The sequence below is a fragment of the Mytilus edulis genome, chromosome 1 (assembly GCF_963676685.1).
Source record: "Mytilus edulis chromosome 1, xbMytEdul2.2, whole genome shotgun sequence".
NCBI lineage: Eukaryota > Metazoa > Mollusca > Bivalvia > Mytilida > Mytilidae > Mytilus > Mytilus edulis.
This window is the reverse complement of record NC_092344.1, coordinates 56,072,698-56,180,303: the sequence shown is the minus strand read 5'-3', so window position 1 is coordinate 56,180,303 and position 107,606 is coordinate 56,072,698. Positions and strand designations below refer to the sequence as shown.

Genomic DNA, 107,606 nt, shown 5'->3' with positions numbered 1-107,606 from the left:
TTTTGCAGTATGTTATTTTTGAAGTTCATTAGCTATGAATCAAGAACTGACTCTACAACACTAAATTGTTAGGGTAATTGTCCCTATGTAAAAGTTGACGTGTTGTCTGAGGATAGGTCAAATGGTGATGTTCGTCAGGCTGCCTACAACAAACCTGGAAATTACAGAAAGACAAGCAGTGTAAGTTTTGTTGCCAAGTGACATTTCTTTTGATGGCATTTTGAATAATACATATATCTTTCTAAGTTGAGAAATAATAGAACGACTATTAATTTTGATATTGTTGCCCGATTAAAATTATCCAAACAAGGAAAATATATACTTCACAGTTCACAGATATTTTTTTATTCATTCACAAGTTGTCTAGATTTGGGATGCTTTGAACTTGCCTCCTACTCATTAATTTGATGTAATTTTATGAATGAGTTATTGCAATCTCTAGATGTCTAGGTGCAATAATTTATGTGGGTCTCATTGGGGTCTAAGCGTGATGTGGGATTGTCGAATTTTGAAAGCGTGACACGTGAAAGTCAAATTATGGTGCCGTGAAAATGGAAATGAAGTCTAGCGGGACACGGGAAATTAAAAAAAAATTCTAACGTACATAGTGTATGCGGGAAACAGGAATCTAACAATTAGTAAGCAGGATCGGGGATCAGAACCCCCCTATTATGTGCTTAAAACTTTATTTCCATTTTTAGGGTCAAATGTCAACAGATACCCGAACATTAGCTGCTACAGATCAAACCCCACCAAAAGTAATACATATATGTTATAGTAATTAGTGGGCATATATTTAATTAATATTACAAAGATAAATAATGATAATACTGTTAGTTGCCATTTTTTCATATACTGTGGATTCATTTATTTTCGTGGTTATCAATTTTCGTGGATTGCTAAAAAAAAATGCATATTCGTGGATATTTGATTTCGTGGTTTTGCCAATCTATGTATACAAATCCTATTGCAAATATGCTTTTCATTGAACATTTGAAATTGTGGTTCACCTGTACCCACAAAACCCAAGAACATTGGTATCCAACGAATAAATATGAATCCACAGTATTTAGATTATTTGCATTTTTAGCTCACCTGGACATCTTCTACTAAAACCAACAAACCATTTAAAACCATTCACAATCTTTGTCATGAAACCTTGTTCCAGATTTGTTCCTTATGTTCCTGTTGCAATCTACTTGCATGGTAACCACCAATGAAAATAAAACATAAGGGTACCGTAAAATGCAACTAATTGTTTAGTAATTAGAAATCAAAATAGAACAAGAATGTGTTCCCTGTACAGGGATGCCCCATCCACACTATCATTTTCTATGTTCAGTGGACCGTGAAAATGGGGTAAAAACTATAATTTGGCATTAAAATTAGTAAGATCATATCATAAGGAACATGTGTACTAAGTTTCAAGTTGATTGGACTACAACTTCATAAAAAAAACTACCTTGACCAAAAATTTTAACCTGAAGCAGGACGGACAAACGCACAGACGAACGAACGAACGCACGCACGGACGAACGGACCAACAGAACAGAAAATATAATGCCCATAAATGGGACATAAAAATCTGACGATGTATCATATGCTCACTATTTCAAGATCTACCAACTTTCTATATACACCAAAATGACCAGACAACTTTGAGTTATTGTCCTTAAACAATGAGTATTGTCAATTTGATAATTTTTGCCTATTATCTTAAAAAATTCCATATGTACTCATTGAACTAATCAGCAAGTCAAGGTCAACAAATTTGTCCAAATAGCTAAACCCATCCATTGGCTCCTTGAAAGAGTTATTGTTCTCATAATGATTTGATCTCTAAACATTTTAGCCTTTTATGTTGAAAACAGTAATAAAAAAAGTTAGACATATAGGTCTACTTATCCCAATGGGAACAAACTGTGCCCCTCTACTTGCCGACTTGTTTCTTTATTATTATGAGGCTGACTTCATGCAGGAACTTCTTAGGAAGAAAGATAAGAAGTTAGCAATATCCTTTAACTCTACTTTCCGCTATATAGATGACGTTCTTTCACTAAACAATTCAAAATTTGGTGACTATGTGGAACGCATCTATCACATCGAATTGGAGATAAAGGATACTACAGATACAGTTAAGTCGGCTTCATATCTTGACTTACATCTAGAAATTGACAATGAGGGTCGGTTGAAAACAAAACTTTACGACAAAAGAGATGATTTCAGCTTTCCAATTGTGAACTTTCCATTTCTAAGTAGCAACATTCCAGCAGCACCTGCATACGGGGTATATATCTCCCAATTGATACGATATTCCCGTGCTTGCATTTCCTATCATGATTTTCTTGATAGAGTGTTACTGCTCACAAGGAAGCTATTAAACCAAGAGTTCCAAATGGTGAAGTTGAAATCATCCCTTCGTAAATTTTACGGACGCCATCACGAGTTGGTTGACCGTTATGGAATAACCGTTTCACAAATGATATCGGATATGTTCCTTACGTCGTAACTACAATCTCCTTCCCTTTCATGAATGTGACCTACCGAATTAGACTATTTACCGGATTTGTAATCACATAAGCAACACGACGGGTGCCACATGTGGAGCAGGATCTGCTTACCCTTCCGGAGCACCTGAAATCATCCCTAGTTTTTGGTGGGGTTCATGTTGTTTATTCTTTAGTTTTCTATGTTGTGTCAGGTGTACTATTGTTTTTCTGTTTGTCTTTTTCATTTTTAGCCATGGCGTTGTCAGTTTGTTTTAGATTTATGAGTTTGACTGTCCCTTTGGTATCTTTCGTCCCTCTTTTAAACTGCAAAATAATTATCAGTACAAGATGTGCAAAAATGCAACATAATTGAAAATCATGAAAGTTTTCTAACAGGAATTATTGTCCTTAATGATGATATTTGACCATCTTTTAGGATTTTGCAGTCATTTAAAAAACTATGATAGATAGCTAGAAACTATATACAACAAAATGATCAGCAAATCAAAATACATCTGTAAGTGTAAGAGGTTATTGCCCTAAAATTCAGATTTGACCAAATTAGCATTTTCTTTTCAGATATTCAAATGAAATTCTATAGAAAGAAGAAAACTATTCACAGCAAAATGATGAATTAATGCCCTGAAAAGACAATTTTTAACAAATTCTGATGGTTTAATAATATCTTTAAAAGACCGACAACATTCAATAAACCACAACACAGAAAACTAAAGACTGAACAAGAACACCACTAAAACATAACACATTTTATTACCGTAATTGTTTATATTTGTTTACAGGGTTGGGGTTCAGGATCACAGCTTCCATTCACATCCAGAATACCTGTAGATGGTGGTTGGTCAAGCTGGTCAGCATTTGAGAAATGTTCTGTCACATGTGGAGGTATTGAAAGCATCTTATGATATAATTTACACATCATATCAATCTTTTGAATCTAGTTTAAAGATCTAAATTGAAAAATCGTATTGAACTAAGTGGAAAAGGAAAAAAATAATTTTTAGCTTAATTTCTATCACTTTGTTCTTGTAAATCAAAGTGTCATATATTGTACATTTATACAAAGCAAACTGAATTTGCAAAAACAATCTTACCATGGCATATATATGATCTGAAAACAAAACCAGAGTACAATAAATACACTGCTGGTGGACGTTTCGTCCCCGAGGGTATCACCAGCCCAGTAGTCAGCACTTCGGTGTTGACATGAATATCAATTATATGGTAATTTTTATAAATTTTCTGTTTACAAAACTTTGAATATTTCGAAAAACTAAGGATTTTCTTACCCCAGGAGTAGATTACCTTAGCCGTATTTGGCACAACTTTTTGGAATTTTGGGTCCTCAATGCTCTTCAACTTTGTATTTGTTTGGCTTTTTAACTATATGGATCTGAGCGTCACTGATGAGTCTTATGTAGACGAAACGCGCGCCTGGCGTTTAAAATTATAATCCTGGTACTTTTGATAACTATTGTAAGACACTTTACTAAACGTTACCATAATGAACTTTAGCACAAAATAATGGAAATAACGATGATAACGTAACACAAAATTATCCAACTTTTTTGTAGTGTTGTTTATATATTAATAAAATTAACAGTTGTGAAATGAAGGCACATTAGTTATCTATTTCATATTCATACTATGTTACAGGTGGCAAACAATCTCAGTGCAGAAGTTGCAAAAATCCTGCCACTGGTAATGGCCGCACCGACTGTGTTGGAGAAAGTGTGAATTCTGTCAGTTGTAATAAGCATCCTTGTCGTAAGTACATTGAAATATTCAAATTTGTCATACTGCTGACGGGAAATATGTTCATAGATGAAAAAATAAGAGAAAGTCAAAACCATCTCAAGGATTTTGAATGATATAGTTCATGCTTTTGGAATGATCAAATTATAGATCAACAGATATTAATCTATCTTATTCAAGTTTTCCATGTAAAATATTGCACTAGAAAAGATTTCCAGTGATAAATATCATGAGAAACTTTATTTGCCATTAATAAAAGTGGCTACCTTTTTATATGACTACTAGTTTTAAGAGGATTGTTTTTATAATTTGAAGAAATATGCAAATTTTGCCAATCAAACCAAAATAATGTTCAAATAAACCACCAGCAAAAGATACTGGAACCATATTGTATATTATATATATTTACATAAAACACACATTAATAATTGCTTTTTTGTTGACAGCTGTCAATGGAAAATTCAGTGATTGGGGACAATGGTCATCATGTATCACCAATTCTGGTTGTCAAGGTTACAGAGAAAGGGAAAGGTCATGCAATACTCCAGCTCCTCAACACGGCGGAATACACTGCACTGGTTCAGTAAAGAAACAAGAAGCTTGCAACAACTGCAACTGACCAGCACAAAATGACCAATGATCATTATAATCCTTATATTAAGTATTTATTTTTAATGAAATTGTATTTACAAGTTGATTGAATAAAGAAATTTGAAATATCAACTGTGTCAATTTTAATTTTTTAAGTAATTTAAAATGTCAAAATGGACTAGCATTCTCAGTGCACTGATTCAGTGAGGTAGCTACAACCTCTAGCAGCAACAAATTCAGGAAGACATTATATGAAAATAAGATGTGGTATGATTGCCAATGAGACATGAACTCTGCACAAGAGTCACTTAACCACATAAATTAACAACTATAGGTCACTGAATGGCCTTCTATAATGAGCAAAGCCCATACCCCATAATCAGCCCCAGAAATGACAAAAGTAAAACAATTCAAATGAGAAAACTTGCTGCCTAATTTATGTTCAAAATAATGAATGCAAAACAAATATGCTACACAACAACAAACGGCAACTGCTGAATTACAGACTCTTGACTTGGGACAGGCACAAACAGAATGACTCTGAACGTGGCAGCGTTAAAAGTTAATCAGAAAGTAGGGCTAAGGCTAAAGATTGGAGATGAATGAGGCAGCAAATAAAAGTTTAAGATGAAAAAATGACTTTATAGAGGTCAACATGTAGTCTATGGAAAATAATATTCATTTCTAAATCACTCCCAAGACTTAACAAGCTATAAATGATTAGACCATATATATTATTTTAAAAAGTGGGGGTATACTGTTTTATCTTTGCCCATCTGTCCACCTTTGGTCCCATGGATGTTTTTCTTTGCATCTTTTTCAGGAAATACATTACAAGGATTTCTGAAATTTGGGTTCAAGGATTTATGAGTCAACTATACCCTGTGATGCATTTTCAGATTCATCACTCAACAACTTTCTGTTAACTGAACACTTACATAATTTTACACATGACATCCAAGTTGAAAATTTTCATTTCATTTTTCTAAGGAACTATACACATGGAGAAAAGTATTGCAACACCAAATTGAAATTGAAATTAAAAAAACACTCTTTATTTTTTTGTGATATAATTTGGTAAAATAGAACTAGTTAAACATTATTTAAGTATCACCTGAGTTTAATCAATAACTATCGACTCGATAAGTTTTTATCTGCACATGCAGCTACTGTACCCGTAAACAGCAAAAAAAAAAAAAGAAAAAAAAAAAATACTTTTAATTAATACTGCATCTTCGAAATGATCTTTAAATAAATAAAATATCTTAAGCTTTTGCCTTTTTGCTGAAAACAAAATTTTCACCAAAATATAAAATGAGGTCCAAAATGACTCCATGACAACTGCCCGACTTTGAACCATATCGAGCATACATGGGACACTATTGGGCGGAAAGTGCGCGAAAGGACACCCCAGTGCAAACACATCATGAAATAAACAATGCCCTTCATCAGAAATGGTTGCTGCTACCTTAGCAACAAATTAGTCGATTTATGGCAGGAATCAGAAGACGTTAAGATGCGGTTATCCGTTTGAATGGAGGCTGCGCACAAAGTACTAATTCTTTGGCATATAACGATCAACCATGATGTGAAAAATCATCTGAAGATTAATTTTGAAATGTCTGACATTGTAAAGTTCGACTACAGCAAAAGTTGTAAAATGCATTTTTTTGTACAAAAAACACTTCATTTTGTTTTTAAAATTGTGGTTATATAAATATTTTTTTTTTCAAACATTTTTTGTTCGTTTCAATGCCAATGTTATCATAAACTATGTTTCAATAATATTATACACATACTTTATGATATTTCATCCAAAAAAAAGAGGCTGATTTTTCAAGTTTTAACAAATCAAGGTGTTGCAATACTTTTTTCCATGTGTATACATGACAAGGATTTTTGAATTTTGAATCAAGGTTTATATGAGTCAGCTATTCTGTGTGATGCATTTTCAGATTCATCACTCAACATTTCCTGTTAAGGAACACTTACATATTTTACACTTTACACAAAAGTATCCAGTCGCACCAGCGGACTTTCAATCATTAGTGAGCAGTAGCTCACAGTTTTACTTGTTTATTATATGCCATCAATACCTAAATTATTAGTGAACAAAAACAAAAGAAATAGCCAAAAATAATAGATATTTCTAAAGCAATTGATTGATACCACTGTTGTCGGTAGACGTCTGGAAAAAGCTTATATGCTGTATCAATGTGATCACTCTGGATTTGGAGATGGTGCACAGTTCTAGGATGGAGACATTTCATGGAACTAATTATTGCCAGAAAAGCAATCCCTGGCTGGATTTCCGTGGCTTACATCACAGGCAAGACAAAAATGATTTTACCTTTGATAACTATTTTTTTTTTTAATTTTGCCATGAATACTCTTTTTTTGGTTATAAAGAAGCTTCTTTCCAAATTTTCTAAAAAATTCCATTAAGGGTAGACAAAGTTATTGATGACTGAATAGGCAAATGCTGAAATGTTCACAAGAAGGGGGAGGAGCACTAAATATAACTGCCATTATAGGGGTCCGGCTCCAGTGATTCCCTAAATAATCAACTAATTTTTCTGGGCAACTAATAGTTAAAATCTGTGTTGAGTCTTTAAAAAGAATAAGGGTTTAAAACAGGCAACATTATAAATTACCCATGAAAATAAGGGTAATTTCAGTTAATCCTAGTCAGATGAAAATGTCCAACTTACAACTATCTGATACTCACATTAGTTGGAACCTAGTCATGAAAAGTCAATGCAAACTAAAAAAACATGAAAATAAGGTCAAGGTCAGATGTACCTCATCAGACAAACATGTTTACATTAATACAATCATTCTGTATACCAAATAGTTATAAACCTATTTTTGAATAGGCTCTTCTAACTCTTTTTTACCTACAGTATCTTAGAAATAATCATAATCACAAAAACTAAATATGGACTAAAATATCCATAACAAGAATGTGTCCACAGTACACGGATGCCCCACTCGCACTATCATTTTCTATGTTTAGTGGACCGTGAAATTGGAATAAATTCTCTAACTTGGCATTAAAATTAGAATGATCTTATCAAAGGGAACATGTATACTAAGTTTCAAGTTGATTGGACTTCTACTTAATCAAAAACTACCTTGACCAAAAACTTTAACCTGAAATTTGCACTATCATTTTCTATGTTCAGTGACCCGTAAAATTGGGGTCAAAACTATAATTTGGCATTTAAATTAGAAAGATCATATCATAGGGCACATGTATACTAAGTTTCAAGTTGATTGGACTTCAACTTCATCAAAAACTACCTTGACCAAAAACTTAACCTGAAATTTGCACTATAATTTTCTATGTTCAGTGAACCGTAAAATTGGGGTCAAAACAATAATTTGGCATTTAAATTAGAAAGATCATATCATAGGGCACATGTATACTAAGTTTCAAGTTGATTGGACTTCAACTTCATCAAAAACTACCTTGACCAAAAACTTTAACCTGAAGCGGGACAGACGGACGAACGAACGGACGAACGAACAGACGGACAGACGGACGGACGAACGGACGCACAGACGCACAGACCAGAAAACATAATGCCCCTCTACTATCGTAGGTGGGGCATAAAAATAAGGTCAGATGAACCTTGTCAGACAGACATGTGCACCTTACAATCATTGTATCCATTGAATAAACATGGTGAATTACTTAGTTTCAGAGAAACAAATACCTAAACCCAAAACTGAACATTAATCACTGAACCATGACTAGTAAGGTTATGCGATCCCTCATGATGGTAATGATGGACGGCTTTTTAAAGTCCTGTGTCAATAAAATGTATATATTCAGGACAGGTACATGAATATTAAACCTGCATTTTGCAATCCACAAGAAGAGCAGCAGCAAATATCAATTTTTAAGTCATTGGTTTTAAAATGCTGAGTTTCCAACTTGAGGGCGAAAACAATAACACAAGACCACTGATGTTATCCTTATATGGAGGACATGGATACCTTTCAATGAATCCATATACCAAATATAGTTGTCCATATTACATATAAGAACTATCCAGCTCTTCTACAGTTTGGATAATAAAGTTTTACAAAGACACCTTCCCTGCTAAATTAGTATCTGCAAGTTTTGCAGCCGATACAGGCAAGCAAATATATCTGACATCATTTTACCAGTCTTGATCTATTAACAGCATTGGTAGCTTTAATCAGGGAATCAGTCCAATGGTCAATTCTGTTAGGTAATGCTTAAGCATTATTTATATTAGGTCTTATTCAAACCAACAAAGAAGTTTCACAAAAAAAATCTTAAAATGTTTAAGAATGATGATGATAGACACGAAGTGATGGAAATACAAATTATCAATTTGTGTCAACCCTCGACCACAGAAACCTCTTCCCCCTACTACGATGACATATAATCCAAATAAAATTGAATTAAGATGGTTTTCCAAATAAATTTTATTTACCAATTAATGATTATGATCTTACATCATGATACAAAATACCCAAATGAAACCAAACACAATCTGCTTTATTAGGTGTGTATAAATATCTAACAAATTGTTAGTAGTGATATGCTTTTGGCCATACTTTGTAAATTTTCTTTACAACAAAAAGGAGGAAAAGGATCTGCATCAGGGGTTTGGAATCATTAGCAAAACATTACAATAATACGAAATAAATGACAGTACTGAGGATTCTATTTGTTTTCCTGGTTGTTTTTACAATATTATTTTGAATACTAATTAGGGGGAGATAATCCTAATGTAATTTCCACTAAGATAAGTATTATATGAATTAAAATAAATCATGTCTAATTTTTGATACATGTATTAAATTTTGTAATCATTAAGTGATTTTTTTTTGTTTAATATATAATCTTTAGGCTTTTTATTGCTAACCAAACTTCTGACAGAATTACATAATAAACAGAATCCTCAGTTTGTGTCATCTTTTAAAAACATTATCATTCTTATACAAAGGAAAAATAATATAAAAATATTAAAAAATACATGAATCAATTTATTTTTTAAGAACTACTAAACTTATTTACTGGGTACTTAAAAAAAAGTTTTTTTTCTGAGGGTTCGTCCCCCTCCCCCTTTAGTGGGAACAATTTTGTTGATTATTTAGGGAATCACTGAAGCATGACTTGAGCGGAGCACTCTTAGGCAGTCAGTGGGCACCTGCCTAAAAAGATTTTTTTTTAAATGAAGTAATTCTCTTTTTATTTTAGAGAATCCTTGAATGGAGATGACTAGTATTCAATTTTTATTTCAAAGTCAGATTTATCCATTAATGAAAGTGCTATATAGTAAGTAAGTGTATGATATGTTTGCTCATCAATCTACATCTTTAACCCACAATGATCTAAGATTAAATGGGACTTTCCCTAAACTTTCAAATAATCTTCAGTATCTGCCGACATTGTGTACCATTTTTTTTCACTTCTAAAAGGCTCTCAAATGTTTGAAACAAGATTAAAAGCACTGATAAAAACATGATAAAAATTATTCAAACCAATCTATCCTTCATATGATAATCGTTTTAGGAAATGCTTTCAAAAGTTAAAACAAAGTATTTAAAAAGTCCCTTCTTTCAATGGGAACCCCAACATTTCATTATAATAAAACAAAATACACACAGCCATTAGTTACAGAAGATAATCTGAAAGTTTCAATGAAAATCTACCAATAGTTTATAAGCCGTGGATGAGAGATGATGATGGACAAACAGACAGAAAACACAAATCTTCCCATTGCAGAGGCGGTTTAGAGGATCCCCCCCCCTTTTGTGGGAAAAAAATTGTTGATTATAAAGGGAATCACTTGGGCTGGCCTGGTCCCCTCTTAGGCAGTCAGTGGAGTAAAACCCAACCCAAAACCCAAACATTTTTATTTGGGGTCAAAAACTTAGTAGTTAAAATATTTAACAGGGGACTAGTTTCATATTCTTTTTTCATAGTATTTGTCCATCAAAATGCTACTATTTTGGATTGTAACCAACAAAATTCATTTCACAAAGCACTTGTAAGGCTTACATGTACATAACTTAAAAATATATGTAAACCTATGTACGTCTTGTGGGTACTTTGAGAAACCATATGGCATACCCCTCAAATAACAATAATTTCAGTTTAAGTTTTCATCAATCACAAAACAATAATTGAATGCATGTAATATAAATTAAAAAAAATCTATAATTTGAAATTCAATACAGCAATAAAAATACAATTTGTTAAAAACTCATTCTGCTTACAAGACTAATAAAAAAATAACTGTCTATACAGATTGTTCCAATAGAGATAGTAACAGTTCATCTGATTGTTTGCAGGATTATTGTCTGAGGATTTTACCATACAAGGCAGCAACTGTTACACTTTCAACTGAAAAGAAATAAAGTTAAGTTTCAATTATTTTATCAAAATAATCTTAAGGGTTAAATTAAGTTTCAATTATTTTATCAAAATAATCTTAAGGGTTAAAGTTAAGTTTCAATTATTTTATCAAAATAATCTTAAGGGTATATAATAAAATTCAACTTAAAAAAAACCCATATCAATGAATGTGAAAACTCTTCTTATTTTTGCTACTTCATTTTACTGAAATCTGTCAATACACAAAAATAAATTTTCCAAACTTTACAATTATGAGACTTGACATCAAATACCTGAGCAATTATTGGAAACATTTAACACAGTGAATGCAGGAGCTGCTGATAAGTTCACTTAATAAAAAGTAAAATTTGATGAATATTTTGTTATTTGTTGTTTTATTGACCCTTACTGAGATCCAAACAAATTTTTCTCCATGATAAAAAAGTAGGAATAAATTCTTTTGAAATTTGTAATGAAAATATGAATAACAGTGAATGTAAAGTAGTTATCATACATGATCATCTTTTTTATGATAGCTAGGTTTTACTTGATATCAGATTATCTCCCCTTCACATCTGGCCAAGACCACAATTAATGACCCCACTTTTTGTTGTCCACGAATATAGTTCCCTTTAATTATAGTTTATTTTTTCTTTATTTTTTTTCTTTCCCTTTCTCATACATTTCTTAGTTTTTCTGGGGTGGAAATGAAAGAAGAGAGCTGAAATAAACTTTTGGATGTTTTATTTTAACTGATTTTGATAAGAAAAGAGTGATTCGGCCAGGTGCAAAAAGGTAGTATTTACACTTTTCGGCACATCTCTTGACTTGCCTATAGGGGTATGGATGTGTATTGGCCAAATTTGTATGATGTAAACATGCAATTTTACTGAAAATTGCATATATTTTTGGACTTGAACTGTACATTGCACACACCAAAATTTAGACAAAAAGAATAGGCAAATTTTTTTTAATGCGACAAAACGTTATAAAGAACTGATAGAGGAATAATTGTAGTCTTGGGCCTAATCTTGTTCAGGGCAAGGGAGACAAATCAGTTAATATAGATACACTTCTAAAGTAAAGGTACAACATTTTACATTGACATATATTTAGGATAGATATATAGACTTCAGTATGTATATTAATGAAATTTATCCTGCTGAACTTACTTTAAATAAAGCTAATACTAACAATGACCACTGCCCTTTCCTCGATCTTGATATCTATATCACTAACGGAAAGCTGAATACTAAAATTTATGATAAAAGGGATGATTTTTCATTTCCTATCGTTAATTACCCGTTTTTAGATGGTGACGTTCCCTTGTCACCATCTTACGGTGTTTATGTATCTCAACTTGTACGATTCGCTCGTGTATGTAACAATGTTTTAGATTTTAACGAGAGAAATTTATGTATTACTGAAAAATTATTACACCAGGGTTTTCGATATCACAAACTAGTCAAAACATTTACTAAGTTTTATCATCGGTATAAAGACATCATTCGTAAATATAGCTCAACATGCAGACTTCTTATACGTTCAGGTATTTCACATCCAATTTTTTATGGAAATATTCTTTATAAAGCACAAAGGTGTCAGTATTCACCTCAGAAACTTAAAAAACCTTTGAATAGACTTATTAAGAAGGGATATAATTACGATACTGTTGTCAAGTCATTAAAGATTGCATATTTTGGCGTTAATATTGAGTCACTGATAAGGTCTTTGCGTCGGAACTAAACACATTTATTCTAAAAACAGTTGTTGGCATGACACGGGTTATGTTCTTCTCATATATGTTATGATGGTATGATACTAAACCCCTAACGGGAAGGATTGTGCCTGATGTACATATGATGAAATCATAATCTTTCAGTCAGTTTAATTGAAGTCTGGAGCTGGCATGTCAGTTAACTGCTAGTAGTCTGTTGTTATTTATGTATTATTGTCATTTGTTTATTTTCTTTGGTTACATCTTCTGACATCAGACTCGGACTTCTCTTGAACTGAATTTTAATGTACGTATTGTTATGCGTTTACTTTTCTACATTGGTTAGAGGTATAGGGGGAGGGTTGAGATCTCACAAACATGTTTAACCCCGCCGCATTTTTGCGCCTGTCCCAAGTCAGGAGCCTCTGGCCTTTGTTAGTCTTGTATTATTTTAATTTTAGTTTCTTGTGTACAATTTGGAAATTAGTATGGCGTTCATTATCACTGAACTAGTATATATTTGTTTAGGGGCCAGCTGAAGGACGCCTCCGGGTGCGGGAATTTCTCGCTACATTGAAGACCTGTTGGTGACCTTCTGCTGTTGTTTTTTATTTGGTCGGGTTGTTGTCTCTTTGACACATTCCCCATTTCCATTCTCAATTTTATCTAGGGGCATTTAAAATTAGATACATGTATAATAAATAGATTTAAATTGTTTGTTGATTAATAAATTCTCACCTTAAAACAGCTCTAATAACTCCCCAAGCAAGTAACCCCAAGGAAACTTGTGATGCTAACCTGTAAAACAAAGTTCAAGGTCAGTTTTTCTCAAATTTAAAAAAATAAGTACATCATAATAATTGTTTAAAAGTTCTCAGATAATAAACAAAATTCTGCAAGAAAATAATTGGTATTCAAAATCAAACTAATGGTTATGTTTTTTGCCCTTTGTAAGTTTTTTTTTTATCTCTCCAACACATTCCCGATTTACATTTTCAATTTTATTAAGTTAGCAAAAAATAAACTTGTATTTCATCATATTGTATAGTATTTCAAACCTTCAATTATTTATTGATGTCAAATACTATTAAAATTATTAAAAATAAAAGCTTTAATACCTACCAACATGTTAACAATATCAGGTATCCATGTCTTACTCCCAACACCAGGAAAACATTGTAATTTCAACAACCTGAAATAAAAAAAAATGTTTAAAAGATAAAATTAAGAAGAGAAAGATAATTATGCCTTGTATCATTTCTTATGAATTTGTTATATAATATCTTCAAAATATTGACTTGATACATAAGGTAGATTACATTTTCATTAAATACAAGTTATAAAAAAATGTTATGAAATGATGCAGATATCTTCAATATCACATAAAAACCCTTAATAAATAAAAAGTTTTAAAAGTCTATAATAATATTATTATAAATTTTGTGGAACATTTCAACTCACCACAGATTTTTCCTGGTAAAGCCTCAGACTTGGTTGAAGATATAATTGACCATCTTCCTTAGAGCTGCTATAATAACTGCCAAGGAGGTCCGTGTCCTCATTATCTTATTGTCCATTTGCTTTCAGAAATAACAGTATACATACATAAAAAAATATATCAGATGCACTTTACAGTTTTAACAAAATCATTTTTTTTGGAAATATCCCCATCAATTGTAGTTACCCACTATTTCTCAAACCCTCCAAATCTATTTATATAATTATTGAGCTCTGCTTACAATTTTTTATTTTATTTACAGAGCTCTAAATAATAGTCATTTTAGCTAGTATACATCTGATATTTAAAGAAAATGTGTAAAAAAAGTGAATATTTAAATAAAAAAAGTTATATTCCCTATAAACACTTAGGAAATTTAAAGTATGAGGAGTATAACAAGGGAATTACCTCCCCTTGCCTTGAAAATATGACCCTGTCGAGACTCCACATCCTTCTTATATTTAACAATACAAAATATAGTATAATTAAACTGAAAAAATAATACGGTATGTAAAAACTAAAACACATTTCAATAACTAATTTAGTACTTTAACTTTTACCTAAGGGCCTTGGTGGTAGTGGTCTTAGAAGTATTATTGTATCTCTAGCATGTCAAAATGAGGTTGAGAATTCAAACCCAACCTGTGGTAGGTGTGTTTGACTCGAAGCTTAATTGACTAGAATTGACAGTTCCCTGGGGGAAAAGTTGGTGGGTATTTACTTTTAACTTTTTCAACCCATAAAAAATGGCCATCAAGATACAGTATTACAAATTGGGCTGAAAGTGGCATTATACACCAAAATTCTATCAATCAATCAATCTTTTTTCACCAATATGTTCTACTCTGCTTCTAGTGAAATAATTTTATTTTTTTAGCTAAAAGCACTTCAAAAAAATAACAAAAAGTGGGAAAAATATATAACAATTCAGGAAACACAAAAACACAATATATTCTTTTTCAATTTTTTTTTTTTTTTTAGATTCTCCATTCTTAACCGACTGAAAGCCTTTGGACTAGACAGACCATTATTAAGTTTACAAGTAAATTTTTTCTGTTTCATTTCATTTTCCAGGTAAAAATGAAGCAGAGTTACAGGGGGTTGGGGGAATAACGAATAAGATCTAAATTATGAAACATATAAAGTTCAGTTTCTATAAGCACGACAAGAAAAGTAAAAGTAATTTTAAAATTTTAAATAAAAGCTTCCAATCTAGTTGAAAGTGGAGAATCTTTACACATTCTTTTTTTTTGTTTTTTTTGTTGTAAAAAATTACATTTTCTGAAATATATACAAAAGTTTTCTGACTAACTTTCTTCACTGTTATATCATATAATCATTTTATGTCAAAGTCAAAGTTTCCTGAAAAAGAAATAAATATTCTTAAACATATCTGTCAAAACATATGATCAAGCCTATAACAAAATTTAAACTATATCTAATACAATTATTAGCAAATAAGGATGAAAAACTAGCCAATGGTTGGTGTGTGTCATGTTTATTTTTTTCGATTAATTTTTTTTTATGAATCATTGCGTTGGTTTTCTTGTTTGAAATTGTTTGACATTTTGTCATATTCAGGGCCTCTTATAGCTTATATTAAAACTGGTACTGTAAATTCAGAAATTATTGCATGCATCTATTCTTGATTTTTTAATAAATGGATAAATATGCAAGATTAATAATCCCAATTTCAGAAAAATCCGCCTTCAAAGTTATGCATCAGAGATTAAAATTATGAATACACTGAGTTCCTATTGTGATATTCAACCAGTTGCATTATTTACATTCATATAGATATTTGCTCATTGATGAATGTCCTACGGTGACTGTAATTTGCTTCCTTTATTGATAATTGTGTAGTTGGCAATCTTATAACATCTCTTTATTCTTATATACCCCTATCCAGATTACCGGTATAAATAAACTATTAATTTGGATTTTTTTTTTAAATGTTAGATCTACATGTGTACATAAAAAAGTCCATGGTGCATTTACATACTCTTAGATGAATAGGCCAATCTTTTTTATAGTTCTTACCATAAAATTCAGCTCCAATGGCCCTTTCCCAGCTTCAATCCCTACAGACAAGCTGTGGTGCCAACCTGAAATATAAAATGCTTAGTCAATCAAAATTGTTTTAAAGGATCACTTCTGGAATACCGTATCTACTTTATATAAATTGGGTTATATACATGTGACAGGTTTTGAGAACATTGATAAGACATCAATCCAACAACCCAATCCATTCCTTAAAAGTGGAAGGTTTAAAAGGGCTAAAGTTGGCCATAAGATTTTAATCTTTTTTTAATTCAGGTCCAAATGCTGCATATAAATTGTTGTGGTATCATTTTTGATACAAAATAACCACTTCCTTTTTTGGCATTTAACAATATAAACTACAAAGTTATGACCTCTTGATTATGCAATTCTGGTGTTTTCGCAAAAGCGCCAATAAAGGTCCAATTTTTCACAATTTAGAACAGTTTTCAGTATTTGATACAAAATAACCACTTCCTTATTTGGCATTTAACAATATAAACTACAAAGTTATGACCTCTTGATTATGCAATTCTGGTGTTTTCGCAAAAGCGCCAATAAAGGTCCAATTTTTCACAATTTAGAACAGTTTTCAGCATAATTCACTTTCCCTGATCCAGTAATAGTGTATGTCTTGTAATTTAAATATTATAGGTTACTTAATATTTTGGATCAAAGGTATTCTTTAAACTTTTAGGTAAGAACATTGCATTTTGATAATATCTCCCAATTTAGCTAATTATGGAGTCTAGTGTATTATAAAGAAGCTTTTTCTTTTATGTCGCCATAAGTCTCTTGATATATCCATTTAAGAACCAGATTGGGGCCTTTTTGGAATTCTATGGTGAAAGTTGAAATTTAAAATCTATAATAAGGCCATATTTTGCCAAGTGAACATTGTCATATGGTACTGATAAAATAAAGAGTATACTGTTGACTTTTATAAACCTTTAACCCTAGTCAGTATTTATTTCCAAATAATATTATTTATAGAATATTTTTTTTTAAACAGGATTAACATACTGGTACCTACCTTCATATTAGCTGTATTTGACCACCAAGTCTTATTCCAACACCATGAAAACATGCCACAGAAAGTACCTAAAAAGAAATTAACACATTTATTAATTTTACAAACCAATTTCTATGTCAACCTAAAGATTACTTTACAAATTGTTCTGATTTCTTACTTCATGTACCAATAGTATAACAACCACATATTCTGTAAAATTTATAAAGATTGAAAAAAAAAAAAAAATTGTCAAAGTTTTATGATTTGAATTTCAACTGAACTCAACTAATTTGAATAATGAAAATGAGTTGTCTCCCATTGAATGAACAAATCTTGCTTTTAATAAAACTAGTCTCCCCTTGAGATATAATTCCTATCTCAGGATTTATTCCAGTAAATGTGATAGAAATTCTTGTTAATGTAACTGGTATCTCAAAATATTAAACTGGTAAATACATTCTTCAAAGATGTTGTTCACTCAGAAAAGAAAGATGAATATGCACTTTTTATCAAATATTTCTAGAAAATGTATAAAAATTGTTTGACTTCAATAAACTTGCCTTCTCAATTTCATGGTAAAGCCTCAGACTTGGTTGAAGATTTTATTGACCATCTTCCTTAGAGCTGCTCTCCTGGCTGCCAGGGTGGCTGTCATCATTATCTGATTGTCAATCTGTCATTTTTTGGTCTATTATTTATAGAAATGAATAAAGATACCAGATGCACTTTCAATTAATCTCCTATCTTGAAAATTTCACCAAATCAATTCTACAAGAAGTAACCCATGATTTCTCCCACCCTCAAATCTATTATCTAGAGCTCTGTTTACATTTTTTTATTTACAGAACTCTGAATAATAGTCCTTATTAGCTAGTATACATCTGATATTAAACCCAAAACTTGTACAAATGTGAAATTAAAGTAAATAGTTATATATTCCCTACCATGAGGAAATTTCAAGAATAAGGAATTAAACAGGGGAATAATAAATTACCTCCCTTTGCCAAAAATTTCACCTGTTTGGACTCCACATCATTGCTATATCTAACAACAAAAAAATGGTATAGCTATAATTAAAAATAAATAATTTGATATAAAATATTCAAACATTTAAAAAAATTATTTAGTACATCAATTTTCAATCTGGTGGTTCTCTCCCATTACTTTGACTTTCTCAACCAATAAAAAAAATGGCCACCAAGATATAATCAATATTGCTGAAATTGATGTTTAACACTAAAAATCAATCAATCTTTTTTCACCAGGATGTTTCTTTACTATGCTTCTTTTGAAATAATTTGTTTGAGCTAAAACATTGCTAAAAATAAGTATAACAAAACATTGGAAAAATATTCATATAATACAAATCAGAAAACTAAAAAAAAAATCATTTCTTTTTCTTTTCTTTTTTCTTTTTTTTTTTTTTTTTAGATTCTCCATTCTAAAACTACTAGAAATATTTTGGATACACAAAGACCATCATTAAGATAACTTAAGTTGGTCTATAAGTAATAAAGTCAAATTATGAAGGATCAATTTAGCCTACAACTTCCAGCTTTGTTGAAAATGGAGAATCTTTACAATTTTTTTTTAAACATACACAAAAATAGTCTGAATTACATTCTTTTTTGTTTCAGTTGAATTGCACAATAATTTCCTGCAGCCACAGTTGAAGTCACCTGAAAAATAAATATGCATTCTAATATCTGTCAGAACAATATTCAATGCAAAGAAACAAGTACATGTAACTGGCAATTGCACTTATGATGCATAGAACATTGCTTTTACCATTATTTTGAAGTGATGTATAGACATGAATTTACAATCAACCGGTCCGAGACCACAATTGTCGTACCTTGATTTTCGTTGTTCACGAATATAGTCCCTAGTGTTGACAGTGGGTTACTTGCCATTAATTTTTATACCCCTTCCAAATTTATTTCTCCATGTTTAATGCCTCAAATTGCACTGTTAAAAAATTTAGGTCCAGAATTTTAAAGGAAAGTAGTGATTTGGTCCAGCTGAAAAAGGTTGAAAATTAGCACTTCGGAAGCTGTCAAAAGATTTCAAGACGCCCTAAACATAAAATTGTCTATATTTTGAGTTAGAGCCGATGAAGTTTTCTATAATTTTGATATAATTTGTCCGAAAAGTAGTACAACACACTGTAAAAGTTTCTTTGAGAAAGCGCAGGTGGGATTTTTTTTATTTTCATTTATGTTCTAAAAGAAATGCACTACAAAATAATTGTGTTCTCGTACCATCCAGTCTTCCTTTGCAAACAAGGGAATTTTTATTATTTCATTGTTTCATCATAAATCACAAGCTATTGGTTTTCTTGTTTGAATTGTTTCACATTTTGTCATGTTGTAGACTTTCATAGTTATATGTAAGGTATAGGTTTTTGCTCATTATTGAAGGTCATACAGTGACTATTAGAAGAATGCATCCATGTCATTTGGTCTCTGGGAAATCTTTATTTCATTAGCAATTAAGCCACATCTCATTTACTTAATTTACAGTAACAGGGACAATTTTAGATATCGTAAAACAGATTGAAAGATTTTTTTTAAGTTACAGCATAATTTTTGATTTCGTTTATTTATCTTGTTACCACCTTCCTGATTAGTAGTTTTAAAATGGAGAATCTAAAAAAAAAATTAAAAAAAAATAAATTAAAGAAATGTATTTTTTTTAGTTTTCTGATTTGTATTATATATACAGATATAGTTTTAGAAAAATTAAAATTATAACACTTCTCTACACAGTTTAAATATAATACTTCTATGCATAATCAAAATATAGAACTCCTTTGCATAATAAATTCTATGGTATTTACATGCTCTTGGCTGAATATTTCATTAATTTTTGTATTGGTTCTTACCATAAAAGTCAGCTCCATTGCCCACTCCCAGCTTCAATCCTTACAGACAAGCTCGGTGATGCTAAGCTGAAATTTAAAAGAACATAAAATGCTTAGATAACCAAATTATTTTGAAAGGATCACTGTTAATTTATGAAAATTGAAGAAATGGGTCATATTCATGTTATAGATGTTGAGAACAGACGAGAGAGCAATCCAACTAAATAATCAGGTTAGAGCCTTTAATTTACACATATACATTGTATTTGTACTCATATAAAAAGTGAGAGTAGAAATTAATTACAGAAATTAAATGTTTGAATATTTCAAGGCCAAGAGAGTAAAAAACATGTACCTTTATGTATTTTTATAATACATTGATAATTTTTTTTTTTCAAGACAGTACTGGTACATACCTATATATTAGCTTTATCAGACCACCAAGTCTTATTCCCACACCAGAAAACATCTCACAGAAAGAACCTAAAATATAAAAATTGACAATCTATATATTACTTTACATTTCAATTTCCCTGACTTTAACAAAATATTGTTCGATTTCTTACTATAACCTAAATAACTGAAAAATCAATATAAAAGATTAAAATAAAAATAAAAATAAGTCTTCTAAGTTTATTATTTGAATTTCCAACTCCACAAAAATAATGATTTAAATATATTCCATTGTTCATAAAGGTAAATTATGAGTTATCTCCCATTGAATTGCAAAAATATCATTTTACATTAGCAACATCATTATCTCCACTGTAACTCTATCATATGCCCTAAATATACATTTTATACTAATTACCGATAGCATGTATAGAAATTTTTGACTTATTTAAAACTAGCCTTCTATTTTAATCAAATTACCGATAGCATGTATAGAAATTTTCGACTTATTTAAACTTCCCTTCTATTTTAATCAAATGACCGATAGCATGTATAGAAATTTTTGGCTTATTTAAACTTGCCTTCTTATTTTCTTGGTAAAGCCTCAGTCTTGGTTGAAGATTTATTTAACCATCTTCCTTGGAGCTGCTACCCTGGCTACTTTTATATGCTTTTCAACATAGGTTTTTGTACTGATCAGTTCACTGAATCTATTTTATCCAATTAATGAAATGTCCTTTCTGTTGTATTTCACCAAATATACAATTGTCCCAAGAATGTTCCAAAGCATCTCACAATATTTTCTTTTTCATGGCAGCTGAAGTAATTCTCGATATAAAACACAAATAATTGTTTGAATTCATACATAAAACAGTAAAAATATCAGATGTGCTTTTAAACATGTAAACTGTATTTTCAAAATTGACCAAATGTTTTTTGAAGTACCCACAATTTCTCTTTCCCATTATTATTTAAACGGTGTTTACATTTTTTTTATTTACAGCGTTAAAACAATAACTTTTATATAAATTAGCAGAAATCTGATATGTAAAAACTTAACAGAGGCAACACAAAAAGAACAAAATAGTAATTGGCTAAAACCAATAAATCACACAACATTTTTTAATATTTTGGAGCATAGTTTAATAAAATATCCCTTGTTTAAAGTTTTGCATTATGCACATCATAAGCATGAAAATTATACTCCAAAAATTGATCATAGCCTGAGGTAGCTCAGTTGTGCAATTTGGTGATGACAATCAACCTTAATCAATTTGCATGCTCATAATGAGAGTTCCAAAGATATGAGTTCAAAACAAAAATTGTTACCTCCTTAAAAAGTTTTAAACAAAAAGCTCCCAATTCAAGAAAAATTAGAAAAATTATAAACATTTCAAACTGCAGATTGAAAAAATGGGGGAAAACTCCTCAAGCAATTTCATACTAAGGAAATACACAACTTCAACATGTGTGCAATCTTTCTGCAAAGTTTCGATGGTGCAGAAACACTGAAAATAGAAAATACAAATATTATGCCAAATGGTGCTATATAGTGAAATATTTACACAAAGGACCAAATTTAGTAATGTGAAAGTGAACTCAAAGATGATAAAAATACTGATTCTTTAAAAGAAAAAATAATTGTCCATATTCAAATTGCATGTAATACTTCATTAATTTAGTTTAAACTTTAGTATGTTTAGAAAAATAGTTCTCAAATTAACAAACTAAAAAGTGATGTTTTTTGTTCCCAAATTAAGTTTCAGATAGAATTTAGATTGGTGATATCAAAATTTTTTTTTTTTTATAAGATTGGCTTCCTATGACTTCTGTTGGAATAGAAGTGAAAACACAGATATCCTGACATTAATAGAGATGGACTGACACAAGGTAACCTTTAGGAATGACTGGTTCCTTAAATGGAGGAAAACAGTCAATACGGAACCAGCTCCATTTAATACACAGACTTACAGGAAACAGCTCATTTTGTCCATTTGGAGAGGAAACAAATGTCATGTAATAACTTAAATAGATTTTTTTCCATCTTCAAATGATAAAAATGCAATTATTGAACACACCCCCAACCCCTACAGGGGTGGATCCAGCCATTTCTAAAGAGAGGGGGTACCCAACCCAGGATAAAAGGCTAGGTTCTTTTAACTAGTTTATGTTCTCATTCAATTGTATTGATCATAAAAAAAAATTGTATGGGTGCCGCAGAACCCAGTGTCTTGCCTACTTTTGCTGTCAATTGCAGGCTCAACAAAAATGAGGGGGAAAAATCAATAAAAATATTCCTCTTCGTAGTATCTTTTGAATGTAAAAGCTTCTGTCCAAGATTGGGAAAAATCCAGGAAAGTTTATGAATCTCATAAATGTTTTAAAAACTTTTACTGGAAGGAAAACTGGAAGGAAAACTAAGTCCATTTATAAGTAAAATACAGATAAATAGATAAAAAATTTTAACAAAATTTCCTTCTAGATACTAGCTTTTGATCATAAACAAGCTTCAGTCCAAGATTGGTACATTATCCAGGATATCATAAACTTATTAAAAATTTAAAAACTTTATCCACAGAGTGAATGTATTGTATCCTGGCATTATTAAATAAGTAAAATATGGAAAAATTGGTTTGTTTTATTTACAAAATTTACTTCTGTATACAATCTTATGATCATTAACAAGCTTCTGTCCAAGTTTGGTAGAAATCCAGAATAGTTTTAGAAAAATATTAAAATTTCAAAACTTTAACCAAAGAGTCAATATTTGTGATCGCCGCCGACGCCGACAGAATGAAGGATGACTATGTCTCATTTTTTTCAACTAAACTCAAAGGCTCGACAAAAAAAATATAAATGGTATTTTACATTTTAAGTTACATTAAGTGAAATTCCAAGTAAAATGAATAATCAGCAAAATGCATAGTATTTTTTATTTTTTTATTTGAATGGTCTATAAAAGATTCACTTATGATAATACTTATAACAATACTTCAGGGATTGTTGTAGTAATTTAACTATATTGGCATGTTTTATTTTCTATGCCACCTTCATCAGAATAAAAACTAAAGAGTACAAAATGAAGAAGTGATAATTTGCACTTCACAATGTCAACAGGAGGGAAAATAATAAATAAAAAATAAAAGAAGGTATGAAGGTAAACTTTAAAAAGAATGTTAAATAAAATTTGTTGAATAGTGTTTAATCAAATTTTGCAGAGGTACATGCTTCCAATTGGCTTCGCTCAGAGTTACTGCCTCTAATTGGGACCACTCTGCCGGGGGTACTGCTTCTAATTAGCTTTAGCAGACAGAGGTATATATGTACTGCTTCCAATCGGCTTCGCAACAAGACAGAGGGTATGTGCTCCCAGTTAGCTTCACTAAGAGGTACGTGCTTCCAATTGGCTTCGCTCAGACAAACCTACTATTTCCAGTGTTGAAATTGTATCATAAGCAAATCTGTACTACATCCAGCATAGTAAATGGTACATGATTGCAAGTCAAATGTCTTCCAAAGTTGCAAAAACATATTTTATTTTAACATTCTTGATCCATTTTATTTTTACATTCTTGATCCAGTTAAAGATAATACACATCTACCTTCACTCCTATTTATAATTTATCCTGATGGTGTCATTGTGAAATGCAAATTATCATTACAGAATTCTGTACTTTCCTGTAGTTGCAATCCTGATGATGTGCCATAGAAACCAAAATATTTCTATCTTATTAAATCACTGTAGCAATCCCTAAAGTCTTTTTTTATCTTTTAATTGAAAGAAGCATTTGTCCAAGTTCTGTCCAAGCTTGGTAAAAATCCAGAATAGTTTATGAATCTAATAAATGTTTTTAAAACTTTAACAGCAGACTGTATGTAATGTTAACTTGAAGAAAAACTAAGTCCATATATAAGTGTTAAACACAAAAAATGGAATTTTATTTTTACAAAATTTACTTCTGGATACTATCTTATGATCATAAACAAGCTTTTGTCCAAGCTTGGTATAAATCCAGGAGACTTTAAGAAAGTTATTAAAATTTCAAACTTTTAACCACAGAGTGAATATTTGTTGACGCTGCCAAGGATGACGCCAACGATGGAATGTAAGACCGCTATGTCTGACTTTTTCAACTAAAGTCAAAGGCTTGACAAAAAGGGGGATGCAACACCAAAACTCCCACCCTCTGAATCTGCCACTGCCCTCAAAGTATGGTACATGTACATGATCCAATTGGAACCTGCTTTGTCAATATAACTGATTGTGTGCAATTTTTAAAAGAAATTTAAGGGGAATTTCGAAAAGAAATGTCAAAATCTTATCTACAAATCATGATAAGCAATTGTTAAATGTGACGAAAAGGTTTAAATTAAAAATAGTTGTCAATTATGTACTGATAATTATAAACCAAATAGTTACTAAATATTTTTAAATCGAATAAAAATTACACTGATTTTAGAAAAATATGATGTTGAATGGACAAAGAAGACGTGAGTGTTCTCAGCAATTATTTTTAGAATTTTCATCATAAAATTTAAATTTAAAACAAGTTATCTCCCTTGCTTAAAAGTAATGGATTTCAATTGTGTAAAGACAAAGAAACAAACAAAAAATGTTGCTTATATACAACATTTGAGGCTTAATGATAAAACTTGTCTACAAATTTTTTCAAGCAAAAAGTGAATACTGTGGATTCACTATTATTGACAGTTTTTTTTTTATTATTATTCATGAGAACCACAAATTTGAGTTTTTCACAAGATTATTTTTTTGGGATTTGTATGGAGAATTTGTAAAATGTCTGAATGAAAACATATTATTGGGGATTAGAGTTGAAAAATTAACCCAAGAATGAGATATCTGAAGCAAAATAGATTTTACTACCATTTAACGCGAGGGATGATTATTTCAATTTCTCTGGGAAATGATGACAGTTTTAGATAACTCAGAATGAAATTTTTTTATGAGGGGGGGGGTGGGGGGGGGGGGTGAAATGACTAATTAATTGCTTTCCAATTTGGTTAAAGATTTAAGTGATTTTTATAGATAAGAGATACATCCAATTAGATTATAAATTTTAAATGTTACTTTTACTTCACCATTACCTTGTTAGCAATAAGTGCACACACAACAGATACCCTGAAATAATTTTGTGGACGCTCAAGTAAATAACATTGTGGATAATTTTTCACAATACTGTATTTGAATTCAATTTAAGATACAAATATACATTTAATTTTTTCGTTTCCAATACATCATAATATGTCAAATACAATTTAGAATTTGATTTAAGACATTTGCTTTTGACATTGTTTCAAAAATTATAAAAAGTTCAAAGTAGCTTTAAGCTCCAAATTGTTTTTTTTTTTAATATTTAAATGACTGCACAAATATCAAAATACTTTCATTTCAGAATTACATATGAAGATTCCTTTGAAAGCAGAACACTTGAAAACCATAACACCATCCAAAGAACAAATGAAAAAACAGAAGAAATAACCAGACCCTAACTACTGAAAGCTACACCAAAAAGAAACTATGTTATATGTTAGTAAGAGACGCAGTGCTCAAAGCTCAATGTATTTCTGAAATGATAATTTGATATTTGTTTAATCTTCAAAAACAACTATCAAGATGAACAATAATGTTCAGCTATGAAATTTTAAATGCAGATGACTATGACCTAAATTTAGTTTCAAGTACAAATGTACTGTTATTCTCCAATTTGACAATTAAGATGTATTGAAAACAGTAAAAAAATTGGGGAAATTGTTTAATTACAAATCTGAAATTTCAGTTTTTATCCTTTAAAACTGGTGTACCACCAAAAATTGCATGAATTGCTATGCAAACCCAATTTCAACCACCCAAAAGCACTAGCAATGCAAACAAGACAATGTTTAAAAATGTTTTATTAATATCAGTTGATCATTGGACCAAACGACCTAAAATGTTTTACAACTTAATAAACCTCATCTAAAGTTTTTTCAACTATCACCATTTCTACATTAATCAATTTGACAAAATATTATAAACAAATCAAATAAGCAGGCTTTCCACTCTGGGTTAATCTCCAACCTCTTTTTTTAGCTTCGACTGTTGTTGCATATTAAAGTATGCCAAATTGAACTACTGAAAATGATGGGCAAATCATTTTACTGCATTCCAGAAGAAAATTTTGTTCCATGGTTTAATAATCGGGGACGCTTTTTGTGTACGTTGTAATCAAATCAAATCAATCTTCTTTTTGAGTTTTTTATTTAATTTCCAGTTTTTGTAGTACTTTCTGAACTACTTTGTTCTCATGAAATGATTACTAAAAATACTGTCATCTATGTATTCAAACTGAATATGTTCTAAAGGAAAATACTTTTTGGTAAGTTTTAAATATTAAATGAAACTTATTCAAGAATCCACCAACAAGAATGTAATAAGTTACCACTTGGATTTATATTGGCATATTTATCTCGATATTTTTTTAATTATGAGAATAAAGAAGAAGGTGTTATGGCTATTATTAATCAAATGATCATTTGGCTTCTGTAATAAATAACACGAGGAAAACTTTTATAATTAAAAATGGCTCATCATAATCCAGAAACATTGTTAAAAATTTTGATGGTGAATATTTGTGATAATCATAAATGATTTTGTTTTATATATAAATATTAACTAATTTCAGAAATTCAGAATCAAATTCAATCACATTTTCCCAATTACTAAATGCTTCTACCATAAAATAGTGGAGGAGGCTTTTTCACCTGGGAAACTGATTTCAATTCAGATAGCATCACATTTAAGCAGTATATATTAATAATAGAATACCCTAGGTTTAATAATGTACCCCCTCAAATTTCCCAAGAGTAAAATATACATGAATTTTGATCTTGGCATAGTGTACCTGAATTCTACTTCACAAATTTAGAGCAAAATTGCATCACTTAGTTGAAATACCATATTGTATCGAAACCCTCATTTCATACGAGTTACCTCCCCTTCTAATTTAGTGAATTTTTATTTCACTACTCAGTGGCGAATCCAGAACTTTTCATGAGGGGGCCCGCTCCAGTCATGCTACAGTGATTCCTTATATAATCTTCCCACAAAAGGGGGGGGGGGCAAGGCTCCCTGGATCCACCTATGCTACTGTCATTCAAGATATCAGTGTTTTCATGTAAACCCGAGTCATTATTTGTTATTTTACCTTATATTTTCTGTAAAAAAAGATACATTATTAAATTTTGGGACAGTTCAATTGTAAAAATTCATAGAAGCATATCTTAATTTACTCCAAAAAATATAGAAATTTGTTATTTACAATCTTTTATTTAACACATTTAATAATTTGGTTATGCGCATGAAAAAGATTTGAACATTTCTTTTTTCATTCGTTCATTAAAGTAAATTAACATTTCCAATTTTTTTTTCTATTCAAAAAATTATTTACTTATTATATTAAGTAAAACATTTTGAAGAAAGAGATGAAAAAACACATAAAAAATGCATTTTGACAATTTTTGATAGAAAAAATGGAGCAAAGAATGAAAAAAAAAACCATTTAACTTAAACAATGACCGTAGTAAATAAATTAACATATCAAATACTTGCTACCATTCTGTGGTGCCTGAGTTCACCCTTTTTTTTGTTTTGGTTGGTGCTTGGTGTCTAAGATCATTCCTGGTCTTTGGTAAGGTTGGTGTGTTGTGCCTGAAATCATCCCTGGTCTTAGGAAAGGTTGGTGCTTGGTGCTTGAGATCGTTCCTGGCTCTTAAGTTTGGTTGGTGCATGGTGCCTGAAAACCTCTTAGGTCTTTGTTTGGGTTGGTGCTCTTTGCCCTAGTTCATGCCTGTTCTTTGTTTTGGTTGGTGCTCGGTGCTGGAGATCATCCCTGGTCTTGGTGCTTGGTGCCTGAGAACCTCTTAGGTATTTGGTTGGGTTGTTGCTGTACAATATTTTGTTATCAGTGTAGACAATTTTCTGTCATTTCTTTTGGTTATGTGTTGTCTTGTCTTTTTTCACCAAATGGTTTAATATTGGCCCTTTGGTATATTCCTTTTTTGTGTATCTCTTGTTTATCATTGTACCCGACTGTTTGAATTTTTAGGATAATTGTAGAAATACTATTAGCGATATGCTATTCCTAGATGTTCCAGGACATGAATAACTTCTTGATTACATGGTGTGCTGCTTCATTTAAAAAAGGTGAAAGTAAGATGTCTCATGTTAATTTTGTGAGGTGGGATACTTCTTGTGTTCAAATAACACTAGTTAATACTTTGATTGATTTTGTTCCGTGGGTTTTATCTCATTGACAAAAATACACAAAAAGACAGAAATAATAAATACCGTATACCTATACATCTTTGTAAGAACTCTGAAATAGATATGAATAAGAGCGCTTAGTAATTTATCACTTCCATCAAAGAAATGGACATACAGAAATCTATATGCCACTTTTCTTCATCTGTTACAACATAGTCATACTCTGGATCTATTACTGAGGTTCATCTAGAACAAAAACAAATTTGTAAATTATTAGTGTTGGAGAACGTTGGTGTCACTTCCATCAAATGGGTCCATGACTGAAACATCCTCTCGGCTGCATCTGTAAAAATAAATCTGTAGTGTGTTGGAGAACGTTGGTGTCACTTTCATCAAACTGGCCCATTAACAAGCTCATGGTAGAGTGATCTTGTTACTATTGTATAGTGCTGCGGAAACTATATGCTACCCTCCCTGGTCTAGTACAACGGAGTCTATTCAAGGTCTATCACTGTAACATCCCCTTGCTGCAATCTGCAAAAATCAAAATTTTAGAATTAAACATCTGTTGGTGAACTCTGAAATGAAACATAAATAAATATACAAAATTACATACAGGTATATAAGAATAAAATCAATTAAACTTTGTTTTATTTTCTTTAAAGTAAAATTCAAAATTTAATTATTTTTTTTAATCAACTTTTTTTACTTTTATATTTTTTCATGAAAGTTAGCATTGTAACTGCTGTAAAAATACCATAACCTATTGCCATTTTGCTTAGTTAGTCTGTTTCTTATGTTACCTTTTCTGACATGGGACACAGACTTCTTTTTAAATGAGTTTTACTGTGTGAATTGCTGTGTGTTTGTTTTTTCTACATTGGCTCCTAGAGGTATAGGTGTGGGTTGAGATCTCTCAAACCTGTTTAACCCACTGTATTTATGCACCTGTCTCTAGTAAGAGGCCTCTGGCCTTTGTTAGTCTTGTATGTTTTTTAATTTTAGTTCATTTATATGTTTTTGAGTTTAGTATGACATCCACTTTTACCGAACTAGTACACTTTTTTGTGTAGGGCCTGCTGAAGCCTGCCTCCTGATGCTGAATTTTCTGGTCGAGTTGAAGAGCCATTAGTGGCCTTCGGCTGTTTTCTGCTCTTTGGTTGGGTTGTTGTCTCCGACATTATTTTCAATTTTGTATAAGATTCATATTTTTTTTGGAAAAACCAGTCACCAAACCTGTTGTGTGCGGTGGCTCCCTTGTTTCATTTTTTTATTTTGACATTCTGTTCTTTTTATTATCTGACCAAGCTGAGCAACCTTCTACTACAATGGTACCTATTAAATGTTGCATGCATACAGACCAAAATGAGGTTAAATTATAGTCTTGGAAAAAAGTAATAAATATGCAAAGTTTTTAGCTCTTTTTTACATAATTTAACTAAACAGACTGCTACCCGTTGGTTTTCCCGTTTGAATGGTTTTACACTAGTAATTTTGTGTCCCTTTATAGCTTGTTTGGTGTGAGCCAAGGCTCCATGTTGAAGGACGTTCACTGACCTATAATGGTTTACTTTCATAAATTGTTATTTGGATGGAGAGTTGTCTCATTGGCACTCACACCACATCTCCCTATTTGCTAATTCCAGGTCATTACTTCGATCATTATTCCACTTTATTTAATTTATGTTTATCAAAAGTGAAGTGCTGTTATTTATTGTCTTTTTTATAGCAAATGCCTCTTTAAGTGATAAATTATCTTAATGTATTTTTTCAAACTTTTAAAAAGTGAATGGAAGCTGATTAAAATACACAAGATAATTCAGTAATTTTTTTTAACAATTTCAAGCTCCTATGTGTGTAACATATCAAACCTTAAGCTTAGCTTTACAAATTTGATGGATTCTTTAATGTTTTTGAGTGAAAGTGACAAGCTCCTTGTGAAAAAAAGCATATTCTAGTATTGCACAAACCATAAGCCTTGCTATCAACAGTAAATTTGGTGAAAATATTAAAATCAAATCTTCTTATCATGTAGAAAAAGTTATGCTGCATTTTGTTCAAACTCATTTATACTCTTCAGAAACTAAAAAAAAATCAGTCAAAGTCAATCAAATGTTTAGCATTGACAATGCATTGAACATTTCAATGGAACTAACATACATACAGGTCTTTATGACTCAAGAGGTCAAAGCCCATAAAACAACCAACAATGACAAAATGCTTTCCATGTCCTCAACCAAGTCATCACTAAGGCCATTCAACTTCAATAAACATTCTGTTTGTATTAGTCAAAGTCAAAGTGCAGTGCTAGTGAAATAGTCTCAACAGAGTAGAAATGAGTAAAAAAAAATGTTTTTGAAGATATTTGAACATTTATAAAATGATATTTATTTCAAGATGTAGGACACACATTGGACATTTTAGTGTGCTGATTTGGGTCTCCATGCTGTGGTATTTTGTTAGAAGATTATGGCATCCTACATCGTAGCCTTGGAATTTATTTTGGAAAATAGAAAAAAAAATCTTTTGTTGATGAAAGCACATGGCAAAAGGCAATTTAATGTAAACAATTTCTGTATTTCTTTTATCTTAGTTGACAATTATAGATATGAGGGTAGATAGGACCTTTATCGGGACTCCGGGGTTGAGTGTTTTCAAGCTCAGGATCTCGGGATTGACCCTTTCAACACCCAGGAATTCTTTTTTCGAAATTCGGTATGTTGGGATTTAAATTTATTTAAATTCAGGACCTCAGGATTTCGAGTTTTTAAGCCCAGGATTTCAGGATAAGTTTTCAGAATTATGATCCATGTGGTCACAGTTATCTCCAATTGATTAAAGGTAAGCTTCATCAAAACAACTTCATTCACTTGTTAAATTTTGAAAAATGACCAGAGCAACTGAATTAATTTTAAAGACTATCGAGGTAGTGACCATTTCCTAAATAATAAGAGTGACATTTTTCTCGTGCGGGGGAGTCAAGATTTCCAAATAATTTTTTGTTTGTTAATTGCATCTGGCATTTTTTTTTTTAAAAAGAACAAATTAGCTTATTCAAAATTTGAAACCCTTCAATTTGAAAAGTGTTTTGTATGAAATTTTGTAGTTTGGTTAGGCATTGCACAAAAAGGGTGGGCTTTATATAAAAAAGTTTCACCCTGCAACATGCTCATGTGCTTAGGTCAGATATTGGTGTGTATGTAAGTTATTTGTTAGTCTGTTCATTTTATTCACAAATCTTTTAGACTTTGGATGATTTACAAGTTCATGTATTGTATAAACATCAGTCTATAGTTGAAGACCTGTAGATGTCTTTGGTTATTTATTTTCATTGGGTAGCTGCCTTGTTGATTTATACCCTACATCCCCCTTTTTTTTATAATGATGCATAATATCTAACCAATAAAAAGAATACTCACCAAGTTTGATTATAGATGAGGTTCTTACCATAATATTTGGTAACCCCAGATATACTTAACAGCTGGCTTACTGTTCACATTGCTTACTCTTCAAGGTCATCAATCTCTCTTCTGCTCTCTGCTCAGTTGTTGGCTCCTCTAAAACATCATTTCTTTTTAATAAATATGAAAGAATGGAACTTAAAACTCTATATTATTTATCATTCTTTATAAATCTTGGTTGGTTGGCCAGGTCACTGGACACATTTTTAGGCCAGGTGAGCTAAAAAAGTGTACTTAACTTATATTACCTTATTTATAACTTATAATGATAAATTTCATTGATAAAATGTATGTCTGTATAAATGACTTGTATATCAATAGCAACAAAAAGTATATTTTCATACATTTAATTTTTTTTTAAAACTTATTCAAACTTTTGAGTGAAAATGATAAATTTTGTGCAAATTGATTATGTATAAGATGAAGAACAGCAATAAAAGCACTGTTCCTTTCTTTTGTTCGTTTATTTATGCTGTCTATGTACTGATTTTGTATTCTGGATGGATATTCCTGTGTGCATATTATTTGTTTACCTATTAAACTGTAGCACTAGGTCTATCAAAGATGAATACCGTTGTATACTTTAATGTCCAAATCATAATAGTAGTCAAATCTGAGAAAAGTTTATCAAGAAGAATTTTGGGAGAAATTCATCATCAAAAAACTAATCCAGAAGCTTTCGGTCTCAGACATTTATGAATTTTTTTTTTAGGTATATTTAGTTTAGATCATCACAGAAACAATCTAACAATCTAATTGTTAATATACATATAGTACAATATATTATCAGATAAACCTGCTAGTAATCCGGATGGTAAAAAAAAAAATGATTAAGTTTTGTAATAAACTATTTGATTATACCTGTATTCAAGGCTTGGTCTACTGTATCAAGAGAAAATCAACATGTTTGTGAAATGAAGTTGATATACTGTCTTGCTTTCCTAGATGCATCTGAATACCAATTTAGATTTTTTAGATAACTAAGTTTGTAGTGTCAAAGTACTGAAAAGAAACATTTAATATTAAAATTATTCCAGAAAATATGTTGCAAACCAAAAAGTATGTGTGTTTACTGTACCCATACCTTCCCTAAAGTTTTGTTGGGAAATTTTTTGATTTAGCAATGTTGCTCCCATAGACTCAATATTTTTGAGTCTATTGACCCTACAATACAAGGTTTTCAACATAGACGTTTTCAGTAAGTTTTGCCAACCAGTTCAAAAACTTTACCCAAATTTGATTGGTTAAACTGTTAATTGTTCCCAAGACAGATACATGAATGTGAGCTCTATTCTTTTTGTTATATTTGCCACTGGAAATTATGCAACCAACAATCAATCATGAATCTTAAATGGTTAAAGTAAAAGCTCTATGCTGTAACTCAAGTAAAGCTTGTATATATAGACATGCACAGACATTAAGAAGATGTTTAACATATCTAGAAGTAAATCAAACAAAACAGATCACATTAAAGAAATTTATGATAAATAAATGATACCTTAAATCTTCTATAACTTTGAACTCATCTGATGTCCCCAAAATTTTTAAGGAAAAACACAGGAGTTTGTCCAAGTAAAGATCAATTTAAACTAAAATAAAGCCCAATTCAAACCTGTTGATCACATGATAATTTATACACTCAAATCTACTCACTTCACACTTGAGTAACCAGCCGTGTAGCCAAATATTTTCACCTGACAAAAGTATTGCAAAAAAATATGTAACTGATTTGCTCAGATAACAATGAATTGCCCTCAAGGGAATTCTTTTTAACTTATTAAAATTTAAAGAACAGTAAAATCTGAAGCATGAGGCCGCCAAAGAACCTGCATTTAAATTTTTAAGTTTGAGCACGAAAACTGATTAAACTAAAAAGTGGACCAAGGACATGAAGAATCAAGTTCTTCTACCTTTTGAAATGGCTTAATCATATTTACACTTCAACCCCAGGCTGAATTTTCATGTTAACTGTAAAAAAAATATAAGTCCATTTATGACTTTACAAGCTTTGTTTGATATGGAAAGGTATATAGCCACGCTTTAGGCCCAATTTTATTTTCTCGGCTTTCAAGTTCTATACATATGAATCGTATTGCAGAGAAATAAAAAAAAAAAAGACACAGTTTTACGCTTCCCAAATTTGAAAATTTGAAAGAGATGATTGTTTATTCTCTCGTAAGTTTTTCACCACTTAACCTCATCTAAACGAACAACCCCAGTCATCGATTTTTTTTATACTTTGTGGTATTGTTGATAATTATAGTATCTGACTATCAATGAAATTTTATCTGAGGAAATGTAAATAGATGATTTCCAACCATGAATAGCGTCTCGAATCGACAACGTAGAAAACGTATAAAAATCGTCCAGTGGACAAAATTGCAAGACATTTAATTTCTTTGAAAACGAAGTCGTTTTGAATGCGCAAAGTATCAAAAAGTATGTAGCTGACTGTTTTGTAGAGTTAATAAAAAGTTCAATTACGGAAAAGCACTATTTAGGATGCAAGGATTCTAAAGTTTCAATAAATAACGTCGCAATTAAATGACACTTTATTTGTAAAAAGCGGCGAATTCCGACATTGGACATCTTGCAGAGGCGGATTTAGAGGGGGGGCCCAGGGGGCCCGGCCCCCCCCCTTTTTTGGGAAAAAAATTGGTTGCTTATAAAGGGAATCATTGAAGCGTGACTGGAGCGGGCCCCCTCTTAGGTCAGTCAGTGGGCCCCCACTTATGAAAATTTCTGGATCCGCCACTGATTCATTCGAATTTTCGCGGATATAACACTGTTTTGAAGAACACAAAACAAACCTGCTAAAGTTATTATTCGTACAGTCTGTTTACGTCTGACACGCATATTTTTGACGTTTTGTCAATATGTTGTCATCATTTTAGACTAAAATTATGATAAAACAATTTATAGTTTTTTTCCGGAATAGTCATGATTTATGCCTATCTAGTCTATAGCTATCAATTTTATATAACTTAACTGTTATGATTTTACAGCGTGAAAAGCTGTTTATTAGTGTGGACTGGTTGATTACACCGCGGTATTGACGCAATAACGTGCTTTACGTCTGACTGAGTCATTGCGCACCCAGCGATAAACGGAAACTACGAAGAAATTACTTAACAGATACCAAGTTTATATAGAACAATGGCCATTTAATTACGTTCATTCCAACAGAGATATCCTATGTAAGCGAAGATCGACTTTGAAAGAAAATATCGTTTTCGGGGCATAGCCTGCGGCAAATAGAAGCAGAATTGTCACAGTTTTATATGCAAATTTGGTTGTATTTTTGTTGTGGATCATTTTCATTTTCTCTTTAGATAAACATAAATTTAATATCATTTCAAATTTGCTATATGTTTTAACCAAAATTTTAAATAGTAAAAAAAGTATACAGCAGAGGCGGATTTAGGGGGGGGGGGGCAGGGGGCCCGCCCCCCCCCCCCTTTTTGGGAAAAAATTTGGTTGCTTATATAGGGAATCACTGAAGCGTGACTGGAGCGGGCCCCCTCTTAGGTCAGTCAGTGGGCCAATTTCTGGATCCGCCACTGTACAGTATACATGTTCACATCAAGAGAAAACAAATACAACATCGGACTTGATTTCTTGCTACATAATAGATGGAGGAGCACGCCCGAGTCACCTTAAGTTTATTAGAAGTTATGTTTAAAAAATGCCTAAATAGGATTCTACATGTACCAATACAGACAATACAGACAGGCCACTACAGACATATCTGGTTCCGTTCCCGGGTATTGATGGTCATATTTTGGTAAAACCTCAATAATCAGCTGATATTTTTCGATTACCTCCCTTCTTGCAGACAACTTTTTAGTTTATTTACATTTGTATTTACTTATATTCCCCTGCATTTACAGATTAAATTTGAAACAATGATAAAGGGAATGTGCCTTGCAGAATTCCATCCAACTGCTGGTCCTAAGATCAAATATCAAGTAAATGCACATACTGTAAATGTCTTTGCCCTGTGAAAATTGTGAGATACACATAAAATTTGTATCATGATGCTTTAAGGTTCATCATAACCTTTTGGCTAAAATGGCCGTATTTACACCCCAAATTTTACTCTGAGTACAGACTAACCTATACACCTGCAACAGTTTTAAGGGATGGCAGGAACTAGATATATAAATTTTAAATGCATTTTATGTTTCAGAAAATTATAAACTTATCTAGATTTTGCTATCCATTTTTTTTCGTTCCTGCAGAAGGTGCAAAAATTAACTAAGTAGTGAAAACGATTGAGAAGCTCCCCTCATATAATCAATGTTGTGAGTAGTATTGATTTAAATGGACAATAGATGGACAATAGACACCTGTAAACAATAGGTTATTTAACAGGTTTAAACTGTGTAACTGAGTGGACCGTATCAAATGAAACTCGGGTGTTTGTTTATTTTGCTATCTTCTGCAGACTGGAAAAAAATGAACATCAAAATCCAGGTAAGTTTTTAATTTTCTGAAACGTAGATTTCATATAACTTTTATATATCTAGTTCCTGCCATGCCTTAAAACTTTCCTGGATGTACCAGTTTGTCTGTACTCATAGTAATTTTGGAGGTGTAAACACGGCCATATTTTTCAATTCCTTATGATGAACCTTAATGTTCATCATAACCTTTTGGCTAAAATGGCCGTATTTACACCCCAAATTTTTCTCTGAGTACAGACAAACTGGTACATCCAGGAAAGTTTTAAGGCATGGCAGGAACTAGATATATAAAAATATGAAGTCTACGTTTCAGAAAATTAAAAACTTACCTGGATTTTGATGTTCATTTTTTTCCAGTCTGCAGAAGATAGCAAAATAAACAAACACCCAAGTTTCATTTGATACGGTCCACTCAGTTACACAGTTTAAACCTGTTAAATAACCTATTGTTTACAGGTGTCTATTGTCCATCTATTGTCCATTTAAATCAATACTACTCACAACATTGATTATATGAGGGGAGCTTCTCAATCGTTTTCACTACTTAGTTAATTTTTGCACCTTCTGCAGGAACGAAAAAAAATGGATAGCAAAACCTAGAAAAGTTTATAATTTTCTGAAACATAAAATGCATTTAAAATTTATATATCTAGTTCCTGCCATCCCTTAAAACTGTTGCAGGTGTATAGGTTAGTCTGTACTCAGAGTAAAATTTGGGGTGTAAATACGGCCATTTTAGCCAAAAGGTTATGATGAACCTTAATGGTCGCCTATCCAGGCTCTTGTTTCTATCCATGGGGAGGTCGCCTATCCAGGCACTTGTTTCTATCCATGGGAAGGTCGACTATCCATATATATGCACAGTCGACCTTCCCATGGATAGAACAGTAGAAACAAGTGCCTGTGATGTTTATTCAGAGAAAGGAGGGGGCGGGGGTTGGACCTTTATCGAGACTCTGAGACAGGGTGTTTTCACAAGTTTTTAAGCTGGCATTAATACTTTCGGGATCCAAGAATTCTTTTTTCTAATTTTGGGATGTCGGGATTAAAATTTCTTTAAATTTAGGACCTTAGCCATCTTGTATCTGTTTCTGTATCTGTATTTTACACAGTGCAGGATCCAATCGCGGATATACATGTATGCGCACTAGAAGGAGAGCGGGTTGGTTAGTCCAACCGTTGGAGGGCAGCCGTGAAACACTCAACTGTTTTTTGACATGCAGTTTTCTCGTCCAGATGGTTCCACTCTACTATTGTTTTTGGAAAAAAAGAGTTCTTTCGAATGTCTGTTTTGCAGTCTATTAACTTGTATGAACTGCTATTTCTAGTTTCTTGTCTTTCCACGATGTTTGAGTATTGAAAGTCACTAAAGTTTTTTGCCTTGACTTGGCGTTTATTTCTTGTCTTTTGCAGGTAATAAGTTGGATCAATCGCTCAACCACTTTGTAGAACATAGTCAGCCTCTGATGTTTCCTTCGTTCTTGAAGAGGTGGTAGTTTTGGCTTAGAAAGCATATTTGTGACGCACCTGGTGTCTGGATTTATAATCGTGCAGGATGAAACGTGCTCCTCTTTTCTGTATGCTTTCTATTTTTAGCTAACCTGGCCCAAAGGGCCAAGTGAGCTTTTCCCATCACTTGGTGTCCGTCGTCCATCGCTGTTAACTTTTACAAAAATCTTCTCCTCTGAAACTACTAGGCCAAACTTGGCCACAATCATCACTAGGGTATCTAGTTTAAAAAATGTGTGTGGTGACCTGGCCAACAAACCAAGATGGCCACCATGGCTAAAAATAGAACATGCGGGTAAAATGAAGTTTTTGGCTTATAACTCTGAAACCAAAGCAAGTAGATCAAATCTTACAAAGTTAAATTGTTTATCAAGTCAATATCTATCTGCCCTGAAATTTTCAGATGAATCAGACAACTGGTTGTTGGGTTGCTGCCCCTGAATTGGTAATTTTTAAAGAAATTTTTCTGTTTTTGGTTATTATCTTGAATACTATTATAGATAGAGATAAACTGTAAACAGCAATAATGTTCAGCAAAGTAAGATCTAAAAACCAAAATGGTCAGTTGACCCCTTTAGGAGTTATTGCCCTGTATAGTCAATTTTTAACAATTTTTCGTAAATTTTTGTTATCTTTTACAAAAATCTTCTCGTCTGAAACAATAATTTTTAACAACTTTCACTAATTTAAACATTCCAGCAGCACCTGCATATGGGGTATATATCTCCCAATTGATACGATATTCCTGTGCTTGCATTTCCTATCATGATTTTCTTGATAGAGGGTTACTGCTCACAAGGAAGCTATTAAACCAAGAGTTCCAAATGGTGAAGTTGAAATCATCCCTTCGTAAATTTTACGGACGCCATCACTAGTTGGTTGACCGTTATGGAATAACCGTTTCACAAATGATATAGGATATGTTCCTTACGTCGTAACTACAATCCCCTTCCCTTTCATGAATGTGACTTACCGAATTAGACTATTTACCGGATTTGTAATCACATAAGCAACATGACAGGTGCCACATGTGGAGCAGGATCTGCTTACCCTTCCGGAGCAACTGAGATCACCCCTAGTTTTTGGTGGGGTTCGTGTTGTTTATTCTTTAGTTTTCTATGTTGTGTCATGTGTACTATTGTTTTTCTGTTTTTCTTTTTCATTTTTAGCCATGGCGTTGTCAGTTTGTTTTAGATTTATGAGTTTGACTGTCCCTTTGGTATCTTTCGTCTCTCTTTTAATAAATTTTATGTAAATTTTTCTAAAGGGCAAAGTTTATTATAGATAGAGAAAATTGTAAGTTCCAAGAATGTTCAGTAAAGTTAGATCTACAAACACATCGCCATCACCAAAACACAATTTTTCATGAATCCATCTGTGTCCTTTGTTTGATATGCACATAGACAAAGGTGAGTGACACAGTTTCTATTTCCCTGATGGTGAATGGGTCCCAGATGACAGCACTATATTCTTGTACGGATCTTACCATGGCTACGTAGGCAAGTTTTTTGGCACTGGCGCAGGTTTCTTCTCAGGAACCCTAGTGTACAGCTTGCCTTGCTTGTTGTTTTCCCTTGTACGTAATGCCCCATGAGTTTTTTGAAATGTTGGCAGGTACGAATTGATGGGTAAAAAAAACATCCAATAAAGAAATGTTGAATGTAATTGATATAATTAACTTCTGAAGTCTTATATTATATAGGACTAATTAGTAATAATGACCTCACTGATGTCTTGGCCTTAATGCTCAATACATGTAAACAACAAGCCTTGATTACAAACTAATCCTATATCAAACTCAGATTTTAACAAATTCAGACTTTTATAAGAATTTATTTATTTATGATAACAATGTGTTCTTACATGTACATGTAGATTTCTTTAACATGCATGACATATTTATATAGTAATCTCACTCTCAGATATTTATATTTATTTACTTAAAAAAAAATAATTGTCAATTGGAATGATTTAAATGTTTTTATGCCCCATTTATGGGCATTATGTTTTCTGGTCTGTGCGTTCGATCGTCTGTTTGTCCATCTGTCTCGCTTCAGATTAAAGTTTTTGGTAGAGGTAGTTTTTGATGATGTTGAAGTCCAATCAACTTGAAACTTAGTAAACATGTTCCCTATAATATGATCTTTCTAATTTTAATGCCAAATTTTCATAGTCCACTGAACATATAAAAATGATAGTGCGAATGGGGCATCCTTGTACTTTGGACACATTCTTGTTATTTATATTTTATATATGAAACTTAATTGATAGTTCTGGTAAATAACATCTTTTTTTTTTAATTTTAGATCCCAGAAGAGGTATTTTCTAAAGAAGACTTGGATGCAATTCATCCTTACATAATTACAAAACCAGACCTGAAAGAGAGGCTAATTACATTGTAAGAAAACAGGTTCAGTTTGACAAGTCTTTTCTGAATGTCTTAAAAAATATTTTAATAATTGGATAAATGTTCACAAATAATAAGTTGAAAATATGTGAAGATTTTTGATTTGATCCATTTTACATCTGATTCTTACTGATGATAACCTACAGTGTTTACTAACCTGTACTGGCAATTATATAACATATAGCTTACATAAATATATCACATTAAAGTGTATATGAGTCAAATTCTGGTATTTAGAAAGCCTTTCTGACAATGTCAATGGCTTTTCATAGATATATATACATGTATCATCTATATTAGATATATATACATGTATCATCCATATTAGATATATATACATGTATCATCCATATTAAAATTAGGAAAGTGGTAGTATTTCCGATGAGACATCTAATCACCAAAGACTAAAGGATGTAGACAAAAGCAACCATTGGCCTTCATCAATGTGCAAAATCTATACTGAGGCAGATACTGTATATTTAGCTATAACAGGCCCTAGAATGATATTATTAGTTTCATGGTGTGATATTGAAGCACAAATTCCCTTATGGAATACACTGACCCATCTATATCATATTAGGTCACCTAAGCACACCGTGTAACAAATTTATCTTACCAACTATCTTCATGTGTGATATTTAGAATAGCTGCATATCGAAGTGATTAAGTCTTTAATACTCACATGTAGTATTAAGAACTTTCTTTCGTTTGTTTATCATGTTTATACAAAAAAACAAATGCCAACAAAAACAGCTTGTTAGCTTAAATTTGTTCAATGAATTTATTTCAATCATCAATTTCCTAGTCTGTTTTAATAAAACTTTTAGATTTCATTTTTGATTTGAAAGGGAAGTAATTCCCTACTAACCCTATATGGTAACTAACCCATATTTTTAGGACACCCTATATCAAATATATGTGGCCAACTGCCGCCAACATGTGTAATCCTTAGCTTCAAGTTTATTTGTTGTTCTTCAATATGTCTTACAAGGATACGGTTGATGGAAGTAGGGAAGGGTATGATTATGAGTTGGTAAAATTTACTGGTTGAATTTTTGATTTGCAATTTTTTTAAATTTTTTGAAACATGTTCAAAACAGACATTATTTGTTTAAGAGATAAACTGCAGTTTAATTAAAATTGAGCGAATTAAGAATTAAATTGAGCTCATTTTAGTTTCACACTGGAAAAACACTTTTCCTTATTTCTTGCCAGAAATAGTGCTTTATTAATGTTCTTGTTTATCCACACCATACCTATATGAAATTGTTCAAACTACTCTTCCAATCTTTCCATGAGTGATTTCCATCACTTTGATTGTAATGAGTCATTTGAAAGATGAGAGGAAGATATTTTTGAAATGCCAAAAAAATATCCGAACTAATTTTTCATTCTATATATATATTCATGAGAATCAGTCTGAATTAAGACATGTTATATTCAGTAAAATATATGTAAAGTCACAGACTGTGCAAGACCCTCGTGATAAGTATAGGTCATCATCAATTTACAATATGTTGTTAGTTAACAAGTTTCCAAAGGGAGATAATTCAATATATATTCCTCATGACTCTGTCTTATCTCCATTTTTTACTTGATGAAAAATATTTTTTAGCTAAAAGTATAAAATTATTTCATGGAGTATTTTAGGTTTTAATTTAATAACAGCATGGAATAAAATTGAGAATGGAAATATAGAATGTGTCAAAGAGACAACAACCTAAACAAAAGGCAGAAAACAGCCAAAGGCAATCGATCGTTATTCAATACAGTGAGAAAATCTCGCACCTGTGAGCTGGCTTTAGCAAGCCCCTTAATAAAAGAGCACGTAAAGAAAAAAAACATTAAGAAGCTATAATTTAAAAAGTTAGATTTTATATTTATTTTTAGCAATTCAAAAATTATAGCTCTCATCTTCTAAATGAACCATTTAATACACTACAATACAAAAATGCATAAATCTTTGATTATTTTAGGGCACTCTTTCATCATAGCCATGAAATGGAATTAAAAATCTTATAGGATCATAAGCCTACATTATTTTTACAATAGATCTCTTGAAAGAACAAAAAGTTATGTTGTTTCTTATTGTCCTAGTCAGCCACAAGCTATTTGAATATTCAAGACTGCTATTTCAGAATGATTCAAAAATGACTTACAGTAAAATTCAATTGAATAAGAAGTTATTTACAAAATAATTTTCTTTAAACAAAGGAGGAATTACTTAACTTACTTTATTGAACAGTACAGCATACATTTTTACCCGATCAACATAAAGTATACTTTAAATGTAAATAATAGAAGAAAGAAGGAGTTCTAAAGAAAAAATATATATGTAACTGTTTATTTTTCCCCCTGGAAATCTGTGGAATGAGCTAACAACAAGTATAGATAAAGATAAATAATAGTTTATTAAAGTGTCACATATTGATCTACATTAAAATACATAACAACGTTAACATCATAAAAAAAAGGATCAATACCTAGCCTATAAAGATTTACGAGACACTGTATATACAAATAAAAGCTATAACAGTTATACTGAAGGAAAGTGTTTTTTTCTAAAAAGGCATAATCATGCATTACATGATTAAAAACTCATTGAATATGTACACACAATTATAAATATCTATTCATGAATTCTTCAAAATGATAAAATAGAACTTACTAATAAAAATCAACAATAAATACAAAAGAAGTATAATTACAGTTTAGTTCGTATATATCTACTTATCTTGCATACATAGTAATTATAAAACTTCTTCCAATTTTCTATATAAAAACTGGGACTATTATACTGTTTAGTATAATAGTCCCAGATAAAAAGCACTATTACAATACCTCAATTTTCAACATGATATGAATTAATACATTATAACAAATATAATAGCCAACTTGTACCAAGTTACATTTATGAAAATGTAGCTATTTTTTTTCTTTTCAGGAATACACTTGGGAAAAAAGTCATTGGCTGCCCTGTCATTATAGAAAACCAAAAATATGCCAGAAATGCCTACATTTTTAACCTATTCTTCGTCATGGACAGCAAAACAGAAACCACCAAGTATGAACCTGTGGTCAAGAAATTAGCTTCATATTTAAAGCAGATAGAGGTAGAAGAACTTATAGCTAACATGGCCCAAGGACCAATTTTGCTTTTCTCATCACTTTGCACTCACCGCCCGTCGTCTTTGTCTTTTTTACAAAAATCATCACCTCTAAAAACTGCTTGGCCAAATTTAACCAAACTTTACCACACTCATCATATTGGTAGATTTTGATAAATATTGATGTGCCCAATAACCCTGCCTCTTAACCAATATGGCCAACATAGCTAAAAGTAGAACATTTGAATTAGGGTAAAACCGCTATAAATAGAGAAAGTCTGGCAGGATGAAAAACAAATAAAATGTTCAGATTTAGCTATTGTACATGTACATATCGTCAGAACTGTCAGAAGACTTATATATGTAGTAGTTTTTTCCCTGAAAAGACAAAGGTTATTCCATGTTTGCCTATTACCATCTTGAAAACTAAAACAGATAGAGAGAAACTTGAATATGAAATAATGATCAGCAAGATGAGATCTACAAAATGTCAACATGAGACAATGACAATGTTGCATAAAGAATTCACTGCAATGCACTTTACTGTAGAAAAAAAAAATCAGATCATCTTGGTATTACAAAATCTAGGTTTTCTATTTTAAGCTAAGAAATAACCACATGAACCCCATTTCTTTACTTTTACAATTGACTACATGTATACTGCTGTATGAAGAATGTTACATCAAACTTGCAAGAAAAAATCAACAATGAAAGTTTTTGTATGCATTTGTATTAACAGATTTTTATTACAGATTATTGCATGACTTCACAAATATTTTAAGGCATTAAATCTTCATTTTGGGAATTCAGCTTCCATGGAAGAAGTTGTCCTTTTTAATTTTATGCTCATCTAAAAATTTCACAAGCATATAGTACTAATGTAGTAAGAGCTTTGTCATTGCGTCCTTCTTTCCATGTGTCTGAAACAAATGATTTCTGGAGTATCCTAACATGAGTATCCTTTTCTCATTTTGCTTGTTTTAAATGAAATTTATCCAGGTGGTAGATAAAGGGAAGGAGAATAATTCCATTGGTTTAAGGGTCAATAGGTCCAGGCGCGGATCCAGAGGGGGGGGGGGTTCCGGGTGTTGGAACCCCCTTTTTTTTTGGACGATCAATGCATTTGAATGGGGACATGTAATTGGAAACCCCCTTTTGTCCTGGGTTAGAAACCCTCCTTTTTAAAATGGCTGGATCCGCCCCTGAGGTCAATGGTCAAAGTTACTGTTACCAAAAATAGAAAAATATTGGAAAAATAATTTTTGGATAGTGTCTTGATTATCCATAGCTTGGAATCAAACTGATACAAATGGAGAATATAAACAAGTTTACTGTATGTGTTACTGACCTTGTTAGTTTATTTTGGACTTATGAGTTTGAATGTTCCTTTGGTATCTTCCACCTCCCTTTTACAAAATATAGAAGAACTAAAGATTTGGACAAATGGATTCAGATTGTACCCCACTATGAACTGTAACACATTTATGCAGGTGAAAAATCTGCAACAATAGTACACATAAGATAAGATAAGATAAGAATTTTATTAATCTAATTAAGAACTCATAAAGGGCATCATTTTACAACACAATATGATTGGAAAAAGCAAAACAGAAAACTAATACCATACTATAACGTTATGGACAGGATCAGAGCCTAACACAACATGTGTTTTATATAACTATTATATTAAATCTTATTACAATAAAATATTATATTATTTCATATATTTTGTTTACATCTGGATCTTATTTCTAAACCTTTAATAATGTAATTTCCTAGGCACATGAGAGTTGGTAAATGCTCATTTGTGAAAAGCCAGAAATATTTCTTATCATTACTAATAGGTAGTTCTTTAAAATTAGTACAAAAAGTGATAACTTTATTAAATAATAATTTCCTCTGTTCATCATATAATGGACAATTTACTGTAAAATGGGTCTCATCTTCAATAGAATTTGATCCATGTGATAAGCAGTGATGACATAGACGTTGAGTTCTCTCTATGTATTTTTTACTATATCTATCTTTCTCAATTCTAAGATCATGAGCACTTATTCTCATTTTACATATAGCTCTTCTTATACTAAAATCTTTAATTGATAAATAAGCCTCCTTTACAAAGTCAGTCTTGAGGTTGAAATTATTTTCTAATTTACTATTACCTTGTGATAAGGTTTCAGATCTTTTGACCAACCAAAATGTTTTAAAACTATTACAAAGTTTACCTTTTACAAATTTAATTAATTTATTGAGCTTTGTATCTAAATTTTGTATATCAAGTGATTGAAGTACATATTTCATAGATGAATACCAACAATTAATGTTTTCTGCATCTAAAATTTTATTACAAACATAAGCATCATAAAGTAACCCTTTGCCCAACTTGTTAAGCCTGTGTACATATTTTACCATAGATATAATGACAGAAAAATAAAGAGGAAACCTTGCAACCTCTGATAACACTGCTTAATTTGAGGCTTTCTTATTTACACCAACAATATACTTTAAATATCTGAAATGTGATTTTTCCAAATAATCATTTATGTAGATTAATTCGAATAGATAATCACTTTTTTTCTTGCAAGCAGCAGAGTTAATTTTAAATGAACCCCAAATTTCACTACAATATAATAAAATTGGTTTTATTGTGTGATCATATAAATGAATTGCAGTATCAATACTTGGATTACAAGCTGACATGGATTTTTGTAATTTAAATTTTGCCTTTAAGGATTTTTTAAATAGCTCTTCTTTCCCCTGTTGAAAAAGACCACTAGAAGTAAAGACTATCCCTAAATATTTACATTTATTAACACATTCTATAGCCTCTTTATCTAAATAAAATGATTCCTTCAAAAATTTTCCAGGCTTGTTAAAAATTAAAACTTTTGTTTTGGACAAGTTTACATCTAGACATGTTTTAGTACATGTTTTTGTTCCTGAAATATTTTGAAATAGTTTTCAATTTTTTTTCTCAATAATATGAAGTTAAGGGAGCATCAGTTAGCAGTGCCAGCTTTTTTTTTTACTTGTTTGCATCAAGAATTAATTGCTGATCGGTACTAATGTCCACTTTAATAAATTCTTGGATAACTTGTTGCATGGATAATTAAAATGTTCCCAGTAAGAGTTGTGATTTGACTTGAATATTTTGATAAAAACACCGAGGGATAGTAAATTATAATCATGACATATTGTGAAATATTAGGTAAGCTTGTATTATTGGTTTGTGAACTAATTAATGAGTGATTTCACATCTAATTCATACATCTTCATAATTTTTTTTTAGAGCTAATGTATAATTATGTATTTGAACATACTTAAAATCCTTCTGGTATATAAACATAAATACATTACAAAAGTATTAAAATTTTTAAATTACAGTGAGATGCTTATAGGTGTTACTGTAAAATTTTACCTATAGCTCAACCTGTTTTTAAAATTGTCAACACAATAGGGACATTTAAATTGACCAGTTAGGAGATAACTGTATTGTATTTTAAGCTCCGACGGCATCAATTGGGGATTTGATGGTCGCAAATTAAGTTTACTGGCGACGCGTTAGCGGAGACAGTAAACGGGTATTTGCGACCATCAAATCCCCAATTGATGCCGTCGGAGCTTAAAATACAATATTGTTATCTCCATTCTAATGAAACTGACAGAAAATAACGTTAAAACATGTATTTAGAATCTGTCATATGCCGTCTGCGCCTGCGCGTACGTCCCATAGCATCAATTGTCAATTGATGCCATGTAAGAAAGTGACGTTATCCAATCAAAATGAACGTTACAAACGTTGTTGCATTAGAATACCAATTCTAATGCAACAACGTTTGTAACGTTCATTTTGATTGGATAACGTCACTTTCTTACATGGCATCAATTGACAATTCTAATGCAACAACGTTTGTAACGTTCATTTTGATTGGATAACGTCACTTTCTTACATGGCATCAATTGACAATTCTAATGCAACAACGTTTGTAACGTTCATTTTGATTGGATAACGTCACTTTCTTACATGGCATCAATTGACAATTCTAATGCAACAACGTTTGTAACGTTCATTTTGATTGGATAACGTCACTTTCTTACATGGCATCAATTGACAATTGTTAGATTTAAATCTACCTTGATGCTACCTGTAAAAAAATTTATTCACCTAACCAAAAGTTTCAGCATGCTTTTTTCCTGAACTTTTTTTTACCTAGGATTATTCTATTGAGAGATTTTTATTTTACTGTCATTCAAAATCTTATGAGTGATCAAGCCAAACAAGAATGACTTTATCATATATTTTATTTTCTTGCAGTTAATTCAAAATTGCATGACCTAAAATGCACTACATTTCATCTAAATGTTTGCATAGCCACTACTAGCAGTGTTTAATACCCCAAATAATCCAGTCGTAATATTTCACTCACTTTAATGAAACCTCAAAATCATATTTGAATAAACAATTTCATTTATTTTTTTACACTAATATTTGACATCTCATCCAGAATTCCAAAGATTTTAAATAATTCCCAATTTTATTCATTTTTCACTACTTCACTAGATTTTTTTCTAAATCCATAGTATGAATTCTGATTAACTTCCAATGATATATACATCCTAATTTAACAGGTGCAGAATCTATACATAATTCAGAATCATTTCCATTACTATATTCCAAATAGTTATCCTCACTTATATTTTGTAAAATTTTATTTATATTTTTACTGTATATCACCTGATTTTAATATATCCACAGTAAACATTTTATTTCATTTCCTATAATAAATTTCCAAAACAAACAATATTTGATTCAGAATTTTATAATGACTATTAACAATTTCACATTCACTTAAAACATTTCCTCATGTTAGGAATATTTTAGAATATTTTTCACTTTATCACTAGATTAGACTATATCCACTGCATTACTTCAACATTTTATTTCATTTCCAAGATCCCATTTAAATAGGGAATCATCTTAAATATGTAATAAATCCCAAAATTAATAATGAATATTTCAAAAATCACATTTAAAGCCACAGAAACATGTTGGATGAACACACACTATATCTCCTACTTGAATTCCAGTTTTGAAATTTTTAAATCTTTAACATAACTAAATCCCATCGTATGAAAAATTGAATTTCCTTTAGTGAACACAGCATTTTATGCACAAAACTCCCACTAATATTAAAATAGATTTCAAATAAAAAACACATCAAGGTATACTCCAAAATTATTTTGAATTTTACATGTAAAACATCATATGTAAGCCCCACAAAACGGTTTGAATGAATTATTTCCTCCTTGATGTCCTTCATGACAATAAAATCTTGAAAGAAACACATCACATTTTAAGAAGCAAAATTGCTATAAAAAGTCTGAGTAGTGAATTCAAATAAAATAAATCCAATATTGTACACATAAAGACACCAAAAGATTTAAAATATTGCAAATAATAATCCAAAATGAGAATCTTGAAGGGTCATGTGAAGAAAAGAACAACATATCCCTCTGAAAATTTAAACTGTAAACACCTGAGCAGCTATTTCTTGTTTCACTGGCAGCTGGACAATACTATGTATAAGGGTTAGAATTTTAAAGAAGCATTTTGGTGTAAAAACAGTTTAAATTTTCAAACAAATTAATTCATATTTATTTTAATCTTTTACTAATTTAGAATTTTAGGTCAAAAATAGATAAATCATATATATCAGGGATTTAAAACAATGAAAACCAAAACTATTTTCTTCCCTATCAATTTTTAATAGAATAATCCTATAGTGTGTGATAACATTGTGTGAGGGAATTCGACATTTGCTGTACCACTGTTCACTCCAGCGCAATTTATGACAATACCACTGTATCAATCAGAATGATTTTTTTTGCAGTGTTTTAAGAAATGATTTTACTTTGTTGTCGCGTATTATTCGTGATACATTCAATGTTTTAAAAAGGTGAATTTTCTGTATAAAGTCAATGATTATGTTGACTTTTGAAGGCCAAACTTTTTACAGCCTTAAATACGCAAATAAAAGATCCAAAAACTATACCAATACAGAATGACATGTTTATGAAATTATAGCAAATCTATTGGTTAACAAATTTTTATTCGTTGTTGCAAAATAATGAACTTAAAATATCTGACATTTTCTCCCTACCCAGTTTACCCCTATACATTTTTATGATGTGGACTGGTCATTGTTATTGAATCGTAGGCAATTTGATTGGATTAAGTTGTTATTAGTTTACCTACAAACTTGTTTATGCTTTTCATACATGACTATTGATTAATTAGAACATGCATGAATGTGTACGGTAACTAAAATGACCTTCAAACTGGACACTGGACGAGTCAATATTATGTTTTATCAATGAAAGTTAAGGTATGAAAGGTAAGAATTGCCACTTCTTCTATTTTCACAAAATTTTCTGAATACACAGTTGAAAGATTATTTTTTAAAAGCCTATTGTGGAGATAAAAGAGAAAGTTTACAAATAAGACGTTTTGTTCCATTAAACAAGTCATTTCTTAAGAGAAATGCCGAAATATATTTTACGCACGACTACGGCAGGTAAAATTATTATTTATCATAACAAAAAAAAAAGCATTTTTCAGTCTCATTGGAATATGTTACAGTGACTTGACTGTTAGTGTTGCTATTCACCAATTGCAACTCATTCAAAATTTTGACCCAATTGCAATTTGTTTTATTAAATCAAATTGTTCAACTGGTCAAAAATTTGAACAAACTGTTCAGCCAAAATGTGAAAGTGCAAAGTGATAAAATAAATCATACTTACAATCCTATATGTCTGTCACTCCACTGTATTGATGTAATTCCTAAATAGTCTATCAATCTGTATAGGTATATTACAGCCATTACCATACTAAAGGTGAACTGTTTTATTTTGAATTGCTATAAAAATGTCAAAACTAAGCTTTTATAGAGTTTTTCTTTCGAAAAGTATTCTATATTTATAAGAATCACACATTATGTGAATAAAAACATTTCATATTCAGTAAAATATTTGAAATTGCAATATGTTTGTAGGAAGGGGAGATAATCGCTTTTTGGTTTCAAAAAGTCTTTATTCAAAAGAATAGTATTTTAGGTTATCTCCCCAAGGAAGCATATTGTTATTTCATACATATTTTACTGAATATGAAATGTTTTTATTCACATAATGTGTGATTCGTATAAATATAGAATACTTTTCGAAAGAAAAACTCTATAAAAGCTTAGTTTTGACATTTTTATAGCAATTCAAAATAAAACAGTTCACCTTTAGTATGGTAATGGCTGTAATATAACTATACAGATTGATAGACTGATTTAGGAATTACATCAATACAGTGGAGTTACAGACTTATAGGATTGTAAGTATGATTTATTTTATCACTTTGCACTTTCACATTTTGGCTGAACAGTTTGTTCAAAATTTTGACCAGTTGAACAATTTGATTTAATAAAACAAATTGCAATTGGGTCAAAATTTTGAATGAGTTGTAATTGGTGAATAGCAACACTAACAGTCAAGTCACTGTTATTACAATTAATCACAAACTTAAGAAGTAAGTAAATAAAGTCAAAATATGTCCGATCTGCCTATTTCTGGACATCAAAAGTCAATACGATCGTTTTAAAGTCAATTTCGTCTACCTCACAAAATCTTGTTAGGCACTATAGGTAAGAAAATCTTCAGGAAAAAAGCATGCTGAAACTTTGGGTTAGGTGAATAAAAATCTGTACAGGTAGAATCAAGGTATATTTTAAATCTAACAATACCAACTGGTCAATTTAAATGTCCCTATTTTGTTGACAATTTTAAAAACAGGTTGAGCTATAGGTAAAATTTTACAGTAACACCTATAAGCATCTCACTGTAATTAGATTTTAATTAAAAAGACACTACATGAACATGATGAATGGCATACATGCCTGCAGCATTGTATCATAACTACAAGAATCACACTCAAGTGACTCTACCCATAACTGTCAATTAACTGGTACCAATGTTCATTTTGAATTAATTACTATAATCGCCTGATTCTTCATAACATTATTTGTTAGTAGATCTCCATCCTCTAACAGGATGATTGTTCAACTCAGTCACTACTACACTTCATTTTGCATTCATTCATTTCACTATAGTTTTCAGTAAAAGCATACTTCTAACATAGGAACATATATTTTTGCAAGTCCCTTAGGCCTTTTTATGCATATATGAGTCTTATTAAAATTGTTAAGACAGATTTTGGAATATTATTTATGTTAAAAAAATAATTTCTTGAATTAAAAAGACATTTTCACGACATGTAGCTCGGCGTATGCATTTCTTATACACCCATTATGACATCCCACCCATAATTGTCCCTTGTAATCAATATCCAATGACACTGGATATGTAATTCCCTGATCCTTCATAACTTTATATGTTAGTAAATCTCCCTCCCCTGACAGGACATGTAAGGCATGGTTGAAAAAATCAGTCACTATAACCAGACCTACTGATGTTGTCACTATATCATAAGGGTTGAATGTGTCATTCCCTACACTGCCCTGAGGATGCCCCTGATAGGTCCACTTGACCTCCCCCTCCCTGTCCAGAACCACCACCCTTCCATTAGTATTAGATGTTCTATCTATAACCAGTATGTCATTGTTTATATTAGATGTAATTCTAGCAGGGAGAGTAAATAATCTATTTTTATGTTTATCATACTCATATGATTGTTTTTGTTTTCCATTCATCCCAAAGATTATAACTTTCCTACAGCTTTTGTCTGTACCACCCTTAATTACACCCAGTATAATGTCATTATGTTTAGTGACATGTATACCACCTGACACCAATGGTGATACAGACAGGAAATGTGTGATTTCTCCTGTCTTTTTTGTTAACAGACTAACATCAGTACTGTTATTCAAAGACAGGAGAATATCATTATTTTCTGTCACTGACATGTCATAAATGTTAACTGGAATATTTTGAACAGTTGTGATAGTGTCATCAATTTGTATTTTACGAAGAGTAGGCATAAGATCATTAGAAATCCAAGCTGTCTTGTCATCCTGTATTAATATTCTTTCCACCATTTTAACATCTGTAGTATAACTCTTGATAACATCTAACTGCACTTGTGGCAATCCCTTAGGTAGCTTTGTTTTCTGAAGAGATCCAAATAAGTTTTTAACGGTCATTAAACTTCCTTTTGTAGGAATGAAATCCTTTGTTTCCTCAGGAAATGTCTTGATGGATGAATCGGGAATTTCTTTTTCACTGAATTCTTGAAAAGCACTGAACACTTGAGCTGCTTGGTTTGATTCTAAAACTTCTTTTATATTGCTTTGCTTTTTAAGTAAAGTTTTCTTCACTTCTTCTGTATGCTTCTCTTTTTCTGTAATAGATTTTGTTATTCTTTGCTTTTCACTTTCCTGTTGTTCTCTAAAATCTTTAGCATATTTATTGACTTCATCTTTGATAAGCTGTTCTTGTTGATTGATTTTCTGAGCAGATTCAGCAGAAAATTGCTCATATTTTGTTTTAAAATCCTTAACTTTACTGTCTTCTATTTCACAAAGTGTGAATTTTTCAGAAAATTTAGATTCTATTTCTTTCAGTTTTTCTCTTTTTTCATTGCACACTGTATCAATTGAATCTAGGTCGTGTTTTTTATGGGAAGCAGTTATACACTCTGGACAGACTAACTGGTCACATGTTCTACAAAACATGCAGTTCAACTTCTTCTTGTGAATCTGACAGGGAATGTTATCAGTAATAATTAAGTGTTCAATTTCTGTTTTAGCCTCTGAACTTTTCACATCAACAATGTCATGTGTGATCGAGGTTTGAACTTTAAATGAATTTTCTTACATTTATCGCACATTAGTGTATTGCATTGTACACATTTCCATTTAATGTTTGTGTCAGTTTCACACAACTCACATGGTTTAGGTATTTGAGCTCGTCTGATAGATTGGGAAAATGCCATCTTGATTCAAAATAGCCACTACAAAATATATAAGATATGTTTTTATGTGATTCTGTGAAAGTGTTTTTTTCCATTACTGTTGATATTCATAGAATGCAGACAAGTGTAGAAAAATCACTGTTGCTTGTATTTTAATTTATACTGCACGCGTTCTATAAGAGCAGTCAAAATGCGTTTACTGTATATTTCTATGTCATATACAGTCACTGACTGGATATCACTTTTCTTCATGAATATTTAAAAAGGAGTTACCTGAACTACCTTTACCTTTATTCAATGAGGCCCATGCGAGACTGTTTGACACAAAACTTTCATACATGGAAGGACTATTTGATTTTTATGTCCAATTTATGGGCATTAGGTTTTCTGGTCTGTGCCTCCATTCGTTCGTCCTTCCGTTTGTCCATACGTCTATCCCGCTTCAGGTTAAAGTTTTTGGTCTAGGTAGTTTTTGATGAAGTTGAAGTCCAATCAATTTGAAACTTAGTACACATGATCCCTATGATATGATCTTTTTAATTTTAATGCCAAATTAGAGATTTTACCCCATTTTCACGGTCTAGTGAACATAGAAAATGATAGTGCGGATGAGGCATCCATGTACTATGGACACATTCTTGTTTTGTCATATTCTCCTGTCCATGTCATATTGTTGAGTTCATTTGATAATTTTATGGGACTTTGACAAAAAAAAATTCAGTATTTGAACAATGACACCTTTTAAACCTAAATCCTCTGAATCCATTATAGAGAAAGCGCTCACACTACATGTATGCATGATTGTTGACCATAGTGTACCAACATTTTTATTCAACCATTCTAAAGCAGTTAGAGGACTTTGACTAGTTTTTAGAGTACTTGTGAATTCAACACTTTCGAGACCATTTGACAGAAAGCATGTATTCTTGGTAGGATTGCTTGCCTTCACGTGAAGTTGACCATGTAATACTAAAAATAATATGTTCTCTCTTGAATACATTATTAAATATAAGGAGATGTGGTATAACATACCTTTTTTCTTTACAAAAATGTTTGTTAATAACAGTCCTTCATTTCCTAAGATGTCAGTCATTCAGGAAGTTTATTAGAACTTGTCTATATATAGCTATTATTGATCCAGGTTATATGGGTTTAAAATCTCATATTCAGTCGATTATATGCATTCAAATAAACCTGTTGTTGTGGTATTTATTGATAATTGTACCTATATAGAGGCATTTAAATATTTATTATTTGTTGTCAATTTAAATGATTTAGATATTTTTGTTTGATAAGAAAAACTTGACATAATTTTTACTGTACATTTAAAATAAAGAAATTAAATGTAATATTTGTTGAAAGTCAAGTGTTAGAGTTGAAATTCATTTTTGATAGACCACACCAGATTAATCATATCCCATAAAGACAATAATGTGTAAATATGTTTCCATCTTTTTTTTTAAGTTACACTAGGGCATGTATTAATCAATTGTAGATACTAATGGTATTTATCATATGTTTAGTAGTAAATACAGTAGTTTTGCATATGTGATAAATAGCCTGCTGTTTAATCCATATCGCGCAACTTTGATGCGCACCCTTTATCGCATACCCTTTATCACACCCCTACCCTTTATCGCATACCCTTTATCACACCCCTACTTTTTTTTTTTTTTTTTTTTTTTTTTTACATAGTCAGTTTTGGTTTTTTTTTGCTTAAGAATTTTTTTTCTCAAAATAGGTAAATTTTTTGAATGACGTCATTGTTTGGTATGTGACGTCACGAACGTCGAGTGTTCACATTTTGATCTGAGCGTCACTGATGAGTCTTATGTAGACGAAACGCGCGTCTGGCGTATAAAATTATAATCCTGGTACTTTTGATAACTATTTTCACATTGTATGTGACGTCACGAACGTCAAGTTTTCATATTTTTTGGCACACTAAATGCAACTATGAAAAATACAAAACACACAACATTGAATTAATACAATAATAAACAAAATATTTTTAAAACAACAGCACGCAAATTGTAAGGTAAACACAGGTGCTTCGGATAAGTAATTGAGCAGTTCGTTTAAGGCCTTTGAAACAAGACAAAAGTAGAACTGAAGGTAACCCAGTGCTATGGATCAGAAAACAGTTCATATAATATAATACTCTTCTGTTGAAATATATGATAAAGGGTATAATACATGGCAAAATCCGTATCACATGCCGTATCACCCTCGACCAATATCATCCCTCGGGCCTAAAGGCCCTTGGGCTGATATTGATGTCTCGGGATGATACGACATATGATACGGATTTTGCCATGTATTATTCTCTATTTATTTATCAAGATGTATATGCAAATCCCATAATATATCATACCTGTTCAGTACAGAATATTTTTTCAGTCATATACATTTATACAAAAATCTTAACTGAACCAAACTTTACTCAACTGTATGTTTAATGATAGTTCTTCATTTTTCTCCAATATGTTTGCCAAATAGTAAGTATATTAAGAACAATTTTCACTCAGCTGCATGTTAAGAGAAAATGAATTGGTAATTATACCCCATTTATGGGCATTATATTTTCTGGTCTGTGTGTCCGTTCGTTGTTCGTCCATTTGTCTGTCCGTCTGTCCCGTTTCAGGTTAAAGATTTTGGTCAAGGTAGTTTTTGATGAAGTTGAAGTCCTATCAACCTGTTCCTTATGATATGATCTTTCTAATTTTTATGATAAAAAGAGTTTTGACCCGACTTCACGGTCAACTGAACATGATAGTGGGATCCGTGTACTATGGACACATTCTTGTTTTTCTTACATTTTTTTTTTATCTATGTTTGATCAAGCTTGATTAGTTCAAATTAAAATGTTAATGCTATGTATGTTTTACTTAAGCAATTGAAATGATATATTTTAAAAGGAACTACTGCTTCTTTGTAAAAACAATTATTTTTTATTATTATATAGTTTGTGTTTATTTTTTAGTCTGAGAATGAAGCCCTCTCACAGGAACACAACAGGGAAAACATCCTTCAGTTCCTGGGAACTCTAATGCACCAGCTTAATAAATATGGTTACTGTAGTATAAGGATGGGTATGTTTTATTTTGCACATTTTTGAATTATTATGTTATATAATTGCCTGTTCTTTATGTTTGGAAAGCAGGTCCACAGCAATGCGTCGTGTAAAATGGGTTTTACCTTTTCATATCTGGTAGTCTCCTACTTTTTTTCCCTATTATGTCTGTTTTGTTCACACATCGATTTGTTGTAAATATAATGAAATTTGATGCCACTGTCATACAAGTGAGAGGTTAAGCGCTATAAAACCAGGTTCAATCCACCATTTTCTACATTTGAAAATGCCTTTACCAAGTCAAGAATGTGACAGTTGTTGTCCATTCGTTTGATGTGTTTTATCATTTGATTTTACCATTTGATTAAGGACTTTTCCGTGGAGTTCAGTATTTTTAGCTCACCTGGCCCAAAGGGCCAATTGAGCTTTTCCCATCACTTTGCGTCCATCGTCTGTCGTCCGTCGTCGTTAACTTTTACAAAAATCTTCTCCTCTGAAACTACTGGGCCAAATTAATCCAAACTTGGCCACAATCATCATTGGGGTATCTAGTTTAAAAAATGTGTCCGTTGACCCGGCCAATAAACCAAGATGGCCGCCATGGCTAAAAATAGAACATAGGGGTAAAATGCAGTTTTCGGCTTATAACTCAAAAACCAAAGCATTTAGAGCAAATCTAACAGTGGGTCAAATTGTTTATCAGGTCAAGATCTATCTGCCCTGAAATTTTCAGATGAACCGGACAACCCGTTGTTGGGTTTCTGCCCCTGAATTGGTAATTTTAAGGAAATTTTACTGTTTTTGGTTATTATCTTGAATATTATTATAGGTAGAGATAAACTGTAAACAGCAATAATGTTCAGCAAAGTAAGATTTACAAATAAGTCAACATTGCCCTTTATAGTAAATTTTTAATCATTTTTTCGTAAATTTTAGTAATCTTTTACAAAAATCTTCTACTCTGAAACTACTGGGCCAAATTAATCCAAACTTGGCCACAATCTTCTTTTGGGTATTTAGTTTTAAAAAATGTGTCTGGTGACCTGGCCATCCAACCAAGATGGCTGCCACGGCTAAAAATAGAACATAGGGGTAAAATGCAGTTTTTGGCTGATAACTCAAAAACCAAAGAATTTAGAGCAATCTGACATGGGGGTAAAATCGTTTATCAGGTCAAGATCTATCTGCTCTAAAATTTTCAGATAAATCAGACAACCCGTTGTTGGGTTGCTGCCCCTGAATTGGTAATTTTATTGGTAATTGGTTATTATCTTGAAAATTACTATAGATAGAGATAAACTGTTAACAGCAATAATGTTCAGCAAAGTAAGATTTACAAATAAGTCAACATGACCGAAATGGTCAATTGACCCCCTAAGGAATTATTGTCCTTTATAGTCAATTTTTAACAATTTTCATAAAATTTAAAAAATTTTACTAACATTTTCCACTGAAACTACTGGGGCAAGTTCATTATAGATAGAGATAATTGTAAGCAGCAATAATGTTCAGTAAGGTAAGATGTACAAACACATCACCATTACCAAAACACAGTTTTTTCATGAATCCATCTGCTTCCTTTGTTTAATATTCACATAGACCAAGGTGAGCGACACAGGCTCTTTAGAGCCTCTAGTTGTAATTTTACTTTCTACTATCTTCTTGCCAATCCTATGAAGTTGTAAATATGAGAACTGAACTACAAAAAAAGATAATTCAAGCACTACACAAAACATCAACATTTTAACAAACTTCTATAAATTCAGAAATTGTTGCCAGGTTCTTTATATTGCAAATAATGTGACAAATAAGTGTATGCGGATTCATATCACTCAACTTCGATGAGAAAGGAAATTATCAGACGACAAGATCAAAGGAAAATATTGTAAAATAGCAATAATAAACATTATAGCATTACATCCTTTATGAATCCAAGTGGACAAAAAATAGAAATGTATTTTGTGAACTCTCCTGTTTTTTTCTCTTCTAAAATTATTTTGTTGCCATTGATCTTATATTTATTGGTTCTTTGTCATGTAGGGATATGTATTCTGTATTTTAGGTGAAAGTTGTACAGTTCACTTGAAGGTTGCACCTAAGATCTACGACCCACCTCCTGTTCAGGACCAAGATGTGCCTGTTTTCTTAAAAGAAAAACAGAATTTAAAATTAGGTCACTGGGATTTAACAACGCAACAGGTATTTTCAGAAAGAATTAAAAAAGTAGAATATGATTCCTAATGAGCATCAAATTGACAAGAAAACCGAAATAATACACATATTAAAAATTCTAAATTATGCAAAAGATAAAATTAAGATTGGAAGTCTCAGAAACAACAACAACCAGACAAAAGAGCAGAAAATAGCCCAAGGTCACCAATGGGTCTTCAACACAGAGAGAATATTCCACACTTGTAGGCATGCTTCAGCTGGCTCCTTAAGGGCATACGATACAGTTACAGGGGAGGTAATGACGTTGCTAACATAAAATGTTATTTTCGCGACGTCAAACTATGTCATATCGGGAAAAGAAGCATTTTTCGACTATTTTTTATCATTCAAACTGATTTAATTTGAAAACGAGTGCATGGACCCCTATTTTTAAAAACAACATTTTGTTTCATTTTGCAGGGAGATTATGTCGACCAAATTTTATAAAACTGTAAATAGAGGAATTTTTTTAATTTTGATAAATATACAGCTAAAATATACGATTTATTTCTTAATTCATGATCATTTGATAAATATGAGTTATTTCTGAAAAAAAAATGCATATTTTTTTAGGATACTTATAAAATACAAAAATTGCAAATTATCTAACAAAAAACAGTTTGTGTTTATCTTTTAAAACAAAAAAGTTATGGCTTTCTTTCGAAAGGGAAAATACGGACACAAATCCGAATTTTGAGCAAATATACAAAATTTCGACCTCATTTAACTCAAAAAGTAGCACATGAAGGTATATGTTTTATTACATATTTGATTTAAGCAGGCAAAAACTAGCCTATATGGAAATTTTCATCAAACTGTAAATACAGGGTCAAAACTGTATAGTATGCCCTTAACAAAAATGTGCACAGTTCAGAAAAAAAATATGTCCCACTAATTTTTGAAAAATATAAATAAACCAAAATTAAATAAACATACAAGCCTTACGAAGGTCAGAGTCTCCTGCAAGGACAGGCACAAAAATATGTCCGGGTCAAACATGTTTTGTGATATCTCAACCCTCCCCCTTTACCTTTAGACAATGTAGTATAAACACACACACAGCAATATGCACAGTAAAACTCAGTTTGAAAGACATCAGAAGCACACCTCGGGGTGCTGGAGTTTCTCATTGCTTTGAAAACCCATTGGTGACTTTCAACTGTTGTCTGCTGTTTGGTCGAATTGTTGTCTCTTTGACACATTCCTCATTTCCATTCTCAATTTTAGAGTTTGATCGCAGAATAGGTTTCAAAAGAAACTAGGCAAAATGATAAACTTTGCCTGGAAAAGTTTGATCTAAGTTTCTGAATAAATTTTTAATTTTTCAATAAAAGGTTTAAGAAAGGTGTTATAAATCATTTCTGCACTAAAACATTTAATTCTACAGTAATAGGAGGTTTTAAATGAGAGAATCGGAGTAAATATTTTATTTTTCAGATTCTTTCTTATATTGATGGTTTTAAGCATGTGGCTAAGATAGCTGGTGAGGCTGATGTAGAGATTAACCTGGTGAAATCTTGTCTACAGAATCTTGTGTAAGTGCTCTAACTTGGTTCGTACTTTGTTATTAATATAAAAAAAGAAGATGCGGTATGATTGCCAATGAGACAATTCTGCACAAGAGACCAAAATGGCACAGAAATTAACAACTATAAGTCACCGTATGGCCTTCAATAATGAGCAAAGCCCATACCCCATAGTCAGCTATAAAAGGCCCGGAAAGGACAATGTAAAACAATTCAAACGAGAAAACAGCCTTATTTATGTACAATAAAGGAACAGAAAACAAACATGTAACACATAAACAAACGACAACCACGGAATTACAGGCCCCTGACTTGGGACAGGCACATACATACAGAATGTGGGGGGAGGGGGGGTTAAACATGTTAGCAGGATCCCAACCCTTCCCCAACCTGGGACAGTGGTATAACAGTACAACATAAGAATGAACTATAAAAATCAGTTGAAAAAGGCTTAACTCATCAAATAGATAAAAAATACAAGTGGACATGGCATGGACAGGTACTTGTACATCCCAACAACAAAAAGACACTAGGTACAGATCTGTGAGTACTCCCAGTTAACTGACAGCTAGTTCAACTTTGTTATTAAGTACATTGAATGGGGAAACAGCCAAACAATTTTATAACTAACCAAAGTGTGTTTACATGTATAATTGTATATTGTGAAAATTGTTCTGAACCACATTGTCCATGTATTGTTATTTGAACCAAGATATCATTCCATGTAATTGGGTATTGTGCATTTATGATGTTTTCCATAACAAAAGGTCAAATTGCTGAAAAACCCACTTCTTAATGAAACACTTTTAATTTTGCATTAAACATAATATATTGTACTCATTAGATACAGCTTATTGAGCCTTCATTCTAATATGTGTATTTAATATACCTAGTGCTTCCCACTACACTCAATTTTTTTTTTCAATCTGGAATAACCCTCATTTAAATATTTTTTTTATAAAACACCCATGAGACTGTGTACAGAGGAAAACTATAGTTTCAATTTATAATATTGATATTGACATTCATCTTGATAAAAATAATATAATTCATCCATGTCAGATTGGTTTTTCAAAAAAGAGTAGAACATCTGATCATATGTTTGTTTTAAAAACCATATTAGATAAATATACTAACAAAAAAGGGGGGAAAATCTATGCTTGCTTTGTGGACTTTAAAAAAGCTTTCGACAGGGTCATACACTGTGGTATTAAATATAAATTATTGGAAAATAACATCTGGAAAATTTTATACTATTTTAAAAGATATGTACAGCAAGAATGAAATGTCTGTGAAAGTGGGCAATGTATTAAACACCATCTTTCAGTTCACTAGTTGGGGTAAGACAAGGGGATGTTCTAAGTCCAAACTTATTTAAGCTTTTCATTAACGATCTGCCTCCAAAATTTGAGCCAAGTCCAGATGCTGTTGATATCAATGGGAGTAGAATTGATTGTCTTATGTACGCTGATGACATTATTGTATTATCAAACACTAAAAAAGGTCTTCAAAACCGACTTGATATATTGCATACTTATTGTATTGACTGGTGTCTAGATGTAAACTTGTCCAAAACGAAAGTTTTAATTTTTAACAAGCCTGGAAAATTTTTAAAGGAATCATTTTATTTAGATAAAGAGGCTATAGAATGTGTTAATAAATGTAAATATTTAGGGATAGTCTTTACTTCTAGTGGTCTTTTTCAACAGGGGAAAGAAGAGCTATTCAAAAAATCCTTAAAGGCAAAATTTAAATTACAAAAATCCATGTCAGCTTGTAATCCAAGTATTGATACTGCAATTCATTTATATGATCACACAATAAAACCAATTTTATTATATTGTAGTGAAATTTGGGGTTCATTTAAAATTAACTCTGCTGCTTGCAAGAAAAAAAGTGATTATCTATTTGAATTAATCTACATAAATGATTATTTGGAAAAATCACATTTCAGATATTTAAAGTATATTCTTGGTGTAAATAAGAAAGCCTCAAATTTAGCAGTGTTATCAGAGGTTGCAAGATTTCCTCTTTATTTTTCTGTCATTATATCTATGGTAAAATATGTACACAGGCTTAACAAGTTGGACACAGGGTTACTTTATGATGCTTATGTTTGTAATAAAATTTTAGATGCAGAAAACATTAATTGTTGGTATTCATCTATGAAATATGTACTTCAATCACTTGATATACAAAATTTAGATACAAAGCTCAATAAATTAATTAAATTTGTAAAATGTAAACTTTGTAATAGTTTCAAAACATTTTGGTTGGTCAAAAGATCTGAAACCTTATCACAAGGTAATAGTAAATTAGAGAATTATTTCAACCTCAAGACTGACTTTGTAAAGGAGGCCTATTTATCAATTAAAGATTTTAGTATAAGAAGAGCTATATGTAAAATGAGAATAAGTGCTCATGATCTTAAAATTGAGAAAGATAGATATAATAAAAAATACATAGAGAGAACTCAACGTCTATGTCATCATTGCTTATCACATGGATCAAATTCTATTGAAGATGAGACCCATTTTACAGTAAATTGTCCATTATATGATGAACAGAGGAAATTATTATATGATAAAGTTATAACTTTTTGTACTAATTTTAAAGAACTACCTAATGATAAGAAATATTTCTGGCTGTTCACAAATGAGCATTTACCAACTCTCATGTGCCTAGGAAATTACATTATTAAAGGGTTAGAAATAAGATCCAGATGTAAACAAAATATATGAAGTAATTTAGTATTTTATTGTTATAAGATTTAATATAATAGTTGTATAAAACACATGTTGTGTTAGGCTCTGATCCTGTTCATAACGTTAAAATATGTATTAGTTTTCTGTTTTGCTTTTTCCAATCATATTGTGTTGTAAAATGATGCCCTTTATGGGTTCTTGATTAGATTAATAAAATTCTTATATTATCTTATCTTATTGATACAAGTGCCAATATAGCTTTTTCAATTAAAAATATACTCAATGTGCCCTTTATGATTAAATATTTTGTTTTGTAATTTAATTTTAAGAACTTTTGTTGAAACAATTCGATTATTAAAGACATTCATGTGAAAAAAATTTGTCTTTGATCATAAAATAAATAATATGTCTGTTTTCTTTGACTTTGTAGACATTACCAAGTTATCAAGGTTATTCCAATTTTCCAGGTAAATATTTATTTTGATTTCTCATACTCTGCCAACAGTATAAGGGAGGTAATTCTTTCTTTTTAGCTCACCTGGCCCGAAGGGCCAAGTGAGCTTTTCTCATCACTTGGCGTCCGGCGTCCGTCGTCCGTCGTCCGTCGTCGTCGTCGTCCGTCGTTAGCTTTTACAAAAATCTTCTCCTCTGAAACTACTGGGCCAATTTTTACCAAACTTGGCCACAATCATTATAAGGGTATCTAGTTTAAAAATTGTGTCCGGTGACCCGGCCAACCAACCAAGATGGCCGCCATGGCTAAAAATAGAACATAGGGGTAAAATGCAGTTTTTGGCTTATAACTCAAAAACCAAAGCATTTAGAGCAAATCTGACATGGGGTAAAATTGTTAATCAGGTCAAGATCTATCTGCCCTGAAATTTTCAGATGAATCGGACAACCCGTTAATAGGTTGCTGCCCCTGAATTGGTAATTTTAAGGAAATTTTGCTGTTTTTGGTTATTATCTTGAATATTATCATAGATAGAGATAAACTGTAACCAGCAATAATGTTCAGTAAAGTAAGATCTACAAATAAGTCAACATGACCAAAATGGTCTGTTGACCCCTTTAGGAGTTATTGCCCTTTATAGTCAATTTTTAACCATTTTTCGTAAACCTTAGTCATCTTTTACAAAAATCTTCTCCTCTGAAACTACTGGGCCAAATTAAACCAAACTTGGCCACAATCATCATTGGGGTATCTAGTTTAAAAATTGTGTCCCGTGACCTGGCCAACCAACCAAGATGGCCGCCATGGCTAAAAATAGAACATAGGGGTAAAATGCAGTTTTTGGCTTATCACTCAAAAACCAAAGCATTTAGAGCAAATCTGACACAGGTAAAATTGTTTATTAGGTCAAGATCTATCTACCCTGAAATTTTGAGATGAATTGGACAACCCGTTAATAGGTTGCTGCCCCTGAATTGGTAATTTTAAGGACATTTTGCTGTTTTTGGTTATTATCTTGAATATTATTATAGATAGAGATAAACTGTAAACAGCAAAAATGTTCAGCAAAGTAAGATCTACAAATAAGTCAACAAGACCAAAATGGTCTGTTGATTTCTTTAGGAGTTATTGCCCTTTATAGTCAAATCTTAGTTATCTTTTACAAAAATCTTCTCCTCTGAAACTACTGGGCCAAATTAAACCAAACTTGGCCACAATCATCATTGGGGTATCTAGTTTAAAAATTGTGTCCCGTGACCTGGCCAACCAACCAAGATGGCCGCCATGGCTAAAAATAGAACAAAGGGGTGAAATGTAGATTTTGGCTTATAACTCTGAAACCGCAGCCTTTAGAGCAAATTTGACATGGGGTAAAATTGTTAATCAGGTGAAGATCTATCTGCCCTGAAATTTTCAGATGAATCTGACAACCTGTTGTTGGGTTGCTGCCCCTGAATTGGTAATTTTAAGGAAATTTTGCTGTTTTTGGTTATTATCTTGAATATTATTATAGATAGAGATAAACTGTAAACATCAATAATGTTAAGCAAAGTAAGATTTACAAATAAGTCAACATGACGGAAATGGTCAATTGACCCCTAAGGAGTTATTGTCCTTTATAGTCAATTTTTAACAATTTTCATAAAATTTGTAAATTTTAACTAACATTTTCCACTGAAACTACTGGGCCAAGTTCATTATAGATAGAGATAATTGTAAGTAGCAAGAATGTTCAGTAAAGTAAGATGTACAAACACATCACCATCACCAAAACACAATTTTGTCATGAATCCATCTGCTTCCTTTGTTTAATATTCACATAGACCAAGGTGAGCGACACAGGCTCTTTAGAGCCTCTAGTTTCAATGATTTGTAAAATTGACCATTATAAAGCTTTATAAATGTAGATGAATGGACATTTTAACAATTATAATACAGTACAAAAGAGTAGGGCCTAAAATGGCCCCAGATTTGCAAAATAATAAAAATTTGAACAGAGCAGATTTTTCTCCATAAATTATTAGAATATGAGTCAATGATTTAAAAAACAAAGTTTTTATCTAACAAAAAAAGGTTCAATGACGTCACAATGGTAGGTGCAAATGACGTCATAATTGGAAAAATAAGCAAAAACACAGAAATTTGGATGTTTTATTTAAATTTTGACCACTGCACCATGCTTGCACCAATAAGAAATTTTAACATTTTGACAAGTTCATACATATGGTCCGAGTACACAGTTATCGTCCCTAGATTTTCGTTGTCCGCGAATATAGTCCCTAGTGTGGACAGTGTGTTACTTGTCAATTTTTTTTACACCCCTTCCAAATTTATTTCTTTATGTTTTATGCCCCAAATAGCAAGTAGGGGGATAAAATTACACTGTGAAAAAGTTTGATTCATGAATTTTAATGTAAAGTAGGGATTTGGGCCAGTTGAAAAAGGTTAAAAATTCGCATTTCGGAAGCTGACAAAAGATTTCAAGAGCCCCTTTACATACGATTGTCCATATTTTGAGTTAGAGCTGATGAAGTTTTCTATAATTTTGATATAATTTGTCCCAAAAGTAGTACAACACACTGTAAAAATATTATTGAGAAAGCGCAGGTGGGATTTTTTTAATTTCCATTTAATATCTAAAAGAAATGCACTACGAAATAACTGTGTACTCGGACCATATCAAACTTTGGATAAAAAATATTTTTGGTGCAAGGTTGGTGCAATAGTTTATTTTATATTTTTCATAGCCAATCGGAGCAATAAAAAGCTGACCTATTCATCTGACAAAGTTTAGTTTATACATTCTTATGCCTATAGGAACTTTATTTTTTTGTTTATGAATGTAACGTGTATTCTTAATATTATTTCTGTAAGTATATCTAGTTAAATGTCTTTAAAAATCCGAAAGTAATAAACTACATGTGTAAAGGAGTCAATAAAAACTTTAAGGACATTTTATTTTAAATTATGAAATTTTAGATAGACCTTCAATATAACAAAATCTGTACATTTCTTATGTTTCTGCTAATTATCAATTCAAAATCTGGTGTTTGAATGGGCCAATCTTCTCTCTCTGGTATTAGGGTCGGATCCATGATTTATGTTAGGAAAGGAGGGGGGACCAAATTTAAAAGATTATTTTGCTTAAATTTACTTAATTGGCAAGAAACACGAAATTTATTTTGAAAATGAAACTACCGTACCTATATCCCAATTGGATGTGTCTTTGTTGGTAATGAGCATAGAGAACAAGTTCTAGAAAATTTAATGGTAAGAGAACGGAAATGGCTTATGGTAGTCTATCCATATATCCGTATATACATGCATATATATGTAGGACTCTAAAGTGCGATGGGGACGCTAAAGTACGATGGTTACGCTAAAGTGCGATGGTTTACACTAAAGTGCAATGCCTACACACGCTAAAGTGCAATGGTCCGCGAAATTATAGACGTAATAAACGTAAGTATGGGTTATGACGTGAACAGTCTTTTATACAAACAAATAAATGAACATGCCGAAAGATAAATGTAGAATATTCGATTAACAACTTTAAACCAAATGTCCATGACTTACTCAATTTAAACATAACCCTGCTTTGTCGGCTGAGGCAAATATGTTTTTATTTCGGGTGCTGGAAGTAGGACTTGTGTCCTGCAGTCCACTATCTTACTATACAGATACAAAAGTATACGCATAAGTATCCTTTATCCTGTTTCTATTAGAAGGTGACGGATGCATTGAAAGAATTCTCTATGTTGCAGTTCACTTTCCGGTCCCCGTTAAAATATTGTCTATTTTATTGAAAATTAAAGTTGGTAAAATAAAGGTACATGCTTTTATACGTAAATCATAAATTGTCTACTAAAAAAATAGTTTGTACATTGTAGGAAAATACAACCTGTATTTGTACTTGCTGCGAAAAAAAAAGAAAGCTTGGAAAACATTGCATTTCTCTCTCATTTAAATTAAGAATGTTTTAAACAAATAAATGTTTCACCAGAAAGGATTTGTATTTGTAATTTACAATGACGACTTTCAGGGGAGATATTCACATAAGTGATAGACTGTGTGAACGGCAAGCTACATCAATTATCCAAATATTTGATACGCCAGAATTTAATTTTTTTATCATATACAGGATAAAATTATATAGATTTTTGTCATACCTAAACTACCATTTAATTTAATTTAGAAACAATCACTTAAGCCTACCCGGGTCCGTTAATTATAAAGCATATCACATATGTTATAAAACCTTAACCTATTAGCTTTTGAAAAAAGACTATTTATTATACATCCATTATCTTTAAAGTTTTTTTAGCCCTTTAACACTACCATTTTGGTCCATCACACTTTAGCGTGATAAACCGTCATACTTTAGCGAACAAAGAGCCATCGCACTTTAGCGTGATACACCAGCGTACTTTAGCGGGATACACCAGCGTACTTTAGCGTAGACCATAGCACTTTAGCGTGACCATCGCACTTTAGAGTACCATCTCACTTTAGAGTCCTACATATATATATATGGTTAGTTGACCTTCCCATGCATAGAAACAAGTGCCTGAAGTCTGTAAGCATCCTACATGTCTGTTACCTTTTTTAAGGTTATGTTTTGAATAGTTTTATAATCATGTGTAAAAATGAAGTGTGATTTTAAAAATGGACCCGGTTTTGTTGTTACGCCCTATTTGTGGGCATTATGTTTTCTGGTCTGTGCGTCCGTTTGTCTGTTCGTCCGATCGTCCTTGTGTCCCGCTTCAGGTTTAAGTTTTCGGTCAAGGTAGTTTAATCTGACATCAAACTCGGACTTCTTTTGAACTAAGTTTTACTGTGCGTATTGTTGTGTGTTTGATTTTTTTCTACTTTGGCTAGAGGTAAAGGGAGAGGGGGTTTGAGATTTTAAAATAACATGTTTAAGCCTGCAAATAAATAATATATATAATGAATATTGAAAAATTTTAAGAATACAGATTTATTTGAGATTGTAGCATGTACCAGTTTTGTAATGCTATAGAATGATATGGTTATAAATATGGACGTCTGAAATAAATAATAAAAATAAGATGAATTTCGAAAAGTCAACCCTAACGATCCTCTTCTAATGTCTAGAGGGGTGGGGTGGGGTGGGGTGTACTTCATTACTTAATTGATAGGGGTGCCGCTGTTTTGTTACCTCACCCTGTTTTACATTTTAAAAATATATACCTTTTCATATATTGCATAGGAAAAAAAGTTACCTTTTCCCATATTGATTTGGTTTCATGTGGTTTTATATAAAAGAGGAATACTTTAGTGTCAAAAGAGAAAAATTGGTTGATAAAGACACAGCGGGAACACCAAACAAGTTGACAGTCAAAGAAGTTATGGGAACTTTATTGTCCTTTTCATAATTATCTGATAGTTTTCTTAAATTTCTTCTTATTTTAAGCTTTAAAAGGTGAACTTTTCCAGAGGCACGTCCTATCACCTTGTAAATAAAAGTGCTCCCCCTTCCAACCCCAACCCCTACCTGAAACATAACTACTGTAATGGAAATACACCGACATTTAAAAACACCCTTTAATGCATGTGTCTGTATCTATTTTTTTTAGATAATTAATATTAAGATTTCTTAGCGCTAAATATGTGTTCTTGTCTTTATATTATTCTCCTTGTCGCTGATAAGCAAGACCCCACCTGGCACTAGATGCACAATCTGTATATATCAGCAATACCCGGTGTTTTGTTTTGTTTGTTGATGTTTCAATATTGCTTTTCCCCTTAACATTTACTTTGGAGTTTGTTCCATTTTACAATTTGCATCTTAAATTGCCTTTCTGTTGCAACATATTTAAAATTGGATCTTGTAAGATAGAAAACAAATTGCAGTTACCATGGGCACAGATGTGTTGCTAGGGAGAAACAACAGTGAATTTGGCAAACATGTGCATTTAATTATGTAATATTTAAATAGTGTACAAGTGTAAAATTCACTACATGCTAAACAGGTTTAATTTCAAATATAGATATATTAAAGCTGTATAATAATCATATTTGATGAGTTTAATTATTGGTTGCTAGGCAACAGAATAAACGAGCTAGACCCAAAATTCAACTGTTTTCAAAAGGTCTATGGTATAGACTTGCAAAATGACAAATTAAATGAAATTTGGGGGTGCCGCCAAAAACGATTATTAGAAATTAGATGTTATGCCTAGATGAGTGATCATGATAATGAAAATTGCATTACAATACTATTAAATGAATTTCATGATTTTAGCATACAGTTGTTGGTTTGACCTATTACCAACATAATTTAATGTTGTTTTTTTATCAATTTTTGCAGTATTGCAATGTCTACACCACACGTCCTGACATACAGACACTTTACACAAACAAGAGGCTTCAAGAAGAATGTATCAAATTTGTAGCAAAGAAAGGTTGGAATTTTTACTTATGATTTTTAAAATTATTCTTTAATATAAGTTTCTGTTGATTATCAGCTCACCTGGTCAGAAGGTTGCTATTGTAAGTCTTCCATCCATTTACTCTTAAAAAACCGTCTATAATTCATTAGGATGATTATTAATTTACCAAAATGAATCACAATATTGGTGTGCAGTAGAAAACGTAACGTCACTACCCAAATTGATCTGAGTACCCGTATTGCACCTTTTCAAACAAAAAATGTTGTTGAAATATTACAAGTTTCCTTTGAGACTTAACCATCTGTATTTTCATGATTTGACATTATAAACGTCTTTTCTCATAGGTGAATGTATATAAATATACACAAAACACTCACAGAATATATCAACAGATGAAACATTCACTGGAATTGTAAAATCTACAGAAAAGCCGCCATGCGTTGTAAACAAAACAGTCAACTTTTAAAAATGAGCAAATAAAATATGTTACAAGCATTCATTTCTTAAGAAAACGTAAGAAATGAATAGAAAGCATCCATCAATGTCAAATTGTTTAGAATATATTTGAGGAAATAAAACATAACATCTGTTATTCAATTTTTAAGGATGTGAATTTAAGCATGGTTGCAATTCAGGTATTCCTCATGACAGAATCATTAATAGTTGAATGTCGGTTCAAACATATATTTCTATGATTCAATATGGATTCAAAATTATATTGGTGTAACTATGTAGTAAATAAAAATACATTTACAAAATAAACCAAGAATGGAAACTTTTGTCTAGAAAATAAATAAACGTAGGTGAAAAAACCTTTTTGTATTTATAGTAAATGATTTTAATGAATATTGTAAAGACATATAGATGATTCAATTAACTACCATTCAATAATGATGTTATTATAGAATAATATTTGTTAGATAATGTAAAACATGGCCAAATATTATTTACTTCTATAAATAAATGGAAGCTGATGATTTAAATTTTTATTTACTATTTGTTTAAATGTAGAAAAGCATTTATAATTCATAGCATATCTCAAAATAAATAATGATTATTTACAGAAAGATCAATACGATCGGGTTCATAAGTATTTCTTTTTTATCACTTTTGTCTTACATTGACAGAGTTAAAAAGAGAGAGATAAGTATGCTCTTTCGGCTGTGGCGTTGGTGGCTTCAACAATGTATTAGTTTGAAATTAGGTCTAATTTATGGTGAACCACAATTGGTAGGTCAATCATATATGGTATGCAGTTGTATTAGCAGTAGCACATCTCATTTCCATGGATATAATATTAGCCATACCCTCTCAGACTTAGTCTTAGTCATGGTCTATTGACTTTGACACTTTTGCTTATCTTACATGTATTAGTTGGTGATTAGGTCAGTTTATGGGGAACCACTAGTGATAGGTCAATGTTAATTGGTATTCAGTTGTAGAAGTATTAGCACATCTCATTTTCATGGAGAATATTTGGCCCACCCCCTCAGTCATGGTCTATTGACTTTGGAACTTTTGCTTAGTTTACATGTATTAGTTTGTGATTCGCCCCCTCAGTCATGGTCTATTGACTTTGGAACTTTTGCTTAGTTTACATCAATACATGTATTAGTTTAAGATGAACTACTAATGTTGAGTCAATGATAGTTGGTATGCAAACTGTTTGGCATTTGAAAGTATCATTTCCATGGAGATTATATAGCCCCACTCCCTGTTTAATAGTGGTTCAATAAATTTGTGGTTCAATAAATTTGAAGTTTTTACATAGTTGTACCACTTTTTTTCATATCTATAAAAAGTTCAAGAAATTCAAATTTAGAATTTTATATTTTTAGGTAGTTTACAACCCCCAAATTTCCGGGACATTTTCCTTATCTATTGTTCTTTAGGACCAGGGGTTACAGTGAAGGATATATGTGCCAGATTCAATCCCCATGCACTAAAAATTGATGAAAGGTGAGTACTGTATACTGCTAATCTGACCAAAAGATAATAACAAAAACCTTTTATTTTGTAATAAAAAAGAAATCTATCCACTAATCCTTAACTTTTACATATTAATATCAGTTGTTCTAACTGGTATAGCTGCCTTTGTAGGGGATTTACAGACAATATCTTGAAAAAGCTTCTTTTTGAGAATTGCTGGACTAATTGAAGACCTGAGCAACTTATACTACCATGTCATGCAGTATCTTCATAATTAGTTGTACTAAAATGCTTGATTGGTCATTTTAAAATTGATATTTCTATTGTGCTGTTAATGTGATATTCCATACAGTTTTGTTCTGATTTTTTTTGTGTATGTAGAAAATTGATCCAGTTTGGTTTGATGAAAGGATTGCTTCGACGTCTACAAAAATATCCAATCAAATTTCCCGGAGATGTTATGACTTCTGTAAAACTACAACAGTTATATCCATGGTTTAATGGTCGCCATAGTTATGACGAAATATGCTCAAAAACAGGCAAGTACCTTGACCTTTAATGGCTTACTTTTATAAATTGTGACTTGGATGGAGAGTTGTCTCATTGGCACTCATACCACATCTTCCTATTTCTAAGTCAATGTTAAAGTTAAGACTTTAGTGAAATGCATTGTTTTTCTCCCTATTCTTAGCACAGTTCATTATCAGATAAAAACCAAAGATTTGAATTTAATACATGATAGAATGTTGTACATCAAGTTTTTAGCTCACCTGGCCCGAAGGGCCAAGTTAGCTTTTCTCAATACTTGGCGTCCTGCGTCCGACGTTGTCGTCGCCTGTCGTCCATTGTTGTCGTCACCCGTCGTCGTTAACTTTTACAAAAATCTTCTCCTCTGAAATTACTGGGCCAAATTTAATCATACTTGGCCAGAATCATCATTGGGGTATCTAGTTTAAAAATGGGTCAGGTGACTCGGCCAACCAACCTAGATGGCCGCCATGGCTGAAAATAGAACATGGGGGTAAAATGTAGATTTTGGCTAATATCTCTGAAACCAAAGCATTTAAAGCAAATCTGACATGGGGTAAAATTGTTTATCAGGTATTCACCTCAATTACTAACAAAACCTTTGAATAGACTTATTAAAGGGGCACTAGCTACGATATATATAAAAAAATAAAGTATGATTTTTTTTAGATCAATCATTAATCAAATTGGAATAATGAAATAATAATTTGCTTTTAGCAATCAATTTCCTTTAATTTTGTTGAAATAAGCGATTAAACATAATTTTTAACTGATTCACTTGCAAGTGAAAACGTCATCATCATTCTAACCGGTATTCATGTGAACTTCAAGTTAACCCCTAGCTAGAGATTGACAACGCATGCATTGTACGTGTACTGGTTATTTAAAGAAAAATAATGTCAACAATGAAAGTGAAACTACGGTAAATCATTTGATTACTAATTCGATGCACATAAAATCATTCGTATATGGTTAAAAACAATGAGAAACATCTATTTTTAATCTATAAAATAAAATCAAACAGACCTATAAAAATCCAATTGCACGTGTTGGTTTAATCTATTCGTATCTTTATTTTTGTTTACATCGCTTATATGGTCATCTGAGGTCAAATCGATAGTTAATTAGATGGCGTCTGGACTAAAATACACACGAAACGAACCTATATATTAGCTACCCCATGCTCTGTAAACTGTTTATTTTAGACTTCTGATAGTTTGAATAAATGTTTTACCTTGTTATAAACAAAATATGAGAATTTGAGTCAAATCGGTTACAATGAATTTGACAGCTAGTGCCCCTTTAAGAAGGGATATAGTTATGATACTGTTGGCAGGTCATTAAAATTGCATATTTTGGCGTTAATATTGATTCACTTATAGGGTCTTTGCCTCGGAACTAAACACATTTATTCAAAAACCAGTTGTTGGCATGAAATGGGTTATGTTCTTCTCATATATGTTATGATGGTATGATACTAAACCCCGAACGGGAAGGATTGTGCCTGATGTTCATATGATGAAATCATAATCTTTCAGTCAGTTTAATTGAAGTCTGGAGCTGGCATGTCAGTTAACTGCTAGTAGTCTGTTGTTATTTATGTATAATTGTCATTTTGTTTATTTTCTTTGGTTACATCTTCTGACATCAGACTCGGACTTCTCTTGAACTGGATTTTAATGTGCGTATTGTTATGCATTTACTTTTATACCTTGGCTAGAGGTATAAGGGGAGGGTTGAGATCTCACAAACATGTTTAACCCCGCCTCATTTTTGGGCCTGTCCCAAGTCAGGAGCCTCTGGCCTTTGTTAGTCTTGTATTATTTTAATTTTAGTTTCTTGTGTACAATTTGGAAATTAGTATGGCGTTCATTATCACTGAACTAGTATATATTTGTTTAGGGGCCAGCTGAAGGACGCCTCCTGGTGAGGGAATTTCTCGCTACATTGAAGACCTGTTGGTGACCTTTTGCTGTTGTTTTTTTCTATGGTCGGGTTGATGTCTCTTTGGCACATTCCCCATTTCCATTCTCAATTTTAATTATCCACAGAACATTATGCAAAAAAAATGTATCAGCAGGAATCGCACTTAAACTCTACTATGCATTGGGTAAACAAAATTGCTTTGAAATGGCAAGCATTTTTTATTGATGTCTGTATAGGCTATATTTCTATTGAATAACTCTTCACAATTTATTTGTATACCAAAGTGGGTACCTCTGTGGTGTTACCTATTTATAATAGCTACAAGTTTTAGTTAACAAATAGTTTTCGTTATCTGTTCTGTGGTTGTAATATATCAGTTAGAGTTATTTTGAAATATTTAAACAATAGGAGACATCAGCCATTGAGTTTATTACGTTATTAGCTAATATTTGTTTATCTAATTTCAGGATTAAGTCACCAGGACCTGGAAGAAAAGATAGAGACTGATCCAAGCATAGTTATATCATGGAAGTAGACATAACACGATCTCATTACTTACTGCCAAAAGTGAACACAGTGACGCCGAACTCATTTTACTGAGAATGTCCCAATCATTGCTTCCCTTTAGAAGATAGTACACAAATGAAGCAAAAGTAAATGGTATTATGATGTGACCAAAGACAACAAAAGATCTAAATGCTAGCAAACAATGGAGCTAATGTGGAGAGACCTATAGTGATGCATTACATTGTTTATTCTGCAAAGTTGTGTATGAGATGACATTTTGTGTGTATTTCATGAGATTTTACACAGATAACAATTGGATAATTAACTCGCTAACTAACTTCTTAGTAAGCTGACTGACAAGGGTAAAAAACAATCTACCTTGATCAAATTGTTGTGTAAGGCATGATACATGTTATACTGATTAATTTTATGTCAATTTACAAAGGTCTACACTGCAACTACCCAACTCTTTTAAAATCTGTTGAGTTCAAATAAGACAATGCTCTAGATAGGAAGGGTAATGACATGTTATGCACACATCAAACTAGGTTAAACACATTCATTAATATTGTTACTGTTCTGAGTCTAGACAAATTATCTAGGCCAAGTGTTGTCTTTTTTTGTTAATCATTGTTTCTTGAGGACTCTATTGCTGTGTATTGAAGATAATTTTATTTATTCTTGTAAAAAAAATAGGTAAAATTTTACTTTAATCTTATGTTTGGGATTTTAAAAGTATAAGTTAATATGATATAACATGGTAATAAAATTAAAATTATTGGAAAAGGAAATGGGGAATGTGTCAAAGAGACAACTACCCAACCATAGAGTAGACAACAGCCAAAGGCCACCAATTGGTCTTCAATGTAACGAGAAACTCCTGCACCAGGAGGCGTCCTTCAGCTGGCCCCTTAAAAAATATGTATACTAGTTCAGTGGTAATGGATGTCATACTGAACTCTGAATTATACACAAGAAACTAAAATTAAAAATCATACAAGACTAACAAAGACCTGACTTTGGACAGGGGCAAAATTGTGGCGGGGTTAAACATGTTTATGAGATCTCAACCCTCCCCCATACCTCGAGCCAATGTAGAAAAGGAAGCATGGTAAGTAGTTATATAAGAACTATCTAGCTCTATCAATTGTTCAAATCAGAAGATGATAATCAATGTATTGTAATACAATTACCATGATATTACAAATTGTAATCCAGATTTTTTTTAATCACTGATGTAAATGGATAATAAAAATAGTGAAAAAAATTGAAAAAATATATTTATTTTCATTAGTTTATATGTTTTAGTTTACTTGGCATTTAAAATTGTCTTTCCAATGACATTATTGATGAATGTTAATGAAAATGTATTTGAAAGCTCTGCACAGAAATTTAATATTGTTGTATTTTGGTGTTTCCTATATAGCTAATTGGAACAATTGGGTAGTAAGTCATGCTTTCATAGTGACGTCATATACCAGATAAAGGGAATCGCCTATACTGATTATCAATTGAAATATTTTAAGTTGTCTAATAAATCATGCAGTATAGCATCATATTCATTAACTGCTTGCTCAACATGGGATCACAAGTGATGATGCCCTTAATAGCATGAATGATGTTCACAAAAACCAAAGTTTTTGATGGAAATGCAACCAACTCGGAAGTGGTCTGTTGATAGAATAGGAATGATATTTCTAAATACTTAAAATAAATTATATTAAACTACAATCTTATTGGCATCACTATTAGTTAGTCATAAAGATTATCGACAAAGACTCTTGATCAGAACACTTTGGTATAATGAATATCTTCAAGCTCATTTGATAAAAGGAGACTTGAATATAAATAATTAACGTCTTCTCTGGTAACTAGTTTACTTTTAATCTGCTTACATAATAAATAATTCTGTACATGTTAGTCATAATGTCAACACAAAGCAAATATTATTTTTGAGATTCAAAAACATCCAATAGAAAGTTCCAACAATTATTAAACAAATATAATTATATGGATTTTACGAAATTCTTGAAAGCAAAAGTTCATTTAAACATATCACTTTTCAAGTTAAACATGTATTTTATTGTATGAATATTTTAAAGTAGTAAGTCTAACATTATGGGAAATAAATGTTTCCACAACAGACCAAAGTTATTTATATATTTTTATTTATTGATAGGTTATTTTATGACATGTTAGAACGATATTTGCTATTGGATCTTGTCATCTGTTTGATGAAGTAGAAACTACATTAAGAAAAAATAGGTTTCTTGGGGAAATGCAATATCAAATTTAATACTGTTTAATTTGTTTTGCAATTTTTTGTTCATCCCTCGTCGAGATTCGAACCCAATCAGATTTTTTACAAGTCTATTGATGTCTTATGAAATTGTAACACAAGGTACTATTTCTAAAAAGAAAACCTAGTATTGATTTTGAGGGTTCTGGCCTCAAACTATTTAGGAAAAATTGGCCAATACAATAAACACCTGATTTTAATAAATTTAGAATAAATGATTCTGAACAATTTTAATGGAGTTTAATTCCAAAAAATCTTGAAATATTTGAGTTTTTAATATGCTAAAAAATAACCATTTTCATGTTGGGCCTTTTTTTTTTTAAATAATCTAAATTGAGGTCCAAAAACTAAAACTTGGTTTGATTTAAAAAAAATAATGGAATTTTGAGAACATGAAAAAATTTAACCGTGTATTTGAGTTTTGATATTGGCCCAGTTTTTAAATTGGTCTACATTAAATTCAATAGGGTTAAAAATTAAACTAAGTTTCATTTCAACAAATATTGTATGTATGGGTCATACGATATGCAGATATAACTCTGAATTTGATATACGATTTTTGGCCTAGTTTTCCAAGTGGTCCACATTTAGGCCCAACTTTTAACTAATTTTAGTGTGATAGGACCTTAATTTTTGGGGTTCTTTGGTATGCTAAATTTAAATATGTATTAAAATTTCTGATTTTGGGTCCAGTTTTTAAGTTGGTCTTAATCGGGGTCCAAAATTTAACATTGTTTGATTTCAACAAAAATGGAACATCGGCATGATATGGGGTTTTATGATATACTGGACCGGGTATTCAGATTTAGGATTTTGGACCCCGTTATCAAATATGTCAATATTTATGAGGTCGAAAGTTTTAAAGATTAAAATTGATTTGATTTTAACATGAATTGAAATCTTGGGGTTCTTTGATATGCTGGATCTAAACATGTATTTAGAGAAATGATTTTAGGCCTAGTTAGTCCGTATTTGTAACCAAAATTAAACTTTGTTTGGTTTCAACAAAAATGTAATGTTTGGGGTTTTATGACCAGATAATTCCAACCGGGTATTTAATTTAAAGATTTTTTACCAGTCCACATTGAGGCCCAAAGTGTCCAAAATTAAACTTGGTTATAATTTTACAAGAATTTGATGCTTGAGGTTCTTTGATATGCTGAATCTAACCATGAATTTAGATTTTGGACCATAACAGTCAAATGTCCATTTTCATATTTTTAATTTGTTAGGCCCCATTCACTATGTGTGCGAAGATTATGCTGCGTCAAATATATAATCATAATCCAAAATCAGAGCTATATGAATGTTGTGTCAATACTTTCTACAACTGTTCAGGATGCGATCTCAGCTGCGGTCTTATCAAGCTGCGCTCTGTGGAACAGTTTATTTATTATTGTAATATTATAATTCCTTAATGTCGCCAACCCTTTTAAACCTTTAAACAAACTGTTCACACTTGGTAAGATCATAGGTTATGATATGCAGGGGGAACATACTGTAAAGTCTTTTGATTTGACGGTGAAAATTATATAATTTATTAAAACTAAATAAAACATAGTAGAAACATCAAGTACGATGTAGACTGGTAATTTCTAATAGCAAATAAGTAAAAAGCCAATTATATCTATTGAAGCTGGTTAAAGAATACAAATGTTCTTTGTGTGGAAAGTTTCACCTTAAAGAAAGGCGTCCTATTATGTCCGCACATTTAAAGAAATATGTATCATCAATAATAGGACGTTACATTGAAAATGATGAAGTTATCTGTGGAGAATGTAGAGCCAAGTTTAACAATTTGTCTAAGACAAATGTACTGACAATTAACAATCATTCTAAAGACAGTGATTTGAATTTGTTGTAATAAATTCACCAATAATCGATATCGCAAGTCTAAAAACAATTCATCTAAATATTTCTTCAACGCATACTTCTCATAAATACTGTATTATATGTAAGGAAAAAAGAAATGAGCATATTCAACTTTTGTTCCTTTAAAAGCAAGAACACAAGCTTTTGTACAAAATGCAATACTTCGTATCAGACTTCGTACTTTATTTGGCCTCTAAAACTTTTTTTATTCGAGCGTCACTGATGAGTCTTTTGTAGACGAAACGCGCGTCTGCTGCAATTATAAAATTTTAATCCTGGTTTCTATGATGAGTTTATTTACAACCATTGGGTCGATACCACTGCTGGTAGAGTTTTAATTCCCCGAGGTTATCACCAGCCCAGTAGTCATCACTTCTGTGTTGACTTGATCAAGAGTTATCATTGATATATTCAACCTTTTTAACAGTTTTTGATTCGAGCTTCACTGATGAGTCTTTTGTAGACGAAAGGTGCGTCTAGTGTAAATATAAAATTTCAATCCTGGTATTTATGATGTGTTTATTTACAATCACTGGGTCGATGTCACTGCTGGTAGAATTATAATTCCCCGAGGGTATCACCAGCCCAGTAGTCAGCACTTCTGTGTTGACTTGAGTTATCATTGATATGTTCATAGTTATATATTAACTGTAAACAAAACTTTTAATATTTGAAATACTACGGCTTTTCTACCTCAGGAATAGATAACATTAGCTGTATCTGGCAAAACTTTTAGGAATTTATGGTCCACAATACTCTTCAACTTCGTACTTTATTTGGCCGTTTTTATTTTTTTTTTATTCGAGCGTCACTGATGAGTCTTTTCTTGTCGAAACGCGCGTCTAGTGTAAATATAAAATTTCCCGAGGGTATCACACGACCAGTAGTCAGCACTTCTGTGTTGACTTGAGTTCGTTCTCATTGATATGTTTATAATTATAAATTAACTGTTAACAAAACTTTGAAATACTACGGCTTTTCTACCCCAGGAATAGATTACCTCAGCTGTATCTGGCAAAACTTTTAGGAATTTGTGGTCCTAAATGCTCTTCAACTTCGTATTTTATTTGGCCCTTTTAACATTTTTTTATTCGAGCGTCACCGACGAGTCTTTTCTAGACGAAACGCACGTCTAGTGTAAATATAAAATTTCAATCCTGGTATCAATGGTTAGTTTATTTACAACTGGGTCAATACCACTGCTGGTGGATTTTTAATTCCCCAAGGGTATCATCAGCCCAGTAGTCAAAACTTCTGTGTTGACTTTAGTTCTCATTGATATATTCATAATCAAAAATAAAATGTTGACAAAACTTTTTGAAATACTAATTTCTACCTCAGGAATAGATTACCTTAGCTGTATTTGGCAAAACTTTAAGGATTTTTTTGTCCTCAATACTCTTCAACTACGTACTTAATATGATCTTTTTTACATTTTTGATTCAAGAGTCACTGATTTATTTGTTTCTGGATATCAGGAAAGGGGGAGGTTTTTTGGTTTAAGGGTCAAAAGGTCAATTCCCAAAGTCACAGTTACTAAAATAGACAGAAAAAAAATTGTGGATGGTATCTTGAGTGTCCCTTTGTTTGATTGGAATTTAACCGTTTCAGATAATATATAGAGAAGGGAAAACACATTTTTAGTGTGAATAGATGAAATGTAAAATCACAAAAATACTATACTCCGAGGAATATTCACAAAGGAAAGTCTACATCCTACATTAATTTGTGAAATTCATTACGATAGATAATTAAGCTGATATGTAAAAAAAACCATTCAATCTACGTGTGTTACAACGCTAGACTAAAACGGACGAGGAAAGGTAACAACCTGCTACTTTAAGCTTTATGCTATTGAAGAGCCTAGGTGGTCGGGGGGGGGGGGGGGGTCTAGCGCGTCGGGTACAGTATAAGGTTTTAGTGCCACGATTTTTAAGTAGCATGACTTCGAATTCCGGCCAGGGAAGAACAAAAAAAAATGCTACCGCAAATTTACAGATCTTACATTACATTATTGGGCCGTTATTTAAACGAATTATGTATACATAATGCGTTTTCAGCCTTGCATTGCCATCATTGGAGATCCGATTGATAAAATCTGTTGTAGTGTTGTCATTGGTTCAGACGTAGCTAGCTTTCAGTAAAAAATGCTTCTTATATACGAACATATTTTTTAAAGTCCTTTTTTATGCAGTTATAAGTGCTATTTAATTTCTAAGACAGAATTAATTATACATATTGATGCATTTTAAATTTAATATTGGGTTAAAAATACATCTTGACAACATGTAGTTTGGCATCTTTTTTTTCTTCATCCCCAGAATAACATCCCACCAAAAATTGTGCCACGGTATCAATATCTAATGACAATGGAAATGTAATCCCCTCAATCTCCATACCTTTACATGTCAGTATATCTCCCTCCTCAGATAAGACATGTAATGCATGGTTGATAAAATCAGTCACTATAACGTAACCCAATGATGTTGTTGCTATAGCTTTAGGATTAAATAGGCCATCCCCTTGAATAACCCGAGGACGTCCATGATAGGTCCATTTAACCTGGCCCTCCTTGTCCAGAACCACCACCCTACCATCCAAATCAGTTTTGTTATCTATAACCAGAATGTCATTTTTACGGTTAGATGTAATTCTAACCGGGAGAGTAAATAATCTCTGTTTATGTTTATCATATTCATATGATTGTTTTTGTTTCCGATCCATACCAAAGATTACAATTTTCCTGCAGCTTTTGTCTGATATGTTGTAAGTTTTACCCCGCTCCCTTACACCCAGTATAATATCATTGTGTTTAGTGACATGTATACCACGTGGATACAGTTGTGATACAGACAGGAATGGTTTGAAGTCTCCTGTCTTTGCTGTTAACAGATTGACATAAGTACTGTCACACATAGACAGAAGAATATCATTATTTTCTGTAAGTGACATGTCATAAATTTTAACTAAAACCTCTTTAACAGTTGTGATTTTGTCACCAATGTTAATTTTACGAAGAGTAGGTATCTCACTGTTACAAATCCAAGATGCCTTGTCACCCTGTATTGATATTCTTTCTACCATGTTCAAATCTGTTGTATAACTCTTGATAACATCTAAGTATATACGTGGCAATCCCTTAATAGGTAGTTTAGTCATATGAAGTGATCCAAAGAAGTTGCTAATGATCTTTTTACTATCATTTGTAGGAGTAAACGTTTTCGTTTCCTCTGGGAATGCCTTGAAAGATACATTTGAAATTTCTTTTTCACTGAATTCTGAATAAGCGCTGAACACTTTCGCTGCTTGTTTTGATTCTAATACTTCTTGTATATTCCTCTGCTTATTGAGTAAAGTTTCCTTCACTTCTGCAGTATGCTTCTCTTTTTCTATGATAGATTTTTCTATCCTTTGTCTTTCATTCCTCAGTTGTTTTCTTAGTGCCCGAGCATATTTACCTACTTCATCTTTTATCAACTGTTCTTGTTGACGAGTTTTCATTAGAGATTCATCAGAAAATTGCTCATATTTTGCTTTAAAATTCTTCTATTACACAAAGCAAGATTTTTTCAGAAATTATGGAACTTAATTCTTTTAGCTTTTCTCTTTGTCCATTGCACTCTGTATCAATTGAATCTAGCTCATGTTTATTATGGGAAGCAGTTATACACTCTGGACACACTAAGTTGTTACATGTTCTGCAAAACATGCAATTCAACTTCCTCTTATGAATCTGACAAGGAATATTGTCGGTTAAGTAGTTATCAAAGGTACCAGGATTATAATTTAATACGCCAGACGCGCGTTTCGTCTACATAAGACTCATCAGTGACGCTCATATCAAAATATTTATAAAGCCAAACAAGTACGAAGTTGAAGAGCATTGAGGATCCAAAATTCCAAAAAGTTGTGCCGAATACGGCTAAGGTAATCTATTCCTGGGATAAGAAAATCCTTAGGTTTTACAAATATTTAAAGTTTTATATTCAGGAAATTTATAAAAATGACCACACAATTGATATTCATGTCAACACCGAAGTGCTGACTACTGGGCTGGTGATACCCTCGGGGACGAAACGTCCACCAGCAGTGGCATCGACCCAGTGGTGTAAATAGTTATCAAAGGTACCAGGATTATAATTTAATACGCCAGACGCGCGTTTCGTCTACATAAGACTCATCTGTGACGCTCATATCAAAATATTTATAAAGCCAAACAAGTACGAAGTTGAAGAGCATTGAGGATCCAAAATTCCAAATACGGCTAAGGTAATCTATTCCTGGGATAAGAAAATCCTTAGGTTTTACAAATATTTAAAGTTTTATATTCAGGAAATTTATAAAAATGACCACATAATTGATATTCATGTCAACACCGTTTAAGATGTGTTCCATGTCTAGGTTAGCCTCTGAACTTTTCACATCAACAATGTCATGTGTGATCGAAGTTTGAACTTTTAAATGAATTTTCTTACATTTATCGCACATAAGTGTATTACATTGTACACATTTCCATTTCATTTTTGTGTCAGTTTCACACAATTCGCATGTTTTAGGTACCTGAGCTCGCCTTATGGATAGTGAAAATGCCATCTTGATTATGAATAGCCACTACAAAATTTATAAAAGAAGGTTTTATTTTGATTTGATTCTGTATACCTATTCCATTAATATTGCATTATTAGAATGCAGACAAATGTAGACAAAACAGTGTTGCTTGAATTTTATGTCAGCGGTTTGGGATTTCTGAGATAGATTGTAGGCCATTAGATATATAAATCAATGTGTCAACTTTCCTGACATTGGTATGAAACTCTCAATGGTTGTTATATAAGTCTCACAACTTCCCTTCTTTCACCCGGTATCAGTTATATTGATAAATAGAAATTCGACACATTAATGTTTAAATATTGTTTATTCACACAGACAAAATATATTTAATTTTTTAAATGGGTTGATTTGTTAAGGTAAACATTATAAAATTTATTTAAACAGAAATTATTTTTGAAGAAAACTTATTATGTGTTCATATAAAAATATTTTTTTTGTAATAAAATTGTAAATAGTGTTCAATCCTCCTTACCTATTTCTTGACACAATTCTCCTCAGTTGTTTGTTAGTAACAAGTTTTCATTTTCCTTAGATTTCAGACAATCAGGAAGTTAATAAGAACTTGTCTATACTTGATTCAGATTTATAGCAGCATAAATCCTACCTACTCATACAAATACAAATACACTTTTAGTTTTAGTATTTATTGATATTAATTGTACCTCTTGATTTGAAAATTTATCATATGTCATTTGTTTGCCTTATATGTTATACCTGTTCAGTTCAGTTAAAAAGAATATGTTCAGCAATATATAAACCAGTACTTTATTTAAGAATTTTTAAATTTTTTTTTGCAATAGGGTTGTGAAATGTTGAAATTCATACATTTTCAGTATGACGTGCTGTTATATTTATATGCTTCAACTATGACATTACATGTTATATTGACTGACTTTAAAAACGCAACACTCATTGCGTTGTTTTTGTTTTTTTGTTTTTTTTTTTTAACAAAACTATGTTTGATTCTCATACAGCTACCATTCATGCTTACCATACTTCTATCTGTTTAGAAAAAAAAAATCAACATCTGACTAACCTATTATTCTAATTTACCTGTATTCATTGAATATTGAAGTCGCACAAATTTCTCATAGAAAATCTGGATAAAAAAAAATCATTTATAAATCATAATTGGTTTTTTTTCGGTTTTTCTTCTTCGTGCAACAATTTTTTTAATCCATATCCACACTCAAATCAGTTAAAAAAAAATCTTGCATCTCCATATTGCTAAGACTGAGCAATAAAAAACTGAACTAGCCCATAAGAATATTGCAGACAGGAAAACGTGAACTTGCTGTAACCAGATTTCAGAAGATTATCTTACTGTCCTTCTAACAATGTAACGGGATTTAATGATGATAATAAATGAGCAGATCAACATATACTGACAACGCCACGTCAATAGAATTTGATTACACAACGTAATTTGCGATACATGTTTACGGCACAACATCAACTGCTAATCAAATTGCCGAATGCAATGGCAGACAGATTCATATCATAAATGTTTCCCACAAACTGAAATGCCAAAGAATCGACTGCAGACAACATTTAAAACCCTTAAGTTTCAACTGCATTATTGCCAAAACTCACTGTAATGAATCAGACAAAGGCAAAATCAAAAGGTGTAAAAACCCAAAACATACAAAATTGGTTGACCTTTCTGACTATCATTTTGGCATTGGTTACAGGCAATCATTTCTTTGGACGTTGACACATCCATTGGTACGGAAAAAACTCAGGGTTTCAAAAATTCAATTCGGGTATCTATGATGAGTTTATTATTCAGTGCATATCACATAATTTGAACATGAAAAATGACGTAATAAATTCATTTTTCGAACTGCAATTTTTTTTAAAGTTAAACATAAATCATTTCTCCTTTTATATATAAAAAACAAGAACGACTAATATGGCAGTAGATATAGACACCAAACAGTTTTAATTTAACATTTTTTTTCAAAATACATGTATACCAATTGAATATTAAAGTCCATACATCATGCGTCATTATATAATCATCTCAACTGTTCATACTACTTTCTACAAAAAGAATACAAAGAATTAGGATTTATACAAATCATCATCATCATCATCATCATCATCATCATCGTCATCATCATCATCATCATCATCATCGTCATCATCATCATCATCATCATCATCATCATCGTCATCATCATCATCATCATCGTCATCATCATCATCATCGTCATCGTCATCGTCATCATCATCGTCATCATCGTCATCATCATCATCATCGTCGTCATCATCATCATCATCACCATCACCGTCACCATCACCATCACCACCACCATCATCATCACCATCACCATCATCATCATCATCATCATCATCATCATCATCATCATCATCATCATCATCATCATCATCATCATCATCATCATCATCATCATCATCATCATCATCATCATCATCATCATCATCATCATCATCATCATCATCATCATCATCATCATCATCATCATCATCATCATCATCATCATCATCATCATCATCATCATCATCATCATCATCATCATCATCATCATCATCATCATCATCATCATCATCATCATCATCATCATCATCATCATCATCATCATCATCATCATCATCATCATCATCATCATCATCATCATCATCATCATCATCATCATCATCATCATCATCATCATCATCATCATCATCATCATCATCATCATCATCATCATCATCATCATCATCATCATCATCATCATCATCATCATCATCATCATCATCATCATCATCATCATCATCATCATCATCATCATCATCATCATCATCATCCCAGTTTCAGCTATTTAACTATTGTACAATTTTGTGGCAGTCAGTTTTTAATGGTGGAGGAACCACAGTGCCCAGAGAGAACCACTACCTCCGGTAGGATAAACAGCAAACCTTATCATTTAAGATTGAAGCTGAGCGCACCTGCCACTTGTGGGATTTAAACTAGTAAACTGAATAGTGGCAGGCTTGTGAAACAGTAGTTTGACTACTTGGACTGTTCTGAACCCCTTTATAAAAGTGTAACTACTTACACCAAAATGCCATTAAATGTAATTAAGTATCTTGCATTTATCATGCTTTTCAATAACATAAGATAAAACTGCTGGTACCCAATTTTTTAATTGTGAATTAAATCATTTTGTAATAGCAATAATACGTTGCGTGCATGAGACACACCTGATAAGCCTTTCATCCTATATTTGAAGCCCAGGTGGTCGAGTGGTCTAGCGCACCGGATACAGTGCAGACCATTTGGTGTCACGATAACTCAGTAGCATGAGTTCGAATCCCGGCGAGGGAAGAACAAATACTTTGCGAAAGCAAATTTACAGATCTAACATTTTTGGGTTGATGTTTAGTCGAGTTGTAAAGATATTTATATATGTATAATGACTGAATAAATAGCCAACGATTAATCTTACTTATATATATATATATATATAAAGCTATTCAGTCCATTGGTCCTTATGCATTTCTATCTGTATAACCCGCAGTTAACTCCCACAGGAGACATACAAAAATGAAAGGTTCAACTATCATGTCATGATAATGATCAACTATTTTAATATCTACACTAAATATGCTTGTTTGAGATAAGTATTTTGTTGTCATTTTAAACATTTTTATTATTCCATTATAACATTAGAGACTGTCAGGAAAACATTGTAATTGATAATAAAATAAATAATTGTACTGTTTTTCTTTATAGACATAATCAAGTTATTTAAAGAATAACTAATTAAAGAATTCAAATAGAGAAAAATATTCAACGCGTGACCGAACAACACATTAATTCACGAATGCGCGTAGCGCATGAGTTAATTGTCAGTGTTGTTCGGTCACGAGTTGAATATTTTTCGATATTTGAATTCTTTAATTAGTTATTCTTTTTATTACATTGGCAAATGGCTTTTTTAAAAGAAATTAATGTAAAACATGTAAGGAACTATATTTTTTTTCTACTCATTCACAATTTGTTTTGATCCGCCGTTATCGACGTCTTGGCAACGCCTATTGTTGTGTGACGTCAGAGAGTGAAATAACCACGTTTATTTCACATGTGAAATTATCGGTTTTTATTTAACTGGGAAATCAATGTAATTCATTGAAACCAATGTAATAATAAGGTTATTCCAATTTTCCAGGTAAATATTATTTCTCAAACTTTTCTTATAGCATTAAAGGGAGGCAATAATCTTTTTTCTCTCAAGGATTTGTGAAATTATTTATAACAAAGCTTTACAAATGTAAAGACAAGCAAGACAATTTTAACAAATATCATATAGTACAAATGTTTTGATTATTAAACAATTACATGTTTTGCCTAAATGAGTCATCATGATAATGAAATTTGCTTTAAAATACTATTAAATGAACTTTATGAATTTGACATGCAGATGATTTAATAATGGTTTGACCTGAAATAGTAAAATATAAAGTGTATGGGAGATAACTCTTTACAGCCTTTTTACACAAAAGAATATAGAATTCAAGGAATAAAAATGCCTCAAATAAGCCTAACAGGTACTTATTCCTCCTTTGCCTCCATCTGTGATTGATTAATTTTTAAGCTTGCTTGTCAAAACCTTATGCAACATATCAATGACAACAAATGAATTTCATGTTCTATTAACTGTATTGATCTTGTCCTTTTAAAACAATGTGAAATATTGGGCATGGGTTGAAGAGGAACAAACCATTTTATGCTCTAAGGAGGAAAAGGAAGTTACTGTACACAGTGGCGGATCCAGAAATTTTCATAAGTGGGGGCCCACTGACTGACCTAAGAGGGGGGCCGTTCCAGTCACGCTTCAGTGATTCCCTATATAAGCAACCAATTTGTTTCCCAAAAAGGGGGGGCCAAGCCCCCTTGGCCGCCCTTAATCCGCCTCTGGTACATACAATTATCCACAGAACATTACGCAAAAAAAAATTTATCAGCAGGAATTGCCCTTAAACTCTACTATGCATTGGGTAAACAAAATTGCTTTGAAAGGGCAAGCATTTTTGATTGATGTGTGTACAGGCTATATTTCTATTGATTAACTCTTCACAATAGTGGTGGTACCCATTTATAATAGATACAAGTTTTAGTTAACAAATAGTTTTCGTTATCTGTTCTGTGGTTGTAATATATCAGTTAGAGTTATTTTGAAATATTTAAACAATAGGAGACATTAGCCATTGAGTTTATTACATTATTAGCTAATATTTGTATATCTAATTTCAGGATTAAGTCACCAGGATCTGGAAGAAAAGATAGAGACTGATCCAAGCATAGTTATATCATGGAAGTAGACATAACACGATCTCATTACTAACTGCCAAAAGTGAACACAGTGACGCCGAACTCATTTTACTGAGAATGTCCCAATCATTGCTTCCCTTTAGAAGATAGTACACAAATGAAGCAAAACTAAATGGCACTGTGATGTGACCAAAGACAACAGAAGATCTAAAGAAGATAGCAAACAATGGAGCTAATGTGGAGAGACCTATAGTGATGCATTACATTGTTTATTCTGCAAAGTTGTGTATGAAATGACATTTTATGTGTATTTTATGAGATTTTACACAGATAACAATTGGATGGTTAACTTGCTGACTAACTTCTTAGTAAGCTGACTGACAAGGGTAAAAAAAAAATTTAATATTTGGCCCGGTTGTCAAATTGGTCCAAATTGAGGTCTAAAGGGTCTAAAGTTGAACATTATTTGATTTCATAAAAAATTGAATTCTACGGGTTCTATGATATGCTGAATCTAACCATGTATTTATATTTTGGATATTGGACCATAATAGGTAAATGTCCAATTTAAAAGTTTTAAGTTTTTAAGTTTAAGTTCTTAGACCACATTCATTCTGTTTCAGAAACCTATGTTGTGTCAACTATTTAATCACAATCCAAATTCAGAGCTGTATCAAGCTTAAATGTTGTGTCCATACTTGCCCCAACTGTTCAGGGTTTGACCTCTGCAGTCGTATAAAGCTGCGCCCTGTGGAGCATCTGGTTGCAATTTTCAAAGCATAAGTTAATATGAACAATTTTCATGAAAAAACGATTCATAAGACAAAGACTGTATATAAAATGATGCTCCAAATTTTTTGTCATTTTTCAACTGGTTTTTGGACCCCAAAATTTTAAAACACATGTACAAATGTTTGGATCAATTATGACACTTATCCCACTCCTTCTTTATACTTGTTTAAATATATCATGGTAAGTGGTTATAAGAAAAATCTAGCTCTATCAATTGTTCAAATCAGAAGTTGATAATCAATTTATTGTTATACAATTACCATATTATTACAAATTGTAATTCAGATTTTTTTAATCACTGATGTAAATAAATAGTGAAAATAGTGGAAACAAATGACAATAAATATTTATTTTCATCAGTTTATATGTTTTAGTTTACTTAGCATTTAAAATTGTCTTTCAAATGACATTCTTGATGAATGTTAAATAAAATGTATTTGAAACCTCTGCACAGAAATCTAATAGTGTTGTCATTTAGTGGTCCCTAATTGGAACAATTGATTTTAGGTAGCAGGTCATGCTTTCATTGTGAGGTTATTTACCAGATAGAGGGGATTGTCTGTATCCCTGCTCTATTAAATTTCATCAAGCATCTCCATAATCGTCTTTATGCATGATAAACTTAAGATATTTGTTTCGTTATGTACTTAATCACAATTCTTTAATGACAGCAATACTGATTATCAATTAAAATATATTGCTATGAATTAATACCTTATAATTGATAGCCAATTTGCACCAATTAACATGAAGGAAAATGAGACTTTTTTTTCTTTCATCAATACACTGGTGAAGAAAGTAATTGGTTGCCATGTTCATATGGAAAACCCAAAATATGCCAGAAATGCATACATAAATATCTCACCTGTTCTTTGTCATCGACATCAGTAAAACAGAAAAACATAAATTTGAACCAGTGGTGAAGAAATAAGCTTAATTTTTGAAGTAGGTAGAGGTAGGAGAAATTTTAGATAAACTGGTCCAAAGGGCCAATTTTACTTTTCTCATCACTTGGCAACTGTAGTCCTTCTCTTCTAAAACTACTGGGCTAAATCATTTGAATATGGTTAAAATGCAAGTTTTGTCTTATATCTTGAAAACCGCTATAAATATTGAAAATCTGACAGGATTAAAAAATGTATAAAACATTGAGATTAAGCTAATGTCTGTTAATATCAGAACTTTCAGAAGACTTATAAGAGTGTTTGCCCTTAAAATGTTATTTCAGTTTTGCATATTTTGGAATAATGATTATTAAGACACGATCGACAAAATTACAACATGAGATTATCACAATGTTGCATAAAGAATACACTGCAATGCACTTTACCACCGAAAAGGAGAAATTGGATCATCTTGGGAGTAAAAAAATAGGTTTTATATTTTAAGCTAAGAAATTACCTCATGGACCCCATTTTTTTTTCTTTTCAAATCGACTATGTCTGCTCCATGAAGAATGTTATATTTTCAAGAAAAAAATCAGAAATGAAAATTTTTATATGCATTTGTATTAACAAGAAAATTCTCTTAAGTTTTTTTTATTAAAGTAACGGATAATTACATGACTTCACAAAAATTCAACTTTCTTTTTTGGGCATTCTTCCTTGGAAGGAGTTTTATTCTCCTTTAAAAAAGATTTGCGAGCATATAGTAATATCTTTAATTGCGTCTTTCTTTCCATGTGTTTGAAACAAATTGTTTCTGCAGTATCCTAACTTAAGAATCTTTTGATCATTGTGCTCGTTTTAGATGACATTTATACAAGTTGTAGGTTGCACTTGGTAAATACAGATGTTTCTCAAACCACGCCTCTTTTGAGGAGATATATGATATTCATAGAAAATTAATTTTGTTGACGCACTGGTTCCAGTTATGATCTTTGTATTTCATCTCGTAGAGATATAACTTGGGAACGTTACCAGTAAATTTGCATATGCATACCAGTCATATTGAAATCTGTGGGAGTCCTAAAGTCATGGCAAGGGTAGTACACAATTTGAGTGTATGTTTAAACTCTTGATAAACTTACAAAAGGGAAGATTATTCACATTCATCCTCATAAAAAACAATTACATTAAATTATATATACATGTATATAATATACTTAGAATTCCTTTACCATGTATTAGTTCTTTTTTTTACCAGACCCGATAAGGTATATGCATGCATAAACACAAAACAAAAGTACAAAAGTCAAAGATAGAAAATAATTAAAGGTTTTTAATTAATCTCATGTTGATTAAAAAATAAACTACATGCACCTGATGAATGACATAAATGCCTATATCATTGTATTATAACTGAGAGAACCATACTCCAACCATAACCGTCAAATGAATTACTATTATTGCCTTTTCCTTCATAACTTTACATGTCAGTAGATATCCATCCCCATACAGGATGATTAATGAACTCAGCTACTACCACTTGCACACTTCTTTTATCATTTATTTCTTTCCCTATATATAGCTAGCTTTCCTTTTATAATAAATACTCCTGTAATATGAAATTTATTTAAGGTCAATTGGCTAAGTCACTGATTTCAGTAAAATTTTGCATACAACTTTGGCTCGATGAACTACATCATACCACATCTTCTTTTTTTTATATATACAACTGAAAATCGAAAGAATAATGCATTTATCTAATTTATCATTTGAAATATTACTGATTGAATTCTATCAAAATGGATGAAAATTTGTATAGAAAGCACACAGAATCGACTAAAATCCTTCTAAAATTTGTCTTAAAATCATAAAATCTCTAATTCTACTCCATAGATTTTTCTTAAACAACTATATGTTGTTGATACATAAATTTCATTTTTAATGGTGCAAAATAAAGATAGGGTCACTGACTTTGTTTTTACCGTAAACATCATTTACAGTCATGTTCTTTGTGAAAATATCCCACAAATCGTCGAAATAATCGTAATGTCATCGCGTTACAGGCCGTAAAACGTTGATTTTTTACGTTTTGTACTACCAACAAGGTAACAAATTGATTATTAGACAAAAAACGAAGTCGTTAAAACAGAAATTTTAAGTGTCAACAACACCAAATTTTAGAAGACTTTTTGCCGATGTTATGTGCTATCTATACAAATATTCACTCATATTAAAAGAAATAAATCTGAAATAGTTCAGATGATAAAAGAGATGAATGCATTATTTTTTCGATTTTCATTTGTTGTTCAACAAGTCAAGGTTGTATGCAAAATTTTAGAAAAATCTGTGACATAGCCCATTTACTGTTCCTTTACCTTAAAGTACCTTTTTTTGCAGATAACATATATAGTTAAGTGTTTATTAGTTGCATACTTTTTCAAATTGATATTGGATTAAAAATACATTTTCATTACATACAGTTTGGCATCTGTTATTTGTTCATTCCCTGATAAACATCCCACCCATACTTGTGCCTTGGTATCAATATCTAATGACATAGGATATATAATCCCCTCATCCTTCAAAACTTTACATGCCAGTAGATCTCCCTCCCCAGACAAGACATGTAAGGCATGGTTACTAATATCAGTCACTATAACATAACCTACTGATGTTGTTACTATATCTAAAGGGTTGAATGGTTTATCTACCACACTGTTATGAGGATTCCCCTGGTAAGTCCACTTAACTTGCCCCTCCGTGTTGAGAAGCACCACCCTCCCATCCAAATCAGATGTTCTGTCTATAACCAGTATGCCAATGTAAACATTAGATGTAATTCTAGCAGGGAGAGTAAACAATCTCCGTTTATAATTATCAAACTCATATGATTGTTTTTGTTTCCCATCCATCCCAAAGATTATAACTGTCCTACAATTTGTGTTTCTAGGGTTGTAAACATCACCCCTGTCCCTAACGCCTAATATTATCTCATTATGTTTAGTGACATGTATGCCAAGTGGTATCAGTGGTGACACAGAAAGGAACATTTCGATTTCTCCTGTCTTTGTTGTTAATAGATTGACAGCAGTACTGTTACAAAAAGACATAAGAATATCATTATTGTCTGTCAGTGACATGTCATAAATTTCAACTGAAATATCTTTAACAGTTGCGATTTTGTCATTGATGTTTATTTTACGAAGAGTAGGTATATCATTGTTAAAAATCCAAGCTGTCTTGTCATCCTGAATTAACACTCTATCCACCATACTTAAATCTGTTATATAACTCTTGATAACATCTAAATTCATTTGTGGTAATCGACTCGGGAGTTTTGTTTTCTGAAGTGATCCAAATAAGTTTCTAATGTTCATTAAACTTCCTTTTGTAGGAAAGAAATCCGTTGCGTCTTCAGGAAAGGCCTCAAAGGATACATCTGGAATTTCTTTTTTTCTGAATTCTGAAAAAGTATTGAACACTTGCGCAGCTTGATTTGATTCCAATACTTCTTGTATAATGCTTTGCTTATTTAGCAAAGTTTCCTTTACTTCTTCTGTATGCTTCTCTTTTTCTGCAATATATTTTTCTATCCTTTGCTTTTCACTTTCCAGTTCTTCTTTAAGTGCTTTAGCATATTTACTGACTTCATCTTTGGTCAACTGTTCTCGTTGATTGATTTTCTGAACACATTTAGCTGAAAGTTGCTCATTTTTTGCTTTAAAATCCTTTATTTTACTGTCCTCTATTTCACAAAGTGTGAATTTCTCAAAACATGTGGATTCTAGATCTTTCAGTTTTTCTCTTCTCTCATTACACACTGTATCAATTGAATCTAGGTCGTGTATTTTATGAGAAGCAGTTATACAATCTGGACACACTAAGTGGTCACATGTTCTACAAAACATGCAATTCAACTTCCTCTTGTGAATCTGACAGGGAATGTTATCAGTAATAATCGTATGTTCTATTTTTGTTTTAGCTTCTGATCTTTTCACATCAACAATGTCATGTGTGATCGAGGTTTGAACTTTTAAATGAATTTTCTTACATTTGTCGCACATAAGTGTATTGCATTGTACACATTTCCATTTAACGTTTGTGTCAGTTTCACACAACTCACATGGTTTAGGTATCTGTGCTTGTCGTATAGATTGGGAAAATGCCATATTGATTCAAAATAGCCACTACAAAATACATGAAAGATGTTTTATATTGATGTAATTCTGTGTAAACATTTCATTGATATTGATGTTATAAATGGTAAAACCAGTGTATACATACAACTCTGAAGTATGTTATATGGACACATATATATCCTATTATAGAGCTTAAGAGAGAGCAAAGAAAACTAATCAGACAGTTGATAAGTTGTCTTTTATTGACAAAAGTCCCAGTGAAAAAGTCCATCTTTCATTCTGTAAGCATATACTTGGGGTAAGAAAATCCTCATCAAATATAGTAACATGACAGAGCTTGGTCGACTCCCTATTGAAGAGTATATACTCTCACAAACATTGCTATACTTTTCCCGTCTGGAAACCCAAAATGTATGAAAAGAGGCTTCTGAAATGTGTAAAAAACGCACTCAGAAGGAATATATACATGGTATACTTACCTTACTGATATTTTAACAGAATTAGATATTGATCCAGAAATAATAACAACTGTACAAAATACAGGTACAGCATTAAATAACATATTTCAATAATCTATTTGAAAAAAAGATAAAGGACTTAAATGAAAGTAATAAAATTTTCATATACAAAAATATTAAGATTAACTTGAAACAAGAATTTTACCTAAAACATAACCATTCTGACTCCAGAAAACTATTAACAGAATTCAGAATTAGCGAACACACTCTTTTAATAGAAAAGGGTAGACATCTTAAGATCCCTAGAGATCAGAGATATTGCAAATTCTGTAATGAGATAGAGGACGAAAAACACTTCTTTCTCAAATGCCCTAAATCTAATTTTTATAGAAACAAATATTTTGACTTCATGAAAATCAATTCTGAGTGGAAAGATACTGCTGAAGATGACATGCTTAAACTTAAAATAATACTGAACCCCACATCTCACAGTCAAATTAAAACTACAGTTTCCTTTATAAGACAGTCATTAGAACTGAGGACGGGAGACCCAAACAATAATTTGAACTGATACATTTTGTATTTCAATATTGTATTGTTTATTTTTGTATATATGTTATGTCTGTCACAGATCATGTTTTGGATTTATATGGCAATAAAATTATTTGATTTTAAAATTGTTTGATTTGATATAAAATGCAGACATATGTAGACAAAACAGCGTTGCCTTTACGAATCAAAGTGGTTTATGACTTCAGAGATGGATTGTAGGCTATTAGATATTTAAATCATGTGTCAACTTTACTGACATAGTTAGAAACCTCTCAATGGTTGTTATATAAGTCTCACAATGTGTTAAAGTAAACATAGTAAAAAATAAACTGAAATTCATGTTTGAAGAAATTTACAATAAACTGAATAATTAGTAACCTATTAATTAATTCCATTTATTAAAATGTACACAGTTTGGAATCCCCCACTGCAGTGGTTTGAAAAAAAATATCATACTTGGGTTTAAAATGCCTGGTATAAATGAACAATTTAATTTCTGAAATAATAATTGATGACAACCTGTTTTTATGCCATCTTTGTTTGATTTAACATATGTCAAATTTGGTCTATAATATAATAAAAGACATGATTTTAAGTTTTACAATATATATACATATATAAATTCCAGCACTCTCACAAAATATCATCTCCTCTGCAACAACAAAGAAAAATACTTTGAATTTGGGTAGTAATGATTTATGGCATGTCCCTAAAAATGGATTTTCATTTCGCTCCTGTGAGATGAAAATACATGACCTCTAAGTAACTACAAACATTGAAGTTATAGGATACAATAATGTTAAAAAGTGGTTTTCGCTTGAAAACACCACGTATCTAAAATCAGAAGCAAAACGGACAATATAATAACAATAATCGAACAGCAGTCCAAGATATATCTTATTTTTAAAATATCAGGAAATCTGACCATCAGTTTCAATGTGTGATCTACGTAAGCATTGTTCGGGCAATTGAATTTTTTTTAATAATTAAAAAAACAAAATGATATGGGTAAAATTTGTAAAAAAAACCACAGACCTATTCATATTAGAGTTTAAAAAAAGTGTATCTCTATTATAGATATTAAATGGGTGTGTGAAAAAAACTAACTCTGGTGAAATTGAGGACAAATTTCACGTGTATAGTCCTTGAAAAATCGAAAGACCAGATAGCAATCTCATTATATGTCATTCCATTCAACTGTACCTTTTTATATGAAAATTATACAAATATGGAAGATATAGGGAATTGTTTTACATTTCGTCATGGTGGGGCCTTTTAAGCTTGCTTTAAGATATAGGTTTTGCTTATTGTTGAAGGCCATTCAATGACTTACAGTATCTATCATCTACATCATTTGGTCTCTGTTGAATAGTTGTCTCATTGGCAATCATTCCATATCTTCTCATTTTATTTTAGGAAGAAGCCTATTGGTTTTGGACTCAGTGGTACAAATACTTTGAGTCCTGCATCAGCATTCCTTAGTGAATATCATTTGAAAATATTGTCACCCTTATGCACTGATTATATATGAACATTGTTTTTTATCATTAAGTTTCATACATTAGTACAGGTGATACATGTGTTTCCTATTCTTGTTGTAATGTGACCTTGTGACCTCTGAACCAAAATGTCTGCTGTGTGTTCATATAAGAATTTTGCATCATTATTTTGTAAATCAAAATTATTGCACAGTCGAATAAAAATAGTGTTTTATCCTCCATACCTGTTTCCTTGACAAAAATCTCCTTAGCTGTTTGTTAAAAACATTTCTTTATTTTCTTTCGATGTCAGTCAACCAGGAAATTAAAAAGAACTTGTCTTTACTTGATCCAGGTTAGCAGCTTTTAAAATGAATATAAAGTCCTACATATGCATACAAATTAACCTGTAGTTGTTGTATTTATTGATATAAGTTTTACCTTTAAAAGGGCGTTCAAACATGATTTTGGGCTATGTATAAAAAAAAATTGACATAATGTTTACTCTACATTTACAAATAATAATGTTTGTGTGATATCAATGCTAGTGTTAAAGTTGATTATGAATTTTGAAAGGCCACTCCAAGTTAATCACAAAAATGTGTAAATAATTGTCTCCCTATTTTTTTTTTTTTTTTATAAATAACGTACACTAGGGCCTGTATCTGTCGATTGTTGTATAGTGAAGCTAATAAAATTTTAATTCAAGATGTATATGCAATTCCTATGAAGCATATTAAACCTGTTCAGTTCAGGTACTGAATTTTGTTCAGCAACAAGTAAACTAACATTTTATTTAGTAATTTTATGTTCCTTTTTGTAATTTTAAATGTTGATTGGCACACATATTTAGTATGAAGCACAGATACATTTCTATGCTACAACTATGAAATTATATGTTATATAAGAATTTGTGTATGTTTTCCTATGCATTGTAGTGATGTTGTATTGGGTAGTACATTCTGTCATGCATGTTGAATTTTATTTAGAAATACAATTTGAATTTTTTTTGAATGCTACAATCTTTGTCAAAAAATTCAAGTATGATTTTATTTCTGTTTCAAAAATTAATAAAACAGGAATATTTAGAATTTCAAAAATAAATAAAACTGGAATATTAAAAATTATATTTCGCTATGATCAGTCAGTTTGGTTCATTTTTTATTAAAATAAGCTCAAAAACATCACTGCTATATTATTGCCTTGTCCCATCAATCTTTCAGTTGTTGTATTCTTTCGTCATAACTTTGTTGATGCTATGGCAAGCATTTCTCCTCATTTGTCTTTGTAAATTATTAACCTCTACTGTTTAGTCCATTTTTTATTAATATCCTTTATGCATGACTTGGTACTTGTGTATCCCGCCAATGTGTGGTTGTGCTGTGGGAATTTTTTGTATTCTTGTCTTTCATTTTTGCTTACGTGCTTTTTCTAAATGCCATTTTGTTTTTCTTTGTATTATAGTGGTTAAGACCATAACACAAATGTGTTTGAGCATTTGATTTTGCCATTTGATAAGGGACTTTCCGATTTGAATTTCCTTAGTGTTCAGTATTTTCGTTATTTTACTGTTTACTCACTAAAGAACCTTTTTTCTTTTCTTTACTTTGTGCCTTATTAATGGTTTTTTTTTCTGTTTTTAAAGTCGGGGGGGGGGGGGGGGGGGGTAAAAACTAGTGGTTTCTGAATTTTGTATCAATTCATTTTATATTATTCTACAATTCATTTTTTTTCCCTGACGTAAAGATATTTTGTTTGAAGAAGTAATTGCCAATCCAGAAGGAGTCCATCATAAATTTTCCCATTTAGGTATTTATTTCTGTTATTCTCATACTGATTGAAACTGAAGAGATGCATCAAAAAGTGATAAGTTCATGGCATTTTATAGAAATCTAAGAATGAAAAACATGTTATGGCTGTTAGCCTTACTTACAATGAATTATGATATATTTTAAAAGGCACCTAACTTCTCCTCTGTACAAACAGATATGTTTATGAACGGAATGCCTTATTATATGCATATCATGTTTATTTTTTCGTCGGAAAATGAAGCCCTTTCACAGAAACATAACAGGGATAACATCCTTCAGTTCCTGGGAACTCTAATGCACCAGCTTAATAAATACGAATACTGTAGTATAAGGATGGGTATGTTATATGTCACATATTTCTCAAGTATTATTAATATAATTTCCTATTCTTATGTTTATAAATCTACTAAAAGACCATCATCAGCAACAGTTAACAGTAATATCTAAAAAAAAAATTCCTTCATCAGTATTTGATAGTAACTTCTAAAAATAAATAGACAGCTAGGACTTTGCAACCATTAAAACCCATTTAAATACATCACAAAAGTAGTAAAATAGAAAATGACATCATTGTCAAGGCTAAAATTTAAAAAAAAAATCATCAGCAACATTAAATAGTAATATCTAAAAACAAAATTTCTTCATCAGCAACTTTTTATATTAATATCTAAAAATAACATTTTTTCATCAACATTTAATAGCTAATCAACTCAGGACAATACAATATTTCATTATACATAATTTAAAAGCAGTGTAAGGGAGGTAATTCAAACCATGCTGTGTTTGAAATACCTCCCAAACACTGCTTTTAAATTATGTTTTGTACTTAAGTAATTGTCCATTAACCAGGACACCCTTGTTTCCCCCTTGTTTGTCCCTAATCCAAAACGGTTTGAACAATAACCACCACCCTTCCCACACACCCCAAAGCCAATTCTTACCATACTTTTGTGGTATGGAAACTTGTGATATAATTTCAGAGAGATCAATACACCATTCCACAAGTTATTGTCTGAAAACTAGAAAAATGCTTATTTGGGCCCTTTTTGGCCCCTTATTCCTAAACTGTTTGGACTATTACCTCAAAAATCAATCCCAACCTTTCTTTTGTGATCATATAAATGTTGTGTTTAAATTTCATAGATTTCTATTTTCTTATACTAAAGTTATTGTCCGGAAACCAATTGTTTTCGGACGACGCAGACGACGACGACGTGATACAAATGTACGATCGCAAATGTTTTAGCAGTCGTATAAAAATTTACACTAAGAAATGAACCGTGAAAATGAAATCAAAGTCAAATAAAACCTGCGAACTGACGAACATTATAAGATATTTAAAAACATCAAAAATAGTTGACCTATTGCATAAAGTATTAGACAAAAATCCCCTCACAAACTTAATTTTGACCACAAGACCATGAAAATGAGGTCAAGGTCAGATGACACCTGCCAGCTAGACATGTACATCTAACAATTATTCGATACACCAAATATGGTAGACCTATTGCATTCAGTATAAGAAACATAGAAAAAAACTTAACTATAACTTCTGAACCATGAACACGAGGTCAAGGTCAGATGACACCTGTCAGTTGGACATGTACACCTTACAGTCTTTCCATATACCGAATATACTAGACCTATTGTTTATAGTATCTGAGATATGAACTTGACCATCAAAACTTAACCTTGTTCACTGATCCAAGAAATGAGGTTGAGTTTAAGTGAAAATTATCTGACATGCAAGGTACGCACATACCAAATATAGCTATCATATTACTCATAATAAGAAAGAAATCATCATTACAAACAAACTTAACTTTTTTTCAAGTAGTCACTGAACCATGAAAATGAGGCCAAGGAAAATGGACATGTGACAGACGGAAATTTCGTAAATTAAGGAATCTATTTACAAAGTATGAAGCATCCAGGTTTTCCACCTGCTAAAATATAAAGCGTTTGAGAAGTTAGCTTACGTCACCGTTGCCGCTGCAGCTGGATCATTATCCCTATGTCGAGCTTTCTGCGACAAAAGTCGCAGGCTCGACAAAAATCATGAATTTAAAATGTTTATTTTTTTTAAATTGTGTTTAATTTGGATTAAAAACCCATCTTGACAACATGTAGTCTAGCATCTGATCTCTGTTCGTTCCCTGAATGACATCCCACCCATAGCTGTCCCTTGGAATCAATATCCATCGAAAATTCATTAAATATCCCCTGATCCTTCATAGCATAAAATGTCAGTATATCTCCCTCTACAGACAAGACGTGTAAGGTATTGGTTATAACATCATTCACTAAAACATGTCCTTCCGATGTCGTTAATATATCTATAGGATAAATTAGTTTCTCTCTATTGACCTGAGGATTTCCCTGATATTCCCATCTCACCTGTCCCTCCCTGTCTATAGCAACCACCCTCCAATCCTTAACAGATATTCTATCTATAACAAGTATAACATTGTTAACATTGGTTGTGATTCTAACAGGAATAGTAAAAAGTCTCTGCTTATGTTTATCATATTCATAAGACTGTTTTTGTTTCCCATTCATTCCAAAGATTATAATTTTTCTACAACTTTTGTCTGTTACTTTGAATGGACAGCCCATGTCTTTTACACCTAGTATTATCTCATTGTGTTTTGAGACATGTATACCACATGTTCTCAGTGGCGAAACAGATAGGAAAGGTTTAATCGTTCCTTTCTTAGTTGTTAACAGACAGACGTTAGTACTGTCATGCAACGACAGAAAGATATCATTATTAACTTTCCGTGCCATATCATAAACCTGAACAGAAATATCTTTTATAGTTTTGATTGTTAAATCAGTGTTTATTTTACGTAAACAAGAGGACACACGATTTGAAATCCAAACTGTCTTGTCATCAAGTATCAATACCTTTTCTACGGTGTTCAAATTTGTAGTATAGCTCTTGATCACTTCAAAAGTAATTTGTGGCAATCCCTTTGGTAGATTTGTCTTTTGAAGTGATCCAAATAAGTAGGAGATATTCTTCAAATTATCCTGAGGAATAAAACATTTTGTTTCATCAGAAAGTGTCTCGAAGGGGGCATTAAAATCTTCGCTGGTGCAAAATTCTTTTTGAGCAGTAAAAACTTTTACTGCATGCCTAGATTCCAATACTTCTTGTATATCGCTTTGTTTTTGTAGCAAATTTTCCTTCATTTTTTCACATTGCTTTTCTTTTTCAAGCATCGAATTTTCTATCCTTTGCCTTTCACTTTCAATTTGTGTTCTGAGTTCATTAGCATATTTACTGACTTCAACTTTTATCAGCTGCTCATGTTTGTTAATTTTTTCAACTGATTCAGCAAGAAAATTGTTGTATTTGGTTTTTAAATCCTGGGTTTGTTTTTCTTCTGTTTCAATACGTGCTACCTTTTCAAACAGTCTCGATCTGAGTTGTTTTAGATTTTGCCTTCTTTCATCGCACACTGTGTCAATAGAATCCAGATCATGTGTTTTATGGAAGGCAGTTATACAGTCTGCACAAACGAAGCGGTCACATGTTCTACAAAACATGCAGTTGAACTTCTTGTGGCTCTGGCATGGAATATTGTCGGTGATTATGCAGTGCTCTATGTCTTTCCCACCTACTAAATTAAAGGCATCAACAATATCATGTCTGATTGAAGTTTGATCTTTTAAATGAATGTTCTTACATTTATCACACATAAGTGTATTGCATTGTACACATTTCCATTTAATGTGTATGTCTGTTTCACATAACTCACATGGTTTAGGCACTTGTGCTTGCCCTCTGGTTTGGGGAAAATCCATCTTAATATAATACAACAGCTGAAAATATATAAAAGGATAATGCATTTATTTCAAGTGATTTTGCTGTGATTTTTAAAAAATATATGTGGGTTTTATTGATACATGCTTTACTTAAGCGGAATCAGTGTTAACTTTTCTGGTTTTATTTTGGCTGTCACAAAAAAAAATATGTCCTGTGGTGCACAAATATTTTGCTTGGGAGATCAAAAAACAGGTGAAAAATAACACTTTATAAATTAGAACAAACCAAGTATTGATTAATTTGAATCTTCATTTAAAACACTCTTACCCAGAATTTGTAGACAGAGACACACGGGTAAAATAACTTAAACGGAAAGTTTTTAATTGGAACAACTTAACAGCAAGAAACAATTTCTTATGTTCAAATAATGATATAAAGTTATGATCTTGATATGTAACAGGAGATATAAAAATATGAAAATTGTTTAATGTTCAAACTTTGTCGCATTTAAAAAGTTCAAATGATAACTTCAAACCATGGCTATCTTGATAATCTTTACATAAATATCTTGTCTTTGTTTTATGTATATTGACACAACATGAAAACTTTAGGAATTCGTTCGCTGCCTCAATCAATATCAGCACGCTTTAAAAATATTATCGGTAAGTCTTTTAATGGTAGATATATAAGTATCATTTGATGCCATAACTAGTAAATCAATAATCATGTTTATCACATAAGCAACACGACGGGTGCCACATGTGGAGCAGGATCTGCTTACCCTTCCGGAGCACCTGAGATCTCCCCTAGTTTTTGGTAGGGTTCGTGTTGCTTACTCTTTAGTTTTCTATGTTGTGTTATGTGTACTATTGTTTGTCTGTTTATCTTTTTCACTTTTAGCCATGGCGTTGTCAGTTTATTTTCGATTTAGGAGTTTGACTGTCCCTTAGGTATCTTTCGTCCCTCTTTTATCCATTATCTAGTATCACAAGTGTCAATTGTAATTTCTATTCCATCATTTTCTACATAAGAAAATGTATGTACCAAGTCAGGTATATGACAGTTGTTATCCATTCGTGTTATGTGTTTCAGCTTTTGATTTTGCCATTTGATTACGGACTTTCCATTTTGAATTTTCATTATAGTTCGGTATTTTTGTTATTTTGTTTTATTTTTGTACTCATATACAGTATCTTAGATATAGCTGCATACCAGTGGCCTTACCATTATATCAAAGGACAGGTGGACAATAATAATTTTCAAGGCAATTATGTAGTGTCATTCAAGTTTTATGGATTTCTCTTCAAGCACAAATCCCTCTTCCCCAATATTACTTTAAACGATTTATCCAAACTTCAAATTATGTAAATTTGATGAGGTCTTGACTCATGTATGGGCATATGAAGAGTCAATGAATGCATCTATCGTATTTTACAAGAGATGCAAAAAGCCCAAAAAATTATACATAATCAATGTCTTTGACATTAACTTTAAAAAAAATCTCTTATGCATTCAGAGCCTCAGAGTGCTTGCAATGAGAATCAAACTCTCTATTCCTTTTATATCAATCTTTAAATAGCTGCAACTTTAACACCAGTCTCATGATCTAAGTTGTCTTATTCGCTAGAACAAAGTGTGTCGTTTATAACCATCTCTGGGCAGAATTATACAACAATTTTCAAATCACTTAAAAAACCACCTCTTCACTACACATTTTGTAAAATAAATAGTATTAAACTCATCGTGACCAGTGAGAATCTTAAGGGCGTTTGCAGTTTTTGTGCATACTTACGGTGATGTGCTTTCATTCTCGAATGTGGTGTACGTTTTATCTTCGTCATAAGGAGAGATAGCTATACTTTGTTTTTCTTTTATCAATTGATTTAGACTTTGATTTTCTTTTATCAAAGTTAACAGTTACATACATAATGATTTTAATAAAGATATTAAATGAGTAATTGATAAATGGGTTAATCAGTGAGCTTTGCAATAAGATACCATCTTTAATTTTGTTTAACATTAATGTTATTGTTTGTCACTAACATTTGATACGCCCCTTTTATCCTGAAGTACTTATTTGATTGTTTTTCTTTAACAACATGTTGTTTCTCCCTTTATCAATCAAGTGGTTTTATTATCATCTTTAGACCTTTTCAGTTGTCATCTTTAGAGCTTTAGAGTCAGTGCTGACTCCAGTCATCCAGTACTTGCATATAATATAATTAACGGAAATATGCTTTTCTCGCACTAGTTGGGAAGTAAAATTACATAAATTATAACACGCATAATTTAGTGCAGTTGACAGGTAAAAGTGTTATCTTTTGACACAAGGAGAAATTGTTGTACTTTGTCTTTTGGTATTAGCAAAATTGTGTATATATTAAGATCTAGACTGTAATAAATATTGGGTATAAATAAACTCCTCAGATATACCAGGATTAGAATTTTTTATTTACGCTCAGACGAGTCTACAAACGAATAATCAGTGACGTTCGAAGAGGGACGAAAGATACCAGAAGGACAGTCAAACTCTTAAATCGAAAATAAACTGACAACGCCATGGCTAAAAATGAAAAAGGCAAACAAACAAACAGTAGTACACATGACACATAGAAAACTAAAGAATAAACAACACGAACCCCTCCCCCCCCCAAAAAAAAAAAACCAAAACAAAACAAAAACAATAGAGGTGACCTCAGGTGCTCGGGAAGGCTAGGAAGATCCTGCTCCACATGTGACACCCGTCGTGTTGCTTATGTGATTATAAATCCGGTAAAAAGTCTAATTCGGTAGATCACATTCATTAAAGGGAAGGGGATTGTAGTTACGACGTAAGGAACATATCCAATATCATTTGTGAAACGGTTAATCCATAACGGTCAACCAACTCGTGATGGCGTCCGTAAAATTTACGAAGTGATGATTTCAACTTCACCATTTGGAACTCTTGGTTTAATAGCTTCGATGTGAGCAGCAGCCCTTTATCAAGATAATCATGATAGGAAATGCAAGCACGGAAATATCGTATAAATTGGGATATATATACACCGTATGCAGGTGCTGCTGGAATGTTACTACTTAGAAATTGAAAGTTCACAATTGGAAAGCTGAAATCATCTCTTTTGTCGTAAAGTTTTGTTTTCAACCGACCTTTATTGTCAATTTCTAGATGTAAGTCAAGATATGAGGCCGACTTAACTGTATCTGTTGTATCCTTTATCTCTAGTTCGATGGGATAGATGTGTTCAACATAGTCACCAAATTTTGAATTATTTAGTGAAAGAACATCATCTATATAGCGGAAAGTAGATCTAAATGATATAGCTAACTTCTTATCTTTCTGCCTACGAAGTTCCTGTATGAAGTCAGCCTCATTATAATTAAAAGACAAGTCGGCAAGAAGAGGGGCACAATTTGTTCCCATTGGAATGCCGACAGTCTGTTGAAAAACACGTCCTCCGAACGTAACACGTATGTTGTCAATTAAGAAATCAAGCATCTTGATATGTCAGTTTCAGAGAATTTTTTGTTGGAATCAGAGTGATCCTTTACAAAGTAGGATTTATCCCTCCATAAGACAAGATACTTGTATCTACGTTGGCCATTCTTTTATATGAAACAAAGCAATACCAACTCTTTTAATTTGTCTTTTAGTTTGGAATGTGGAATACTTGTGTAAAGTGTAGAAAAGTCAAATGTTTTAATACTATAACAAGATGAAAGAGAGTTAGATTTTATGTACTCTAAAAGATCTTTGGAATTTTTAAGTATCCACATCTGATTCACGCCACCTCTAGAATAGGCAGTTTCACAATAACTTTGAATCCCGTCTTTGATTGATGATAAAATAGATGTTAATAATTTAGAAAGAGGGCACATGGAAGACCCAGCAATATACCTTGTTTGTAAGGACACTTATGTAGTTTAGGTATCCAATACAGTGATGAGAGATCCAGTTCTTAATCTTTGTCTGAAATTCCAAAGGAACATAAAACAGACCTATGATTATCCAGGATTTCCTCTTTGGTAAGTGTCGTGAGGGTATATGTTGAGTTTCCAAGTAAATTGTCTAGAAAGAGGATTCGTGGAGTACTTGGAAGAACCAGCAATATACCGTTGTTTGTAAGGACACTTATGTAGTTTAGGTATCCAATTCAGTGTTAAGATGATCCAGTTCTTCGTATATGGTTGAAATTACAAAGGAACATAGAACAGACCGTGTGTTCTAGTATTTGATGTAGTCTCACCAATTTATCGATCCATACAATATTGATCTTCTAATAGATATTTCGAAAATGCCTTTTATTTGTGAAATGCATATAACTTTTTTTATTCGAGAAATCACTGATGAGTAGGGGTTTTCAAAGATGAAACGCATTTCTGGCATACACAATTAGAATCCTGGTATATATGATGATTATATTATACAGATAGAATAAAT

At 31.7% G+C, this 107,606-nt stretch overlaps 4 protein-coding genes and 3 long non-coding RNA genes across 9 annotated transcripts; 2 read left to right on the top strand and 5 right to left on the bottom strand.

Annotated features, from left to right (window-relative positions):
• The first annotated feature begins 4,148 nt into the window (after nucleotides 1–4,148).
• LOC139485199 (uncharacterized) lies at nucleotides 4,149–4,985 on the top strand. The gene is made up of 2 exons (XR_011655278.1): nucleotides 4,149–4,274; nucleotides 4,709–4,985. It is a non-coding gene; the product is annotated as an uncharacterized lncRNA (long non-coding RNA).
• A 6,127-nt stretch (nucleotides 4,986–11,112) lies between these two features.
• On the bottom strand, nucleotides 11,113–14,543 carry LOC139485377 (uncharacterized). The gene is made up of 4 exons (XR_011655307.1): nucleotides 14,411–14,543; nucleotides 14,072–14,141; nucleotides 13,688–13,747; nucleotides 11,113–11,241 (listed from the first exon to the last, which is right to left on the bottom strand). It is a non-coding gene; the product is annotated as an uncharacterized lncRNA (long non-coding RNA).
• A 1,147-nt stretch (nucleotides 14,544–15,690) lies between these two features.
• On the bottom strand, nucleotides 15,691–21,962 carry LOC139485373 (uncharacterized). The gene is made up of 7 exons (XR_011655306.1): nucleotides 21,337–21,962; nucleotides 20,779–20,845; nucleotides 20,384–20,449; nucleotides 18,060–19,178; nucleotides 17,521–17,588; nucleotides 16,488–16,552; nucleotides 15,691–15,809 (listed from the first exon to the last, which is right to left on the bottom strand). It is a non-coding gene; the product is annotated as an uncharacterized lncRNA (long non-coding RNA).
• A 4,231-nt stretch (nucleotides 21,963–26,193) lies between these two features.
• Nucleotides 26,194–89,470, top strand: LOC139485354 (GATOR1 complex protein NPRL2-like). Of its 3 annotated transcripts, none has more exons than XM_071269796.1 (11): nucleotides 26,194–26,303; nucleotides 40,761–40,852; nucleotides 43,806–43,974; nucleotides 56,928–57,036; nucleotides 59,080–59,216; nucleotides 60,666–60,763; nucleotides 63,890–63,926; nucleotides 70,245–70,338; nucleotides 72,165–72,285; nucleotides 72,637–72,794; nucleotides 75,177–75,909. In XM_071269796.1, the coding sequence occupies exons 1-11, from the start codon at nucleotides 26,295–26,297 to the stop codon at nucleotides 75,242–75,244; spliced, it is 1,092 nt and encodes a 363-aa protein (XP_071125897.1). In that variant the 5' UTR covers nucleotides 26,194–26,294; the 3' UTR covers nucleotides 75,245–75,909. The 3 variants fall into 3 exon arrangements, with proteins under 3 accessions (XP_071125897.1, XP_071125886.1, XP_071125878.1); XM_071269785.1 differs by lacking the exons at nucleotides 26,194–26,303; nucleotides 75,177–75,909 and adding exons at nucleotides 36,283–36,447; nucleotides 89,259–89,470; XM_071269777.1 differs by lacking the exon at nucleotides 26,194–26,303 and adding an exon at nucleotides 36,283–36,447.
• Nucleotides 51,857–55,068, bottom strand: LOC139485345 (putative leucine-rich repeat-containing protein DDB_G0290503). The gene is made up of 2 exons (XM_071269766.1): nucleotides 54,977–55,068; nucleotides 51,857–53,983 (listed from the first exon to the last, which is right to left on the bottom strand). Exon 2 carries the CDS (start codon nucleotides 53,703–53,705, stop codon nucleotides 52,266–52,268), a length of 1,440 nt encoding a protein of 479 aa, XP_071125867.1. The 5' UTR covers nucleotides 53,706–53,983; nucleotides 54,977–55,068; the 3' UTR covers nucleotides 51,857–52,265.
• Nucleotides 89,471–92,178: 2,708 nt separating the features above from the next.
• LOC139485323 (E3 ubiquitin-protein ligase TRIM71-like) lies at nucleotides 92,179–97,985 on the bottom strand. The gene is made up of 2 exons (XM_071269746.1): nucleotides 97,828–97,985; nucleotides 92,179–95,142 (listed from the first exon to the last, which is right to left on the bottom strand). Exon 2 carries the CDS (start codon nucleotides 95,122–95,124, stop codon nucleotides 93,409–93,411), a length of 1,716 nt encoding a protein of 571 aa, XP_071125847.1. The 5' UTR covers nucleotides 95,125–95,142; nucleotides 97,828–97,985; the 3' UTR covers nucleotides 92,179–93,408.
• A 3,413-nt stretch (nucleotides 97,986–101,398) lies between these two features.
• LOC139485335 (uncharacterized) lies at nucleotides 101,399–103,215 on the bottom strand. The gene has a single exon (XM_071269754.1). The coding sequence runs from the start codon at nucleotides 103,201–103,203 to the stop codon at nucleotides 101,497–101,499; it is 1,707 nt and encodes a 568-aa protein (XP_071125855.1). The 5' UTR covers nucleotides 103,204–103,215; the 3' UTR covers nucleotides 101,399–101,496.
• Between the last annotated feature and the right edge of the window lie 4,391 nt (nucleotides 103,216–107,606).

Excerpts from the sequence above, each read along its gene's own strand:
- LOC139485354 (XM_071269785.1), top strand. The coding sequence starts at position 36,385 with ATGATAAAGGGAATGTGCCTTGCAGAATTCCATCCAACTGCTGGTCCT. Across the intron at positions 43,975-56,927 it reads CATATTTAAAGCAGATAGAG|TCTGAGAATGAAGCCCTCTC; the intron begins GTAGAAGAACTT and ends TTTATTTTTTAG. Across the intron at positions 70,339-72,164 it reads CAAATTTGTAGCAAAGAAAG|GTAGTTTACAACCCCCAAAT; the intron begins GTTGGAATTTTT and ends TTATATTTTTAG.
- LOC139485335 (XM_071269754.1), bottom strand. The coding sequence starts at position 103,203 with ATGGATTTTCCCCAAACCAGAGGGCAAGCACAAGTGCCTAAACCATGT.
- LOC139485345 (XM_071269766.1), bottom strand. The coding sequence starts at position 53,705 with ATGTTTTGTAGAACATGTGACCAGTTAGTCTGTCCAGAGTGTATAACT.
- LOC139485323 (XM_071269746.1), bottom strand. The coding sequence starts at position 95,124 with ATGGCATTTTCCCAATCTATACGACAAGCACAGATACCTAAACCATGT.